The 107,327-nt window shown below is 47.0% G+C and overlaps 3 protein-coding genes across 6 annotated transcripts; 2 read left to right on the top strand and 1 right to left on the bottom strand.

The window, feature by feature from the left end:
- Window positions 1-4,235: 4,235 nt before the first annotated feature.
- GTF3C5 (general transcription factor IIIC subunit 5) lies at window positions 4,236-20,965 on the top strand. Its single transcript, XM_088147060.1, has 11 exons — window positions 4,236-4,439; window positions 6,099-6,315; window positions 10,935-11,133; window positions 12,578-12,773; window positions 14,044-14,148; window positions 15,466-15,580; window positions 16,249-16,329; window positions 16,913-17,010; window positions 17,405-17,487; window positions 18,712-18,854; window positions 19,863-20,965. Exons 1-11 carry the CDS (start codon window positions 4,260-4,262, stop codon window positions 20,015-20,017), a joined length of 1,572 nt encoding a protein of 523 aa, XP_088003186.1. The 5' UTR covers window positions 4,236-4,259; the 3' UTR covers window positions 20,018-20,965.
- Window positions 20,966-21,224: 259 nt separating this feature from the next.
- Window positions 21,225-32,947, top strand: CEL (carboxyl ester lipase). Its single transcript, XM_007420563.4, has 11 exons — window positions 21,225-21,383; window positions 23,331-23,481; window positions 25,119-25,241; window positions 26,101-26,298; window positions 27,164-27,294; window positions 27,804-27,911; window positions 29,133-29,250; window positions 30,373-30,559; window positions 31,810-32,013; window positions 32,125-32,322; window positions 32,681-32,947. The coding sequence occupies exons 1-11, from the start codon at window positions 21,318-21,320 to the stop codon at window positions 32,874-32,876; spliced, it is 1,680 nt and encodes a 559-aa protein (XP_007420625.1). The 5' UTR covers window positions 21,225-21,317; the 3' UTR covers window positions 32,877-32,947.
- Window positions 32,888-106,761, bottom strand: RALGDS (ral guanine nucleotide dissociation stimulator). Of its 4 annotated transcripts, none has more exons than XM_088147059.1 (18): window positions 106,608-106,761; window positions 55,890-56,000; window positions 52,146-52,339; window positions 51,200-51,274; window positions 50,791-50,984; window positions 50,228-50,349; window positions 49,905-50,120; window positions 48,835-48,938; window positions 47,182-47,266; window positions 44,919-44,996; window positions 44,175-44,261; window positions 43,291-43,323; window positions 42,876-42,997; window positions 41,779-41,874; window positions 40,681-40,936; window positions 40,012-40,257; window positions 37,178-37,292; window positions 32,888-36,136 (listed from the first exon to the last, which is right to left on the bottom strand). In XM_088147059.1, the coding sequence occupies exons 1-18, from the start codon at window positions 106,623-106,625 to the stop codon at window positions 35,961-35,963; spliced, it is 2,328 nt and encodes a 775-aa protein (XP_088003185.1). In that variant the 5' UTR covers window positions 106,626-106,761; the 3' UTR covers window positions 32,888-35,960. The 4 variants fall into 4 exon arrangements, with proteins under 4 accessions (XP_088003185.1, XP_025021887.1, XP_088003183.1 ...); XM_025166119.2 differs by lacking the exon at window positions 106,608-106,761 and adding an exon at window positions 90,839-91,354; XM_088147057.1 differs by lacking the exon at window positions 106,608-106,761 and adding an exon at window positions 84,453-84,739.
- Window positions 106,762-107,327: the final 566 nt, after the last annotated feature.

The raw sequence follows: 107,327 nt of genomic DNA, 5'->3' as shown, positions 1-107,327 counted from the left end.
CCATCTTCTCCAAAATGTATTTATCTATTTGACAATATTTGTATGCCCTCCCTGCCTCCTGCATCTTAGAGGCACAGTTCTGAGCAACTCGCAACAACAGTAAAACCCCAAACAGAGTAAAAATCAGAAAAATAAAAAGTAAAACCATCTTCTCCAAAATTCCAGCAAGGGGGAGAGCAATGGGGCCTCCTGTATTGGTCAGAAGTGTGTGTGTGGGGGGGTCATTTATTTATTGGACTAGAAGACCTCCAAGGTTCCTTCTAACCTTATCATTGCATGATTGATGTATTTGTGTATTTATTTGTAATATTTGTATGGCCGCCCATCTTAGAGCACAGCTCTGGGTGGCTCGCAGTAACACTAAAACTGTGTAAAAACCATAAAAGCCCAACGAAAACCATCTTCTCCAAAATGTATTTATTTATTTTAAAACACATGTATGGCCGCCCACTTAAAGCACAACGCTAGGTGGCTAGCAACAACAATAAAACCGCAAACCGAGTAAAAACCATAAAAACCAAACTAAAACCAGGTGCCACAATCATCTGGATAGCATCTTTTGTAGATGACCCGTAAAGAAGAAATAGATGCTATTTTCTTTTCTTTCCTTTGCATGTTGCAAAAGGCTGATCTGGAAAGACTCTCGCGTTCCACCGCCGGTTCTCCCCTCCTCTGCCGGCAGAAATGAAATCCCTCGGAAGCACAACCACTAGCAGCCACATTTTTATCACTTCTCACCACCTGCCGCCATTGTCCTTTGCCTTCCCCGCCTGCGGGTGATTCAGCAAAATCTTCCTGGAGGAGAAAAACAGGCCTCAAAAGAAGCAAATCACAATGGCAGATGACCGAGAGGAAGCCAAGGAAAATAGCAACAGGGCGCCTGGTTCCCTGAAGCACAAAACTTATTAATATCATTTCTCCGTATTTCCTCTTCCCTGAGCAATGACATACAGGCATTGTCAAGGGGGTGGATTTGGATGGGAAATGGAACTGAAGCATGGAGATTTAGAACCAGAGAAGGACATTTTCTTTCACCCAAGGTGCTGGGACTTCATCGGGAGAAGTCACTCCCGCCAGACGTGATGACAGCTCCCATTTTAAATGGTCTGATGACAAGCGCTTGCTAACTTGGATAGGACTAGTCAACCCTTGGATGGGAGAATTCCAGCAATCCCAAGGCGGTGGGCTAGACTGGAAAACTGAAAAATAATCAGAAGGCAGCAGTGACAAAATTCTGCCGCGGATCAGGCCTGAATGCTAGTGACTCTATGGGCAAAATTATTCATTCATTCATTCATTCAATTTGTCCCCCGCCCATCTCCCCCCAACGGGGGATTCTGGGCGGCTCACAACACGTTAAAACAATAAATAAATATACAATTAAAACCTATAACAATACATTCACGAAAATAAAAGGGAAGAAGGGAAGAAATCCCTTTCTTCCCTAATGCTGTTGATCTCAACCCTAGTCGCTATCCATAACTCAAAGTTGTTGTACTGATCCCATCCTCTCATGTTATTCAAGCAGGACTCTTTTTTCTAGTCCGTTACCAACTCGCGTCACGTGCCCAAAGTATATGAGTTTCTATTTCCTGATCATCACCTCAAGGGAGCAGTCAGCCTTGATCTGTTTCAGTCCTTGATTGACGGGTTCTTTTTACCATTCTTGGTCTCCAAAGCTATGACCTGAAGTTGTCTATTTCCTTCTCTCTTTCACATCCAACTTTCACAAGTGGACATTACCATTAAAAACAGCATTGATGTAACCCACATCTGCAACCACCTGTCAAAAGGATCCCATGTGAAATGGATCTGCATCCCTTTCTTCTTCTTGGAGAAACTACACTAATCTCAGCTGACGTAGTTATATTCTTATCCTTCACAATCTGGTCTAAGATTCTCATTCTTTCCTCCTTAGGTTCTTGTCTTCTGCAGCATCCATCCATCTTTAGCTCTTCTTGAATCCAAGAAAAACAAAACTATCCACTTCCTTTACTTCCTCACCATCAATCATGAATTCATGAAGGATAAGTTGAAATCACATTTGTATTCTTAACACTGAGTAGTTCTTCACCTACCATTGTTATTTTTGTAATGAGGTCTTCTAATATTTTATTTTCAGCTCTCCAAGTTGTGTCAATCGCCTGTCTCAAATTGTCAGTGTTTTGACTTCCAGTCTGGATTCCCATCTTGATTTTGAATCACTCTGTCTCTTCAGACTCAGTCTTTCCTTTGCTCTTCACAGTACTAATAGGTGCTCTGGAACATCCATCAGCCATAATATGTTCCACATTCAACTGCCAAGGAAACTACATGGACACATTCATGAAGTCACCACAAGCTGAGCTTGTCTTGAAGGAGACTTGAACTTTTACAAGGGGACAGCTAGAAGTTCTGGAAAGTTACCAAAATTGCTAGTTGTGATGTCTATATACCACCTCCTGGATCACAAACAGCATCCCTTGTAAATATTTAAATACCATTAAAATCTGGTATTTAATCTCAGGCTTCTTACTTTCTTAGGAGCCAAGGGTGAAGAAAAATGCTAAAACTGAAACCTAGTGACTGGCCTAAATACATGCTCATAAGCCTTTTGTTCCTTAAACAAATCCTTCCCGTTTTTCATCCCAGCACATGCTGCTGAATCTCAGGATTCTAGTAACAAATCAAGGAACCACTGCTAATAATTTCTTAAAAGTTCCAGCGCACAGCTGTTTGGCTCATGCTTGTCAAACAACGCCCCCTCGTGTCTTGGAAATCCTTGCAACGGATAAATCTAGGGCACTGCTAGCCCTACCATTGTTTGCAAAACAGTTTATGGAGGACTAGCATGAGGGAAGTGGGATGAGAAGAGTTCAGCAGGAAAATACCTGTTTTTATTTTAAGAAACTACCTTAACCTACTATCACTGGGGACTATCAGGTGAGAATGCAGGACTGGAAGCTTCCATAGACCAATTTGCTATGGCATTGGCTTCCATAGACAAAAAGTCTATTTGGTTGGATGTATGAAGGTTTGACCTTAGTAAACCCTGTGAAATTTACTAGCCTTCAATTTTTTATTTTTATTTTTTACTAGTCTGTTAAGACACTAGTGGTCTGGGTTTCCATGCCACTAATGAAGTACAGAAAGACTGCCTCCAGAATGGAGATTGGATAAGCTGCTCTGGGCATCTGTCTCAAGCTTTCTTCACCCTGCCCTCTAGACAAATTCAGTAGGGGGCCAGGGCCAGTTGGGCTGCTGTTTGTGGGGGTGGGAGGGTGCCGTCCAAGGTATTCAGGAGGTGTCAGGGTGAGGAAGTTTGCTTTATGGTGACTGTAGTTATTGGGTGCTAAGAAAGAAGGAGGGAAGGTAAGGATGGAAAAGAAAAAAGCAGTAGGGAAAATGGTGAGAGAGATGTTACAAATGAAGAGGAAGAAGAGAAATTACAGGAGAGAGTAGGAAGAAAGGGAGAAAGAGAGAAAAAAGGGAGAAGGGGAGAGAGGAAGGAAGGAGATGAGAGGAAGAAAAAAGAAAACAAATGAGGGAACGATGAAGAGAGAAGAAGGAAGGGAAAGAGATTAAAGAAGGAAAATAAAAAAAGGGAAGAGAGATATAAATAGAGAATAAAGAAAAAGTAAAGCAAGAGAGACATTGCATGAGAAAGAAAAGGAAGGAAAAGAGAGCAGGAAAAAAGAGGGAGAAAGAAAGAGAGAGAGAGGAAGAAGAAGGAAAGAAAAGAAAAGAAAAGAAAAGAAAAAAGGAATGAAGAAAATAAAAGAAAAAAGAAAGAAAAAGGAATGAAGAAAAGAAAGAAGAGAGAGAGAGAGAGAAAGAGAGAAAGAGAGAAAGAGAGAAAGAAAGAAAGAAAGAAAGAAAGAAAGAAAGAAAGAAAGAAAGAAAGAAAGAAAGAAAGAAAGAAAAGATGGCAACAAGAGATAAAAGAAGGAGAGACAGTATAAAAAGAAAAGAGAGAAATTACAGATGGGAAAGAAAGGAAGGAAAGGGCAAAGGAAAAGGCCAGGGGCATTAAAGAAAGCAAAAGGAAGGAAATTCGAGATTACGGAGAGGCGGAGAAAGAAGAAAGAGAGAAGGAGGCAGGGCTGAAGGCAAAGAGCGAGCGCCGCCCGGAACGCGATGACACGCCTCTTGCTTCGCGTGAGCTAGGAACTCTCCTCCCCCGGAACCTTAGTTGCTGGGGCCGCGTGGCTCCGGGGACGGGGGGACGCTTTTAAGGAACGGACCGAGGCGTTCTCCTTCGCGTCGGCACCGAACGGGCCATGGCGATGGCGGCGGCGGCTGGAGGCGAGGGGGAGCCTTCCGGCGGGGCGGGCACCAGCGGCTCGGTGCTTTCGGAGCTGCAGCGGGAGAAGCGGCTGGTGTGCGTGGAGTACCCCGGCGTGGTGCAGGACGTGGGCAAGACGCTGCTGACCCTGGGGGGCGAAGAGGGGGTCTCTCGGGTGAGGGTCCCCCCCAGCCTCGTCTGTTCCTCGCGAGGCGGCAACCCCGTTAGCTTCTCTGACCGCAGGAGCGTGGGGAGGGGAGGGGAGGGGAGGGGAGGGGAGGCACTTTGTACATGTTCGGAGGAATTACGATTAGCCTTATTACTATTCTTATAAAAAATTCAGCTGTGCCAGTAGGAATCTATCTATCTATCTATCTATCTATCTATCTATCTATCTATCTATCTATCTATCTATCTATCTATCCATCCATCCATCCATCCATCCATCCATCCATCCAATAGCACAGCTGAATTTTGTTTTGTGTACTTTCTGTATCAAAAAATTTTACTGTATCGAAAAATGTTTCAATACGGTAAAAGTATACAAAACAAAACAAAAAGAAAGTAAGAAAAAAAAATAAATGAAAAAAGAAGAAAACATAATTATGCCTTCCGCCCTTCTTTCTGTTGAGTAGTTACCACCTTATTCTTTCCCCCATCCTCTTTGGCCCTTTTTAATCCCCAAATCCAGAAATCATCAATTCAGTCTTTTCTTCCTTCAACAAAAAGCCCATGTATGGTTTCAAAAAAGTTTTTGTTGTTTTTTCCCCTGAGTGGGTGGCATTAGGATTCCAATGACTAAAATTTGGGGTTTGGGGGCAGAGTCCTTTCCCTTTCATACTGATCATGAACTAGCCTGGGAAAATGTTTATTTCTGCCCTAATAATTCACTGGTTAGCTAGAATTCCATAGAATGGAATGAGTGCATTGGCTTTCTCTTAAAATAGTTCAGGTCGTTTTTAATCATGATTTACCATCTCGTTTAGATATGCCCATGCTACAGACATCTTAGAATTTTAGCTCTGTGTCTTAGTTTTAGACAAATAACACTTTCTTAGTTCTAGAGACACAGCTTATGCTGGTAATAATAATAATAATATTCTGTATTATTCCTTTAGCTTGTGTTTTATATTTAGTTCTCCTCTTTTACTTTTAAACAGTTGGTTGTTTTGTTCTAGACTGGTCTTTGACCGAAATAAACTTTGACAGATATCTAGAGCATACTAAATCAAAAAACTAATTCTGGTCCTAAATGATGCTTGCAGGCTAGAACGTTGGTGAATTATGTGGTTGATTTGTGTCGGTGTGTCTAAATGGGTTAGTCGCTTTATTTGAAAAAGTGAACATTACTTTATAGCTTGCAGTATCACATTGGGTTTGATAGTTGCTGAGGGGGCCATTTTTATTCTCCCTCCCCTGTGGTTTTTTATCTTGGTTTGTATGATATTTATTAATGTGTTTTTTTCTATTTTTATGTGGTTTTTATCAGTGTTCTGATGTACACTGCTCAGAGTCACTTTTGGTGTGATGGGTGGCGATTTAAATTTGCTTAATAAATAAATAAATAAATAGTTATCCCTTATGGCTGTTAGTCACAGCTGATGGCAGCATTTGGCGGATCTTGAAAAAGATAAGATCAGGTTAATATACGGGTGGGAAGTGACTAAGAAATTGCAGGACTGTACAAAGACTGGAAAATTGGGGGGGAAAGGTCCCAGGGGAATATCGCTTCTGGCAAATCACTTCTGTCTTGATGCTGAGGAGAACTTAATAGACATGCCCATGTCATCATTGGGAAGTAAGCTTGACCTATTGGCTGTTGCGTCCTTCTTAGATCTATGCCGATCCCACCAAAAGACTTGAGCTGTATTTCCGTCCAAAAGACCCCTACTGCCACCCTGTGTGCGCCAATCGCTTCCCTACCTCTTCCATGGTGCTTAAAGTGAAAAAGAAAACGAGGAGGACACAGACAGAGGCCGGAGGGCTAGAAGAAGAAATCGACTTTGAAGTGGAGATACTTGGTGTCATTTCCACAGTTTATAAGTTTCAAGGTAATTTGTTCAGACACCTTTGGAATTTGTTTGTAAATAAGCCCTTGCATCTGCTTGTTGTACAATATACATTTTTGGTGTGTTTTCCTTCTTTACTCTGTACGATCTCTCTTGCAACCACCCGCTAGGACAGTTTATGAATGAAAGATTAGGGTCACACGGCACTTTGGATTCAAAGAGGAAAAGGGGACTCAGAATGTGTGGGGATGCTCAAGAAATCTTTAAATAAGTGTCAACAGGTGGTAAGTGTGCATCCAAGCACATTCCAGACTCACCTGGGAATTCTGCATATTGGAAGAAGGAAAAAGTGAATCACTTTTGTATTGTTGCAAGGAAAATTACACTGTTGCGGCCAGAGGGTCACCAGAAATTAAGGCCAACTTGAGGAAGACTTACCTGATGAAATACCCAAACGCGCAAGATAAATAATGATGTTGACCCTCATCTTTTCAATGTTATTCTTTTCGGTTCGCTCTATCTTACTCCATCCTTAAAAAAAACTAAAGCAGTGAGTAAAAAGAATGTTCATGAATGACAGGTTAAAACTAGCCATGCTAGTTTCTGGGAAGACGAATTTTCATAGACCTTTATTTAGTAGAGTATATCTGAGTAATAATCATAATTGGTTTTCATTTATGTCAGAATACTCCTTTCACTTAAATATTTTTGGTCAAGATAGCAATTAATTTTTTTTTTGTTTTTATAAATTTTTTATTTTTTACAACAAACACAAACAAACAATAACATAAAAAGCATAAAAAAACCCATCTTCCATTTTAAACCGTGTGTCAGCCAGTTACCAATCATTTGTGCCATCCTTTCATAATCTTCACTCATCATTTATATAAAATCTCATGTCATCTATCTAACACATATTTATATATTTATCAATTATCAATTATTATTCATTTGTTACTAGTCTATAACACCAGCTTTCATAATAGGATTTATATCATTTTTATCCATTGATTATATATATATATATATATATATAGTAATTTATATCAGTTTGTCAAGTTTCTATTATATAATTTGCTGATCTATTACATTACTATATCTTTTCATCCAACCATTGATAAAACAAATCCCATATCATATAGAATTGTTTATCTTCTTGCTCTCTAATTTCAAATGTTAATTTACTCATCTCTGCACATTCCATAATTTTCTTAATGACTTCCTCCTGCATAGGTACTTTTTCATTTTTCCAATTTTTAGCAAATACAATTCTAGCCGCTGTCAGAACATTTACAATCAAATATTTCAGTTCTTTACTATATGTTTCAGGTATAATTCCTAATAGGAATATCTCTGGTTTAAAGTCTATATGTTGTTTTATCATTTTTTCCAACCATGTGTGGATTTTAATCCAATATCTTTTAGCTTCTGGGCATGTCCACCACATATGGTAATATGTACCGGGCTTCTGATGACACTTCCAACATTTATCAGACTTGTTCTTGTACATTCTCGCAATCCTTGCTGGAGGTAAATGCCACCTATAAAACATCTTATACAGATTTTCTTTATATGCAGTTGACATTGTCATTTTATAGTTTTGAGACCATAATTTTTGCCACTTCTCTAAATCAATTCCGTATCCAAAATTTTTCCCCCATGCGATCATTGTATCTTTAACCTGTTCTTCCTCCATCTTAAATTCTAGTAAATGTCCATAAAGTTTTTTAATCACCTTTTCATCAGTACCCATCAAAATTTTGTCTAAAACAGTCAGCTCATCATAAATACCTTCTGCTTTAAAATCTTTATCGAATCTAGATTGTATTTGCAAATATGAGAACCAGTTCATTTTTATACCTTGTTCTTCCAACGCTTGCATAGTTTTAAGTTCACCCTTTTCATTCAATATCTCAGTATATCTAACCCAATGGTAGTTATTTGGAAAGGACAACGGAAGAGATTTAGATGGACTTTAAATAATAGGATACTAAAAGAAAAAGATTTCAAACAAAAAATAGAGAAAGAACTTACCTTCTTTTTTAATGAAAATAAAAAAGAGGATACATCATTACAGAATCTTTGGGATACAATGAAGGCTTATACAAGAGGTTTAATAATTGATTATACAAGGAAAAGAAACATAACGCAGAAAAAGACTTTTAAACTACTGGAGAATGATCATAAAAAATTGGAAGAAGAGTTACAGAAATCCCCGCAAAAAAAAGATATTAAAGCGAAAATGGATCTAATTAAACATAAAATGGGATTAATGGAAAAGGAGGAACTGGCACAAAAAATTAGAAGTGCTAAACACAATTACTTTGAAGATGCAAATAAACCAGGTAGATGGCTAGTCTATAAACTGAGAAAAGAGAGAGAATCAAAAAGGATTAATCAATTGATAAATGAAGAAGGACAGATCTGCTTTGGTAATGAGGACAAGAAAAAAATTATACAAGACTACTATGGAAAATTGTATTATCAAGAGAATGTACAAGAAGAAGAAGTAAGACAATATTTACAGAAAGCGAAATTGCCTCAGATACCTAAAGACATTGAAATAATGTTAGAGGGGAATATAACTATGATGGAATTAACAGAAGCTCTAAAAAAGCAGAATGTCGGGAAAGCCCCGGGTCCAGATGGACTGCCAGTGGAATTTTACAAAACCTTCCAGGACATATTGAGCCTTCAACTATTGGAAGTTATGAATGAGGTTATGACAAAGAAGAGGATACCCCAAACATGGACTGAAGCATATATTACACTTATACCAAAGGAGGACGCTGACCCACAACAGGTTAAAAATTATAGACCTATATCCTTATTAAATTCAGATTATAAAATTTTTGCTTCAATATTGGCAGAAAGACTAAAAAGATATTTGAATAACTTTATCCATGTTGATCAAAATGGATTTTTGCCAAAGAGACAAATTAAAGACAACATGAGAGTAATTCTCGACACATTGGAATACTATGAGGCACATCCTGAAAAGCAAGTGGCCTTGATATTTTTAGATGCACAAAAAGCCTTTGACAACGTGAATTGGCGATTTATGCTACTGCAATTGGAACAAATGGGCTTTGGTAGAAAATTTACCCAAGCCATTGAAACAATATATCACAAGCAGACTGCAAAAATTATGATAAATGGAGATTTAACAGAACAGATAGTCATAACAAAAGGGACGAGACAAGGTTGTCCACTATCGCCCTTGTTGTTTGTCTTAACATTAGAAGTGTTGAACAGGAATATAAGAGAAGAGAAAGAAATAAAAGGAATGAAGATCAAAAAGGAAGAGTACAAATTGCAAGCCTTCGCAGATGACCTAGTATTTATACTAGAGGACCCACTGGAAACAGCACCTAAATTAATTGAAAAGATAGAAGAATATGGAAAAGTAGCAGGATTAAAAATAAACAAAGATAAAACAAAGATATTAACAAAGAATATGTTAGCAAGGCAAAAGAAAGAATTGGAAGAAGTCTTGGAAATACAGGTCACAAACAGGGTTAAATACCTAGGGATATATATTACACCAAGATGTAGTACATTGAAGGAGGATAATTATGTTAAACTTAAACGACAGATTGCAATAGATCTGACAAAATGGGAGAATTTACAATTATCAATGATTGGGAGAATATCCACTATTAAGATGAATATATTGCCTAGGATCTTATATCTATTCCAGACAATTCCAATTCGTTTAGGGAAAGAGTTTTTTGATGATTTAAATAAAATTGTATTGAAATACATCTGGCAGGGTAAAAAGGCAAGAATAAAGCTTAAATTACTACAAGATGCAAGAGTAAGAGGTGGGTTTGCCTTGCCTAACTGGGAATTATACTATCAGGCGACAAATCTGATGTGGGTAAAGGACTGGATAACTTTAAGAAATAATAGACTATTGACCTTAGAGGGACATGACCTGTTGTTGGGCTGGCATGCTTTCTTATGGTATAAGGGAACGAAAACACAGGGCTACTTTAGAAGGCATTATATTCGAGAGGCATTGTTTTTAAACTGGGAGAAGACAAGAAGACAATATTATTTAAAAGTTCCACGATGGATATCCACTATTGAAGCCTTTTCTTATTCAATAACATATAAAAAGGAAGATAGCAATTAATTTTAGGCATTGACTGTACTTGCTTTTATTCAGAGTTAACCTAGTTAAAAGAAACGTAGCATTTTCAGTTTTTAAAAATCCAGTTCAGTTTTTAAAAATCCAATTAAAATAACATTGATTTAAATTTTAATTAAATGTTGCTCCTAAAGCGGTTTGTTGTTTCTTAGTTGTTTAAAACTATTTACGCATATTAGGGTTATAAGATGCTCAGAGCTGTTTAACAATACATAATCTGGTATTTTTATTCTTGTCCGCTCTGGCTAACCAATTTGATAACTTTCCAATTTGCCTATTTGTTTGACATGTTTCTGTGTACAGTCCTAATATCTGATGGGCATTTTACCCATAGATAACTCTTAGTTATATATCTGATTCTGAGAATGTTAAAATAGCTTACTGTTTATCTTGACCTATTTTATTTATTTATTTATTTATTTATTTAGTTTCTTATTAATGCAGATTGAGGGAGAATCCAGTTGCTGCTGAATGAATGTACTGTGTGCACTTTCATATCACTCTATAGGTATGTCTGATTTCCAATACTTGGTAATGCATTCAGAGCCAGACGGTAAACAAACATCAATGTATGACAAAGTCTTGATGCTCAAGCCAGAAAAAGAAGATTTTTTTATGAATGAGCTACCACTTTATATTCCTCCACCCATTTTCTCACGCCTGGACACTCCTATTGATTATTACTATCGGCCAGATGTGCAACACAGGTAAGTGTTTTTCCTGCAATATAAGTGAGTAGATATTTACTGGAATAGCCTATCTCTGGATGGATTTCTCTACTTGTGTTCTGGAGAGCAGTAAAGATCCAACTCTCAGTAGCGTGGGTTATAATTACTGTAAATAAATAGATGATACGAAACTTTTCAAGAGTAGGAGTAGTTTGGGAAACCATCATGTTAGGATGTGTTGAAGCAAAGGGTAGACAGTTGTGTGTCAAAGAATGCCTTTGTTCTTGCGCTGAATAAGTGTTTTGACTTAATACAACTCTGGGATTCTATTCTTGAGTTTTACAATTAAGCTGCCTGGGAGTTTTACATGCTCAACTGATCCAGGAGGATTGATGTCAGGTTCAGCCCAAAGAACTCCACGAGACAGTGCAGGTCTAGTTTGATAGCTTTTATTAGCTTCCACCCACAAGACAGAATCCTGCCAGACTGAATCTAAACTTCTCAAGGCAGCAAGCAAAACCCCGCGAATTCCTTAGGGTGGTGCCAGTCTAATCTTCTTAACCTTCCCACGCTCCTGCTGGGGGCTAAGGCAATGCTTATCTCCCCGAGCGCGGCCTTCACCAAACCATTCCATCACAATTTGTCCTCCACATCTTCAGAAGCCTCTTGGTTCCAGCAAGCACCAGGTATTAGTTTTGACAGTCGCAACAGGCAGCTGTAATCTGTCCCGGTGTTCTCCGCACCCTTGCTTGCTCACCCGTGTTGTAGCCACACAGAGGACCCTGCTGTTTGAATGACTTGCACGTAACTGCATGAATCTCAACTTGGGCCCAGATGCGTTAATCATATTTGGAAGCGTTTTCCAAATAGGCGATGATGTTTGGGCTGAATCCCATTTGCTTTTGCATATAGAGTGGCAGAAAAACATAACGGGTGCAAATGCAAGCAGTGACATAATTTCTTTGATATCAGTGCAGCTCCTGATCTTTTAGCAACCAACTGCCAAGATGTCTGTCATTGACCAGAAACGTCCCTGTCCTTGGTTGCTTTTCCATTATTCGCTTTTCCATTATCCTATGTAACATCTGGACGGCCTCCCATGCTAACATCTGTGATTTTTCTCACTCTTGTCCTTCATCCAAACTAAAAATCCTCCAAAATAAATACCCCCCAGAATGTAATGTATTCCGATTAATTGCCTTTCTTACATGCTGGCAGTGGAATCAGTTCAGATCAAGGTGCTTAACAAAGAATAGTAATCAAAAAAGATACCTAAGCCTGCCTTGATTGGGGATGGGGGGCTAATCCGCAAACAAGATAAGGATGGGGCTGCTTAAATTAGATCATGGGGATGCTTAAGGATATGTCATTATAGGGATAAGCAGAAGGTTGTGGTTTTTTGGGAGGGCTAGAGTACATGGCAACTGAGCGCTACGTTTAGCTAGAGTTGAGTTTCCTTTGTTTGTTTGATATCGTTCCACAGGGAAGGCTACCACAACCCTCCACTTTCTAGCGAGAACCTGATTGGTCTCAGCAGGGCACGTCGACCTCACAACGCCATCTTTGTCAACTTTGAGGACGAAGAGGTCCCCTCGAAGCCATTGGACGCAGCAGAACAGACCTGGAAAAGAATCTGCACCAACGCTGTGGATCACCAAGCAGAAGAAGAAATGAAGAAAGTAGGTTTGCCGAAGCTTGCAACACCCCCTCCCACCCCCTCCAACAAAATGGCAGTCCGTACTTTGGGCAAAAAATGCAGCATGCTGAGGATTTGGGACTCGTGTTACTTTAAAGTGGACGTTCCTAGTCCTGATGGTTGCAGAGGTGAACTGGAACATATAATAGCATCGACTGCCGCAGTCTCAAAAGCTGGGGTTTCGTAAGATTTCTGGCAGCCAGGAATTGGACTTTGGAATTCTGGGGCCCTTCCTGCCTCTTTGTGACAAGCAGAATAAATTACCCTGCAAAAAGAGTGTTTGTGTACAAATTCCCAGAGTTTAACAGATCACAGGGTTTTGCTTTTTCTTCTTGCAGGAAAGGCTGCAAAAGCTCTAACGTTTCTCTTTCCTTTTGCCCTATATATATGTCTATGCAAATTAAATTTACAAAGCTGCCTTAGGCCCATTTAAAACAGAACCAAACCATAGCTTTTGGGTGGAGGGTAACATGTTGGAGATCGTACTGGGGTAACTTAGTGGCAAATACAGGGGGAGCTTTAGTTTATGGATTTAATATATTCATTCACCCTCTTTTAGTGAAAGGGTTTGAAGGACAGTTCATTAAACATAGCCTGAAATGGAAGTCTCTTTTATGTTTTATTTATTTTTATTTATTCATCAAATTTATATGGCCGCCCATCTCACAAGAAGTGACTGGGCAGCGTTCAACAGTCCAGTAAAACAATTTAATAAAAAATTAATAGAATTTTTATTTTATTAATTGTATTAAATAAAAAATTAATAAAAATAAAACAAAAATATTCATTATTATGTTCACTCATTCATTCATTCATTCACTTCATTCATTCTGCAATGTTGACATACCACCCAATTATAAAACTCTGGGTAGTTTCCAGAGACCCTAATGAAAGCATAATAAAATAAGTTCAGCCACAGTACAGATGTACAAATCAAACCAATCCTTGCTGCCGTCATGAACCAGCACAGCAATCTTATAAATATATTTTAAAAGATAATGAAAGTGCCAGACATCCTCTGTTCTGAGGGCGATTCATAAAGCATGAGCTGAAATGGCAGTCCAAGAGAAATGAGTTGGGGAATGGAGATTTTTTATCCACGCAAGGCTAACTGAGTTTATTACGGCGAGATATAAAGCATCACGCTGACTTGTCGAAACTGTTTCTTTGAAATAGATTGTGCGTCATTTTAAAAAAAAAGTCTGGCAGGATCTCGCCTTTTTACTTCTTCATGTCTGCGTGATCTCTTTTAGCTTTTTGAACTCCGTCCTGTGTGGTCCCGCAATGCAGTGAAAGCCAACGTCAGCGTTCACCCCAACAAACTCAAACTTCTTCTACCCTATTTAGCATATTACATGGTGAGTCTTTGTTTTATCAACATTATTGTGCCTTCTTATAAAAAACCCAAGGAATATAATGTAGATAAATATGCATTGTGTCTTTATGCCCTTATTTATACTGTATGTATGAAATAAGCATTCAGCGTGTTTTATGAATTCAGAAACAATTAAATGCCATGAAGCTTCTTCTGCAAAAACATTGAAGAATGCGAGAGGGGGCCTGTACTGTATTCCAGCCATTTTTTCCCAAGATACTAACTTTTTTAGCAGTCTATTTTTTGTCTTTGAAAACTCTTTTAGAACACATATCATGTACCCGTTGGGCAGTGATCCCCAAAAGCTAGTATTTTATGCTCTTTCAGTATTTTACTGTCGGGCAGCAAAGCTGGTTATTGGTCCATCGCTGCAAGAGCAGGGTGACTGTTGGTCCAGAAAGGTGCCTGGCTGAAATCAGGTTCTGTCTCCTGGAAGTAACCTGAAAAATAAAGACGGGGAATGTAGAAGATGGGCAAAAGCCAATGGCTTAGTTTTCATCTCTCTCTTCTGAGAAGGAAAGCTGAGAGAACAAGACTGAAGTCAGCATAGCTTCTGTGCCTCCATTTGCCAGGGTGATGATCCTCCTATGTTCCCGTAGAGGGGAGCTCTCTTGCTGTCATCAGCTCTCCTGACTTTTTTTTAAAAAATATATTATTTTAAAGAACGTAAACGGGAACGTTGCCCTGCCACACAGCATCGGGTTTATTTCCAAGCAAGCTTTTGAGCCCCGCAATGTTTGACGACTGTTTTTGTACGTGGTAAGGGCAGCGAGATGATTGTATGGACAAAGATGGAGAGATTCTGAAATACCCACCATGGAGGGTTGGTTGGTGAAGAGGACAGAACTTGCAGAGATGGCAAAACTGACTTGTTTCATTAGGGAAAAGATAATATCTACGTTTATTGCTGACTGGAAACCCCTTACTGACTTTTTGCTGAAAACAGAAAAAAACGAACTTGTGATTTATGGGTCTAACGATTAGAAAGGGTCGACTATGGGAAGAAGGGGCCATGATATAACGAGAGAGAGAGAAGGTGAAATATAAATGCGTTTATAACTGCTGTAAAGAAGATCGGAAGCTGCTGCTTTATATTTTTTCTTTTCTTTCCCTTCTGTCTTTTTTATTTCTTACTTATTTACTTATCACTTTTTCTTTTTTCAAATGTGTATTGCTTTTGCGCTGTAAAAAAATTCTCCAATGAAAATGAATAATAATTTTTTAAAAGCAGCGTAGAAATCGGGGTACTTCATACGTCATCTGTGTTATCGATTCTTGTATTTTTCTGCATGCTCCTTAGCTCACGGGTCCCTGGAGAAGCCTATGGGTTCGCTTCGGTTATGATCCCCGGAAGCACCCTGAAGCCAAAATCTATCAGGTCCTGGATTTCAGAATTCGCTGCGGCATGAAATACGGTAAAAATCTAAACCAGCAGCCGGAACGTTGCTCCAGCTTTCAGTCTCATTCTCGCCTCTGTTTTGGGGGGAGCTTTTTTGTGGCACAGCTCATCAACTCATGCTGGGCTTCCCCAGTGACTGTAAAACGTTTAAAACTGGGGAACCTTTTTCAAAGCAGGAGTTTAAAGGTGAAAGGGGAGCGAGGGAAGGGAAAAAAACCCCCAAACCTGCAAATCCAAGGCTTTTTGTTTTCCCCTAAGTTTTGTTAGCTAGCAAAACTGCAAATTAAGCACATCTGCTCCTTTTGATAAACATTGGACTCCAGATAGGTGCCTTTGGAGGGGCTTTGCCATGTTGACTAGTCTGGGCACGAGACCTCGGTAGCCGCAGGAAATTTGCAGAAAATTGCAGAGAATCATTGACTGTCTGAGTTCATTCCAGGCCTTGCTGTGGCCCCGTGCAGCGTGAAAGACTCTGCACCGTCCTCTGTACTGGCACAATAAAACTGGAAAGTGAGCAGTCTGTCTTCCCCCACGAATAACGCTTTTTCTCTCTTGAGGAGTCTCAGATTGCTTCCAGGGAGGTCCAGATTTTGGCCGAAGTCCAGCAAGCCCAAGCCAGTTGTGTTTGTCCTGTCTTCCCCGTGAGTTGCAATTAATTGCTTCTTCATGTTTTCTTCTCCCTAGGGTACACCCCAAACGACATGCCGGTGAAAGCAAAACGCAGCACGTACAACTACAGTCTCCCTATTACTCTAAAAAAACCAGGTACGCCGTGTGATCGGGTGGTTGGAATGGCTTGGTGTCCCGTAAGAAGCTGGAATGAAACTGCTTTGCTTTCCGCTAATAAGCAGGTTTCTTTTGGGGATCAGTCTGGACATGTTTGGGACAAGTCGCAAAGGATCCATTGGAAAATGCCTACTGTTGGCAATGTCCTGGATCGTGTCGGTGGAACACATACTTTGTTCATAGGAGAGCCCTTAATTGTTCTTTATGTGTCATAAAATTAGTCTCCTGTCCCAAACTGAGCATCTTACAGATTACTAGAAGATTAGCACTGATCTGTCTCATCAGGGCTGAGAAAGGCTTGTTTTGAACCCATGGAGAGCTTCCACCGATCCGCATAGATAATTCTTCTCCAGCTTGAATGCCCTCCAGATGTGTGGACTTCAACTCCCAGAATCCCCTAGCCAACATGGCTACTGCTGAGAATTTCCATTGGCCATGCTGGCTAAGGCTGCCAAGGGTCATAGTTCAACAACATCTCGAGACCCAGAGGTTTCCCATTCACACTCCAATATGTTTTTGTTATCCTAAAGAAATTAAGATCATCTCCTTACATCCCTTCCAGGAAGTCATCCACTTAGCATCCAAGACCTAAAACAGGGGCTGAGCACATCCGGGACATCCAGTGCAAAATCCCAAGTTTTTAGCAAATACAAACTTAAAGTAAGTATTTGATCTTTGCGTGCGTGTTCTTCTCTTTTTACCTGGGTGCGTAGCGTGCAAGGAAGATCTTACCTTCAGGCATCTTGTTTCCTTTTGGGAGATCTAGACTCACAGAAGGTCCCAAGATAATTTTTAAGGGAAAGCTACATAGGTAATAACAGCTAATCTGCAAAGAACTATGTATTATTAATTTTATCTTCAGCCTTGGAGCTGGTGCAGCTCTAAAAATTGGTAATTTATCTTCTGAAGACAGCTCAGGTCAAGAAGTTTAAGTCCTCATGGGGACTACCAGTGGACCTTGTTAGGGAAAGATTGAAGCCTTTGGTGCTGAGACCTTCCATAGATAGGATTCAGTCAAACCCTGCCTCTGATTCTCTGCCTTTTTCTGTTCTAGGATTCCATTTATATCTTCCAGGAAGGGTCTCTGCCCCCTTATCGACAGATGTTCTACCAGCTGTGCGACTTGAAAGTGGAATGGTATTTGCATTGACCTTTGGAAGCGATTGAAATCATCTTGCATTTCAGTCGCGTTTTGCTTGGACAGCAGGAATTCTTTCTACTGTTCTTGCTTGCAGCTGGGAAAAAAAAATTGCCTTTGGCAGGGGTAAAAAGTTGCTTCAGTCTTAATGGGAGAAAGCTTGAGGCGTTTATCCATGGAACATTTGATCTGCAGAAGGAGAACGCCTCCAGTCTCTTTCCCAGTAGCTCCAATTTCTGGTCCTGCCTCCAGAAACATAGACTTGGGATAGACTCTCTCAAGGTGCTCTCCAATCTGGTAACTCCCAGAATTCTCTAGTCTGGCTATTCCAGAGAATTCTGGGACCTGGGAAGGCTGGTCAAATGTGTTCATCTAGTCTTCTGGAGGGACATTGAAGGAATTGCACAGGGCCCCTCCCTTCTGGTGTCAGTGGGACAGGAGGCATCTTAAGAAGCCCCAAAACTGCAGATGAGAACAAATTTGGTTTTCAAGGTCTCTTATTGCAGGTGGAAGATTTAACTTCCCACCATGATGTCTCTCCTTCCTTCTATGTACTGTATGGCTGCCATTAATTCCTATGGAATACAGTTAAACCCCTGAAGTTGGGATTAGGAGGCAGAAGTGGGAAAAGAAGCTGGGGGTCTAAGATTGTGGAGGATGAAACGGGGCGATGGGGAGGGAATTATTTGTGTAACAACAAACTTGTACAATTTAAGAGTGATAAGAGAGCATGAAGAGTGAAGTGGGCACGGGTAGACTAAAAAACTTCATTCCTGTTTCTTCCTGCTGGCAACATTTCATGGGTTTTGGGGCAACATGACCTTACTGCTTAACGGAAGCTGAGAAGCCTAGTACCTGCATTTACATACTAGATGATCTCATCTTGTTCCTTTTTTGTGGCTTAATCTGTGGTTGAAACCCAGCCTATTTATTCGTTTCAACGTTCTTTGCTTCGCCACTTCGGAAATTCAGCTTTTCCCCATTGTTTGGAGGCACCCCCACCAAGCATCTCAAATAGCAAGCGTACCCTAGCAAAGGTTATGCCATCCCCATTGGCTACTGCTTTCCAAGAAATGGCTCTAATAACAGCCATGGTTTGGTCCATCCAGGAAGCAAGTTTCTCTTGACCCTGGAGGTCAGAGCAGGACCAGCCCGTGCTTCATATTTCAGTTGTCCGATTCTCTATGCTGGGAAGGGCAACCCTGAAATCAACCTCTGTTCAGCTTGCAGAAGATCATCCACCGAAATGACGGCATGGAGGCGGCCTGTACGGAACGGGACGGCTGGTGTCTTCCAAAGACCAGCGACGACCTGAGGGATGCTATGTCGCTGATGATAAGGCAGATTATCCGGTCCCAAAGGCCAGGTAGAGGGGGAAGGGGGATGGAAAGTCCAGGTGTGCATCTTGTCTCAGCCTCCAAGAGTTTTTAATTTTTTTTTTTAATATTTACTGGTGAAATAGAGAAGACTGTAAACCCCAACAGGAAAATAAAAGATAAACACTGGTTATACAGTGAAAAGGGGGGAAAAAACTAGATCTATTATGGTGATTAAAGTAAACGTGACAAAAAAATTCTAATTAACAAAGAAAAAGACAGAAGATCCATGTAATATCCATTGGTATTGATGTAAAAATCCAGTCTGTAAGCTTATTAAATCTAGACCGTATAGAAACCTATTGCTTCATCTTGTGTTCAGAAGACAAAGGCTTTTCAGAAATAGGTAACAGACTCATGTCCTGACCATTTCTTAAAATCAGGAGAAGTTTATTTATTTATGTAACATTATCCTCTTTGCAGGCACGATAGAATCAAAGCTTTTTATATGAGAAGCCAAATTCCATGTTTTAGGAATATAGTTCAACATCACGTTATGGTCTTTATTTCTTTCCAAAATTGTAATCACGTGTGTAAATTATTTGAAACCAGCGTGATCAATAATAATTAATTCTGGAAGTTAAGAGTGGGGCAGTTTGGGGTTTGTGGAGGATAGAGAGGGACCTCTCCTTGAAATTTAATTAAACTTCTTCCACGTTCTCCTTCTGGCATATTTTTCCTACTCATTTCTCCCTAATTTTCTAAACTTGGACCCATTTATCCTGGAGGAGCTTCACTGAACCCATGAGCCATTATTCTGAATTGGCAAATTATGCTTAATAATATCACCAGTGCAGGCTTTCTCTTTTTCTTGCTGTTTTAATCAAAAGTCTTTGTGTTTCTTCGAGCTTTTCCCCATAACTCTGGAGTCTTGTCTTCAGTGGCAACGAGATTTTCAAAAGCGCCAGATCCTGTACGAAACTATCCCGCTGAATTATTCTAACCGAGGCTTCCAAGCCTTCTGCTCCTCATTTATAATTCTCTTTTCTCTGGTTCAGCTCTGTTCAGAAGCCCTTCCAGTGCCACAGAGGGAAAAGAACAGCTGGCTTTTGAATCTGGCGAAGAGGAAGAGGAGGAGGAAGAAGAGGAAGTATTCAAGCCTTCAGACGGGAGTGAAAATGAAATGGAGACCGAAATTCTGGACTACGTGTAATGCTACGGAGCCGACGGGCTGGACTGGTTCTTGGGGGAGACGTTTGTGTTGCTGATTTCTTTGGAGGAGACGCAGAAAGAAAGAGATCAACCTACAGGCTGCATTGTGTCTTTGACTTGACCGGCTTGGTGCAGAAGCGTCGTTCATAAATTGTATCTAGCAGCAATTTTCTTTCTTTTTTCCTAAAGAGCTCAGCGACAGTTAGATTTTGCCATCCTTAGATGCATTCTTAGATGCAACCGCTGGGTTCAGATGCAGATATGAAACCCGCACTTTGGAGAATTCCTCTGGCATTTCAACAGATCTACAGTCATGGACCGAGCCCGTCTCATTCCAGTTTTGACTCATGAAGTCTTATTCAGGATTGGCCATTGCAGAACTCTCAAGCAAGCCCTGATGATTATCTCAGGCCTTCAGAACTGGCAAGCAAAATTACCCTTCCATGCTTACTATGGTTGAGTTGTTCCTGCTCTTGTCAAACCTAAGTAATTTGCAATTTGTTTCATGAAGCCATGAGAAAAATCTCTGTGATTCTGTTGTTTGGGTTTTTGTGGGGCATCTGAGAAGCAAATGATTTCTAAGATTTCTAAACTAAGGGATTCCCACTGTCTTGTTCAGCAGGAGAGATGTCTTTTTCAGCTTGAGTGCGAGTAAAGGAATAGATCTGTGCCTTCAAAATATTTTAAGTGAGATTTGTTTACAAGGCTGCTCGGAAGCAACTTGGAGGGGCTTTATTTGAAATCTAATTTGGAGCTAGCCGCCTTTGAGGACACCCCCCTGCTCCATGCAGGATCTGGGCAAGAATGTAGGAGTGATACAAGCCCCACATTTTGTTCCCAACTTAAGAAGGAACGCGAAAAAATTCCAAAACGTATCTTCAGATTTGGTATTGCAGAAGCAGATGACTTCAAAATACATCCTATATCCTTGTGGAGGGCTGATAATTAATCATTTTTTTTCCCCTAGTTCTTCTAAACTTTTTTATGGCTTGTTTCTAGGAGAAAGTTTTATTTATTTTCTGCCGGGGTCGGGGGCTGTACATGTGAGAGTACCAGCTGGTGGATAGAGAGAAGTTCGAGGGGAAGATAATTTTTTTCCATTTACAGCATTTACCTTGGACGTTTCTCCGCAAAAGTTGGCAGCAAGCAAAGAAACTTTTGTGGCCGTTGTTCAGCTGTGACAGGGACAGCCATGCCCTTGAACTACCTAGAGATAACTTGAACTGAACCTAGGGTATAAAACCATACCTAGGGTATAAAACCATCCACCTGGAACAGAGCGGCCCCGTTCGGAGCTCACCATGGATCGCTGGATCGTCCTGAGCTTTGCCTTCGCCTTCTGCCTGGAGGCAGCAGGGGCTGCAAAGGTAACCCCTGAGCTAACTAAGGGATGTACAGATCTTGGCCAGGAGGGAAAAGGTGATCTGGAGGAAAGAAAATGAAATTAAAGCCAAAAGGGGTTTGGGAGATTCCAAGACCACTGTTTCTAAGTGAGAGCATAAAGCTCAAGGTTTGGAAGCAAAAAAAAAAAAAAATAGTAAGAGTCTCACTTTTGCCTTACGTTGCACTCCTTTATCTGGGGTTATCTTAATTGTTTCTGTGAGGTCTTTGGATCCTGAAGTTATAGCTCAAGCGTTAGGAGCTGCGTTGTGTTCAGTTATCCTTTTTTTAAAATATATTTTTAATATCTAGTTGAATGAGAGTTAACTCAGATCTCCTTCAAAGAATCTGGATTTTTTGACCTCTATCTTCTGGGGGATTCACTTTTGCAGAAATGCAGATGTGCAAATTAGGGAAAAGTATTGGGGAAGAGTACGTTTCTAAGAGCAGAGGTGCTACTAAGAGGCTTCCCAGAGAACGCTGAGTTCTTACTGCTACAGGAGCCTGACTCGAAAAGTTGTAGATGAGTTTCTCAGTATCTCCGTTGAAGTTTTTTAGATCCGAGAGGATGTTTGGAGAACAAAGTACATAGCTATGGATCAAACAGCCCAATGTTTTGGCTTAATGTAAAGTACTTTTCTAGGCCTGCACGAGTTCGTCTTTGCAAGTTTCACGACCGTGTTTTAGGGCCACACTGGTTAAGTCTCACTCGGCAGAAAAAAGATTTCCCCATGCAGCTTGCATGGGAACAGCGAGGCTTCTAACTGAAAAGACCCAGCACAGAAGGGAAAAGGGATGGGAATGAACAAGGGGGGAAAGCAGATTCCATCACGGATGCAAATAGAAAGTGTCTATCCTTAGAGTCAAGCCACTGGTCCATCTTGGCTGGTCTTGTGCACTCTTGGCCTGGACCAGCTCCTATGGATCAACAATAAATACAAGCTGGTATTTATTCATTTATTGCATTTATACTTTGACTTTTCTCTGAGCTCAAGGCAGCAAACGAGGGGGAAATTCCTAATTTTTACCCCTACGGTAACCACTCTGCAAGAGAGTGCTTGGCCACAAAGCACGTATCTCCTGGTTGAGGTGGGCTTGAAGCAGCTTCAAGTCTCCCACAGCAAATGGGCCGAAAACGCAGCAGAGGGTCCCCCTTGGGGGAGCACATTTGATTTGTTCTGCTTTTATGTTGTTTCTGGGTTTTTCAACAGGGGTAGACAAGGGGGAAAACGGTGGCAGGAGGTCTCTTCCAACCCCGAAAACTCTGCTTCCAAGATTTGGCTTTCCAAACGAAACGGTGAAATTGCGTTTCCAAGATTAGCTTGCTCGGCATCAAGAGCCAGTGACCCGATTTGGACTGTTTTCAAATCTAAGAACGTTTGAAGATCAGGAATGGAAGTGGTTGGCCTTCTGGGACTCCGAGGCCCATTTTCAGTCTTAAACTACCCTCCTTCCCCCAATTAAAAAAAAAAAAAGCCAAAAGGTTGAGCCCTGGGATTTCATTCCAGCCTCCAGGCAGCTCTTCAGAAATTTGGAAGACAATAATGTCCACTTTACTTTACTGTTATGCCTCTGAGCTGGACACTTCTATCTCCTTCCCCAGGTTTTGATAATCAGAGGTTGAGGTGTTACTATAGAAGCAGAGTTTTACCTGCAAGGCCCCCCTCTTGCTGTAACCCTCCAGGTGTCTTTTCTGGCCTGTTCCTTTAGGTTATAAAGCAAAGAGTTCTCTCATTTGCTCAGGCTTGTAGCATATACAGAATATTTTGGGCGAAACCGAGCAGGGCGTCTTGAAGAGGGAACTGTCCCTTCTGGTTCCACCTCTTTGAAACCAGTACGAACGTCGATGATGCAGCTGACTGGGCAATATTGCCGTGCCTTTCTTCATGCAGGAAAATAATGTATGCTTCTTCCCTTTCGGGGCGCGGGTTTAGCTGGGCGTCGTAAACACGGAAGGCGGGTTTGTGGAAGGCGTCAACAAAAAGCTGAGCCTTTTGGGAGATTATATGGATATCTTCAAAGGAATCCCGTTTGCTGCACCAACAAAGACCTTGGAAGACCCCCAGCCCCATCCAGGCTGGTCAGGTAAGATAGGAGAAGACAAGTTCCTTCTTTTTCTCAGCTGGTAACGCTTGTCCTGAGCGCATTCTAAGGATCGGGAGTCACTTTGGGCATCATCTTCTAAAGCCACTGAAATGCCTCTCTTGCCATAAGTGATTTAGGCTCCTCTTCTGGGGTGATGAGCATTTGCATGTTGTACCAACCTGCTTTCGTGTGATTTTTGCATCGTTTCTCCAGGTTCAGCTTAATGGTGGGTGAGGAGCAAACGCACAAGGTTGGCCACTCTGGGGAACTAGAAAGAAGAAGAATCACACCCTTCTGGATCTTGCTAGATGTTCCCCAGAGGCTTTTGAAGGCATCCTTTTGCATCCTCAAGGACTAGAAAGTTGTGGGGAGGGGGGGATTTATTACGAAAGTATGGGTTTGGGAAAAGCATTCTGAATTTCCTTCTGCCCTCCAGAATTAGCACTACGGTACTGTTGCCTTGGAAAGGTTGGTGACTCAGCAGCGGAAGGTTAAAGCTCCAGAAACAGTTGGGTGGGGAGAATCTCATCAGAAGTTCCACTGCAGCCCTCATCGTACTTTCCCCCAATTTGGGCCTACGGCTGTGACTACCACTCCCATTGTCCCCATCCAAGTGGCTGTTTTGCAGATCTGGAAAGCCCAGTTGGCAAATTCTGGATGCAATCAGTACTTGCAAGATGCCTTGGTACCCTCCTTTGCATGTCACTTCAGCTGGGGTCCATATTGACCCATTTTCTGGGCTCCACCAGCTCGGTTATACAACATGTTAAGCCCCAGGAATATAAACCCAGGTCAACAGGAATCAAGCTTAGCATGTGGGAATGTAGATTGGTTTCTCAGTGTCTTTAAACAAGACACTTTATTTCAGCCAAGCCCAGATAAGCAATTCTTTATGAAGTCCCTGATCCTGCACTGAGCCCAACCAGAGCCCCGCATCTTACAGAATAGATTTAGTAGAGAGAAAAGCGTAAAGTAGTTTAGAATTGCTTGTAAAGAAGATTGAATTTCACACTTTTATGCTTGATACTTGAAGAAGAAACTGCTTTTAAAGAGTAGTAGAACCCTTTGACACTTAACATTATAAATCATTCAACATTAGCAATTATAGATCAAGAGAAGCCCCCCCCTTGAAAAAGCAGCCCCTATCTTACAGCTTTTGGTATGTACATTCATTTGATTGGCTGCGTTTGCACAATGCGCTTAACCTAGTTATGAAATTGTATCTCGGGTTTGCATGCTGATAACATGCCACGAAAAGATGAAACAAGGTTAGCATTAAACTAGGTTCATGCATGGCTTAGGGGCACCTGCTCAATCTTACCTGACCTGCTTAAGGGCCTCGCGCGAATGCAGCCAATCTGTGTTGCACGAACACGGCCTTTATATGGTTTTACATATTTGCTTGCTATTTCTGAAACCTGAAGATGCTTGTCATCAATAGGGTCCAAGTATTGGAGGCCGGCAGGTGTATCCAAGGATTAAAAATTGTGAGGAGAAGCCTCATCCCCCCAGTTTTGTGAATCTAAAAGCTGTATGAATGTGGAAGATTTTAGAGACTGGATTTTCAAGATCTCCCGCAAAGCATACTCCACCCCAAGTGATAGGCAACCAATTCTGTGGTGTCCTTTGTCTCTCAGGCACCCTGAAGGCTAAGGAATACAAAAGACGTTGCATGCAGACCACCCTCACCCAGACAGATGTGCGTGGCTCTGAAGATTGTCTCTATCTGAACATCTGGGTCCCTCAAGGGAAGAAACAAGGTAAGGTTGTGCTAGAACTTCATGTTTGCCCACATTTTTCCCCTCCTTATTGGGCTGCTGACCTTCCAGGAAAGCGAGCTACCAAGGAAGTCCCAAGCTCTGCTTTTGAAAACCAGACTATGCCTGGAGCCCCACCATCTTCCACTTCTGGAAAATCTGGAACCAGCCCCACAGCAAGTCTGGGTGCAACATGGAAGGTTGTGGGAAACGCAGAACGTTCTGTGCTTGGAATGTAATTTTGCAGATGGCTAGGGGATCTCCCCGATGGCCAAATTGGCCAGCTACTTTCCTCATATAGTTGCCATATAGAAATCTGAATCTTGGCATCTTCTAAGATTAGGGTGGTTCCTTGTCTGCTCCTGTGAGCAGACATATAAAGTTGTAGGGCCAGAAGTTTGGGAACTTACCTGGAAAGAGGCTATTTCAGTCTGAGCCTACCAATTTCTTCATGGCCTACAGGAAGGCAGCAAGGAATTTAGTCCTGGAACAGTGACTTTGGAGTGAAGTGAGGCTGAAACCTTCACTGGATTTGTGCTTTCGGGGGAGTAGAATAGATCTGTGTAATCTATCCACACATTTGTTGGTTGGGTTTATGTCCCAAGCCCTAAATTCACATGACATGTGATGCCCAAAAAGATAAACCCTATTATGACTTAACATGGCCTCCACTCAACATTTGAAGACCATGGTTGGCTTCTTCAACAGGCTGAACGCAAACTAGCCAACTACATCTCTTGCTTTGCTGAAGTTCAGAGTGCTGATGTGGACATCCTTGGGGTGGGGATGGACAGTCCAGGCTGAGTTGAAGCTTGCTTCTTGCGTGCCTCACGCTTCTCTTTGCCACCTCCTTGTGCTTCAGTCTCCACCAACCTGCCGGTGATGATCTGGATTTACGGAGGAGCCTTCATCTGGGGAGGTGGACAAGGTCCCAACTTCCTGAACAACTATTTGTACGATGGAGAGGAAATTGCCAGCCGTGGGAAGGTTATTGTGGTGACCCTGAACTACCGGCTTGGGCCCTTGGGTTTCCTAAGCACTGGTGATGCTGCTCTTCCAGGTGAATTCAGTTCTTGGAGAAGCATGCTCTTCTGTATCCGTTGTAAGGCTGAGGTCTTATAATGATTAAGGGTCCGTGTTTTAGCTTCCAAAGTTGTTTTCAGTTGCTTTTAATTAGTTGCTTTTAGTGCAAGGTTTTCATCCGTCCGTCCGTCCGTCCATCCATCCATCCATCAAGTCATTCTTGACCCGTGACAACAACACGGACAAGTCCCTGCAGTTTTGGGAGGAAGATTTTCAGAAGTGGTTTGCCCTTGCCTCCTCCTCCTCCCCTGAGAGAGAGACTGGCCCAAAGTCACCCTTTTGGCTTTCACCCTAAGGTGAAAATGTGTCCTTTTTGTTTCCTTTAAAGCATGGCTGGCTGGGGAATTCTGGGAGTTGAAGTCCACCCATCTTAAAGTTGCTGAGGTTGAGGAACCCTGCTTTAAAGAGCAGTTTTGATTAAAAATGACCCAGGGATGAACAGAGATGGACTTAATCATTCATCTTAGTTCAACATTCAGCTTTTCTAGGCCAAGGAAAGAACCTTGCCAATTGCATAAACATACTCAAGAAGGCGCCTTAGGTTATGGGGAGACAGGGTTCCTTACTCCATAATTGGCCACCCAGAATCTTTTGGAGTGGGCTGGCTAATAATAATAATAATAGATAAACGTCCTCACACTCTGTTCAGTGTCTCAAAAAAATCATTTCTAAAGGGTAAAGTGTATTTATTTCTCCCAAGTAGAGTCTCTTATGGCCTAGGAAGACACACACGTTGATTGTGGGGTGAGATTTCCTGCATTAATAAACCATAAATCATTTTATAAAAGAGAGAGAACAGTGGTTGCTTACTGCTTCATGTTCTCATCTTGTTCTTCTTCAAGGCAATTATGGCCTCAAAGATCAACACATGGCCATCGCTTGGGTCAAGAGAAACATCAAAAACTTTGGGGGAGACCCTGACAACATCACAATCTTTGGAGAGTCCGCCGGCGCCGTCAGCGTCTCCTTACAGGTGAGGGTGCTTGGAAGGCTCTTGGCTGTATGGTGGGTGTTTGTGAGAACTCTTTTCAAAAGTTGGGATGAATTCTTGGTATCAGATCCTTGGTGGTGGTAACTACCAAATAGGGCAACTTTTTAAGAAAAAGAAAACAAATGGATGTTTGTTTCATTGCCTCATCACTGGATTGCATTTAGCATGCTAAATCTCCCAAAAGCAAGCCACCATTTGGATAATCCTAATTTTGCTTCACATCTTCTGCAAACCCAGCCAGAACGCTCATTTGGAACTAGGCTAATTCCAAAGTCCATGGTTAAGTTAAATCTGGGATTAGTGGGTTGTGTGAATGCAGCCTGCTTGTCTCTTGGGAATCAAGTCATTATTCCTGGAAGGTACAATTAGGTTTACCTCTTCAGCATTCCCAGTCAGTTGTGTTTGGAATGCATTTCCTAGAAATCCTGCCTGGCTCTGCTAAAGCTGATACCATGGATTCTCAAAGCTTGCTCTGTGTTTCCTGCACGTAGACGCTGTCGCCAAAGAACAAAGGTTTGATCAAACGGGCCATCAGCCAGAGTGGAGTCGGTCTGTGCTCTTGGGCCATTCAAAAAGACCCCCTTTACTGGGCTATCAAGGTAAAGTAGAACCTACACATTACATTTTTGGGGATTACTCCTTATGTTGCATCCGTAAGTCCTGGCTCTGGGCCTACCAGGCGTGCTGGTGGAGGATCAGTGGGATTTTCCTAAGATTCTCTCCATGTTCCCCTCATAAAAGTGGATTGGAGGAGCCAGAAGGCTGGAGTAGAACAACTGTCCTCCATGTGATCCTGAAAGACTGGCCCTAGAGGCCACAGTTGGCCAGATACAGCCTAAGAACCATCATGGATATTCCTTATTCGAGTGGCTTCTGCCCTTTGAAATCTCTCCCAAAAGGAGGAGTCAGTCAGATGGTTATGGATTGTGGGGACACCTGGCTCTGGAGATTTTCCATAGTTACTTCTGGATAGGTTGTACAGTCCCTTGCCAGAGCTGGTGCAAAGTTTGAGGGTCCTCCCAGACTCCTAGCTCCTGCTGGAAGAGCAGGTGGGAGCTGTGGCTGGCAGACCTTTGTACTAGTTTATCTTGAGTGCCAGCTGCACCCTTTCCTGGATCAGGAGGCTCTACTCAGTCACCTATATTCTCATCTGGACTGCTGCAATGCACCCTACATTGGGCTGCCCTTGAAGATCACCTGGAAGCCACAGCTGGTCCATAACTAGCAGCACAACTAGTTCTGAGTACACCCATGTGACCCTGCTAGTACATGAGCTCCATTGGTTTTCAGTGGACATCTGGATGCACTTCAGGGTGCCAGCGGTCACCTATAAACACCTTCATGGCACAGGACCTGAATATTTGCAGCACCATCCCCAGTTATCTCTGCCCATCCTGTAAGATCTGACTGTATTGGCATGGAGTCCTGTCAGTTAAAGAGTGTCTCCTTATGGGACCCAGGAAGCATTTCTTCTCTGTTTCAGCGCCTGCCCTATGGAACAGCTTCCCCCATAGGATTCAGTTGGTCCCAGCCCTGCCTGCTTTCAAGAAGACTCTAAAGACTGACTCTCTCCTTGCGGAGCTGGCCCAGTTGTAACTCTATGAGTTGTATGTCTAGCCCTCAACCCAGTATAAGCGATTAAGCTTTGTTATTTCATCCTTTTCCTTCGTATCTGATGTTTTTAATCCTTCCCACTGCCCAGGGTTGCCTGGCGAGTGAACCCAAAAACAAATGCAGCCCTCTTTGCTTTGAAAGATGTCTTTGTTCACATGAAGATCAGCCTCTCCTACAACCAAATAAATACAGATTCCATCTTCCAGGTTGCGCAGAAAGTGGGCTGTCCGACTGACAACACGACCGTCCTGGCCAACTGCCTCCGAGTTACTGATCCGAAAGCGCTGACCCTTGCTTATCACTTGGACGTTATCAACTTGCCCTGTAAGTTGTAGTGACGTGGTGGGGAGAGAGTCTGGGGGGGGGGGCAGGTTTCATAAACCCACCCAAAGGAAGTTGAGCTTCTTTTAGCAGCTAAAGTAAAGTGTGACTCTTCCTTTTTTTTTTAAGTAGATAGATATTCCAAAACCGCATGCCTAATGCTTCCATGATGATGTTTAAAAAGCTGAAAAGCACAAAACAAGCCCTCCACATTTTAGACCTTTTGGAAAATGGCGTCAATGCACCTCTTTCCCTTTTAAAAACGTCAAACACCATCAGGGTTTTCTTAATTCTCTGAATCGGAGTTGAAGTTCCCGTGACTCACCACTGATTTTAATTGAGGAGGCCTCCTGGAAAATTAGAACCCCTTTCCTCTAAGTCCAACCAAACTCCATATTCTTTTCCCAGAGGAAAATAAGTGTCCACTCTTACTTCGGAATATACCAATCCGGTTTGTCATCGGGGCCGACCTTCAGTGTTTTAATTTCTAGCTTGCGGGTTTCAGAAAAGAAATCAGGAAGGTTTAAAGGTAGCGGACATCTCTACTTGCTGATTTTGAAACTTGGTTCCCTCTGATTCCAAAGCATTAAAAAAAAAAAACCTCTCGTGACAGTTTGCCAACCCGCTTAGGCTTCCCGATTTGGCTGTACAAACCAACATGCTCTGAATGCCTGAAAGCGTTTTTAAACCAGAACCCTTTCATTAAATGTCTAACCTCCCACCCCCGAGATCACACCAGACCACCCTTCTGCTTCAACCGATTTCATCACCAAATCCAGAGCTGAGTTTTTCCTCTGCTTCCAAAGGATGCTTGGATGATGGTTTGGGTGGGGGGGTTCCCACATGGTCTTTAAAGTTTATTCTGCATAATATACTGGTGTCCTGCAGGCTTTCACAGTGGGCAGTATTGAGTTTCAGGGTTTAGCGGCCGTGGTCTAGACCAGATATCTATCGCCGGCAACTGGGGCTGGCTTCTTCAAAGGGGAGGTGGTCTGCTATGCCTTGCGTCCGAAGATGCCTTTGGAACGAAGACCCCTTGCCCCGTGTCACTGGCGCTTTTCCTTGAGAGAGTCCTTCCTGCTTTCTGTCTGAAATGATGGGCTTGTTGGCTGTCTCCCCCCACAGACCCCCTGGTTCACTACCTCGCCTTCACCCCGGTGGTGGACGGGGACTTCATCCCCGATCTCCCAGAGAACCTCTTCGCCAACGCAGCAGACATCGACTACCTCCTCGGGGTCAACAACATGGACGGGCATTTCTTCGCCGGCATCGACATGCCAGCCCTTAACCGCCCGCTGGTGAAGGTCACCCCGTAAGGAGGGAAGCAGAGTAGATGTTGTGAACCGGGTGGGAAGGCTGGTGGGGCACCTGGAGATATTGGGTTGGGCTGATAATCTAGCAGCCCTAAAGGGCATCACGGTGGCAAAGTTTGAGCTGACATGCTACTTTTTCCCTTCCTGGCCTGTCGTTACAGCTATTACATGCTTGGATTTGCTATCAAAAGGGGGAGACGTACATTTATGCTGGGAGAGGCGGGGGTTACCATAAATTACAATCCTGAAAATGGGATTATATCTTGCCTGGGTTATTGAGCCCATATTCTAAAGGGGACGAGCCACAGACCCAAGTGTGAACAAAGGTGAACAAAGGCACGCTCAGGAGGGTGAGATGGTCTAAAAAAGGTGGCCTGTGATACACGTGTGTGTGTGCGCACGCATGCGCGCACATTCCTGAAGCACCACAAAAACCAGTCGGTCCTTAAGTATATAATTCTGCTTAAAAGCTCTAAAAAAAAGAAAAAAATAGTTTTTGCCTGAGTTTAGTCTGAGAATAGAAGGGTCGACTCTCAAGCCAAAAATTGTAGCCAAAAATCGTGAGGAGGCAGGTACCACCTTTGCTGACGAACAATTTTCTTCGAAGGCCCCAGCTTCCATTAGCTGCAGCTCCCCTTCGCCCGAAATGTAAATCCGATGTCAGTCTAGCCCCTCCGTTGCATCTGAAGAAGGCAGCTGGAGTTCACGAAAGCTGACGCCTTTGAATAAAATTTGTCAATCTGAAAAGAAACTGCCAGACACTTCCTAATGTTTGGCTACCTTCAATTAACAGGGCTCTTCCGCAGTATCTTCTGTAGACGGAGGCCCACGATGCCAAAGGTGTGCTCGTTTCTTGAGGGAACCTTGCAAGATGGGTTCCTGTGTTACAAGGGGGGAAATAGGATGGGGGAGGCCCCGCCGAGCCAGGAAGGAGGCTACAAAAGGGTGCAACGTGGTGGGTGAACCCACCCACTGTGGATTTTGGGGGGCAGGTGATCTCTTTCAGTCTAACTTGCTGCCCAAGGCTATTTGTTGGATAACATGGGCAAGATTGATTAGGTGGCATCAAGTCCTTTTCGACTCCCAGTGACCACATGCGTCTTCTCCATGACCATCCACCCTCAACCTGTTCTTTCGCTGTAACCGAGGTGGGCAAGATGTCCACAGAAAAATGTTGTTGGGTCTTCTAGATTTGAACGTTCCTAAAATGGGGAGCAAACGTGAGGTCCTACACCTTTTCTTTTTTCAGGGAAGAAGTGTATCACCTGGTTCAGGGGCTGACCATGGAGAAGGGGGTTGCAGGAGCAGACGCCACCTACGCTTTGTACACGCAGATGTGGGGTGGCACGACGGACCAGGAAATCATAAAACGAACTGTGGTGGATCTGGAGACCGACTACATATTCCTGGTTCCCACCCAGCAGGCCCTTCAGCTGCATCAAGAAAACGCCCAGTGAGTCACAAAGGACTGGATTTGGGGGACGGGGAGCCCCAGCGGGCGTGTTGCGTGTCTTGCTCTTGGCCTGCCATGTCTTTCCATCCCTCTTTCTCTCACTTATTCCAGGACTGGCAGGACCTACAGCTACCTCTTCTCTGAGCTCTCGCGAATGCCAGTCTATCCCAGTTGGGTAGGGGCGGATCACGCCGACGACCTTCAGTACGTCTTCGGGAAACCTTTCGCCACACCCTTGGGCTACAAGCCACGACACAGGACTGTTTCGCAGGCCATGATTGCGTACTGGACAAACTTCGCCAGAACTGGGTGAGAGGCCTCTGTATTTCTTGCAGTCAACAATTTCCTGGAGTTGTCCTCCTGCCTGCCATCGGCCCTGAAGCACCCCACCCATGAAGGGGGAAACCCTTGATTGCTGCTTGCTGGGTATCTGGGTTTGAGGGTCCTTGCAGCAATGGGTGCCCTACAGAGCTCCCGGGTTTCACCCTTGGAGGTTTTTTCCAGGGCCCTTCTGGCAATGGGCGCCCTAAAAAGCCAGAATTAAGAGTGTTGCCTTCTCAACCTAGGAAACACCAGTTTGGGAGACCCTAACCCCCCTTTGCCAGAAGGAGGCTCTGTTTTCTTTTCTGTTGCAGAACTAAGCTTGTGTGATTTTTCTCCCCTCCAGCGACCCCAACAAAGGAGAGTCCAAAGTTCCCATTGGCTGGGTGCCTTACAGTAATGAAAACACCTTTTACCTTGAGATCAACCACAATATCAACTATGAGTCGGTGAAGCAAGCCCTACGTGCTCCGTATGTTAATTTCTGGAGCGTCGCCTACCAGAGTCTCCCCGACGTTGGCATTGCAGTGGAGCTAGAATGAAACCAGCATAGGAACTGAGTCTCTGCTCTTTGTACAAAAAAGCAAGGATCCAATAAACAGATTTCACTCTCTGGGCTCCCTCTGATATCTCCCTCATTTGCTCTGCCTGCAGAAAGTCCCGAGTTCCAGCATCTTGGTATGCTTGGGAAAATATTGCCCATCAGTTTTGAAAGCCGGGCAGTTCAGCAGATCTGAAGGGGAAAAAAGGTGCTGGCAACTCTTGACAGCTCTTTAAAGCATCTGCATTAAGGAGACGCGGCTGCTTCAAGGTGAGATCGAAAGCCCCACACAGCCCTAATGAACTGAATTTGAATCTTGCTCCGTAAAAGCCGTGTCCATGCTCCTGTTTTCTCCAAGCCATCCCTAAGGGCAGAAATTGGTACCCAGTCCTTACCTAACTGGTGTTAGACTCCCCTCCAACCCACAAAAATAGGTTCAGACTCAGTTCACTTCCTTTGCCGAACAGGATTTCTTTTGCACAACCAACACCGTTCTTTCAGCTAAAGTAAGATTGGAGTTCCTGGCCCTTCGAGAGCCACGCAAGGAAGACATCCACGTTTCTGGTTTCTTTTTAATCGAAAAGGCTACTTACATGGCTGTATACACATCACCCAGCGTTAGTGTGCTACTTCACAGAAATCGGTACAAAATATACCTCGCCTATACAGCTCACTCGCTCACACACGCACCCGCCCCAGAACGCCGCGGAGTCTGCTGGAGGTACCCTCCTGCCACCCTCCCCAGTTTGGAAGAAAGCAGAAAAAAAGGCCGAGAAGCATTTGAAAGAGAGGCAGGAATTAAAGTCTGCCTCCCCAATCAGCATCTCGCTGTCGCCGAGCGACGGCTTGGTTGCGCCGCCCAAGGGAAGGCGAATCCTTGTTGGTTTGGGGGCAGAAAGCGCTCACCCAGCTGATCAACGGAGGAAAGGAAATCACCCCTTACCCCTTCCTTCCTCCCAGCCAGGCGGTTGAACGGGGAGGCTAAGAAAACCACCCCAAGACAACCCACAGGAAAGGTGGTTAAGGGAAGCGAGACTAGGAAAGTTAGTGTTTTCTTTGAGCGCGTAAATCCTTAAAAGCAACAACTCCTAGAAAACTTTCTGGAAGGAGGAAAGGGATTGAAAAAAGGGTGAGGAAGGGGGAAAGGAACTCTCTCTGCCTTCAGGTTATTATCCTTTCCTTCATAGGCAGAGGGGAAAAAAATCCACTGTTACGGGCAGGTTTTTCTCAGGAGTACCTTAGACCAGACTCCCGAGCGTCTTCCTATTAAACAGGGCAGTGGGAAGACGATGGGGCGCCCCCCTCTAGGACTCTTGGGGTCCTAAAAATGAGGACAGGACACGATGATGTCCAGTTAAATTCTGTGCAGAGGCTTGGAGGTTCCATCCCCGTTTTAATGGGTCCAGCATTCGCATCTTTTTTCTGTTCAAATTGTACCATACGTTTCTTGCCAATGAGAGACTCTGAAGTTTGAGATTTGAACTCGGGCCCTTTCAAAACAACCCCCCCGGCCTGGATTTGCCCATTGCCCTCCTCCAGACAGGCTGCATGGGTTCAGGGCATCAGGAGGGTGAAGGCAGAGCCATGCCAGTCCCACCCAGCCCTGCTAAATACCCCTGCCTCCTAGCTACCCTTTTGCTGTGAATTCTGGGCTTAGAAGTTTGCCGAAACGTGGTTTATCCGCTTTGCTTTTTCAGTTTTAGGGATGGACCCACCGGGCCTTGATGCATTTGGGGGTTAAAAAAAAAACAGGTGGTTCTCAACCCTTCCCCGCCTGACCGCCCCCCCCACACACCCCCTCCTCCAGCACTTTGCACTCAAAAGCAAGAACCTCTTTTGAAACACCCGCCGCGTTAAAACCGGGGCTTCTGCGCCCCCCATTCGCACCCACACCCCTAAAGCCTTTTGCCATTTAAAACAGAAAAGGGACAGGAGGGACTTCTGAAACAGGGTTAGTAAAATGTATAAATCCAACCGGCCTATTTACAAACAATAAATATCGAGGAAAGGGAAATTAGTAAATTCAGGAGGGTTGGTGGTGTGGTTACTGTTGTTTTTTTTTTTTACAAAAGTCTGATCACATCAGTCACAGGACCGACTTCATCGTCAGTCTGAAGTGCGTTAAAACACGAGCGTGGCACTTTTCCGGCGGGGTCGGGAACCTAAATGGGGGAGGCGGCCCCACGCTTTAGAGCTATCGTTCGCCCTCCCCACTCTTCTTCCAATCCAGAATCTTTATTTACAGCACGTCTGTACAGAAGCTAAGCTTCTTTTACCCCTGTTCCAGGGCGTCAGCCGAGGGTCCGTCTACAGAAAGAACAGTACTGTTATATCTTTGGTGCAGATTCTTTTTAAAGAAAAAAAAAAGGCAAGGAAAAAGTTTGGGAAGTCAATTCTCTCGAGGGGGCGATTTGGTCTGGCACCCGAACGCCCATCTTCAGCTGGCCAAGCCCCCCGCCCACCCCCAGAATTTCCTTGAAGAACGAGAAACACAGATCCAACTTCCGCCTTCCCAAACCGCCAAAGTGCATTTTGGTCATCTCGAGCGTTGCAGGCGACGGACGAGCCTTTGCGCCGTCGGAGAACGAACGGGACCCGACTCCAGGTCCTCCCTCTTCCAGGACGTCCCGGCGGAAGGAGGGAGAAAAACTTCAGGCCTGCCGCTTAGAAGCACCACTCTTGTTGGTCAACAGAAGATAAGGCAGAGCGGTGGGTGGTTACGTCCACGCAGCCACAGGCTGATGAGTCCTCGCACCTCGGAAGGTGGGTTTTAAAAAAAGCTAAAAATTCTCCACGGGGCGGAGAGGAAAAAATCAACACGCATCTTTTGGAAGGCAAGCGCCAGCTTCTGCCAACCCGCCCCACGAGCTCAGGAGTCTGCAGAAGCTTGGCTGGAGGAGAAGCCACCCACCATCTTGATGTCCTCACGAGCCTTCCCAAGTTTCTTGGCGAAAATCTGAGGCTGCTGGCAAGAAACTAGACGCGTCGACTCACCCAACGGCGTGGCTTAAGACAGAACGGCCAGGGGGCAAGACTGCAACCTGGAGAGTCAGTGGGGGGGGGGATGGAGACCCCCCACCCAAAGTTAGAAGATGCCTTTGGCAATTTTCAGGCCTTTTTGTTTCACCCTGGGCAAAGTAGAGCTGGAACCGTGGTTGATCTTGATCACCTTGGAGAAGCCTCGTTTTTTGAGCACGAAGTCGTAGTTGGCTGCTGAGTTCATGGCGTAGAAGACGTTGGCATTGTCGGGGATTTTCAGCTCTAGGCGGGGGAGAGAAAGAGAAGGAGAAAAAAATTAGTTCTCGGGATGGGCTGAACCTTGCTCTAATTCCCAATCCCATCTGCAGCCATCGGGTTCAAGACTCGGGTTACAATTTGGCTAGGCTGGCCCAACGAAGCGGGCTAGTCGGGAACCAGTCTGGCTAGTCTGTAGTTCGGTACGTCGTGGAAAGCCAGCCATTGTGTGCACGAAGCCACAACGCAACGCATATTTTGGGGCAGAGCGTGTGATGTGAGCAAAGCCAAGGGCTTTGTTAAACCGGGTTTCCAGTCTAGCACCTTGCTGGAAGCCAGATCCTCTTCTTGGAGGAAGGACAACAGAGAGCCGGGAGATGTGGGACAGAAAGGAGAAGAGACCAGAGGACGCTTCAAATACATTTTCTTGTAGAAAAAGCACATATGAAACTGCATACTTAGAGGGAGAGTGCATGAAAACACAGACAAATATATATCCGTGTAAATTCTTCCTGCCCAGTGCAGAAGACACTATTTGTTGGCAAACTTCAGCAGTTGCTAAGATGAGACATTTCGCAAATGTTCAAGGGGGAAAGAACCCTAAAACGGACAGGAAGGACGGGGAAAAATCAGGAAAAAGGGCTCAAGGGCAGAAGGATTTTGACAAGGTCTTTGTGGTGGCCCCCGTGTTAGAGAATATGTTACTCCTAAAAATATGCATTGCATGGTGGCTTCATGCATTGTGTAGTTCACACAATGGGTGGTTTTCCATGACATACTGAACTACAGACTAGCCAACATTGTTTTCTCGTATTTAGGAAAATTGTGAAAACCGTCCACTTTCAACAGGATTTTGGCTCTAGCTAACTGGCGCGTGAACATTTTTAATACATTTTGGTGGTGGCTCTGTATCTTTAACAGTTATGTTACTATTTGTGTTACTAGTAGGTTCTTTGTCGCCCATCATCCAGAGTTATAAGGTTTGGGGACAGTTCACAAATACAATAAATACTGAAATAAGCACAAAGAAATTTGAGAGACCAAATGCCATCTTGCCATCTTTCATACCTCTCTCTTCTGAGATGATCTGAATGAGCTCGTAATCTTCCGGCCGATCCCCATCTAGATTGTGTTTGGCCATAGCTTTACGGATCACAACTGGGGTTTTATCCTGGCTTGTCACCTGGAAAAGTGTTTTAAAAGCAGGACACCTTAAGTACACAGTGGGGCCAAGCCAAGTTCCCTTAATTACATGGCTAAGCAGGTTGATGTTCTTCAGATGTTTGGGGTTACCATTCCCACCATGACAGCCAAGGCTGCTGAGAGTAAAAAAGATGGAATTTAGGAGAAGAGACAAAAATGCTCATCTCCAGCCAGAAACACAAAATGGTAACGTTCATATGGTGTGTTACATCCAAATCAGTCAATCATATTATGATTCACATAATCTGCCATGACAAGGGCTGGGTTTCCCCAGACTGGTTACCCATCCCCATTTTAACCTAGTTTAATATACTGTGTGAGCCCAGCCCTTGGGCAAAAAAATCACAGTATATGATTTTTAAGGTCTCTTCCTCTCTAGGTTCTATGAAACGGATCTTTCCTTAAAAAACACACTCACAAATTAAATTAAATAACCAGAATCGTACACATTGTTAGCTGGGAGGAACTAGCCCTTTGCAAATGTTTGTTTGGACTGCACAGTTCTCGCCTCTGCATTAGAGAACAGCAATCAACAAAGTCATCGTAGATAATAATAATAATAATAATAATAATAATAATAATAATAATTAAATGTACAGTTGTGAGACTAGGCTGAAGCTGCCATAACCTAAAGATGAAGCAGGCATGTAAGCAGAGAGGACAAAAGCCAGGAATCTTATCTATGAGATCCCTTCAGGGAGGTAGATAAGAAGGAAGCAAGTCCTTAAGGAAAATTAAGGAAAAAACAAAGGACCTGAACCAGAAAGAGGAAGTTGGGCCTGAGCACATGGAGGCCCTCGCCCCAATCCCATCAACTTGTACTTTTGGGGATAAAAGGGGTCCCAAAGCCGGCCCACTCTGAGTCATCTGAGTTATTTGAGTCTTCTTGGTCATCTGAGTCATCCAGACTTGGTGGCTTCCATCCCTCTAGCTAGTGCCTGGCAGCCTAGTTGGGAAGGACGTGGGTAAGTGTGTGTATGAGGAAGAGCAAATATACCTTGCAACCAGTAAAGTTTTGCTGTTACTTTAAATTCACTGGGTCTCCGTGTATTACAAAGAACCTCTCGTGCCCCAGTGTTCGGTTGGAAGTGATTTGTGTGTATCCCCAATTATTTCCCCGCTGTTGACCAGGGCTGTGTGTCTGTCTGCTCCAGCCGCACCTATCTGGAAACCCAGGTAGAAAGCAAGGGGGGCTGACAAGATCCACGTGCCTCAACAGGCTGTGAGTGTGTGAGTGAGTGACCATAAGCCGAACCTGGGAGCAGCGTCTGTAACACAGTCAGGTCCAGAAATATTGGGACATCGACACAATTCTAACATCTTTGGCTCTATACACCACCACAATGGATTTGGAATGAAACAAACACAATGTGCTTTAACTGCAGACTGTCAGCTTTAATTTGAGGGTATGTACATCCAACTCAGGTCAACGGTGTAGGAATTACAACAGTTTGCATATGTGCCTCCCGCTTGGTAAGGGACCAAAGGTAATGGGACAACTGGCTTCTCAGCTGTTCCATGGCCAGGTGTGTGATATCCCCTCAGTACCCCAATTACAATGTGCAGATAAAAAGCCCAGAGTTCATTTCAAGTGTGCTATTTGCATGTGGAATCTGTTGCTGTCAAGATGAGATCCAAAGAGCTGTCACTATCAGATGCCTGACCTGAATCCCATTGAGCATGCATTTCACTTGCTGAAGCCAAAACTGAAGGGAAAATGCCCCAAGAACAAGCAGGAACTGAAGACAGTTGCAGTAGAGGCCTGGCAGAGCATCACCAGGGATGAAACCCAGCGTCTGGTGATGTCTACGCGTTCCAGGCTTCAGGCTGTGATTGACTGCAACGGATTTGCAACCAAGTATTAAAAAGGGAAAGTTTGATGTATGATTATTATTCTGTCCCATTACCTTTGGTCCCTTAACAAGTGGGAGGCACATATGCAAACTGTTGTAATTCCTACACCGTTCACCTGAGTTGGATGTACATACCCTCAAATTAAAGCTGACAGTCTGCAGTTAAGGCACATTGTGTTTGTTTCATTCCAAATCCATTGTGGTGGTGTATAGAGCCAAAGATGTTAGTATTGTGTCGATGTCCCAATATTTCTGGACCTGACTGTATATGCCACCCGACTCCCAGTATTTGAGAAGAGCAATCAACAAACTCATCAAAGATAATACTAATAATTTATTAAATTCATATGCCTTCCAACTCTCAACGTTTGAGAAGAGCAATCAACCAAGTCATCAAAGATAATAATAATAATTATTATTCATTAAATGTATAGGCTGCCCAATTCCCAGCATTCGAGAAGAGCAATCAACCAAGTCAAAGGTTATTATTTATTAAATTTATATGTCGCCTGACTTCCAGCGGCTGCCAGTTCTTCAACGTCTGACGTTATAGTTAATCCCTGCAGATTTAACTGTGCTTTGACCGAAGGTTTGACTAGAACGTCTCTGCGGATGGAAACCCTAACCACCGTCCTGGAAAGAGAATGCAAAGGCTGGGTGTGTGGGTGTGCAAGAAGAGGAAGTGAGAACTAAGGATTTTCACTAGCTGTGGTTCCAAAGGGGTTTCATCGCTCAGGACCATCCCTCAGCCCAACGGTCTCATCGGGAAATGGACACTTCGATCTGGTGGTAGAGTGTTATCCCAACGTTGCCAAGCCTTAAGTTCTGCAAAGACGGGGCACCTACCAGAATACTCTTATACATGTTTCCATTATCCACCGCCAAGCTGACTCGGATGATGCAGCAGTCATCGATCTGTTGGTTGTAGAGGGGTAACGAGAGAGAGGAATAGCTCGAAATGCCCGAGACGGAGCGCTTGTGCGTGCGGGACACCGTCACCGGCGTGGAGGAGACAGAGGACGACGAAGCGCTGCTTGAACTTGAGCCGATGCCGGACGTGTCCAAGGAGCACAATGAGGTGGATTCCCAAAACTGTGCAGGCGGGAGAAAGGAAGGATAACCTTGACTGTGTAATCACTCAGCATCTGCCTGTCTAACTCACGTCCTTGCTTCAAGAGGTCTTCGTGGTGCCTACATCAAGACCCATCTCTCAACATCCAGGAGGAAAAGGATGAAGTTGGGAAAATTGATGTTTTGGATGCAGAGCCCCTCCCCAAGCCATCTCTAACCCTTGACGGGAAAAACAGCCTCTTATTTATTTATTTGCGTTTCAAATTTGCCACTGCCCGTCTCACTACATCTTCCTTTTTCCCGGGCACTACTTCCCTGTCGTATCTCTCCAAGGCACCAAGAAGAACGTTTCTGGATCCCAGCTGATCTCCCGCTCAGCATCTCAGTTCCCCTATGCTCTGAAGCCCACCCATATCCAAGACTCCCCCCTGAAATGGGGCGCACCTGCCGCCTGACCCCCTGGGCACGAGTGGATCCCAGCGAGCCGTGGTCCTGTACCTTCTTCTCTTGACCCTCGGGCGAATCAGGGATGAAGCTGATGTTGATCTCCTCCACGTCGGAGCTGCTGGAGCCCGCCGAGGTGATGCTGACAGAGTCAGCCCCATCGCTGCTGCAGAGATACGGCCCGCACTTCAACTGGTCAAAGGACTTGGAGTGGGAACTGCTGCTGGCACAGGAATCGGTACTGGGGGCCTGTCGGCTGTGGGGAGAACAGGGTCAGGAAAAGGGCTGCATGGGTCTGATGGGGCTGGCCGCCTTTAGCGGGAAGAGGGGTTCTCTCCAAGTGGCCTCCACGTTTGTGTAATGGGATGCGGGAATGACCTTGGGAGACTGGGCCCAGAGATGTTGCCAAGGGAATGGTCAGATAAGAGGAAGCTGGGCCCAGAGCTGCATAGCAGGTGGAGCAAGAGGCTCAGAAGGGACCTTCCCTAGTTTCTCAGGCTGTAAAGGAGATGGGGGGAGAGTTGTACTTTCAGACTTGCGGGATTCTGTTAATGTAGCCTTACAATAATGTAGAATTAGCTCATCTGGTCGTGCTTCCTGTTTGATTTACCTGGGAGGGCTGATAGTATGTGGGAAAGACCTTGGGAGGCTGTACCAAGAGACCCTGCCAAGGGGATGGTCAGATAAGAGGGAGCTGAGCCCTCAGCAGCATAATGGGTGGAGAAAGGCTCAGAAGGGACCCTCCCTAGTTTCTCAGGCTGTAAAGGAGACGGGGGGAGAGTTGTATGTTCAGACTTGTGGGATTCTGTTAATGTAGCCTTACAATAATGTAGAATTAGCTCATCTGGTGGTCTTTCCTGTCTGGCCTACTTGGGAAGGCTGACATTCCATCAAACAGACCATTTCTCCAGTGGATGAAGGAGCGAGAGGGGCAGATGAATGACCAAGCTAGCTAAAGTGAATCTCTCCCGGATTCTTGGCCACCAACTCAACCTAAACAGGTCCTCTCCTGTTTATCGACGGCTTTATCCCACGGGCCCCGGGTGGGTGACAGCAATTTTGCCCTTAGGGCCCTTGGCCACCAGGCCCCCAACTTACTCGCTCCACCGTTTAATGATGCCGGTGTTCTTCTTTGCTTTCAGCGTGTTGCTCGCAGATTCCGACAAGGGTTCGATTTCACACGAAAGGCTGTAGCTGAAAGCAGAAGGGGGAGAGGCCAACAAACATTTAGCCCCCATGGGCGGGAGATTTTTCTTTGCGTTTCTTTGTGGGGGGAGCAGCAAAGAGAGAAATACTTCTAGGCCACCCTGCAAGGTTGCAAATCCCACTCATGTTTGGCTTCCCCTCTGCCTGATTCAGGCAGAGATTCCGTATCCAGGTGCATCGCACACCGTCTGAACTTAAACCCACCCTGTTTTTAAAAAGCCAAGTTTCTGATCCTCAAGGGAACGGTGGCGGAGCACCAATAGGGATTCTAACCAAAGCTGAAGTGAAGACACCATCCTTTGAAAAGCCATCTGCTTTGTGCAAAATCTACGCGGGTGTCATGGGGATGGGAGGGGGGACTAGACAGAGGGTGGAGAACGGAGAAGAATAATGCTTTGTCAAAAATCTACCACTTCTCTGCATTTTTGTTCTCCCCTCTCTGAAAGAGGCTTCTGTTTTTCTACCTCATTCTCTCAAGAGGTTTCTGTTTTTCTAGCTCATTCTTTCAAATTTCTCTCCGGAGCTGATTTTTTTTGCCTAGAAGCAGCAAAGGGCATGACTACAAGCTGCCCTGTGTTTTGTGACCCCTCTTTCCATCCCTCTGAAGGCTGTCCACATTTCCCAGTGGGTCAATCCCCTGGGGAGGTTTTACTTTGGGATCAGAAGCCCGGAAGAGGGCAGACTGTTGGCATGAGAATAGAGAGTCCCTTTTTCATGGGATGGGTGGTATCTAAACTTGAAATATAAATAAATAAATACGAAAAGCAGATTTTTCTCTCTCTCGCTCTCAAATATACCCATTCACACCTTCCCCTTGTCATTAAGTTTCAGAGCAGCCTATAAAAATGCCCAAGAATTGCCCCCACAGACATTTAGAAGACATTTCTAAAGCGGATTCTTCTTCATCCCCGTGAAGAAGAAACAGCAGGGGCAGGGGGAATAAATGCAAAATCTTCATTTGCAGCCCTGGGGAAGGTGATGCAACTCACCTCTCCGCTTCGCTGAGCCGTTCCACGCTGTGAAACCAGGCACCGAAACGATCTTCCTTCCTGAAGCTGTAATTATTACAGGCCGACTGAAGCAGCTTGATCTGAGCGATCACTTCAAATTCCTGCAGGAACAGCGAGCAAGTTTGTGTAGGGGGGTGTTTAAAAAAACAAAGCCCAACAGAACCACAACTTTAAAACCAGCAGCGACGTGAGGGTGGATTTAATCAAGCTCCAGGGGAGGGTTTCTTCTGAAGATGACAGCCAGCCAGTCAACCAGGACCTCTTTGAGAAGATGCGATTCCAGCCTGTCCTTCTGGGTTTTCCCCCACACACCCCACTGTTCTCCCCCTTCCTCAAGATAATTGGGGCCCTTCAGCACGAACTACAGTAACAACCACGATCACAAATGTCTCACCTTCCTCCTTTTCTCAAAGTTGATCAGACCTCCCTGAAAAAGAAAGGGAAAAAACCCAGATCCTTAATATCCCAACTCGATCCCATTCCTTAATTTCTTAACATCTAAGAGATGAGAAAGCTTTAAAAACAGAAATGGGGGCATTTTCTTCAGGGAAGAAGAATCAGCGACCGTAGCAAAGGATAAGTATGTATTTATTTACAGCCAGAGACAGGATTTTGTTTTAAAAAAAAGGCATGTAAGACAAGTAAAATAAGAAAACAAGGAATCAGACAAGATACGGCCATGACTCCAAATATAAAATGACCAAAAAGTCATTTTACTGCAATAAGGCAGTAACTGACACGGATTTCCCAGAATCCCCTGAGGATCAGATCTCCCAGAAATCTCCACCAGCATGGCCCTCACATTATAGCAATGATCGTTCATTGCTCAGCCCAGTTTACCTCCTGGGATGGTGGTGGCGAACAAAATTGGAAGATGAATTTCGGATGAAAAGGCGAGATATCAATTGAACAAAAAATAAAGAGAAAACAATTCTCTTGCTTCTGTTTTTTTTTTTTTTTTAAGGGATGCTGCCAAGTGGTTTCAAAAACCAGTGAAATATAACTAAACCTTGCTGAAATGTATAGCAAAGGAAAATTATACGCCCACCAGGGGACGCTGTGCACTCTTTTTGCCTCCATCAGGCCCATTTCCCTAACAAAAAGCTTGTTTTGCTGTTTTACAAAAACCCCAACGACCTCCCCCAGCATCAAATTAAAAAAAAAAAAAGCAGGCAGGAAATAAGTTAACGAAAGAACAGAAGCAGCAAAGCCCCGAAACGAAATGGTTCCTTACCACAAAGAGAGAAGAGAAGGAGAAAGGGGACTGGGGGTACCTACATCTAAATAATCTTTCATGGCCGTGTCCAGCATCACCAGATCGGTCAGGAAGGTGCCCAGGTAGGGGATCGTCCCTTGCATTACGCCCTGGAAGGGACAAGCAGTGTTAGGAGCACTGAAGGAGGCAGAGAGGCAGGAAAGCAGGATGAGCTCTCAGGAATCTCGCGGTCCAGCCTCCAGCCTCTCCTTGGGATCTAAAGAGCCACTTGGTTGAGATGGGCGGCTGGAGAAATGAATTAATTAAAGGTGCTTTGAAGCAGGCCTGGGTGCACGCTCCGCCCTTGCAACTGCCTCCCTGAAGAAGGCGCATCTTTTCCAAGATTGGCACCACAACTTTGCACCTCCTTAACCGCAACGCATCCCGTTCCCGGAACGGCCAAGGAAAAGACGCTGCTTTTTTCAAGGAGGTGGCGAGAAGCGCGCGGGCGCCGTTCCACGTCCAGAGAAACTTTTCAGCTCTCTGATACAACTCCTGGCCATTACAGGAATAAGGCCTTGTCGTTTTCTCGGCAGCGTTTGCCAAAGTGGCTTGCCAGGAACTCCGTCCAGAGGTTCGCCCAGCGCCACCCAGTTGGCTTCTGGGCTTAAAGACAGGCAGATCTGAACACTGCCAGCTTGGCTTCAGATTCTGCGACGTTGCAGCTTGCAGAATTCCTAGTCATCTCTGGCCACCGCCAACACCTCTGGTGCCCCATGCTGGGGAAGCCGAGCCCAGACGGTTTCGTCGCATCAACACACACTCACCATTTCTCGCTGCTGCTGCTGGCGCTTCTGAGCTCTTTTGGGGTTGATCTCCAGCGTGGCAAACTTTGACGTCCCTTCCTGAATTTCCAGGGAAGAGAAAGGGAAGCAAGAGCCAAAGGTGAGTTGAACCTGCTCTCATCGGCAAACGAGAAGACGAAGGCAAAACCATTAAGCGAACGCCGAAGTCTAGAAGGAGCAACTTAGCCAAACTTGGCGACCCTCCAGATGGGGGGACTTCAGTTCCTGGAATGCCCAGCACGCTGAGAATTCTGGGAGTCTGAGCCCCCACATCTGGAGGGCACGCCCATCTGGGAAGGCCAGCCTATCAAACTGGGAAAACTGGCACGGATTTATCTGCCTGCCTGCCTGCCTGCCTGCCTGCCTGCCTGCCTGCCCGTCCGTCCGTCCGTCCATCCATCCATCCATCCATCCATCCATCCATCCATCCATCCAATTTGTCCCCGTTAAAAATGACTGGGCGGTTTACAGAGAAGCTAAAATCAATTAAAAATACAACATAAAATCGTCCTAAATAAATAAATAAATAAATAAATAAATAAATAAATAAAGGTTGCCCAAACCTTTCAGAGTCAGCAAAGAAAGACACGGGGAAAAATCTACAAAGCGGATCCAGACAGAGCTCTGCAGCTCTCCTGCTTCGGCTGCGCCCAGTGAGAAAGCCAGCAGTGTCGGTCCTCCAAGACCAGCTCCCTTTTTTCTTAATCACGGGAAGCCATCGGGTCAGGGAGAAGTCTGCAGCGCATGGCTTCAATGCAACCGCCTCCTCGTCTTTTGGGCAGGGCGAGTGGCGACTGATTTATGTAAACAGGACTTTTGCCTCTCCCCAGGCGGAGAAGGCTGGGGAATGTAGGAGCCAGGCGTAGCAGCTAAAACCAACTCATCCTGGGCTGACTGCTCCAGAAAGAGATAAGGAGCAGGGAACCCCTTGGAGGACACGTCAGCCTTTTCCTGGGCCTTATCTTCTGCCTTCCCCGGGGGATTCCTTAGCTGCCAAGTTTGGGAGTCTCCTCTGAAACTAAACAGACAACCGAGCGGCTCCTTCCACCTCCGTAACACTTCAGAGTTAAAAGCAACAAAGAACTAGCAAACGTCGCCAACCCGACATGCCCAATTACAACAACTCTCACTGACCCGTCCCCTGAGACGGGACTTTGAAATCGGCACCAATCCAGCAAGTGTGCCTTTTAGCACTCCTTGTGAACCCACACAAATGTTATTTGTTATATTCTTATTCAACGTTTCCTCCCATCTCCCAGGCCACTAAAGCTGGTGAGTCACGAATGTGTTTATATTCAGAAGGCATTTTGGCTCCAGCGCATTCCTGGAAGAGACACATCTTTATTTCTTGCAAAAATCTGCCCTTTTCGCCCCCTCTGAGAAAGCCAAAGCTGTTTAACTTATTGCAATTCTCTCACGTGGGAGAGACACTGATCCTTCCCACCCAGCTCGTCCAAAGACATTTTTGCTGCGGCTTTCGACAATCAAATGCATTTAAATGTTGCCATTTATTTATTTATTGGATTGATAAGGCTGTCTGACTCCATAGCAACTTTGGATGGCGTGCAATAAAGGCATTATGGAAAAATACAAAGAAAACCACAGGCGTCCAGAGAAGTGAATGAGAAGGAAGGAAGGAAGGAAGGAAGGAAGGAAGGAAGGAAGGAAGGAAGGAAGGAAGGAAGGAAGGAAGGAAGGAAGGAAGGAAGGAAGGAAGGATGGAAGGAAATTCTGAGAGTGAAAGGAGGGAGGGAGGGATGGAAAGAGAGCATGGAAAGAGAGGATGGATGGATGGATGGATGGATGGATGGATGGAAGGAAGGAAGGAAGGAAGGAAGGAAGGAAGGAAGGAAGGAAGGAAGGAAGGAAGGAAGGAAATTCTGAGAGTGAAAGGGAGGGAGGGAGGGAGGGAAAGAGGGAGGGAAGGAGGAAGGAAGGAAGGAAGACCATTTATTCTAAAAATAATATAACCAACAGGACCCATCCCGGGTCTAACTTAAGGCCCGGGGAAAGCCAGGTTTTAAGGGTTCTTTCAACCACAATCAGGAGGAGGCCCTGCTACCAAGGAGGCTAAATTGACCCCCAAAACTGAGATGAGTGAAGGGAGGCATTGGAGGAAGAGGAGGAGTTTCTGCCGTTTATTAGACCCTTCCAGCTAGAAGCACATTTGTGACCGGACAGCCTCTAGCCAAGCGGTGCTGAGCAGAGCACCTCTCCGGCCGATGCGCCTTGCCAGGTATCTTACCTTAATGAGCAGCTCCCGACTCAGCGAATGGTTGTTCTCGTCTGAAAAGATTTCGGATAACTCGTGGAACATGCGGCAGCTCTCGCTGCAGACAAAGGAACAACAACAACAACAAAAATGAAGGGTGAAAAAGATATCCTCCGCCACGTCTTTATTAAATCCAGCTGTCTCTCTTTTCCTTATACAGATGGCCTGCTGCCCTTAGATCTGAAACTGCCAGTGGTTAAAAACCCAACCCAACCCAGTCGAAAACCATCATTCCTGACCTAAAGCAACACTAAGGAACAGCAAAGAAGCCCAGGAATCAGTAAAAACTTCTGCAAATATACAACTTGATATTCTCTCTATGCACAGAGAAGAATCACCGTAGAAAAAACAGAGAAATGCCAAAATTGCAAAAAGTGGATAGAATGCAAGCTTTTTTTAAAAAAAAAAAAGAAGAAGAAATGTTGTTGATCTCCCTTTGCAATTAAATGTTTTGATATTCAGCCCACCGAAACATTTCGGAACGTCGTCTCGGGAAAAGGCGGCCGGTTTCCCATTCGAAACCGGTTCGCTTTGTTGGAAAAACCTTTCCCTGTAAGGGAAAGTCAGCCAAGGAAGGGATTCATCCTTTAAGACACTTAAAACACTGCAAAAGATTCTTAAAACGGGCAAAAGTCAGCCCTTTTTATGGACAGGGCGATGGGAGAGGCAGAAGTCTTCCCATTTCTCCAACCATTTTTCAAGAGCAACGTTCAAGGTTAGAAGAAAGAAAAGCAGAGTCTTTTCTCCCATTTTAACGCCACTTTCGAATAATAGACACTGACTTTTTCTGTATCGGCGAGAATCTGTTTGCTCCATCCTATTGTAAGCCGGGGGCTTGGTGCAGGGCAATGTGGGGGACACAGACACCCCCCACCTACCCTCTAAATATTGGAGAAGTTTTGGAGAAAAAGTTACCACCTTATTTTCCTTGGTGGAGAATTTACAAGAAAGAGGCTGGAGGAAATGCTTCGGCTTTTGGAGATGGGAAAAGAAACAGGAAGTGAGAGGTGGAAGCTGGTTTTACAAGCCAGGAAATTCCAGCTTTTGGGCTATTTTTTAAATAAAATCTTTCTGTTTGATGTTCTGTCCTTCATTGCCCCATTCAGCACTTTTCTCTTCGGTGTTACTACTATCATCACATTCCTTCCAGACTTCCTTTTTTTCCCCTTCTTGTTTTTACCCTCAATTTTGATCACGGTACCCAACTTGCTTGGCCCCGTTGCTTCGCCCAGAGCCAGGCGGAAAAAGTAGGCAGGCTAAATTTGAGCAAGCAGCTTTGGGCCAAAAATAAATGCAAGGGACATCCAACTCATAAAATACAGCAAATGGGATTGATAAGCTGGCATTCCAGTTTCTGGTCTCCATCCCATTAAAAATTCCACTTGGCTGCCAAATGAACACACAGTGGAGAGAAAGGAAGTTTTGGGGGAAGCTAAATACAATTTACATTTTATATTGTTCAATGCAATTTTATTAATTTTTTTTCCCCTCTCTCCCTGAATGGAGGGGGCTGAAAGGAAGCCTCAGTAGGGTTTTTTTGCTAACCCAACAATGTTGAAAATGTTGACATTAAACCACTCTGGGAGGCCAAGCACCCACCCGCGCACGTTTCCTCCTCTGACTCACCGCGACACCTCGTCCCACGTCTTTTTCAACCTGTGAACCGCGTTGCACTGGAGAGCGGAGAGAATGGCTCGGAGGGAAGAGAAATTCTTGAGAATGCGGCATTCCTGCAGGAGAGAAAAAGACGGGTGTCGGCAGCCGCTGAGATCGCTCCATCACACGCACCGGCACAACCGAGCCTTTTTCAAGGCCTTGTACTTTGCGCAAGCGAACCTGCTCCATTATCGAGTTGGGCCCCATTCAGTGATGCACCCCAAATTTGCAAGCAGGCGTTGCAAAAGGAACGGCGAGTGAAACTGCCAGAGTATCTTTTTGCTCTGCACGACCGACGAAGCTGGTGCTGATTTGCAGGAAGTGAGGAATAACTAAGGCGGTGTGTGAAACTGCAGACACGGGCGGGGGTGGCACCTCTCTCTAGTTGCCACCATTTGAAATTTGGGTTTAAGTAAGACCAACGCTAGCCCTTGGGCCTTGGTTTACAGGAGACAACAGCTGGTGCGGGGGTTCGGGGGTTGAACTGTGGGATTCAAGTCCATCCCCTGCCTTCAAAACCCACGAGAGCCGGTCACACGCTCACAGCCCAGCCAACCCTGCAGGGCTGTTGTTGGGGGCAAGGGCTCTGCGTGCTTCCTTGATGTGCCTCCCTGAAGGGAGGACATCTAGCTTCAGAAAGGAGTTTTAAGATATAACGTTTGGGAGGAAAGCCATCTGGCCTGGGGTGGGGAGGGAGGTCGCCAGATATGGGGTTGGCTAGCCACCTAGAGGCCTGGTGTTGCTTCCATCGGCCTCTTGGGTTTTTCCTTTGCCTTTTATTCTTTGTAAATGTGTCCTCTTTAAATTTTAACTGCATATTTTCCTTTGCCTTTTATTCTTTGGAAATGTCTCCTCTTTACATTTTAACTGTATATTTATTTATCGTTTTAATATGTTGTGAGCTGCCCAGAGTCCCCCATCGGGGGGAGATGGGCAGGGACAAGTTTAATAAATAAATAAAATAAATAAAATTGCACTGCTGATTTTTTATTTTTTATTTTTAATGGGAAGGGAATAAGGCGATCGGATGGCTCACGTACCCGCGCTACTTCGATCCACCGCTCTATCACTTTGGCTCTCTGTTGCGGCTTCAGCATCCTGTCCCCGAGGCAGGTGGCGATGACGCAGTTGGTGACGCTGTTGAACTGGGAGACGGTGGCCCGGATGCTGGGGGCCAAGTGCTCTTTCCCCTTCTTGTCCCGCTGAGACCAGATGCAACCGAGGCAGTGATAAGGCACCACTTTCTTAAAGAGCTCCTGCATTGAAAAGAGGCCGCGGATCAGCCCAGGGGAGACGGGCACGAAACCGACGGAAGGTGAGGATCGCTAAGGGCAGCAGGCCTAGCCAGGAGCACGAGACTTACGGCATCCATTAGGGTGAACTGCTCAGCGGCCATCTCCGGAGAAAAGGAAAGGAAATCCAACTTGCCTTCGCTCAGTCCATTTTCCTCCTCTAACCTCAGAGGGCAACTGGGATGATCCACAGCTGGAAGGGACGAAGGGAAGGCGTTAAGTGGCTCTTGTTCACACAACCCCCTTAACTGGGTTTTTCGGCAAACTCATTTTCTAGGTTCACGCGCAGGAGACGGCAAAGTGAACGGGCTGGGTTTGTAGAGCCCAGGAAGCTGCAGGAAAACTAACCAAAGTTTAGGATACTGTAACAAGGCGGCCACTGAAGTTTACCAATGCAAGGATGGGCCGCAAAGTTACTTTTTCGTCACCGTCGTAACTGCGAACGGTCGCTAAACGAGGCAATGGCTAAACGAGGACGACCCGTAGCAGTTGGTTCTACTCGGTTAGGCGCGTTCAAATGGAGGTTGGCCACGTTTCAGTTTGGATTCTGCGGTCGTTGGACTCGTAGCCGAAATGACCTTTCCAACTCTGAGTTTCTATCAACGGTCTGTGGGGCACGGGGCACAACACTCACCTTCCGCTTCCGCCTCGGCACGCTCCTGTTGCTGGAACTGAGTGAAGAGGATGCGCGCCCGCCGTTCCAAATCCGAGCCAGGGATGTTCAGCCGGACGTAGACGATCAGCTGCTTAAGGCAGGCGTAGTCGGGCGGCTTGCGGAAATCTTCGGAGTACTGATCCAGCCAGGCGCCCAGGATGGAAGAGATGGTGCTGAGGACCGAGAGGGGAGGGCAGAGGGAGGCTAAGAGGGGGGAACTTTGGACCCGTCTTGTCGGCAACGTGCGGCACGGAGTCGGAGCCCCCAGAATGACTTTGGAAGGGTAATGGGTACGTGGACAGCTACGGTTTCCCACTGGTTGGGGCCGTACCCTCTTCCCCTGAACAAAACGTCCTGCTGACTAGAAACTTGAAGGAGAGGCACTTACTTTTTCAATTCCAGCCTCTCGTCCACCGCGTGTCTGGGGTGGTCTCCGTTGGCTTGCAGGTTGAACTTCCCATACCTAGAAAGAAAAAGGAGAACATTATCTGTGTGCAAAACCTTTTTTTTCCTTTTTTTTTAACAGTACAGTAGTTATTTGTTAGGCAAGCGAAACTTCCTGATACTTTAGATATACAACCCCGGGAGATAAGCTTTGGCTGGGAGGTGGGGACTGATCCAGGCCGTTCAAGGAGTTAACATCTGACACCAAGAGTGAGCAAACATTTGGGGGGCCAGAGCCTAAAAGAGTAACCAGTTAGACAAGTTTGAGAATCAGCTGCTTCGGACTAACTGAATCAGCTCCCTTTGCAGGGTATTTGCAAAGGAGGAAATGGTTCATTAAACGGAACAATTCCAAAATATTTCTGAAGTTTGTCAGTTTATATACATTTCATGGAAGGGTGGATGGGCAGATGGCTAGACAGAGAGGAAGCTGGGTGGGTTGAGGGAGGGAGGGAGGAGACGGAGGAAGGAAGGAAGGAAGGAAGGAAGGAAGGAAGGAAGGAAGGAAGGAAGGAAGGAAGGGAGGGAGGGAGGGAGGGAGGGAGGGAGGGAGGGAGGGAGGGAGGGAGACAGGGAGAAGGAAGGAAAGAAGGAGGGAACGAAGGCAGGCTTGGTAATGGATGGACAGACAGTCAGTCTTGCACGTTTTCTACCCATCAACTTTTTTTCCCAAACTCAGACTCCTTCCAAGATCTGACACTCCAGCCCAACCAATGTGGGAGGCGAACCGCATCTCCCTGGTAAGTGAAGCCACGAAGAACACCAACCACTTCAGGTAGACCTGTGAGGCCCACAAGCAAGAGAACCCACCCCGTTATGGCTTTCTGTCACAACTGCTCCGATGTACCCAAAAAAAAGCCCCCCCCCCATCAAAAGGGAAAAAGGGTTACCGGTTGAGGAGGAGATCCAGGACCTGCTTAGTTGTGGCAAACGCTCGGTAGGTGCACAGGAAGATGGTGACGTACGTGGAGTCATTGCCTTTGAACGCCGAGACGAGGTACTCTACCAGCTTCTCCAGCGTGCCAGCTTTGATCGTCCGCACCTTACACGTCTCGTAGAGGTTCAAGGCTGACTCGTTCTCAAACTGGAAAGGGACACCATGAGGAGCTTTCTTCCAAGGGTTGTGAGATGCAACCCTTAACCCCTGTCAAAGCTTCATGAGACCCCCTATCTTGGCCACTTGAAGATGGGTGGACTCCAACTCCTAGAATTCCCCAGATAGCATGCGGGGTGGGGGGGATTCTGGGAGTTGGAGTCCACCCATCTTCAAGTGGCCATGGTTGAGAAACTCTGGTCTAGGACTTCTTCCAGCTCCAAAACCACTTGAAATCAAAGCTGATCCTGTTCTCCCTTGCTTTCCCTCCAAAAGAGATACCAACAAAAATAAGAGGAATTTAGCAACCTCTACCAATTCAACAACTCAGAAATGTTTTTCTGCCCCTTTCCGTAAGCAAGAAGTGGTGGAGGATGGACCTCCCAAACTTCTCAAGAAGGGATGATGGGAGTTGTGCATCAACCACAGCTGGCCTCCGGTTGAAGAATAAACATCTATTCTAATTAAAATTGATCCTTTTTTTGCTTTCTTCAGAGAGGCAGCCATTTGCACTTTGCGTCTAGCTGCTCTGAAGTCAGCAGATATTATTATTATTATTATTATTATTATTATTATTATTATTATTATTATTATTTTGTTGGTTGCAGTGAGCCAGATGTTTAGACTGGATTTAGCATTTTTGTCCATACTGAGTCCTTCCCAAAGGCCTGGGATATTATTATCAATAATTATTATAATATGCATCCCTTTTTTATATATTATAATATATAATAATTGTTCTAATTAATAATTCATGGTTGGCCACACAGTCAGCCAGATGTTTAGACTGGATCTGGCATTTTTGTCCACCTATCAAATCCTTCCCAAGGACCTGAGATAGGCAGATGATGTTGTTGTCATTTAAAGAAATACAAGTTTCTAGTCCCTATGGGGGCAAAAATAGCCCTGGGCTATAGGAACTCTGCAGGAATCAAGCAGAGGGAGCTGTGGGGAGAGGTTTCCTCCACTGCAAATCTGTTTTCCAAAAGGTGGGTATCTTTCCTTGAAGCTTCCAGCCACCAGATGTTTGGCAACTTGTGACAATCCATGCAGATGGATGACTTGAGGGGGGAAGCAGAGACAACCCATTTCATACACATGGCAGATATTTTGGGGGGCGTAAGAGAAGCAGGACAATGCCAGTGCAGCAAGACTGCGACGCACCCAACAATGGAAGAACAGTGACATCCTCAGAATGGAGGTAGTCCTCGTTTAGTGACTGCCTTGTTTAGCGACCATTCGCAGTTATGACAATGACGAAGTAACTTTGCCACCCAGCCTTGCCTTTATCCCCTTCACAGGTCTGTAAAGCCAAGGGAAGCTGATTGTACAGCTTTACAGACCTGCGAAGGACTGTGAAAATGTCAGAATTGGCGGAAATGGCAAAACTGACCTGTTTGGTCAGGAAGAAAACAATAAAGACTTTTTTGAAAGACCGGAAACCCTTCACGGACTTTTGGCTAAAAGAAGAAAGAAGTGAAATGATGATTTATGGATGTGATGATGGAAAAAGATGAGAATTAAATAAGCATCTGAAGGGATTTCTGGAACAGTTAAGAGGGAGGGAAGATTTGTTAATATCTGTTGAAAAGAAGGCCAGAAATCACTTCTTTCTTGATTTTTGCTCTTCTCCTCTTTCTTTTCTTTAGATACGTCTTTGACTTATGATTTTTTAAAATAAAAATTATGAGAAGGAGAGAGAGAGAGAATCAGGACGATACTGAAATAAAGAAGGTAAGAAGATTCCTGCGTGAAGGGTGAAGTGAAGAGACGGGGTTTTCCCCCCCAGACACAGCCTCCATCCTCCCATCAGCCCAGCCAGGGCACAACGCCCATCCTGGTCTACTCCGCAGGGCTCCTGTAGCCGACACGGAGCGTGTCGAAACCCACCCGAAGCGCGCAGGACCCGCGGGCCGTGCCGGAATCGAAACCGTGCCTTCGCTCTGACTCTCAGCCAAGCAGCCTCGTGTTTATTTTCTCAGCTGTGCTTACATAGTTTGAAAGAAGGAAGAAAAAAAACCGCTTAACCTTTTTGGACTCCTCATAGCAACCCCTCCAACGTTCAAAATGTTTTCTTCTGCTGGTGCACAGACGCCACACCTCCAGCAAAGGAGAGGCTGACGCTGCTCCAGATGTTATCCTTCTCCAGGGCAAAAGCTTCAGCATTGGACTGAGTGCTTTCCACCCATTTTCGGCCAGGCGGCAGTCCGGCTTATCGGCCATAAAATAAAAAGGCTTCTAGTCCTCAAGACTGGGCCACGGGGCGGGCGAGAGAGGGAGAAGGCCCATCAAATCCCTAGAGGGCGGTTCTTTATCCCTCCTTGCTGGTCGATCGCCCCTTTCCAGAATGAGTAAATCTGAACAAAATCAGGCGTAACAAGAGAGCCTTTGGGAGACCCGGCAAGGCTTCTCGGGGGACGGAGCACACCGTCCGATCCTGTTGGGTGCGGAAGTGAAAACGGAGACGTATTTGCTTCCCCCCACCAACCCTTGGAGGAGTAAACCCCTCCTTCTTTAAAACCAACGATTCATGCTCAGGGCCAGCCAAGGGGAGGAAAAGATTGAAACGGGCCATCTCCCCATTCGGGGTGGAAAGACGCAGAACGATCGAGGCATGGAAAGACCTTTGGAGCGTGAGTCGCGCCCTGCCCGGCATGCCCCTTTGGGCTGCTTCCAAGACGAAGATGCCTTGAGTTTAGAAAGTTGCAGGGAAGGAGAAACCACTCTTGGATCTCCCCCCTCCCGGGTCTTGAGTCCCGGCTCCAAGCGAGAAGTTTGGGAACCTGGTTCCCTTCTTCGGCATGCCTTGGTTTAATGGGATTTTCGGAAGCGGTCTCCCTCCTCGGGCTAAGAGACGGCCCTCGCCAACTGACTCAACAGGGTTGGGGAAGAAATGTTGGCGTCAAGCAATCAAACACACTCTCTGCCCTTCCCTCTGCTTAATAGGAGAGCTAATCCCCATACTGGCTTACTCTGCAGGGCTGTTGAGTTGATGCAGACGTCAGAGAGGCTTGGAATAATCTTGGGGCAGATGGGAGGCGATTTTTCATTCTACACACATGTGGGGAATCAGGGCTCCCTGGTTTACAAGTTTAATTTTATTCTTAGTAGTAGTATTAGTATTAATCCTTGTTTAGTGACCACAATGGGGACTGGTAACTCGGTTGTTAAGTGAAGCAATCGCTAAATGAAGCCGCAACGGTGCTTACAATCAGCTTTCCTTGGCTTTACAGACCTGCGAAGGGGATAAAGGCAAGGCTGGGTGGCAAAGTTACTTTGTCATCGTCATCATAACTGTGAATGGTCACTAAACAAGGCAGTCGCTAAACGAGGACTACCTGTATTATAATTTGCTTCAAAGCTTCACTTCCATCCAATATGTACAATCGCAGCCTTATGGAAATCCACAGAATAATCACAGGCCAGGGCATAACTATATTTCATGTCCATGGAAATGTTCCATCTGCCCCCATGTTTCTTACTACAGCCCTGCAAGGTAGGCTGATATTCTCACACCCCCAACGACAGAGCTCTCACTTACCCCCAGCCATCGCTGGCCTTTGTTGGCTGTGTGATGAAGCTGAACTTTCCGGAGAGAAATGCTGTAGATCACGCCATCTTCAACCTCTTCTCCGATCTCCTGAGTGGCACTCTGGAATGAGAATCAGAGAAAAGTTTTAAACCATGTTTGGGCTAACATAGTTTCAAACCATGGGCAGTTTGGACTAACTCCCTCAAGACTTGGTTATGCCAGCAGGCCTGGGGACTCCAAGGGACAGGTGGATTAGTGAGGTGGCTCCAGTATGATTAACATCCCTCTGTTATTATTTTTGTCTGTTTTAGTTCTGCTTTTACAGTTTTTAATGTGTTTTAATCATTATTACATCATGTTTCTTAGACAATGTTTGGTTTATGCGTTCATGGCTTGATTGGCTTGTCGTATGCTATTCAAAGTCACTTCTGGTGAGACGGGTGGCCCTATAAACTTGATTCATAAATGAATCAAATAAATAAACACGGTGCACCCCGAACCGCAAAAATATTCCAACCCGAACTCGGAGTGAAAGTGACAAAAGCTCAGAGGAATATCCTTTCAAGCTCTGGTGGTTTCTGAAATTGTGCAAATGTGGTTTTTTGTTTTATGTTTTCCTCTTCGAAGTATCTGCCACATCTCTCCCGTCTTCCTCCTTAGGGGCGTTCTGCTGATCAAGCCATTGAAACTCAGCTCTGGGTTTAATCAGTTCTCTAGAAACTCACACGCAGAGGATCTGACATCAGTGACATCGTGGGGGGCACCCTACCGTCGCTGCGGGGGAGGAGGATGGGAACGGTAGTCCCAAGTAAGCAGAGAAACCCATCTGATCCTAAAATACTTTCTAGACAGGATTAGCTCCTTATCAGGGGCTGCAATCCGGCATCTTCTGGAGCTGGTGCCATCCAGATGGGTTGAATTTAGGATAAATTTAGGTCAAATTAAATTGAATGTAAGTTAATTTCAACCTAGTTTAGGTGAAATTGAGGTTAAATTAAATTGAATTGAAGTTAATCTCAACCTAGTTTAGCTGAAATTGAGGTTAAATTAAATTGAATTTAAGTTAATCTCAACCTAGTTTAGGTGAAATTGAGATTAAATTCAGGTTAAATTCAATTGAATTTAAGTTAATCTCAACCTAGTTTAGGTTAAATTCAGGTTAAACTCAATTGAATTTAAGTTAATAACCTAGTTTAGGCTAAATTTAACCTTGAATTTAGGTTCAATTCAATTGAATTTAAATTTTAACCTAATTTAGGTTAATCTGAGGTTCAATTCAATTGAATTTAAGTTAATTTCAACTTAATTTAGGTTCAATTGGATTTAGGTTCAATTCAATTGAATTTAGGTTCAATTCAACCTCGGAGGGTTGTTGTACGCTCCTGTTTACAGCCCAGCGGAGAAGGGTGGGGTTGCCAGAAACAGAGAAGGTGAACTGGCATGGCCAAGCTCACACGGACACGTCTGAGCGTGACTCGCCCAGTGTCATGCCAAGAAGGGACACACATAACAGGAACAAAGCCACCAGCGTCACAACAAAGGAGAAAGAATGGAGAGTAAACAAGCCAGCGCTGTGAGCATCACGGGATGTTTTTTGCTCCCTTGTTGATCTAACCCAGGTCATGCCTCTGCCTTCGGAGGTCTGGCAAGCTTCATTTGAGGAGGGGGCAGAAAGGTGACCTCAAGCATGCCCTCAAACCACAGACTTAGCCCAACGTCGGCACCCCCGCGAGTCGGATCGGACCCCAAGTTCCCCCAAATTTGTCTCTTCATCCCAGATTGCTTGGATAAAGCTACTGTGGGTCTCTCTCTCTGTTCCAGTGGGGAATTTGGCGGGGTGGTGGTGGGGGGGGGGGTACACCCAGTGAGAAAAAAATATATTTTGCTTTACGGCCTGGAGAGCTTCGAATAGCATTTTGCGTTTCCGAACGAAATCCCCACACCATCGACAGGTAACAGACCACCCTCTGCATCCCTCGCCCCAAAATCAAAAGCCAGCCGCTCAGATGACTTTGTCCTCCCGCTGTCCACGTTCACCGGACGTGCTTCTGGACCACGCGGGTGTCCTGCGCTGGAACGCTTGAAAGTACGGTAAAGAAATACAGATTAAAGCTACGAACGGACGGGTCGGACATACTAATTCCTGCTGGAAAGCTGCTCAGATTCCTTTCCGATGACGGAGAGTCCGACGCCGCGTTGCAGAACAAATCCAGTTTTCTAAACCACGTTCATTCAGAGATCACATTCCAACGCACGCCACTTCCAGCGCGGGAGGGGATAATCCCGAGTTATAACACTTGCACGATTCTCCACTTTTTCCCCTTCTCTCCTGGCCTCGTTTCCAAGGCTATGAAAGAAACTTGGGGGGAAAAACCGAGTTGAGCAATTCCCAGGAAAATCTCAGATGACACAAATGGGCTCAGAGGCTTTTTACCTTCCGCTGCTCAAGCGATCATGAATGAAGGATGTTGTTTATTTGGGGGATCTACCCCAAGGCAAAGGATTAGAGAAATACAGCACGCAGAAACATTGTTACGGGCCAGCATTACGATTTCTGAAAGTGTCACGGGCACATTTGGGTGTGTGAAAGCGTTTTAAGTTCAGTGCTCAGCTGAAGGGCAACACGTTCCTAATTGTGGGCTTGTAAACTGAGCACGGTCGCCCTGGTTATTGCTGGGATGGGAGGCCACTGGGAGATCTCATGGTTTCTTACTTGGAGGGGAGACCACTAGGAGATCCCATGGTTTTTTTAATATATATAAATAATTCTGGAATAGGGGAATGGCAAACCCCTTCTCTATGGTTGCCAAGAATATGTCAAGGCCATTTAGATTAAGTTGCCAGGACTTGAACCCAATTTAGGACTGAATCTTTTTATGAGCTGCTTCGACCCTCATTCTACATGGTAAAAGGGGCCCTTTAGAAGCCTTATTCAATTCCTTTCTGGGCACAAGCCTCAGCTGCAACTTCAGAAGCCCTTTCTAGCCCCCTCTTCCCACAAACAGGTCGGCTGCCTGAAATCGACTGCAGCCCAAAAGCCCAACACGATCCAACCTCGTGGAACTGCTAAGGATCCCCACGTCGATCACAACTCAGGCAAACTCGGGACCAACCCAAAAATCACTCCAGTGACAGTACATTCATCTTCCTGTGGATTTCCAGGCCGTTTCCACTCATCAGGTCTCCCCGCGCCTCTGCCCCGAGTGCCCCCAATCCCCAGGAACGGCCACCCCGACGCGCCAACATCAGCAGAAGCGTGGATTTTCTTTTTTAGTGGAAGCAAAATGCAAGCTCTTGGAAAAAAGAAAAAAACAGAGCGGGTGCGCCCGCCATGCCCGGGAAATAGACGATTTTGCTCAGCGATACAAGGACACCGCAGCCCCATCGAGAAACCATGAATCACGAAATGGAAACCTGACGTTGCACTTCCAGCGGCTCACGAGGCCGCGGGTCAGGAAGGAGGAATGCCCCAATTTGCTGAGTGCGCTCCCTCAACTTCCTTCCCCTTTTCCAAACAGCCCATTCAGTTTTACGGTTATCTGGGGAGAACGCTCTCGGGGCTGATGCCCCGGGGTGGAGGGATTTGGGGAAGCGGCACGCGATGGCGATCTCGTGTTCAGGGCTGGCCTCCGGCTGGCTCGGGGGCCGGGGAGGACCATCTGTTCTTGGCACCAGCTCAGCGCCTCCTTGACCCTTTTCTGCTGAGTTAGTGCCTTTGCTCCATTTCCCCGAAATGGAAGAACGAAAACGCAGCAGAAAGAGAAGCCCAGGCTGGCACCTGTAATACCATGGGGGAATGGGGGGAAATGAAAGAGAGAGAAGTGTAATTGCAACGTAATCGTTGCAAAGAGAGAATCTGACTGCGTTCAGCATTTCGGTCCGCAGCCAGGGTTGGAAATGGGTTTCTCCTTCTTTTTCCCAGCAGGGCCCTGGCTCTAGGGCTATCCTCAGAGGGGACAGGGAGTATCACCTTCCCCAGGACGTGCCACCCCCCCGTTCCCAGCAACGACAGCAAAAATATTAGTAATATAATCCCATAATCTTTGCTCTTTCTAAGAACCCTGTTCGTTCTAGAATACATTTCTTCAAAAGTGGTCTTGGGACCCCCGGGGGTCCCCCAAGACCCTCTCGGGGTCCACCAAATCAAGCTTCTTTGCCAGCCTGTGGGGAAGAACCACCCAGTATTAAACCCGCATCAAACCGTCGTGAGCAGGAGAGGCGGCAAATGCGTCTTTCTTTTTAATTCGTTCAGTACCGTAAATGCAACCTTTGGGGGTCCTCCATCCTATTTAAAAGTGGGAAGGGGTCCTGAGCGGCGAAAGTTTAAGAAACACGGTGCTAGAAAGTTAGCTGTCCAGCTGTGGCTGCTGAAAATCATTAGCCGTTTTAGCAGCCGGCTACTGGCTTCAGAAACGTAAACCAGCATCTGGTTTATTGAACAGACTGCAATTAAAGCAAACCACGGCTTAGTTAACCCACGTGAAGGTAGAGTCTGTTTACATCCTTGAAACTCAGCACAGTGAAGGGCCCCGAGTTTCCAGCTGTGCGTGACAAGCAGAGACTACAGGAGAGTCCAGGCAACTTCCAGATGTGTAGATTTCAATACCCAGAATCCTCAAGAACACCCACGCGGGCCAGGGGATTCTGGGAAGGGAAATCCACACATCTGGCATCGGGTCCACCTCCAGGTTTGTGTCATTGCGCTTCTTTTGATGCAGATGAATATTGTGGGTTAGGGGTTTTTTTGTTAAGCCGCTGCTAACATGGTTGGCTCAAAGAGGACCAAAGTTAGTGCATTATGTGGCAAAACCCAGTCCATCATTTCCTCTGCACCCTCTGGCAATTCAGTGCATCAATCAGGGGAGTTTTGGCCACCGATCTGAGCCTCCAGCTATCCTGCCAAAACTTAGATTAGGCGGCTATAATAGAGGCCCGGTGCTTTTAAGTAACTTCTGGACAGAATTGCCAGGCACGTAAATCCATTAGTGTATTATTGCGGGCCTAAGTCATCAAAAACAAATCACCAAATACCCTCCAGGCAACAGAAGGCACTTAAGAAAAATTATTTTTATACATTGATGTGCTCCTGCTCCCGGACGATCCCCAGTTTCCATCCCAAAGCCCCACGGCTAGACTGAACCGGGGAGGGGGAAAATCACAAGTACCTTTTGGGAGCGCTCCCAACACCTTGAAAGGTCTCTGCTGAAAATGCTCGGCGGGTCAAAGCTTTCCTTGCATGCAGAAAGCTAGCCCCGCAGGGAAAGGGCTACACGAGCGGCCGCGTGCAACCATGGCGCACGATTCTCAATTCGGCTGCAAAACATCGCTGTGCTCCTCCAAGTTACGGACATAACATCAGGCACCCCCCCCCAAATGCAAACAAAACACGTCCCAGTATTTGAAAAGAGAAAAGGAGAGAGAAAAGAGGGGGATTTGCCTATAGAAGAGTCTTAAATGAGTCACAACTTCCTGTTATATAATTGTATTCTTTGCTTGGTGTTACTCCGGCTACGGTATTTTCAGGATGCATCACAGCCCTCCGTGCATAAAGCTACCTACAGGCATCGTAACAGTAGCGGAAACCACGGAGGGGGCTGATTTTTAAGCTTCCACAGCTGTTCATTTTCACGGCCAGGTCTGCAATTTCAAATACAGGATGCCTTGAGGGCTAGAAACTTGTTTAAAAAAAAAAAAAAAAACACCCAACACCGGGCGGCCAAGGTCACATCCGAGTCTTCTTATGGCAGGAAAAAGAGGGCCTCGAGGTCAGAAACGATCAAGCTGGTGGCTAGGGATGATGGGCGTTGTAGTCCCACGCATCTCAAGATCCCCCGATCGAGGACCCAGTGCAAGAAACGCCTTTAAAAACAATTAAAGTTTACATGTCAAATTCTTATTACTGTTATTATGTGGCCTTTACGATCATTTTGATTCTTCGCATTTGCTCCTGGGAAAAGCGGAATACTTTCCTGAAGGAAACGAAGTAAAATGAAAGGAAAATGTATTGCCAGCTGTTAAACGCAAACGAGCAATGCAAATATTTCTTTGATTTTTTTTTTTTTTTTTAAGTTCCTCCGGTTTAAAAAAAAAAAAAAAAATTAGCTGCCTTAAGGAAGCATCAACTCCGTTTGGGCACAATAACACGCCATTTATCACGTTTAGCATGTCTTTATACTCGTCCCTCCAGCCTCTCTTGGTTTCTACTCCCAGAGAAACAAAAACCTTCGGCGAACATCTGCAACTCAGCTACATCAGCTAGAAAGTCCATGAGTCAACACAGAAGCATGGAAAAAACCCTCAAACTCCTCCTCTGTACCCAATTCACAGAATCGAGTTTTGTTCTCTCTGGATGAAAGCTTTCAAACGACAACGCGGAACGATCTCCTCTTCTCTAAAAGGGGAACCATTCTGCAGCCAGCACAGTGAAAAGGAAAAAAAGCACACACACACACACACACACACACACACACATCTGCACTATTCTTCATGCGTACTTTAATTCAATTTAGTTCGGTTTCGATTTCCACGTTTAAAAAAAAAAAGACATCTGGGGGAATTTGTTTAAATCAGTGTTTCTCAACCTTGGCAACTTGAAGATGTGTGGACTGCAACTCCCAGAATTCCCCAGCCAGCCATGCTGGCTGGGGAATTCTGGGAGTTGCAGTCCACACATCTTCAAGTTGCCAAGGTTGAGAAACACATGCACGTGATTGACCTCCTCACATCCCACTGTGCATCGGTTGGTGACCCGCAGCACGTATGACACGCAATCCTTTCTCTGCTTGTTGTGTCCCGTACAGAGTTGTGCAGACCTCGGGTTCGATTCCCAAGCGGGGTCCAGAGATCCGAGGGGGCCGCGGACACAGCACCGTCGTCCTGCGGCCACCGTTCCAAACGGCTGCAGAGAGGTGCTAAATCGCAGCGCGGCCCCCTCCAGAGCAACGTTTCCAAATTCTATCCAAAGTGCTGGAAAACCCAAATAGGCGTTTCATCCCCAGGCATGGCAAATCTGGAGATTTCGTGGGCATCTCCAAGGAGTTACATGGCTATTTGTTAATCTGCACCCTTGGGTGCAGCCGATGGCGCACACGCGGATGAAAAACCCAGCCTTCATCCATCAGGACCGATGCTAAATTTTGGGGATGAAGGAAATTACATTTCGTAATTTGGGAAGGTGGAAATAGCGTTAACTATGTTTGTAGCCGCTGCAAAAAAGATGAGGAGTCACTTCTTTAAACAGTTTTCTCCTTTTTCTTTCTTTGTTCGCTCTCTCTCCTACTTTCTATTTTTTTTTCTCTTATGTTCTTGTCTTTTTACTGTTTTTTTCCTTTTTTTTAGCTTTTCACTTAGTCAAAAAAACATTCTTCCGTGAAAGTGATATAGGAACTAGGCTAAGTTTTGCTGCAGGAGGACTGACGCCCATCGCTAGATCAAAATATATTTTCTGGAGTCCTAGATAAGGAAGATGAAAAAGAAACGGAACGTAAAATGGAAATCAGTTGTCCCAAACTCGAGTACAAGAAGGGGGGGAAATATTCCTGATTTCACTCGCAAATTCCAGAGTGCACAAGCCTGTGTCCCCATATGGCACCTCCTCCATAAAACATGTTTTAAACACAAGTGTAGTAGGAAATTCTTCTCCTCTGACTCTCTTTTCCTCCCGAAGAAAAGAAGCAAAGAAATGGAACAGGCCTCTTAGTTGCCAAAGGGAGGGTCGCTAGGGGAAAAAGATCCAACAAGAGATTTTTTTCCTTTTATTTTTGTAAATGTGTCCTGTTATAAATTTTAATTGTATCTTTATTTATTGTTTTAATATGTTGGGAGCCGCCCAGAGTCCCCCATTGGGAGAAGATGGGCGGGGACAAGTTTAATAAATAAATAATAATAAAAAACAAGAGATTTGCACTGCGGAAGCCCCCCGTTCCGTTCAAGTCCCCTTACGCAAGGATCCGTCGCTCACGGTTTGGCATTTTGTCAAACCAGGCCTCTCTCTTGCAAACTTCCTTGCTGCTGGCTTTGGAGCGAAAGGTCCATCGGGGTCCATCGTGCAGAGACGGCAGAATATCCAGGATATCTTAAAAGTGCTTTATTCGTCCTCTGTACCCCTTAGATCAGCCAGGAAAAGAGACAAACGGCTCGTCTAACAGAGCAATCCAGAGTTCTCGCTCGAGGCGCAAATGATCAGGCACGCTTCGGATACATTATGCGATGACCTAACTCTCTGGAGAAGGCTGCGATGCTGGGAAGGAAGGAAGGAAGAAGAGGATGACCAGCAGCAAGGGGGAGGTGGTGATGACCAGCAGTTACAGTGATGATGGGTGGGCTGTTGGAAGAGCAGAAGGACCAGGTTGGGGAGAGATCATCACGGAGAAACTCTATCTCTGTGGCAGCTATGAGTCAACACCAACTTGATGGCACGTAATCAATCCATCAATTTTTATCAAGGGACATGATACCATCGCCAGAGAAGTTCATGATGCTGGGAAAGGTGGAAGGAATTAGAAGAGAGCAAACAGCAGAAAGGTTGGAGGGACTCAAGTTACAGTGGCGATGGGTGCACCGTTGGAAGAATGCAATTTTTAATTTTTAATTGTTTTTAATGGCAGAAGATTATGATTTACTTGTGTTTTAACGATGTACGCCGCCCACAGTCACGTGCAAGTGAGATGGGTGGCCATATAAATTTAACAAACAAACAAACTCATAAATATGAAGGAGCAGGTTGGGGGACAGATCTTCCTTGAGAAGGTCTAGCTATGTAGGTGTTAAGAGCTGACTCCAGCTTGATGGCATGCCATCCATCCATCCATCCATCCATCCATCCATCCATCCATCCATCCATCCATCCATTTCTATCTAGGCAAGCCATACAATTCCCACAAAAGTCCATAATGCTGGGAAAGGTGGATGGAAAGAGAAGAAGAGGATGACTGGCAGCAAGAGGGATGGGTTCAGTTACAGCGGTGATGGGTGCAACGTTGGAAGACCTGAAGGACCAGGCTGAGGACAGATCCTCCTGGAGAAGGTCTATCTATGTGGTCACTAAGAGTCAATACCAACCTGATAGCACATAATCAATCAGTTGATCAATGCAAAGACCCAGCTCCCTTTGAGGAGTCCATAATGCTGGGAAGGAAGGAGAAGAAGAGGATGATCAGCAGCAAGGTGGGCGATGGGTACACCGTTGGAAGACCTGAAGAACCAGGTTGGGGATCGATCCTCCTGGAGAAAATCTATCTATATAATCACTAAGAGTCAACACTGACTTGATGGCAGCAAATCAATCAATCTAATACCCCTTAGATGTGTTAGACTACACCTCCCCTCTTCCACAGCCAGAGCACCCAACAGCTTAGACGCCCTTGGATGAAAGATGATGCTATTTCATTTCAGGGAAATGCCTCGATTCATACTTAGTTGTTCCTCTGAAAAAACCATGGGCCCCTGTAAATAACCCAGCCTTGTTTCTTTTTCTCAGAAATGTCAGAAACAGCCAGAGAGAAAACAGCTTTTGTTCTTTCGTGATAATACCGGACTCACTCTCTTTTTAAACAGGAATTTGGTCAAGCTTCGCTTTTTAAAGGATAGGAAAGAGAAGCCACGGGCAGGGGAAAAATAATCCCACAGAAATAACGTCGCCAGGCCCCCATAAAGCAAGCGATTTTAAAAGATTTCCCCCTTCTGCAGCTTCACCGGCGGCTTCCTGCTAACTTCAATTACCGAATGAGACCATTTGTGGGTTCAGGTGATAAACCAAACTGCAGTCTAACCAAAGAAATGGAAGTCACCCACAGCCATAAAAACCACAGCCAAGATTAAAACAAATCAAGTTTTTAGTGACGGGTACAAAGGCAGGGCGAGTTATCCAGCCGCCTGATCAAGTCTTGCTGCAGGACCCAGTTCCTCCTCTGGGCAGAGGGTTGGGACAGATGATCTCTGAGACCCCTTCCATTTTAGGGATCTGGCCAAGGGCAGATCCTTCCAGATACCCTGGGACAGCTGGATTCCAGAAATCCACTCCCTGCCGTCGGATTTCTAGCCGTCATTTAATTGGCAGCGCGTGGGAACAACCAATTCTCTCCCATTTATTGATTATATATTGCACCAGGGCTGGCCCAAAGGGAAGATCTTTGGGCTCAAATCAGGCACCCCCAAAACGGTCACGGCGTTATTTAATTTGCTTCGTTTTTATTGCGGCTTTGCATGGAGTGTGCAAAAACTCATTCCCTTTTGGCTAGTTTAGGATCCCATGGATTGGGCGACGGCAGGAAATGTGTTACCGCAATAACAAGATTAAGGGTATTGTGCAACTCAGCCAGAGTAGCTTTTTATTTCATTCATGCAGCAATTAAGGACTAGAACCTTGATGAACCACAGTTTCTGGAACCTGCTAATTGTAACAACTAAGGACTAGAAACAAGATGACAAATTGCTCGGGGAACCCAGTAATTGTGAAAACTAAGGCCCGGAACCTTGATGAAGCACTTTGTAGATCCTAGTAATTGCAATAACTAAGGACTAGAAACCTGATGACATTTTGCTTGTGGAAGCCAGTAATTGCAAAAACTAAAGGCTAGAGCCTTGATGAACCACAGTTTGTGGAACTGAGTCATTGTAACTAAGAAACTTAAGAATTTGCTGAAACGCACAGTTGGATATAGGATGCCCAAATATTTGCACATGAACACAGCCCAGGAACCTGGTTCCTGCACCCCCTGAGGACTAGAACCTTTAAATACAGACTTGCAAAGCTGGCAAGGGAAATAATAGCTGAAACACAAATGCCTCGAGTACCCCGTCTATGACTTTTAGCGCAGAAATGCTCAACGAGGCAGCCGGATCTTGGGCCAAATCCCACTGAGCCTGCCGCTTGACAGAGGGGCAACGGACACCTCTTCCTATCCTTCTGCAGCTTCTCTGCCCACCCTTCCCCTTCTGAAAAAGCCCCCCCGAGAGGAGCTTCATCCTGAAGTCTCCCGATGGGACGGGATGGAAGAGGGGGAAGCGGCTATTCTTGGAATTAAGAGCATCATTTTTCTGCCAATTAAGCCCCTGAGAGAGTCTTCCAAAGAGAAAGAACAACTGGGTGAACTTTCAGGGCTCCTTCACATTCAACCAAGAAACGGTCGGTCGGGAAAGCATCTGAGAAACGTTCAACCCGCCCAGGAGTTCAATGGGCAGGGGAAAGAAGAGGGACGCTGCTGTTCCTTCCCTTCCGGGACGCTGCGTCGGAGAGGATCTGGCCGTCCTCCCGGATGCAAAGCCCAGCGAGGCCTCTCTTCCGTCTGGACTCAAGCAAGGGGGGACTCGGGGCGCCCCATCCTGGGCACCAAGCCCTCGGTCATCTCCCACGGGCCCCTCTCACGCCTGGAAAGGGCCCTTCTGGAGCCTTCTGCGTTTCCTGTTCCATTTATTTAGCAAGTGTATATTTTATTTCTTTATTTAATGTGTTAAATTTCTATGCCGCCCATCTCCTCCAGAGGGTGACTCTGGGCGGCTTACGATTAAAATCCCAAACCATAAAAATATAAATATCCGTATTAAAATAACGAGTATCCATTCTATATGGACAGCCTATATACAATTCAAGAGGGGGGGGAGCGGTATTGATCATCCCGCCAGCCAATATACGGCCGCCCCCTCACTGAACGTGACTCGGTATGGCAGGCAACAACTTGAAGACCCTTAAGACAATAAACCTAATTAAAAAAAAAAACCTAATTAAAAAAAGCAAGATGGTGGGTGGGAGAATAACAGACATCTAAGTATCATATAACTATCTCACAAGGTTGCTGGAAAATATATCTTGATGGCTACGGGCTCTCTTTAACAGTTAATGGGGCGGGAGGCTAAGGACCCCTTAATTCCATCCAGCTGCCAGTTTAATTCACCCATAATCCCCCTACATCCTTTCCCACAAGGCCCGGCACTGCCCACTTTATTTCCCACAATGCCCCAGAGTCACTCTACGCTGCAGGGGCCACTCAAAACAGCAGCTGCACTGTTTGCTCGAAGGCCTGGCCTCGGTACCCCCTAAAGAAGCCGTCGAAAGGTCCCACCCTGGCTTCCAACTTGGCACCCATGCCAGCTGGGCCTCCGGCTGCCAGGTAGGCACCAAGAGCGCCCATCCTTTTCCGGAGGAACCCATCAGGAGCAGAAAACGATTCTGGCCCATCAGCTCTCCCAGATGGCAAACGGGGAAAGCGCAGGGTCGCTGAACGCGGGTAACCCCGTTCACCGTTGTTCCTGCTCAATTCCCCCAACGGCGGGAGCTGCTGAGTCCGCCGAACGGGCAGCCAATCAGGAGCGGAAAAAAACAAGGGCATCGCTCGGCTGTCTTCCTCCCCCTTTCATTCCTCCTCCTCCTCCTCCCCATTTCTGTAGCACCCTGACCCAGTGAGCCGCTGGAGCAGAAAAACACAAGCCGCCTTCCCACCAAACGGGGCGGGAGGGCAAAGCAGCTGGCACGAGGCTGTTTGGAAAGGATCGGGAGCCAGAAGAGAACAATTCTTGTTTCCGGGCAATGCCAACCACCCCCACGAGCCTGGCATTTCTCGGCAGCCACCACGTCGGCGCTGGCCAGCAGCTGCCTGGGACGCCCCTGGGCCACATGGGGGGCTCCAGACATTTGCCACCAAAGCCGCGGGGTTTCCAAACCCGCGCCCCAGATCCACGCACATCTGGCTTCAATTGCGACGGGAGTTTGCTTCCTCTGAAACAATAGCGTGTCTTGCTCGATGGGAGGGGAGGAAAAACAACATTTATAGCAGAGAAGGGCCAGGAGCAAACTCCTTTTGCGTTTTTGCTGGCTTGGGTTCGACTGGAGGAAAGAGACGGTGCTGGAACTGGCTAAATTATGCATGTTTCTCTGCGATTATCCCTTTCAGGGGGCCTGCAGTCTCCCTGGCTTCCCACCCTTCCCCACGATCCCGGGAGGAGAAGGAGAAATCCTCCCGCTGGATCTCGTGAGATTGAGAAAGATGGCAACCGGGGAAGATGCAGAGAGAAAGGCACGTCACAGGGAACAGCCATTGCCTTTTCGTCAATGCCAGCCTAAAGGAATCGCGAGAAGGTTGCTGCTCAGTCGCTTCTGAGCCTTCATGCCCCGGGGGGCCTACAGAGAAACGCGAAAGGAATTCTCAAGCCCCCTGAGGATAAAGCAGAAAAACGGAAGCCTCTCGGGCAGGGGAAGGAAGCTTCTGAGAAAAGGCAAGGCAGCGTTTGGCACCGTGTTCGATAAGAGAAACGTTTGTATAATGCCAATTCGAAGATCGACCCTCCCTGGGCAACTTTTGTGCAGCAAGACTTCCGAAGTTATCTGCTACAATCTAGGCTTCTCCTAGCTCTTTGCTCTCAGGGAATCTCCCCTCGTGTAGAAAGCTAGGATATCAAGGAAAAGAGTTGGCTGCAAGATGCTAACTTTCTACATGCGGGGGAAAGAGCCCCCAGCTCTTTGAAAGAGAATGGGGACTGTGGCCACCAGCCCTCTCCCCCCATTGTGCCCAAGTTGGCCATTCGAGAGGGCGGATACCCACAACCACAGAGTGCAAGGAAGTCCGGTGCAGCCTAGTTGCCGACCTTGAGGACTCAGCATTTACTGAAAGATCTTGCTAGCAACATATCGTATCTTGCAACACAGCAATACCTTCAGGGTGAGCAGTGAAAGTTTATCAGGAGACACAGCCTTGCAGTTTGAGGAGGAAACACCACTCTGTTGTTAAGGGAACAAATACTGTATCTGGTTCCACCCAGTAACCTGCTGATTCCTTCTTCAACAGAAGCATTACTCAGAGAGGTTTAATTCTGGCCAGCTTTCTGCTAGAGCCTTCTTCACATGCCAGCCTGATGCCCGATCTTCCTGTGGGCACAGCCAGGCCAGAATTATGGCTTCTCGGATCACCCACCCCAGCACCGAACCTTTAAAACTCAGTTTGCCTTTAAAATGAAAACGCCAAGTTCCAAGTCCTCATGATTCCCGTGGCAGAAGAGCCCGGGGTTTGGATTTATCATTTTATTTCTCTTAACCCGGCTTCTAAGCCACTCACATCGAGCAAACACAATTCCTGTCTTGGTCCACTCAGATCAAAACGAGATTTCCTCTTTTTCCGCCATGGCAGCTTCAAAACTTTGTAAAGTTGGAATGTGCCCCCGTTTGCCCCCAAACTGGGGCGGGGGGAGAGGGAAGCAAGGTGGAAAGGGTTTTTCTCCCTCATTATTCCAACATTTAAAGGCTTTCAAGGAAAACAAACCACAAGTATTTGGTTTTAATATTTCCCACTTTGTTCAGCTGTGGCCGATTAAAACGGGGCTCTAAAAATACTAATTTAAAAAAAGGATCCTGGATTGAGCTGGCCGAACGGCGGTCCTTCCAGGCCTCGGTCTTTTTTGCAAGTCAAAGCATAGATAAAAACACACACACGGAGCGACATCCGGTCCGCCACACACCGCTTGGCGATGGAAAAGCCCGGTGGTGTTTTTCCTGCCTTCCCAAGTACAGGAAAATGGGTGGTGGAAATTGAAACCGAGATCCCAGCTGGATCTGCAAATACGCCCCCCCACCACCACCGAAAGATGCTTGCTAGCAAGTAATGCGCAACCAGGGGGGTGTTCCTCTCTCTTCGTTTTGGGGAGATACCGGTTGCACCCTCCGTTATATAGCGGGGAGGTCTGGAAATGCTGCGCGATACATAAATACATAGTCCGTCATCCCCAAAAGACAGCTAGCTTAGGAGAAGAAACCAGGGACTGGTTTTTAGGCTGCCCTACGCTAGATAGGGCATAAATCATGGCTTCTTAAACAAACCGCGGTTTGGTTCTGTCCATCCCACACCGTAAGCCAGGCTGGCTCAACCTTTGGGGTAACACAGAACATTTGTAGGATCCCTTCTCCCTCCAGGAAGAAAACCAATTCTTTTTTATTGGGATCCCAGCCAGAGAAGAAATAGACCCACGTCTTTGATCCTTCAAGTCTGATCTGGACATCCCAGAGGCTTCTCCGGCTTTGTGGAAACGCGGCTGCCCGCCACAGGCTTGTGCAAAATGAGAAGGTCAATGTTGACGGGGCTCCTATCATGCTGGTTTGAATCTGATTATTATTATTATTATTTCTTTTTTAATTTGAACCCTGAGAGCCCAAACGCTGGAACTCCTGCGGTAAACCATCAAGGTTGAGTTCACACAAACATGTTGGGCTGAATCAGTGCAGAGACGCTTGACGGAGGACACAGGTCTGAGAGAGATGGTCGCCGACTCAAGACCCTTTCGAGATCTGCTGTCAGATTATGAAGTTAACACAGCAGAAGGGGTGTGGACGTGTGTGTGGGGGAAATGATTAAATATGTGGGCAATGGAATCCGATTCAGAGGATTGCATTTATGAAATGAAGTTTGGTCCCTCGTTCAGTCGATCTTTAGGTCAACGCTGGTCTACGACGGTCATAAACATTTGGCGGGTGGACCAACAAGTTATAGTCCACAACACGTTGTCATCCAAGGGTCAAGTACAGCTTCCTGCGCCAAGTACAGCCCAGATTCTAATTTTGTGATAAACCTGGATACGCCCCACGTGCACACGTTCACACCCCTAGCTAAGGCAGGAGCAGGCTGTTCTTCTACACTAACCGACCAAGCTACGTTCCAGCTGAGCCTGGGGTAGAAACCAGACCAGAAACATCTCCTTCCCCTTTTGGACCACGATCCATTGATACCAAGACTCCACAAACAGATTCCTAAGTCCCCCGCAAGCGAAGGATGGGGGGGAAAACGCAGACCTGGTCAATGGCTCAGGATAACTTAACTTACTTAAGTTAAGCTTACTTTACCTTAAGCTTACTTAACTAGAGAGTAATGGAGTCCTTGCTAAGGCATCAACCTTGATGTGCTCCTGCCTGGAGCTGCTGGTAACAGAACCCTCTTAGTGTTGGGCCTTATGGGGACGGCTGTCCTACCCAGGTCCAGATGTAGCTTAATCTGCTAGGACTAAACGCAAGCCGTCCACCACAGAAGCTGGAGAAGTCGTGGCCCCCACGTTTGGCTTCACCCACACCTCCTAGACAGAAGAATTCTCCTCCCGGATCTTCCCCGAGCTATGCGTGCAGGCCGCGTTCTTCGCCCAGACCCTTTCTGAATGCCAAACGCTCACGCCTGGAATTGCATCACATTTGCAAGGAGCATTTGGAGAATTCAGAGCCCGCGTTCGCCAAATGCTTCTGGCTTTCTAATTTTATCGCCAGCGATCTTCACGGGCTGCCATGCTGCGGACCGCATTAGAGTTTGTTACTGCTTTGCAGAAAGAGACCGCTTTTCTCCACGGGCCTTGCAACGGCTTGGGAAGATAGACCTGGGTTCTCCCCACTGGGCCTCCGACCAGAGGCGCAGACCCCCAGCTTTTGAAAAACCACCAAGAGCACCCCAAGAGGAAGAGGAATCTGCTTGCATTTCTTCCACCGTGAGGTTCAAGCCGCTGCTGAAGCAGCCGCACAATTTTAAGCACACAAAGCAGACCTGATCCGTTCATGACGGATACTGCTACGAACCAGCCTCTCCATCGATTCATGAAAGCTGAGCATTGCCAATAACCAGACTGGTAAGATGTCTGGACTTCCGCTCCCAGAATTCCCCAGCCAGCTGACCCATCTCTTTTTCTCCGCCAGGATCTCTCAATGCACTCTTTGCGACCCCCCAAACGAGCAGGGGGTTGCGAGAAGCTGTAACCCCCCTTGTTCAGTCTTTTCTTCTGGCGCCACGTTGGGCAAACCCAGCCCCTCCGGTTCGTAAACCATGGTTTATGGACAAAACGGGCACCCCGCGCCACCAGGGCTTGCTCAACCCCCTGCTCCGAATGGCGTCAGGAGAAACCCACAAAAATCGCCCACAGCACCAGCCCGGTCAGCGCCTTTTGTCTCTTAAAAACCTTTTTATAGAACGGGGATTGTCCAGCATCCTCTGAAAAAAAAAAAAGAATGGAGAAAAGGAACCTGTTTGTTTGCCCTGTCGGTGGAAAGGGAACCATCACATACATTTGTTTTCCTTCTTGACTCACGCCAGAGAAAGAAAAATAGAACTGGTCCTTCTCTTCCTGTTGCTTAAAAACAGGGAAGGGGTGGGGGAGAGGAAAGCACTATGCTTGGAGTAACCCCCCTCCCCTAAACTTGGCAGCGGTGGGTTTTCAGACAACTAGCAAAATAACTTCACTCTTTCTTCCACGCCCACCCTGGGAGTGAAAGAAAACTATTAACAGCTGCACGAGCAACCGGTGCCATTTCAGCACAAGCTCACAGAGCCTTCCGACTGAGAAATCCAGAACAAGATAACCGGGGAGAAGCCACAGCCACATGCCCGACCCCAAAGCAGATGGCACATTCGAGCCTCCCCTCCAGAAGGCTGGAGCCAAAGGTTCTAGTCCTCATGATCCCGCCTCTCAGCTGCAAGATGGAGGCTGGATGTCTCAATCCCAAACTAGCCACGGCCGCTGTGGTTTTGTATGAAAGGCCCTTGTTCTCCCGCTGGTTTTCTTTGCAGAATTTTTTTTTTTTTAAGAAAACGGGGCCTACGGTTCTTCCCTGGCTAGATCGGCCCCTGACAAAGAGCCCCTTCCCCTGGAATTCCTCCCCCCCCGCCCTGCAAAATACAAAGCCGGAGCACTCAATCCTCTTGCTACTCAGCTGACTCCGCATCCTTAGCAACTGCCCCCCTTCTTGCTCCGTTTTCTTCCCCAAAGCTGTGACCGAGCGCCATTCTGCACCAGCCACCACCGTGCAAAAAAAAAAAAAAAAGAAAATAAATAAAAGAAAGGGGGAAGGGAAGGTGGGAACAGAGACAAAACGCCGGCGGACAAACAAGGAAACAGGAAAACGGAAGGGTGCTTTCCAAGATGCACCATTCTGGGCTCTGAAAAACAAGCCCTTTTCTTTTTCTTTTCACGGCTCCCCCTGTAAACCAAATGAGAATCAGAAACAATCAGAGCAAAGATGGCTCGCCACGGGAGCAAGTGCCAAGTGGATGGGCGCAGGAGATCGGTGGCTGAATGCATCCGCGTTCTTTTTCATTCCTTTGGCCCTCCTGCGAGCTGAGCCCGCAAGGACACGGAGCAAGACAACACCCCTTTTGTGATCCTGGACTGAGGAATCCCTTGTCCGTCCCAGGGCCGGCACACAGCTCACGCTAAGCTCCCTTTGCTGAATGTTGGCTTCGCTCGCCGGCCGAGGGGAGGGAGGAAAAAGTCTCAAGAAACATCTCAAGATCTGCCGGAGAACAAAAGAACCAGAGAACCAGAAGGGATGAGAGGACTAATCAGGCCGGGTGGAATTTGGATAAGCCCTTTTTCGGCAGCCCCAAAGACTTTCTGATCAGAATTGCCGGAAATCAGCATCCGGGTTTCTTCGCGTTTTTAGTGAAATCACGCCAGACGTGTAAACTTTTAAAGAAGACTTCATGCTGTTGCCCAGACCAAACCAACTACATTATGCTCGAGCGAGACCTAATGCACGAACCCAGCTTGTAACTTGTAGGGGGGAGAAAGAGAATGGGGCTCACTGCTTAAACTAAACCATTCCTGGCTTCATCATGGCTTGTGGACTGAGGTGCAGCAGGACAGGTTCACGCCCTGTTCTAAGCGGTAAACGTGGCTTGCAAGCCACGATGGCTGGGTTTGCACAATACGATGGGTGAATCCAGCCGAAGTGTGAACTCAGCCAGCGGGCTGGATTAAATACCTGGGCTCCGTTAACTTTCACAGAGTAAACAAGCCATTTATTAAATGAAAAAAAGCCTCTTGCATCATATCAGCTGGGACTTCTGGAGTTCCCATTAGGTCCCTGACACAGACTCTGGCTCCAAACAGGTGGAAAATCTTTAATACAGGTAGAGCTATAACACAGGAAGAACAGGAAAAGGTGGTGGGACCGAAGCCCATCCTCTAAAACTAGCCTTTTAATAAGCAAACCCTGCAGAAGCGTGCTGAATATTTTAATTCGCGGAGAACTGCTGGTGATGAATTGGGGGAAATCGTGCTTCTGAAAAATTGGGGGGGGGAGACCCAACTTTGGGAGACCCCCTGCTGCGACCCAAAAAGGCATTTTTCAACTTTCAGAGCGTAAAGCGACATGGTTTGGTTTGGGTGTATTTTTTTTTCAAAGTTACGAGGGCAATGCAAACAAGAGAGACTCGAGGTGGTCGCACTACGTGAGAACACGTTTGACTTTGGGCCAGTGCGTGACGCTGTCGTTTCGTGTTGCAAACATGCGTGCGTGGCCCTGCATTGAGAAACAGGAGGTCGATGCAGTATCTTCGCTTTATGGGTGCATTTCAGAGACAAGGCACGCGGGCACACACACCCTACACCAATGTTTCTCAACCTTGGCGGCTTGAAGATGCGTGGGCTTCCACTCCCAGAATTCCCCAGCCAGCTCATGAGAGAAATGAGGTGGGCATGTTCAGGACAAAATTCTCCGTTTCAAGTTCAAACTCCAACTTGGCTGGGGAATTCTGGGAGTGGAATTCTGGGAATTCTGGGAGTGGAAGTCCACACATCTTCAAGCTGCCAAGGTTGAGAAACACTGCCCTACACACCACCGCTCCTTCCAATTACTATTAACTCAACTTACATTATTTATTAACCTTGTTCTATTGATATCATCTCCCGTAACCCCCTGGCGTCTAGGAACAGACGGAAGGGGGGATGCATCCTAAAATAAACAAGTAAAATAAGACCTGGGCCAAACCTAGACAGGATCAAGTGGACTGGAGAAAGCATAGGAGTCTCCCCCTTGCAACTCTGCATGATTCCCTGTTCTAAGTTTGCTAACTTCTACTCAGCTGCAAACTGTAAAACTAGGCACATGGATTCTTTCTCTCTTTTATAACCTGGGTGCAACCCTTTCAGTTTATAACCTGCCTGCTCCTTCCTTGATTATATTAGTTACATGCACTCGAGAGATGATCTACCTGGCAAGGATCCTTACTCACAAAAATGGAGCTGGAGTGAGGTTGCTTACAAGCCGGGTGTCTGAATTTTGCTCGCAGCGAAAGCAGCCATGTTCACTTCTCACTATCAATTAGCAATCTTGCTCCCTGAAGGAAGACTTAGAGGTCAGCCTTTAGGCTATTCTTTCAAAATTACCTTTGCAAGCTTAAATCTAAGAAAAAAAACCCCTAAAAGTGCACTTTTCAAAATTAAGAAAAGCTGACGTTCTCTTATCAGCCTTTTCAGTCCTCCCGCAATGATAAAATTGTGGCTGAAAAATGGACAACTCTGTAACAAAGGAAGATTTAATCAGCATGAAAAAGGGGGGCTGGCTGAATAAAAGCCAATTCACACAGGGTTAAAGATCCACCTTTCTTTATGCAGTTGTATTAAACAGGCCCAACTTCTTACTTTGTGTCAAAACAGGCCTATTAATCTGTTATACATTGTTAATCCTCTGCGGTCAGCTTGGATTGTTAGGAATGATGTTTTTAGCCAAGTCAAGCAAAGTTTACGGGTCCATATGAAAAAGAGAAAATGCGCGTATGTGCTATGAGAGAAATGAGGTGGGCATGTTCGGGACAGAATTCTCCATTTCAAGTTCAAACTCCAACTTGACCCTTCACGCCTAACCGAAAGAGAGTAGATACCAAAATGCAGGGTGATTACAACAAAGAAGAATGACTTGAGAATTGCACGACCGAGGGTATTTCAGCAAACACAGACATCGAATCAGGGAAGTGACAAGAACAATAAAGGGGAAATACGCCGTGTCTCTTAAATATTGATGATGTTGGCAAATAATGGAAAGCAAAAATCTGTTTTAACATGATGTGCTGAGCAAATTCCCAGCAAAGCAGAATTCATTTTGCAGACAAGCAAAGTTAGTCTAGTCGGAGTAAAAGAGGGGCCTTTTCCCCAGTTCAAACTCAGAACATTTTCGCCGTTCCTCTAAAAATTGCCAAGCGCCTCGAATAGGATCAGATACGATGGGGTGGTAAATCTCAGCACCATGCAGAAAAATTATTTGGCATTTTCTTGTTAGCTGTTGTTATCCAATTTAACAAAACAGGACAAAAAACAGCCTGCTTTCTAAATGGCTCTTTTCCTCTTTTTTAAAAAACAAAAAAACTTTCCAGAGGGCATCAATAAAAACTTAAAAAGGAACAACAGTAATAAAAAAGTACAATAACAACTGCACAGGAGCAAAGGATGGGAGGGGGGAGAAGGGACTCTTGTTTGTGACTGTGTGGGTCTGTGTGTGCTCATTTGTAACTTTCAAGAAGGAAAGGAAATGTTGAATAAACCTATACAGAGCATTTATATCTCCCTAAAATGATACAGGAAAAGATTGAGGCAACCCATCGAAATGACTTTGTTGAAGTTTCTTTAAAGGATAAGAGATTTTGGGAGAAACAGTCAAGTTATCTTATCTTATACAGTGGAACCTCGGGTTACGAACGCTTCTGTTAATGACCTTTCGGGTTACGACCAGCTCCGGCCACAAAATTTTGCCTCGGGTTGTGAACTCCGCCTCGGGGTACGAACAGGATACGCGGCCATTTTCCCTCCCGTGACACGGTCCACGGCCATTTTCCGCCCCTGACACGTGGTCCGCGGCCATTTTCCGCCCCTGACACGTGGTCGTAGGGAGGGGGACTCTCCCTCCAAGCAATAGCCGCCTCCCTGTCCTCCACGCCAGAACGGATTAACAGTAATTACATTGAACCTTATGGGGAAATTTGCTTCGGGTTGCGACCAATTCGGGCTGCGACCAGAGTCACGGAACGAATTAAGTTCGTAACCCGAGGTACCACTGTACTTATTTAGTGGCAAGATGCTGGTGATAAGTTTCCCAAACAAGTCTGGGGTTTCCAGGGTTGTACAAACTCAGTCAATTGCAGGTTAGTCCATCAACTGTGTTTAAAACTCCCGGGTTTATTCTTTTCCATGTTCCCCATGCCACGCCACAGAAATCACAGCGCTGTTTTATTCCCCACTGGCCAAACCCTGCACAAGTTGTGTGTTTCCTCCTAAGCATCAGGTTTTAAGGACTGTTTGGAGGGGGGGAAGGGGAGGGGGGAGCTGCAAAGAAGAATGGAGACTTCCTTGAAAACTGCAAAGAAGAACGATAAAAAAAAAGCTAGAAACAAAGCAGAACTGGGTAAGTCCAGCCTTGAGAAGAGCTGTCTGCAGGGAGACAGTGAATAGAGCAACCCTGTCCAAGTCCCCGAAGGGGCACCAGGCTGAAGACGGCCCGTACTTTGCAAGTCCAGAGTACAGAAAAGAGAGCAAAGTTTTTAAGTCACGAGAGAAAGCAAAACCTTCAAGTCCCCAGGGAAAACAAAGAGATAGCCTTGGGCTAGGAAGACATGGGCCGATTCTGTATTTTTATCTGGCCCTTAGCCCAAGGACTCTGGTCAAGCAGACGTGGCCTCTTGGAGCTCACAAGGTCCCCCGAATAATCCAGCGAGGTAGGACCAAGTCAAGACAGAACAGGACTGGCTTAAGGCTCACGCAACAGCCACCTAGATGAATGTCAGGACAAAAGTCTCCCCAAGGCCATTTAAAAGTGGAGTGAGCGGCTGACAGAGGGAGCAACTCCCTTTGCTGAATGGGTCCATTGCTGGTGGAGATTCTTGCACCGAAGGAGGGCTAGACTTGATGAATGGCCTCAGTGCCCCCCTTCCAACTCTAAAGCGTCTAAGACACCCAATTGGGCATTTTTTTTCCCCCAGATTGGAAAGTTCAGGCAGCAGAGAGACTTTCAAGGGAGGGCAAGAAGGGTCACCGATGCCAACAAGCAGCAGCTGTTCCCCCCGCCACGTCTAGCAACAACCTCGGCTCAGAAACACCCGAGAGGAATTCAGAAGAAATTCTCAAGCAGCCTGAGAATAAAGTGGAAAAACAGAAGCCTCGTTGGCAGGGGCAGGAAACGGCAAGGCAGAAGTGGGTCATAAAGGCAATCATAAAAATAGCTTTATTTTTATGATAATACAGGCAGTCGTAGGAGGAGCTTTATTCAACATAAACGTGGCAAATATAAAAGAGCATCTGGGAAAAAATACCTAACAGGAGAACCGCTGGGAACGTATTCTCTGTGTTCCTCCCTTGTATTCACTACAATGGTGCTTTTTTAAAATATTCATGGGGGGGTGGAAAGGACAGGTTCCTTGCAAACACATTTAAGGAAAACACCTCAGCATGTCTCCACAAAGGCAACCCTGGAGGAACTGTTCCAACATCCTGATAATTAATGACAGCTTACTTGCCCTTTTTTCAGTTCCATTTCAAGCCTAAAGAGCTTTAATTATTTAAAGATAACTTCTCTTCCCCCCCAAGAGAAAGTCTGCCTCCCTCAGCCTAATCCATTAGGCCAGGCTTCCTAGCAATGCTGCCTCCAGTCTGTTAAATCAGATCAGCAAATGCCACGCATTAGGGCTAGGTTTGTTCATCCAAACATGGTTAGTTCAATAAACCACAGTTAGAACCTGGTTTGAGTGGGATATGCGATTGGTACATCCTGACACCAGTCAGGACGTTGCTGGGGGTAAGCAACACTGAACTTTGTGGATTTTACTCCTGCATTAACCGCGTAAGAAATCCGATGTTACCTACCCAACGCACTGCATCACAGGGAAGAGAAACTGGGTTTGCCCATGGCCCTAATCCATAGCTTGTTTAAAGATAGCTTATTGACCAAACTACAATCCTCTGAGTTTGTACAATATACAAAGCCACAGATCTTTCTCCACCCTGAGGGCTTCTAAATGTTCTGAATCATAATGTCCATCATTCCAAGATGCCATAATCTTAGCTTGGCTTTTTTTATTGAAACCTGCACTCATCATCGGAGGCAGGTGTAATAATAGGCATTACGGGAGACATTTCAGGTACGATCATGCAAAATATATTCAGGGGCATTCTAACTCCAGGTGTACATTTTCAACATGCTTCTTTTTCTCCACTAGATTGCAGTTCAGCATCTTGCAGACCGGTAACATGCAAAGCAGGAAGAAGCAGAAAACCCTTTTTTTTATCCCTCTTCTTAACATGAGTTTGAGCGTTCAGCCAATAAAAGGGATGAATAAATGCCATTTATTATGGAATTTATTATGTCAACCGGCATTTTCCCTGGCCAGGCCTGAATAAATTCCATTTATTCAGGCCTGGCCAGGGAAAATGCCGGTTGACATAACCCCTTAGTTGCTGGTGGAACTCCCTGCCACAAGACTCTCTGCTCCCTTAAAGGGCGGTGAAGGAGAATCACAGCAACACTGAGAGTTGTAATAAAAAGCAGGAGTGTCTATTTCAGGACGATATTCCCCTGGAGGGGTACACAACAACGGAAGACCTTCTGCCTTTTGCAGCCTGACGGGGCGTTCCCTAAAATCCCCTAACTAGCCCCAACGGGAACAGGATGCTGGATTAAAACGGGCCTTGAACCGAATCCAGCAAAGAACTGTAATCTTGCAATGTACAATATCCCTTTTCAGAGATGGAAAGGAATACAGATCACGCTAGGGCAAGGAGAGGGGAAAAACATCACAGTCTTTAGAAAGGAAGGAAAACCAGAGGACAACCGCTTTAGCAAACGCTGTAAACAGTGAGCTGGAGAAAATCCCTTTTTTTTTTAATTTCCTGCAGGCTCAGCCGCTTCCATTAATACACTCCCGCTGTCCCCGAATGCCTGCAAAGAGGGCCCTCCTTTTCTCGCCAGCTCTGAGGTGGAAGAAACAGGATTTAATGGAAAGCAGATGAGGTGGGATTGGCATCAGTCAACACCCCCTCCCCAGAAGGGAAAGAGGGGCCAGCCCACACACAAACAGCAGAGCCCTCCAACTCCCGTCCCCACCACATGGCCCGAAACCCAGGAAAAGGGAGGGTTAGGGGAAGTTTCTGAAAAGTGACACCGATCAGTGCTAAAGTGCTAACTGGGGGTGAAAACAAGAAAATCAAAGCTTCCTTGGAGCCCAGGCAGGAAATCTAAAGAGGGTTAACCTCTACAGAAATGAAGGCAACGCTTGGGGAAGGGGAGAAATAATGCAGAATTTATTAAAGGTGGCATCTTTCTTGGACCTATCAATGACTGAGAATTCTTCATCAAGCCTGCTGGCTGGGAGAAGAATGCAAAAGAAAGCATGACCGCCTCGAAACTAATGTGAGTGAGATTTCGCACTCGTTTAATTACTCGTTTGCTGCCTTCATCTGCGGCTCTCAGATCTGTTAGCCAGCCAAGCCCAACGTGGTCCTTCCGTTTCTTCTGCAATAAAATTACATCCTTTAAAAAAAGGAAAGGAGGCGGCCAAATGAAAGCAGAACACAACTTCGGTCAGCAGCAACCAAACATTCCTGTCTGGTCTCCTGCAGCGAGGGCTTAATGCACCCCAGGTGACTATGACTGCTTTTCGAAGGGAGTAATCTGCAGTTTGTGAGATGCGGAGATTTTGCCAGTCTGTGGGTGCCAGGCCATGAATCACGTTGCAGTGGCAGCAGCACCTTAACCAAACGTGGCTGATCTCAAAAAGTGTTTGGATGGGAGACCACCAGGAAATGCTGCTCATAGGGTCAGCTGGGAAGGTGGGACTAAGCACTTCCGTAACCAAGAAAACAATGTGTCTGGAGTAGCTGTGTTCAGTTCAAAGCAGCACTCATCGTCCTACAAAGGCCAGATATCAAATATCTGAGACCTTCTGCTCCTCCAGCTAATAGATGCTGGTATTTCGACGGGCAAGCCGCCTAACCAGGGTTCAATGTAAGCTAACCTAACAGCAAGTTTAAGGCTGTCTCCAAATCTGGCGCCACTCAAGAGCATTTTGGCAGGCAGGGGAGAATGGCTGTGAGCAGAAGGTACGAAAAATGTCTCCCCACAGGAAGTCTGTCGCCCTCTGTTAAATGCCTCGGAGGCGCCAGATCCGTGCGCTCTCCCTGCAGAGTCTCTGCTAAGAATATCTCAGCTTGGCCTCTTGCCTGTTGCAGCAATGAACGGCCGGAACATCTGAAGCCAAGCAAGTTGAGGGTGACTTTGACTGCAGTCGACAGAACACCTAAAATCTCCTCGTGGGTCCGAAGAAAAAAGCCACGGGCCAATTTTAGCAAAGAAGAATTATACTGGATTAGACAGGAGACAGCCTAGTTTACCATCCTGTTCCCAACAGCAATGCACCGTTGCTGATCTTCAGCTCCTTAAAGACAGAGTGCTCCTGGCCAGGAAGGTTCTATTGTTAGTTAAGCATCCATCTCCTGTTAAAGCGATCTAGGTCTTTAGTTACATCTACAGACAATGTTTTCAACAAACTAGTACTGATTCAGGAAGCTGCTTTCCTGCATCGGTTAATTTGTATTTCACGGTGTTTTTGTTTTGACGTTGGTCTTTCCAGAAACGACAACAGAATCGGTTTCAGGATAGGGTTCTCATGCTAGAAAACTCATGATTTTCCTATGCCTATTACAGTTCTCCTATTCTTATTTTTAAGAGAAAAGAGTCAATGATGAAAGAAAGAAAGAAAGAAAGAAAGAAAGAAAGAAAGAAAGAAAGAAAGAAAGAGAGAAAAAGAGAGAGAGAGAGAGAGAGAGAAAGAAAGAAAGAAAGAAAGAAAGAAAGAAAGAAAGAAAGAAAGAAAGAAAGAAAGAAAGAAAGAAGGCTTAAATCCTACTATACCATCAGCCTATGCGTTAATCCCCCACCTCAATTAAACACAAGATTAATACTTGGATGGGAAGATCAAGGCTGGGAAATCAGAAAGGATTCCTTTTTTTTAAAGGCAATTTTTGTCAAGAAAACTACACTCTTGTGTCCGTGAACTCACAAGGAGCTGAATGCAACAGGAAGGAGCCTTTATTTTGGACTCCACACATGCTCTACCATCACCGTTCCTCCAATGGGCTAACACATTTTAACAGCATAGAAAAATATGCAACATTCACCCATTCAAACTCATTTCTGCCCTCCAGTGAATAGATAACTCATAAACTTCACAGCCCCTTGCAAGCCTGCTTCCGTTAGAAAACTTCTGTGCGACTGCAAGATTGGTCACAAATAAACAGCTGCCTTGGAATTCCAGAGGACTAAATGCGGTCCCTTAATATATCCATTGAGCTGAACAAGCTACGTTACAAACCTTCATACATCTTGATCAACACACACAGCTTCCTAAATCCCCAAGGAACTATTAACTTCCCTGGGTTTTACTTGGGAAAATGGCTAGAGCATTGCAGATGAAAACATCTCAAGATTCGTCCGAGTCAGGTCTATAAAGCCTTACTCTAGTTAAAATCAGGACTCACTGCTTGCTCCAGAACAGTCATCTACACAAAGAGGACTAGAATCTCCAGGAATGCAATAAGCCATCTGAAGATTTCATTCATCCAGATCAAAGAAACAAATGTTTGTGTGTGTGCGGGGAAATAAGCCTGCATTTTTCACCTAGTGGTTCAATGCGTGCATAAATCTAGAAAACTAAACCCAGCTGGGTTAACCAGAGGTCAATACACACAGCACTCAAAGAAACAGGGAAGGTGGCCAAGGATGCAGTGATTTCACTCAGAGGCTGTGCAGGGAACAACCATTCAGCATCCTTGTTCTACAGCAAACATCTTTACTTCTTCCAAGAAGCAGAAGAGCAGATAGCTGAGTGCCTTTGGGAGCTAAGCAAGGTAAGATGGGGAAGGCTTCCAAAGTTTAAAGAATATCCCCCCCCCCTTTCCCCAAAAGATCATCCTGTCTCCAAAAGAGATGTCAGCACAGGATGCCCCAAAGGGCCCCTTTCTCACTTTAGGCTCAAAACATGTCCGCCCTCCAAGCTGGTGGCTAAAACCTTAAAAAGTGTAAATTCTCTGAATTTGTAGGGCTCACCTCTAGGCTGGGTTCACCCCCCACGCTGGATGAAAAGGCAGTGGTGGTTTGTGGGTTGGCACTCAGGGTCTTTCGGTAAACCAGTCTGGCTAAGCCCGCTTAGTGTGTTGCACCAATGGAGTGGCAGGGTTTGGCTAATCTCCAGCAAGGATTTATTGCGGGGGCAGCTTGATCCTCAGATTAAACACCCAAAGGAGGAAAGTTAAACACAGTCACCTGGGGGTGCAATAATGTTCCTGTCCTTTACCGGCTCCATTTGTCCCTTCCTATGTCAAGCGAAGCCAGGGTTTGCCATCCTGTTTCAGAAGAAGTCCCAATTGTTTAGGTTCACGCAGCACAGGGGGCTTTAAGTCATGGCTTGCCCACGCAACACGCGAAGCCAAAGCCAGCAGGATGCGTGATTGTTGAGGGAGATGCACAAGCCCAGTTCACTCGACACCCCGATGCTTCCTTTGTTCGGCCAAGGTTGGCAGAATTGAACCCCGGCTAGACGGGTCGATTCGTCCAAGCCCCGAAACAAGCAAGCGCTGATCCACCGAACAAGCTACGCGAAAACCAAGCCAACTGCGGGGCGCCCCGACCTCCCAGCTGGGCTCACACCACCCGCCCCGCCGGGTCAGTTAAAGCCTCGGCGGCTGCACAAACCGGGGCTCGCCGGCGGGGCCAGAACCCGGGCTGACTCGGGCGCGCGCGCCCCGACCCCCAGCCCGCCAGCCCGCCCGCCGCCCCCTCCCCGCGCCCGCCCGGTCTGCTACCTCCAGCGGGGGCAGGTCCGGATCGAGCTGGGTGAAGCTGTGCAGGACGACGGGCCCGGCGTCCTCGGCGGCCACTTCCAGCCTCACCGCGTCCCAGAGGCTGCGGAGCCGCCGGCAGCCCTCGAAGAGGCGCTCGGGGCTGGCGGAGCGCTCCTCCGGCAGCAGCTCCGACCACATGAGGACCACCATGGGGCCGCGTCGCGTCGCTCCGCTCCGGCGAGCTCGCCCGGGCGCTTCGGAGAGGGCCGCCGGGCGCGTCTCCGGCGCGCTTCTGCCGGGGGCGGCCAGCTGCGCGCGAGGCTTTTCAGGCGCGCCGCCCCCGGGAAGCGGGACCGCCCCCGCCCTGCCTCCCGCAGCCCTGATGTCACTCGCTGGGCTGCGGGGAGCCGAAGCGGAACCGGGCGGGCGCGCGCAACGCGTCCCGCGCCGGAGCCCGGCTGGGAAGGAAAGGAGGCCACCAGGCGCCCTCTGCAGGCCGAGAGGCGAGCTTCTGGGCGGCCGCTGGGAAGGCCAGCCTAAGAGCCATTTTTAGGGGAACGGCCGGGGGTGCTGGGTCGCACCGCTCTGCGAAAAAGAAACAAAGAAAAGGCGCGTTTTGCTCTTGGTGGGTGAGGTTCAACTGCGGTTCGCCGGCCCCAGTCTCCAGGGTGAGACGGGCAGCCGGGCCCCAGTCTCATGGCTTGGAGGGTTGGCTGGGTTCACACATCCCCCTTTCCCCGGCCAGGCCAAGCAGATGCACGCCTCCCAGCATGTTCCAAGCCGGGTTTGTTCTCCGACGTTGCGGAGCGGGTGAACCCACCGGTTGGGTTCCTTGCCGTGTCAGCGCGCCGCCTAGCCAAGAAGCTTGCTGGCTCTGGCGCTCATTTCCCAAAATGAATGTGTGAAAGGGGGTGGGGTGGGGTGGGGTGGGGTGGGGGGAGAAAGGGAGATGAAGGGGAACCCATTTTGGAAAGCAAAGAGTTAAGCACGCTGCCCCCCAAATAACAATGATTGACCTGGAAACTTCAGAATCTCCTGGGGATGAAATCAAGAAAATCAGCCCATTGTTTGCCCTGTGCTTGCAGGACAAAGAGGCGGTTTGCTTAACTAATCTGCTCAGCCAAAGATCAGAGCCCCTCTCTTTGTTTTCCTTCACTTTGGGGTCTGTAACCAGGGGGCCCTTTTTCCTGGAAGGAAATTAATCAGGGGGGACGGTAAGAACACACAAAAACGGTTAACTGGAAAGATCAAAGCTGTGCTCAGGCAGGAAAGACGTGGTCCGCAACATTTCACCCAATCTATTCCTACAGTTTGGTTAATTTATGGGTAGAGTATAATTCAAGGCATGGTGCAAACTCTGCAGAATGAGGTTCATGCAGAAGAGCAGAGCAGAGCATGGTTCAGTTAACCATGGCTAAAGGTGTCAAACGCTCGCTAGCAAGACCTCAATTTTTTCCCAGACCCGTAGCATCCTATTTGCCATCAGGCAGAACTTCTGTGAGTTCCCATATTTTGCTAACCATGGTTTTTTGACTAGGATGTCTTGAATAAACCACCTTTGGCTGGACTCATGCTGCACATTAAGCCCTAAACCATGGTTTGCAAAGCATGGTTGCCTGAGTTCACGCCACACACTGAAGCAAAACCAGAGGAACCACATTCTGGCTTAAGGGGAGGTAGGGGCGAGGTCTGCCTATGTACTCCAGGGGGGAAAGGCCCAGATGAATGGAATAAATAAAATAAAATCATTTCGAGTACAATTACCATCTTGAGATTCATAGTTCAAACTTCTCCTGCATTTTGCTAAGTAGCTCTACCCAACTTTCTACAAGACAGGGTGCAGGGTGGCCAAAGGGGCAGAGATGGGTGGGGGGAGATAGGCGGGTGGGGGGAAATGGAAACAGCCTCTTACCATACTGAGGCTTGGGGTGGGTCCTCACTTAACAACCTGCAATTCTCGGTTAACGACAGCAACCAGGACTGCCAGGATTGCCGTCGTTAAGCGATTCCCGGTCCTAACTGTGGTCGTAAGTCGAGGACTACCAGTAGACAGGCAGACTTCAAATATGGGGGAACAGAAAGCTAGTCTATTTCACAGGATGGTCCGAAAGATTACAAAAGGAGATGAAAGTTTTCTGCAATTAGGAAACACTTGGTAAATGCAGATCGCCTGGTTAAGACAGCTTTAGTCAGACACCAGTTTTTCTTTTTTTTATCATCCCAAACATATAAACTTTTAAATGAAAAAAAAAGTATATATTGCTCTTACTGGATATGCCCTAAAGTTAGGTTTTCCAGTTTAGGGGCTTTGGATTACATTTCCCATCACCTCCAGCCACTGGCTGGCTGGGAAGGATGGAATTGGAGTCCGATGCATCTGGGGGAGCTCCAGACTGAAAAACGCATCTGTCAGAATCACGTGGGCCCCTGCACGCTCCCCACCTGCAGTCAAACAACTTCAGCTTTGTGGTTTGGGGTCCAGCTTAACCCCATTGACTTCAAAAAGATTAACCCGGATCCTTTGGCTTAACAGGCTCTGGGGCCTGGCAGGCCCCCATCTCTCACCTCTGTTTTGTGGGTCAGCTTTTGAAGCAAGCAAACAAACATTGTTGGGCTACCCAGAGTCAGATTACAACTTCCATCATTCCTAGCAAAATAAGAATATTGGGAATTGGAGTCTCACATGTCTGTAAGGTGCCAGACTGAGGAAGCGTGGTTTAGAGAGTCCGCTTACCGCAGGAGATCCCCAAGTTCAAGTTCCTGGTGCAGGTTTGGAGGTCCCTGGGGCTAGCCTACCTCGCAAGGTTATCGGTAGGAAAAGATGCATGGAAAAAATGTAGATGAAAACAATAGCTAGTGCTAAGTGCTCAAAAGTTATTTGCTAGATAAGATGATTTTTTCCCCTCACAACCGATCATTTCAGGCTGCAAACACAGAACAGGGGGCTTAGCCTCCACTCTTAATGCAACACCATGAAACAGTTGGTTTGCCTTTGGTTTAGTGTGATGGGTGAATCCAGCCATGGTAATGTTTAAACCACAATTTGCAGCTTAACGTTTTGGCTCTGCATAGGTGAACCATCCACTATGACTTAATATGATGTTACAAAATCCTAGCTTAGCATTATGTGCGAAAGCGCCCTTTAAAATCTCTGTGTCAAAGCAAAATTAAACCCCTTCCTATGCCTAGAAATTAGCACGTTTGAGATTATAGCCTAGGTCCAAAATTTCTCTCCCAACATCATCGTTTTCAATACACAAAAATTCCCTCCCCGCAAAAGCGGGAAATTGTTCAAACATTTGATCTGAACAACTTAAAAAGGAGATCCGTCTGCACTAGAAATTAGGGCATTTCTGGTTTTACCGAACTCTGCTTGGTAGTGTTTCCATACGGCGCACACTTCCTGCCCCCAGACTTTACACAAAGATCCATGCACACTTCGAAGCACACCTCTGCAAACGTGTACCTCCTTCCACGTGCTTTTCCAAGCAGACACATTTCCACAAGCAAGCTTTCCAACAGCGAAGAGTTCCCTTTACGTGTTCCTGAGCACATTTTCTCCACATCGAGTGTTGCTTCCTAACATCCTGAGAGATGCAAATATTGCCAACTTATGCCTTCCGGGTTTCTCCATTACCTTTGGAAGTTCCAAAATCAGCAGATTTGCCTCAAAATTCTTTCTTATCCATGCCTAGGTCAGAAAAATCTTTTTTTCCCCCTCACTTCATCTGTTAGAAACACCAGACAGTTAGAATATCCAGTCCAGCAGCAGTGTTCCTGTTTTTTAATTTATGTATTTATTTTACCAATTGTCTCTCTCCTTTTTAATGCTGATCTTACGTTGTGTTAATATTCCTGTCTCTATGACAGTTTCTGCCTCTTTATTAGGTTTAAAAGCAGGCAGGGCCTGCCTTAAGCAAGGTTTTTAAAACATATAATGACTCGTAAATGAAACAAATAAAGAAGCTTTGCTGCTTGATAGGGAACATGAAGTACCATCAACAAGATATAAAGCAGAAAGTCAAGGCCCTGAAAACAGCGACATGACTTTAGCACCCGAGGCAGAAAAAACCTTCCGTATTTCTTTTTCCTTTTCAGCAGTAACATGGTAAAGAATTAAAGAGAAATGTTTGGGTCACTTCACCCAACAGTAGAGCCGGCTCTGAATTACACGCATGACCTTATAACCGTCTGCTATCCAACAGCCAGACAAGTCTCTACAACAAAGCCTTTTGACCAGGTTAACAAGCCACAGTTAGTGGGGTTGTACTAGTTTATCCATGTCTTGTTTAAACTAGGGTGTGTCAACTAGAAAGAGCCATCCTGGGCCAGACTAAATGTCCACTGAGTTCCACCAGATGCTGAAAACCATCACATATCCAGTGTCACCCATTATTCCCAAGCACCCTAAGAATGGAAAAAGAGACTTGGCAGAGGAAACTAAAGATAAAAATCCTTATTTCTTACAGGGGCCAAGCAAAATGCCTCTGGGTGGCCCGTTAACATCCTGGATACAGAAGACACCACCGAGTCCCGTCAAAGCCAGACAGGTGCACGATGCTCATCAGTTCGGCAGGTACGGCTTTGCGGCTGCGACCCCAACTGTCGGGATGCCCAGCGCAAGCCCCAGAGGTGTGGCTAATTGCAGGTTTTGCAGAAGTCTGTCTTTAGAGCACGACTTTCCTTGCAAGGCAACTGGTTGGACGGCTTTAGGATTGAACTGCCCTCTCTCCAAAGGGGGAATTACGGAGTAGTAAATTTTTTTCCCCTGGGTTATCAGCAACATCACATCATTTCTAGAGAGGACTTTGCTAGGAAGGAAATTAAACAAGGTATAGGGGAAAACATCCCCTATATTTAAGAAATAGAAGGAAGTAAAAGGAGGAGGAGGAGGAAAAGGAGAAGGAAAAGGAGAACGGGAAGGAGGAGAAGAAGGAGAAGGGGAAGGAGAAGGAGATGGAGGAGAGGAGGAGGAAAAAGAAAAGAAAAAGGGAAAAGAGTAAATCATTTTCTCTTTAAGCCTGGTCACTTTTTGTCAATCCAGGATAGGCCACTTTGCTTGGACTTCATTTACATTTCTCACTGGATTGAAATTCACCTCCAGGGCACGTGCTTAACTTTCCAGCCATGTGCTGGATCAATTTCCCCTTTGGTCACAGGAAAAACAATAAAACTTTCAGAGGCACGCCCCAGCATTTCTGCAGCCACAGACAGCTCACGTAGAAACTCCCAGGGTGTGAAAATAAGCAATTTGCAGTGGAGAAAGGACATCTGCATCAGGGCCATTGGGTACGATTCGACGTAATTCAAGGTGCTCCATCTAGTGCGGGCCAAAGTCGAAAGGATCCTCCCAGTTTGGGGTGGGAGGTTCCATTCCTCTGCGCAGAGCAAAGAGATGCCTTTTCAGCCCGTCCCAGATTTCCCCAAACATCTATGTTTTCTCTGACCCCAACAATCAGGCCCGCAACATTAACAGGGCAAGATCTGGGCTGGCATCGTTTAGTTGCTGCCCAGGTGGACTCAGCACCCAGGAGCCGAACGGTGTAGAACCGAGACCAGGTTGAAAACAGGCGGAGAGCAAAACTTGCAACTCATAGCTCAACGCTGGATCTTTTTCGCAGTCACGTTTCCCTGCTAAAAGTGCATTCTTCCAATGCACCCTGGGCAGAGGGGTGGGTCCGAGAGCCCCAGGGGCTGGGTGAAGCTTGGCAGGCCCTGATGCCAGGGCTCGGTGGTGGCTGCTTTGCCCCCAGGAAACCCAGATCCGGCTCCTCTGAGAAGGGCTGGGGAAAATCCCATTGAAGGCTCAGCCAGGAGTGCAGCGAATTCTCAGAGCGCTACATCAGGGCTTGGACTCCGATATCAGAATCTGGATTCTCTCTGGAAAACTTTAATCCCTGGATGTTCATTTGCTTTGAAAGCAATTCACCAGCAGAACAAAATCCACAGAACCTGATGGAGTAGCCACCGATGCAACGCCCTCTTCCTAGAAGACCAAGCCCCACGTGTGCCAGACGCTGCCCCTGCGAAGCGGGTGGGTTGATCTCTTGCCCCTGAGACTGCTCCCCTCCCTTGGGGTTTCGTGGCGACTTCGAGCCAGCCCAATCGCAAGGCGAGGCAGTGCCCCTCCTTCGGGGGCAGAGTTTGGGTTCTGTGAAGGGTGGCAAAATGGGGAAGGAGACCAGCTGGGGGAATCCCCTTTCGCAAACCGGGTTGAAATGCTGGTCAGCTGCCTGACCACAGGCAGTGCGTGGTGGGAACCCCAGTAGAACTGCTGAAACTTCTTGGGCGCGCTGAGCGGGCAGGACTGTCGAGAATCGGGGTGGAGAAGAGCCCCTTGCCCCCTCCCCAAACCTTGCCCCAGGGTCCCCCCCCCACTCTTGGCCCCCTTGGGCGATGATACTCACATCATCATCTTGCACGCTCAAGGGGATATCCAGCATGCACATCTGAAAGGGTTGCACCAGCGCCTTCTGCATGCTGAATAAAGGCTTGGTCTCCATCTTCCAGCCTTCTCTGCCCAGAACACGCCAAGCCCTGCTCCCACCTGGAGCCCAGACCTATGGCTGAATCCTAGCAGCTGGGCACCTTCTCCCAACCGCCACTGAAACAGGTTGCCCACGGATGAAGCAGCAGCAGCTCCAAGCTCTGATTTCCTTCCCAGGGCAATTCAGATGCCGGCATGAGTGAGAGATTTCCGTCTGCGTGCCCGGGCAGCGGTACATCAGGGATCCCGTCCCCGTCTCTGGCAGGCACCTCCCTTTTGGCTCAACCCGCCTTCCCTCGGCTCGGCTTCCCCCGGATTCCTGCTGCGCCCAGCTCCCCAGCCTTATCGAAATGCTGGGCACTCGGGCTGAGTGCGCGCATTGTCTCCGAAGACACAACAGGTTCTTCCTTTCGGTCGGCTGGAGCGGCTACCGCAACGGTGCGTCTCTGCAGTCATCCATGGCCGACAGCTTGGAAAGGGGTCGGGTGGAGGGGGGGAGGTTGACGCAGCCACCTTCTTCTTCTTCGCCTCCCTCCAGCTCGTCCCCCCCTTGCTAGGAAATGAAAACGCCCTCCCTCACCCTCAAGGGCACGGCAGGGGTGGGAAACCTGAATGATATTCCCTGGCTGAGCATTTCTCCAGGAAAATCCGACGCCCGGGGCTTTCCCCTTCTGCCAAAGAGAGACGCATTGCTCTGTGGGGCGGTAGGCATCGTTGCCCACCAGCGGCGCAGACTGGCCCTTGGCTCGTGGGTTTCTGAGGAGGGCAGGGCCTTCTCAAGCCATGGGGCAGAAGTGAGGGAGGGCAGCATTGGGATGGGCACGAAGTCGTGCTTTCCCCCAGCAAAGGTATGATTAGCCCTTGAAGAATGAGCACGTTATTGGTAACAGAAGCAAAGAAGAGACATTGGAAGATCTTCATTCCCCGCCCCACCAATTAATCAACCCAGTTTGAGTTGATTAATCTAGCAATGGATCCTCAGAGCCCTCCTTGGTTTCACACATTGGCATGGGGTGACAGAATAACCCCAAATCCACAAAGCCACACCACGGCATAAACAGACAGTCCGAAGCAGGGTTGCCTACTCTCCCCCAACCCCGCTTCGGTGCCTCCGACCACACCTACAACTTGAAAAATGGGAGGTGGAATTTTATTTGCTCATCTTGTGCACCGTGCTGCCCGTCCACGAGCTAAATCCCCTCCCCGCCACTCTTCCCTAGATGTCCAGTCCCCAAAACAAAACAAAAATAGCATTGTTTTCAACCCATGTGCAATTTCCTATCCACTTTAACCCAGGTTGCCAGCAACAAACAGACATGACAAGGAAGTTGCTCCAAACCGACAGGGAACTCTGTTGGCAGGAAGTTGCCACCCTAAACATCCTTAATCCAAAGGAAATTCAGGCATTAAACATACCGAGGACAACCAGGACGGGCCAAGAAGCACCGTTAAGAAACATCACAGCCCTTGCTTGTTGTCAACTGTAAAAGGATGAAAGGCGAGGGGGGGAAATGACCTCTTTCTTGTTTTTAAAATGCTGAGAAAAAGCTGGTTGGCTAAGGAGCGCTATCTGGAAACCAAGCTGCTCTTACATTATTTTGAAAGCTCACTGGTGGGGCATAAGCTGGAAATTCCTCTATTTCCTCGTCTCTCCAACCTGGGCTGAAGAGGTTTGCAGAGAGAAGTTACTCAAGAACTAAGCAGTGCCATCGAGGGAGGGGTTCGGGCCCAGGTCCAGAGCCCTGTTGAGTCTGTGCTCAGCTCCCAGAAAAAGAAAAGTAAAAAAGGATTATTTAAAGGGCCTGGCAAGAGGTAGCTGCATTGTAGAAGCAATTATACAGCTATTTCTCTTTTTCTCTCCTCGGCAGTTTTTAAGATTGTTTCTGGTAAGGAAGGGGGGGGGAAACTAGGAGGGGTGGTAGTGGAAATAAACTTCTGTGAATGAGGCAGATTTATTAAAAAAAAAAACAACAACTCATCTTGAAGTTTTCCCAAAGAGACGCATCTAAGCCTGATTTTTTTCCCGCAACAGCCTCTCGGCAGATGGCTAAGACCAAAGGCAGGGAGCAGAAAAACAAGCCCAGGATCTGTGTCCTGACGTCACAAGCCAGGGTCCGTAAGCCAGGATTCTGAACTTGCAGCAAATCATGATTTCAAATTTTGGATTGTTGCTAAAAAATTGTTTTTAAATGCACGCTTTCTTGAGAGCATTTAAGGTGGTCAGCAAGCAGATCTCAATAGGGCTTAGCACAATGTGGGAACGCTGCTTACCTAGATCAGAAAGATCCATTCTCACATTTGCCAGATCGCAGCTGATCAATCATCTGAGGGACACAAATCCGTGTGCAATGTGCTTTTCTGCTCAAAACCCCCAGCCAGCACGTGTGCAAACCCAGCCAACACACGTGTAAAATGAATTTGCCATCCAGCCCTCTCCAGCCGCCACCCGCCCCTTGCATAATCACAAGGCTTTGATTTGCAGGTAAAGCACACAAATTTGTGGGTGTTCAAGAGGGGGAACCCTGTTTGTCTCACCGACCCAACTGGAAAGAAGCTGGGAAGAGGACTTGCGGGTCCAAAGAGGTGTGCAAAGCTGGTGGCATTTTCACAACCGTCCCCTGAATATGACACAACTCCAGGGGACGCTGTCAGTTCCCAAATGGGAGAAAACCAGCCGTGGGTTTTCCCCATCTCTCTCCATCTTCCGTGCTGGGTACCACACACGGTCGTCATGGAGACGGCCACATGCGATGTTGCCATGCTTACCAACCATGCGATGGGCCGGGAACGACCCTTGTGTGTACAAGGAGAAAAAATTGCTCAGAAGTAGTACGCCGTGCAACAAACGGAGAGTTTGTGTCCTCTAGGAACATCAAGAAGGAAATAGGAAGCAGCTGAAATTTGGTTTATACCTCTAAGCCACAATCTTTTAGGGCCTGCGGGGGTCTGTACGCAACATCTCAGGGATCGGGGAAACCAACATACCAAAATCTGTCGGGGGTCATCCAAAGCTGCTCCAAATTCAAGAGGATGGAGGGGATTCAACAGTCCCCCCGCCCAAATTAGGCTATCGGTAGCCAAAACGAGAATGGCATCATTTGTGCCCCCCATTTAACCTGGTTACCGAATTACGCTGCTTTTCTAGGTTTCCACAAGGGGCTGACCTAGAATCGAACGATAGCTTCGTGCCTGAAACTCACCAAGGTGAACATTAATCAAGCTTGGCATTGCGTGAATGCAGCCCCTGAGTCTTGAACTGACCTGGTTACACACGCCGTAAAGCGTAGCCACACTCCTGCACACACCCGCACACAGAGCGAGAGAGAGCGGTGGTTTTTGGCCTGGAGCGGCCACGCCCACCACATCTCTTAAATTTAAGCATGTTCCTTTCCCTGCCTCAGTCCCAAAGGGGTTTCCCCCTTTCGCAAGAGGACAGAACGAGAATTTCCCTCTCTCGTTCTCCTTGATGGATGAATCTGCCCTACAGGGCACAGAGGAAGGAAAAAAGGAGTGCCCGCTGCACCAGCCTGTCGTTGGTCCATCCACCCATGTCGAGGGAAATGGCACGTCCCCTTGCAGAAGAAAATCGTGCAAGGGGAGACGGTCCAAGGCAACCCCAGGGATTTGGGGTTTCTGCCCCCGTTTTCCCCGAGACAGAATTCAGAACGTGATGGTGCAATCAATGCTAGGTGTGTTTCCTTGGAAGTGGACTCTCCCAGCTGGAGCTCAGTTTGGAAATACCTCGGGAATAATGAGCAGCACGGAAACCTGGAGTTCGGGACGGGCTAGAAAATCAAATTTCCAGGCCCCTCGTGGGAGCAGCGTTGGAATCAGCGACCTGGACGTCAACCCTCATTGCTGCTCTGCTCCCACAGCGCCGCTGAGTTCGAGCTCAAGGCGTCCAAACTTCCCCAAAATACACCATCTTGAATAGAAAACAGATTGTGCTTTCGAGGAATCGGCTGCAATGAATGATGGAGGACGGGTTTACTGAAGGGCTGTGCTAGCCCAACGGAACCTCCAGGGATGGGAGCAGTCTCTCTCAACGTCGAATGTGAAGGAATGGCAACCGGGCGAGGCATTGAGAGGGAGGAACTGGGGGTGCTTACTAGTTCAGGTCATGTTTTATCTATGTAGGAGATAGGCAGCTCAGTAGCTGCACGGGCTCAGTGGAACCTCCAGGGTTAAGGGCAGGATACCTTAGATGCCAAATACGGGGCTGACATTATGGGAAAGAACTCAGCTCCAGCCCTCTTTTCAAAATTCTGGAAACATTAGGGTGGGTTCCACCTTCTTGGTGAGCCCTCAAGCCTGAGAAACATTTTTACTCATCACTAAGAGGTGGAAGCAACATAGTAGGTTAAAAAAAAAAGAGAGTCACATAAATGTATTGCAAATATATATGCATCTGAATAATATTGGTGTTAGGTAAATATATATAGATGTGTAACTATTTACAGTTATAATGATCGTCTATGCTAAGTTTTTATTTCCTTTGTTGTATTTTTGTCACTTCTTTTGTACAGGTAGTCCTCGCTTAACGACCGCAATAGGGACCGGAACATTCGTTATTAAGCGTTATTAAGGTCGCCTTTGCTCTGGGTACCCCCTGGTAGGCTAGGAGCCCCCAAAACGAATGAAAGGGAAACGAAAAGGACCATTGGTGCTCCTGTTTTTCCCAACCAGCCCTCTCCCTCCCCGCTGCCCAACTTTAAAACTGTAGCTTCCTTGGGGCAGGGACCCGCATCCAAGATTCATTTGGCAGCCCGCTCGCAAGATGAATTTTCAAACCAGGCCTCCAGCAGCATTAAAACCTGAACTGCCAATCTGTTTTTAATTAACTAGCAGAAAGCGGGGCTTGAGAATCCTAACTTTTAATGCCATTTGCTTAATCCCCATTGTGGGAGTCATCCTCCTCCTCTCCCCATTGATGGGTATTCCAAGGAAGAACCGTTCGGTCTCCCCAGAGTTGCAAAATCAGAGCTTCTGGGCGTTTTCTGAAATTATGCAAAGGGGTACCAGGCTTTCAGCTGGCTCCCTCTGCCAGGGCTGAAGAGAAGCAGGAAGTTATTTGGAAAACCTGATCGCCTGTGGCGAGTACAGAATCTCTTCCCGGTGAAAAGACAGGGAGATGTTTTAAGCAACGACTCTTTAAAAACCTCAAAAAAATGAATGGAGTGGCTGTATTTGTGCCACATGCTGAACCTGATTAAAGCTGATTTCCTTTCAAAGCCCTGAACCATAAACTCCTCAAATGGCAGGCGATCCTATGACCCTTTAAGCTGCTAAAAACAAACCAAGGTTAAAACGCCCAAAACGTAGATTGTGGCGTGAATGGAGGGTAATTCTATTAGGGAGGTAATTGAGAAGCTGTTGCATGAACAGCCAATACGTATTCGGGCCGTCCACGGAGTTTATGGACTGATTTGAAAGGAAAAGTTGTCTTGTTTTGTTTTCAATGAGATACCATTGCCTTTAGGCAGAATTTTCGGCGGCTCCCTTTGGAAAGTCCCTGCCAGTTGGTGTCTTGGAGAACCCTTCCTTATTTGAGAAAAAAAAAAGAATTAAAATTCCCAGCGCTTTCCTTTTATTGGGCTTCGGAGAAAGTCCCCGGACGCTCTCAAAGTCCAGAGGACATCTCTTGGAGGCCCTTCAGAAAAACAGCTGCCTCGCTCTCCCCTTTTCGCTGGGCTGTGCCTACAAAATGCAATTCATCCTGGACGTGATTCTGCTCCTGGCTCGGCTCTGAACCTGGAGAGACTCATTTCTAGATGCGGGACGAGAGAACGTTTCGCCTCCAGTTGGGGAGCATCCAATTCCCGGCACGATTCCCACGGTCTCCCTGGATCTGGGAGGAAGGACGGTGAAAGTCGCCCTCTGCAGACGCCTCCTGGTTCTCTTTGCTTGGCTCCGTACGACTCCCGTTGGCAAGCTGAGGATGTGACAAGCCAAGGGCCAGCCCCGTGGTGCTTTAAGGGCGTGCAATGCCCCCTTGGGGATTCACCCACTGAGACAGGACCCCAAAATGATGCAACGGAGGCAGATCCAAGGAGCAGTGCTCAATTGCGCCTTTTTTAGACCCACAATGAATCATATCTCAGACCTGCCATATGGATGGTCCAGGTTTGATGTTGTTAACCAAACATCACAGGAATGAAAGCAACCTCCGTGTGCCTGTTTTTTCCCATCCAACCATCTCTTTCCCCGCTGCCAAATTTTACAACCGGAGCCCTCTCGGGGCAGGGACCCCCATCCGTTTGCCAGGCCGCTCGCAAGGTGAATGTTCAAACCTGGCCTCCCTCAGGATTAAAATCTGTACTGCCGATCTATTTTTAGCAGAAAGCAAGATTTGGGAATCCTAACTTTTACCCACTTTGAAATCCTGATTATTTTTGTTCCTAGAGTTGAGAGTTTAGTTTGAAAAGGTAATTGTTTGTACGACATAGAGGAATGGCCCTTGTGCATCTTACTTTAATTTTGGGGGGTCTTTGTTACGGCATTGGACTGATTTTGCTATTTTCTATGATGGTTTGTACGTTCCATCTGTATGTATTTGTGGGTCAACGTACCATAATCCAAAATTCCTGTTATTTGGCACCGTAAGTAAATAAACAGATCTAAACAACTCCTTTCAGCTAGCCAAAAAGACACCGTTCACAAAGAAGGGTCTGCAACTTTGAAACAAAGAAATTCAAATCATTGGGAGTGGGTGGGCAGGGGAATAACAGGGAATCCCTAAACACACCCAAGAAGACAGCAGGGTGGAATAAATAAAATGGAATGGCCAAAATCCTGCACATTAAACATTTGGGTTGAAACGTTTTTCTGGCAGACCCGATTGGTTAAATATAGCAACCACAAGCTAACACTGTGCTTAGTTCTTGTCGGTCAACTTTATAACTTCAGTGGTCAAGGGAGAGAGGAATGTAACCTGCTCCCCAAATACCTAAATCTTTCACCATCCCGAAAGTTTTGGGGAAGCTGATGGCCACGGGAGGACAGCACTGACGCAAAGAAGGTGCAGCTATTTTCTTGGGATCATCTTTTCATCTTTAAACTATGTTATGAGCTTGCTCCACAATTTCCTGCTTCCAAGGTGGAAAATGGATTTCCATATCGTGGGGCCTGCCCAGCGCATCTATCCATTTATTTCAAGTTACCCAAATAATTTCCTTTTTTGAGAAGGTAATTGGTGCAGCACCACAGCTGTCTGCTCTGCCAATGTCTACTTCAGCTATTGCCACAACCGCAGGCCGAAATTATTTATGGGCCACGTCATCAATAACTGGAAACCTGAGCTGGGTAGATTTAGCCTTAGGGTTGCCAGCTGCCGACTCCTATGTCGCAGCAGGATTTAATTAGCCGTGGAGGAAAACAATGATCCAACCATGTTTTTATATCAGTTCTTGGCCAATCTGATGACGGAATAGGCATTCGACGTTTCTTTCCAAAGGGAAGAGAACAGGGCTACCATTTTCAAGTTCTTACATCCCAGAATATCCATGTGGAAGTCCTGTGCTTTATTCTCCCATCCTGTCTGCAGCCTCCCTGACTACCTGCCTTTCTCCTCAATCCCAAGGGAGACCTTAGAGAGCTCTTCCCAGGAGGAGTTTTCAGATAGGGAAGGGTGGGCAGCCAGGGAGGCCGCAGAAGAATAGAGAGATTCTAGAGAACAATCTTCTCTCCAGCCATCTGCAGCTTCCTTGGCTGCCCACCCAAGGGGAGACCTCTGGACGGATCTCTTTTAGATGGGGAAGGGTGAGCAGCCAGGGAGGCTGCAGAAGAATAGAGAGATGAGAACAATCTTCTCTTCACCCAAGGGGAGACCTCTGGAAGGATCTCTTTCAGATGGGGAAGGGTGATCAGCCAGGGAGGCTGCAGAGGGATAGAGAGATGGGAACAGACAATCCTCTCTCCAGCCATTTGCAGCCTCCTTGGCTTCCAACTCTTCCATTCATTGCCAAGAGAAAGATTGCAGGAGGGAAATTCTCCTTGGGGCCCTTTTCAGATTGGGCAAGATGGGCAGCCTAGGAGGTTTCAACATGTTAAACAAATGCATTACCAGCAACAGCCCCTCCTGCTGCCTCCAATGTCAGCTCAGAATCATCCCCAGGAGAAATTTGAAAGGAATTCTCAAGCAGCCTGACATTAAGGTAGAAAACCAGAAGCTTTTTTTTTTTCAAGGAAAAGAAGACATATGAGAAATGGTAATATAGATCTTGTCCTGGATGCCAGGAATTAAACTATCCAGAAGAGATTGGACCTCATTACAGAAAACACAGAAATCGATGTCCCCCAGTTTATAACCATGCATCTGGCATTTCAAAGCTGATGCAAAAGAGGTTGGCGTTTCCTGGATTGCAAAACCAGTAGTGCCTTCCCGTCCCCAAGCAAATCTTTTTGATTTAATCGCCAGATTTAGATCAATCTGGAAATCAGATGTGCCACATCCCAGATTAGATTTAGTTCGCCAAGACCAGAACTAAACCCCCCCAGGATTCAACTTAAAACCAAAAAATGCGCGCAAGGCATTTAACCAAGCCAAGCCAAGTCCCAGCAGGAACATTTGCACAACGTTTTACGGCTTAGTCCTGGCCAGATCCAGCCCCTTTGCAGCAGCATCTTGCCTGAACTCAGAAAATGGGTGATTTCAGGATCCAGGTTAGCCGTGTTGGGTGAAGAGAGATTGGCGGAAACTTCATCCTCCCAATCTTCCCCTCATTTTTTCCCTACATTTAGCTGAGGGCCACACCCCGTCCTGAGCCCCCGTTGGTAGTCCCCAGCTGCAACCGGGCAAGAATTGAAACCCGCATCTCCAAACCAAGATCACTCCTTGAAATGACCCAAACGGGACAAACCTGACCTTGTGGCTGCCTTGAATTCTCCTTAGAAGCATCACAGAACTGGAGACTTCCTCGCCCCTCGCCGGCCGTCTCCCCGAGAGGGCATGTTTGGGGCACACCTGCCTTCCTTCTGGGCTCTCTCGGGCCCCAGTGAAGGCTATTTTCCACCCTTGGAAAAACGCACAGACGTTCCTCATGCCTGCTCTCCACCCCAAACCTTGAGTAACACTGCTGCTCCGGCCCTGGGCTCACTCCTCACCAGCCCAGCCTCACCGGCGTGCAAAGCAGGGATCAACCCTAACTGGGAGGAGCTGGGAAAAATTTGCCAGCCAGGACGGTTGACATGGGGAGTGTTGAAACCCTACAGCTAAAAGCCTCGTGTTGAAACAATGCACCAAGTCGACAGGAGGAACACAACCGAAGTGCAGCCCCAACGATTCCCTTCTCCTCTGCCCTGGTCAGGCCCCCAGGATCCCAATCTTTGCTGATCCTCCCCCTTTTCCATCCTCTTTTAGAGGGGATCCAGGCAGGCTAGAACAAATCCAGAGAAAGGAAACAGGGATGAGGAAGGGAATGGAGAGGACGGTTGGCCGGTCGAGGGGGAAGGAATTGGTCACTGTTTGCTCTGGAGGAAAGACCTGAAGGAGGAGCGCCAGAGAGATGCTCAAGTTCCTGAAAGGGTGAGAGATTAGAGGAAGTTCAGACCTTTCTCAGTCAAGGGTCTGAAGAAAGCCTTAAGGCAGTGTTTCTCAACCGGGGCCAGTTGAAGATGGGTGGACTTCAACTCCCAGAATTCCCCAGCCTGCATGGGGAATTGGCAGGCCTGAAGAGCCCCCCTAAAGAGAACGGACCTCGTGCAAATCCATTGAGGAGTTCGACTGCGCTCCCCTCTGCATCCTTTGCTTTTGCAGGCGGTTTGGCCGGATTCAAACTGGGCTGGGTTGGGGAGGGGAGGGGAGGGGAGGGAAGCAAGAAAGGTTGTTTTGCAGGCCCACGTGTCCCTTCCTTGCCTCGAGGTCCTTCCCACTGTTTCAGGGAGGAAGTGTGTGGCGAGGATGAAAGCCGTTTTGCAGCCCCAGAGAGCGTTTCACAGAGGGCCGGAGAGCCCTCTGCTGACCCCTGGCCTCTTTCCAGAACCCTCTTGCCTGGATTCTGGGAAGAAGACGCTGCCGGTCTCCGTCTCGCATGGCTCAGCCCCCCGGAGCGTGGCAGGAGGAGGAAGAGTTGGGCCGCCACAGCTGAAACTGGCCGGAACCCGCCAGTTGCTTAGAAAAGCCCCTTGTTGAGATGACACTGGGATAATCCTTAACCGGTGGATGGATATTGGAATTGTCTTGCTTGAAAGAGGACCCCCTCTTTTGAACACTAGATCCAAACACTGTGTGGACATCTTTTAAGAGCCATCTTCTTAGATTCACTTCCCTTAGCTATCAATTCCTTCTCTTCTCTTCTCTTCTCTTCTCTTCTCTTCTCTTCTCTTCTCTTCTCTTCTCTTCTCTTCTCTTCTCTTCTCTTCTCTTCTCTTCTCTTTCTCCTTGCCTCCCCCTTCCTTCCTTTTCCCTCCTTCCCTTCTCTCTCTCTCTTGCCTGCCTGCCTTCCTTCCCTCCCTCCTTCCCTCCTTCTCTTTCTTTCTCCTTTTCTCTCTTTTTCTCTTGCCTTCCTTCCTCTTTCCCTCCATTTTCCTTCCTTCCCTCTTCTTCTATCATAATGCAATTGACATAACGATGGTCCATTTAAAAAGAATTCCCTGCACATGGAAAACTAGTCATCAGGAAAGTGGCCCCCATTCTCCCTGACACTTTATCTTCCACATACAGGGATTCTTTCATTTTTCAGTGGCCTAGTCAGTTCCAGTCTGCGGTCTGAAATAGTTCCGCATCCACAGAGTCTTCTCTGCTGTGCCTAAAATGACGGGGAGAAAAAAGTAGGTGCCCTTGTGCAAATACAGGCAATTGTTTGTAGTCCCTCGTAAACACGTTGCAAGAGCTGCACAGCCAGGCTGCTTACCTTTCCCCTTGTAATTTTACATCTATATTAACTCCTCCTGTGCGTCTCCCTCTTGGGGAAAATAAAAACACAGCCTTCGCACTTGGCCATGCAGTCACCTCGCAGCTCCTGACGTCAGCTCTGCTGCCCGACAAATATTGTCTTTGACCGGTAGCCAAACCGTGCTCAGAACTGGAAAAGAAAGTGAGGCAATAAATCCTGGGCCGAGGAGAAAAGCAGTGGGATATGGGCACTTTGTAGGTGGGCAGAAAGGCAGCAATTTAAAAGAAAAAGGAGGACGTTTCTTCAGTGTTTGGGGTACTTCCAAATGACATCCCTTCAAATCAGCTTATCATTTGGAGAAACGTTATTTCCAAGTGACATCTTACTCTTTTCAAGTTATACCATAAAACTGTCGTCGTCTTCTTCTTCTTCTTCTTCTTCTTCTTCTTCTTCTTCTTCTTCTTCTTCTTCTTCTTCTTCTTCTTCTTCTTCCTCTCTGTCCCATCCTTCTCCTCCTCCTCTTCCTCCTCCTCCTCTTCCTCTTCTTCCTCCTCCTCCTCCTTCTCCACTCCACTCCATCCCACCCTTCTCCTTCTTCTCCTTCCCCTTCTCATTTTATTTATTTATTAAATTCGTATACCGCCCATCTCTTCCAGTGGGTGACTCTGGGCGGCTTCCTTCCCCTTCCTCCTATTTACACACAGGGTAGTAGATAATTCTGCCTGGACCTGGCACTTTGGTCTGTCAGATCCTCCCGAAGGACAAAGGATGACTGAAGACCTCGTTGTAATACACCCATTGTTCCAAGCAGGGCAACCGTCTGTAATTGAGGCGGAGACGTTCTGTCCATTCCGGTTGGGCCCAAACCTTTTTGAGATCTTTGGGGACGGCACCACGCACTACGGGCACCGCCACGACTCCCTTTTTCACCCACTCTCTCTCTGTTTGAAGGTCTTTAGAGGCCTGTTTGTTCTAGTTCTCCATCATTGACCCTTCTATCTGCCATGTCAATTATCCATATTTGTTCCTTTATAACTACAGTCATGCCTGGCTCATCATGGGCTAAATGTTCATCAGTCTGCATTTTGAAGCTGTTATTATTATCAATATCGTTATGGTTCTCCTCCTCCTCCTCCTCCACTGGATGTTCGCATGGTTTCTATGGGCAGAAGGTGGCAGCAAATAGCTATTGTTGGCTGATCTCACAAAACGAGGCGGGGAGGGGGTTGGAGTAACACCAACGAGAGACTACAGAAAACCTCAACTCTCTGAAGATGAAACCACCCAGCTGAGCTTGGAAACGAAGCAGAGTCCATCAGGCCTGCTTGGTCCTTGGAAATCGGGAAATCCTAAACCTTTAGAGTAGATTGGAAAGTTGGGGGGGGGGGGACAGGAAAGTGCCAAACGACTTCGATGAGGCCCTCCTCTAAAGTCACCGAGATGTACTATTACGATGGCATAATTATGACGACCTTGTTCTTCTATGGGATGGCTAGATTTTAATGTTTATTTTTCTTAAATTCAACATGGGAGTCTAAAGGGAGGGGGTTGCATGCTTTTAGAGGCACGGGGTGGGACCCAAGTTGGGGGGGAGTCAAAATGGGTGGGGGTCTCTTCCCTTTCTCCTTGGCTACCGTGGAAGATCAGGGAGAGGCTGCTCTGCTGGGAATGAAACCGGGGTTGTTCCTCTGATTAGCGTGGGTCATCCCCAACGTGCCTCCTGCATTTCTGACGTCACAGTGGGAACTCCCTGCCCTTACAGGGTCTCAGAGGGAGCAAGAAGCAAGACAGGCGGATGACAACAGCGATCGTTCCATCAACTCCTCAAGGAGACACGCACTGCAGTCGTTCCTCCCACAACACCCTTGCGAGGTGGGCTGCGTGAAGACCAAGCCCAGCAAGGCCTCGAAGCTGGGTCTCCCCAGTCTCTGCCCCAAACTCTCCCTGTTGCAACTCGATCCAGGCGTTTCACAAAGCACATCCCAGCCAGTTCAGATCCCTTGCAAAGAGGGCAATTCTGCCCCGTGTCCAGCTTGCAAGAAACCGCGTTTCAGGGCTGACCTGCGTGACCCGGGGCATCGAAAGGCCTGATCTGGAACCTTTAGAGTTCCAGCTACTACGGAGAAGCCAGAAACACAAAATGGTGATTCACAGGCTCTTGTCTCCATGAGTATTTAGTCATTGAAATGTCAGAACACGTTGTTCTTTAATGAGATTTTGCATCCACGCCAAGCGGCTGGCGCCACCTCCTGGCTGGATCAGGAAGAACACGCGCTCGACCTGGCCAAAAAGGTGGCGAAAAAGGTTTGCGAAATGCAATAATAGAAATAAACAGAAATAAAAATGCCTACACTAAACAGCAGCTAATAGAGAAACCCCTTTGCCACTGTACCACAGCTGTAGAGATTTCTGCCTTCATCTGGGCCCTTTCTAACAATATCGACTGCCCGCTATGGGAAACAGGAGAGATTATCTTCATTTTCTTCGGCCGCAGAGGAGATGTTTCCTTTACGACACCCCCCAAGGTTTAACTCCTGACCAAGCCTCCTTCTCCAAAGAAGCCTCTTTTCGTCTGTGACACCATCATGACGGGCACTGTACAAAGAACGGCAGCTCCTGAGCATGCAGTGAGTGCACTCTCGAAGGCCCCCATGCGAAGCTGTGGGATGGAGAAGGCAGGGCCAGCCAACACCCCAGACAAGATGGAATGACTTTGGGACATCTCCCCAAAAGCTTAGGAGAAAAAGTTTGGTTTCCACTGAAGTTTGGCGCCACGTCTGTCGCCCTTTGGGACGCCGCGAGAAAGGAGGACCTTTCAACAACCAGCTTTTCCAGGCTGCGAATCCCAGACACGGATCCCAGACATGACTCCGGGCTGTTTTTACAGCAGAAATTAAACCCTGGCAATGCCATGTTGCCCTGTGCAGACACAGCACAACACAGGTTGGCACAGGCCCTTCTGACTCCATCTGACGTCAGCAGCAAAAGTGCTAATTTGGCTAAGCCAGAAAGCAGCTTAAATGCCATCTTTTCCCCCAAGACTATGTTTCTCTGTGGGTGGGTTTTTCATGCATTAACCTTGAAGGAATATGAATATATACATATATATATGGCGTTCAAGCTTCCCGTCCATCTGGACGCCAAATTCGAGATTGAGCAGAACAGCCAACACACTTCTAACGTTTCCACGGTAATTGTAACTCCATAACGAAGTTGCAAGGCTGGGGAGGAGCGGCGAAAGGGGGTTGCAGTCCTAAGCAGACGTGCGTGGAAATTCAACCCCGTCAAGACGCACGGCGAGGCCCTGTTCTGTGATAAAATCTAGGAACCCCAATATTCCTTCTCCTCCTATGCAAGCTTTAAGATCTGGGGCCAGGCCCCTGAAACACCCCACCTCACAGTGCCCTGCAGAAAAATCCTCTCCCATTCCCACCCACTGGTATTAATTGGGCGAAAGAGAATTGACCTTTGATCTGTGTTAGAAACAGGAAGAGAATTTTGATGAATTTCTAAGGGGTGGAGTGTGGTGTTAATTACAAGGTGGCCAAGGAAGGTATGTGAACATCTGCCGTTTCGTTCTCCTATTCTCTCTGCAGCCTCCCTGCCTTTCGATGTTTTGTTACACCCCAAAGGAAGCCATCAATTTGGGAGGGACCCCCCCTCCCGAGTTTTTTTTCCTTGAGGAAGTATCAACAGTCAAGGAGGCTGCCCAGTGGAAGGAAGATCGGGGTATAATCATTCTGGGATTCCCTCTCTCTGTGACCCCCCAGTAATCAAGTCAACTTAAAACACCCCCTTGAGAATGGAAAGCCACTTCTCGAGCACCCTCAGGAAAATTGGGGGTGGGGGGTTAAAAAACAAAGAAGCCTGTTGGGTGGGAGAAAAGAACACTTGCAGATTTTGAAGGACTTTTGCTATCCAAAACCAGAGTTCTTATTTCAATCATCCCAATTATGAAATGACTCCCCTCCCCCCAAGGAGTGGGTGTCTATAATGCCTTGGTTGGGTGTTCGTAGGGTGTCATCAGCGCATGTTCAGACACCCCCTCACTTGTTGCCAGGTTCGCTTCAGGCCCTCTGGGGCAGAGGAAAATCTCTTTTCCAAATCTTTTGCCAAGAAAACTCATCATTTCAGTGATTCAGAGGCATTATTATGGAACTCTCCCAGGTGGGGGTCACCATGGATCCAGTGGGGCTGATATCGGGGTTTGAAAATGAACAGGAGGGGCCTAAAGGTGGTCAAGTTCCCTTTCTACAGCTATCTCTCTGAAAACAGCCCAGACTCTCCACACAAAGGAGCCAGGATAAAATGATCACCACCGTTCAGAGTCCGAAGGCCTCTAAAGGTCATCTAGACCATCCCACCGCCATCCTCAGTCACCGCTGCAGCCAGTGGGCGGCCCCTGCTTTGCAGCACCTCCAATAAACCGTAGCTTGTTCTAATGCATGGTAAGGAACATCAGCTTTGTGGCTAACCCCGACTGCGTCTTTCCCTAGCTTGCACAGTTCCCCTTTGTAAGGTCTCCCGGGGAGAGGCCTTTCCCTGGGGGGGGGGGGGGGGGGCTTTCTGTTTTCCAGATCGGGCTCCCTTCTGCCCACCCAGATGCTAGCTTGGTTTCCCCGGCGCAGTTCAGGACCCTCGCAGCGGCATTCCCACGTGCCAAGCGTGGGTGAGGGGAAAGCCGGGGCCGGTTCGCCCCGCGCCTAAGCCGAGCGCTGCCGAGCGCCGGGGCCAACCTCCTCTGCGCCCCCCCCCCCCCACGCCAAGCGGCTCCGGGCGGGAGCGGGTCGCGCGGCCGCAGCCCCCAGCCCCGCGCCGGCTGTGCCCTCCCGGCCAGCCCCCAGCCGTGCGCCTTACCTGGCTCTCCAGCATCATGACTTCCCGCTCATTGTTTCCAAGGAGCTGCGCAGGGAGAAAGGCGAGGGGGGCGGCGGGGGGCGCGATCCAGGCCGGGGGCTTCGCTCGGCCGGGCGCCGCTAGCAGAGGCGGCGGAGGCGGCGGCGGCGGCGGGCAGAGCAGGTGGCGCGCAGGGCTGGCGAGGCGGGCGCCGCCACCCCGGAGCTGCTCAGCAGCTGGCCGAGCCCAGGACGATCCCGTCTTCCTGCTCGCCTCCTGCGGGCGGAACTCGGGCGATCCCCGGCCGGCGCCTCCATGAACCTCACCCGCCGCCGGGCGCTGCCAGAGGGACCTCGGCCGGCTGGTCAATTTCAGCCGGCGCTGGTCAGTTGCGCTCGGGCGGCGGGCGCGCCCCGCGGGCGCCGCCGGCCCCGGGCAGCGCCGCGGCGTCCATGGGGCCCATGGGGCGGGGAGGGGCGGCTCCCAGCGCCGGCTGCGGGTCGGATCCGGAGCGGGCGGCGGAGCCGGGGAAGAGCGAGGTCCCTCGGCGCGGGGAGGCAGCGCGTGGCTGGGGCGGGCAGGGCGGAACTAGCGCGACGCCGCCGCCGGCGAGCAGGTAACCGGGCCTCGCCGCTGCTGCTGCTGCTGCTGCTCCCGCCCCCCGCCTGGAGGGTTCCCTCCCCCGTCGCTGACTTCCCCCGGGGTTGTGTGTTTTAAACAACACCACCCCCCGCAGCAGCA

The sequence above is a fragment of the Python bivittatus genome, unplaced genomic scaffold, assembly GCF_059951505.1.
Source record: "Python bivittatus isolate LINGU-HERP-01145 unplaced genomic scaffold, Pbiv_v1 ctg000160_np1212, whole genome shotgun sequence".
NCBI lineage: Eukaryota > Metazoa > Chordata > Lepidosauria > Squamata > Pythonidae > Python > Python bivittatus.
This window is presented reverse-complemented; position numbering and strand designations above follow the sequence as displayed.

Bases quoted from the DNA above. Each gene is read 5' to 3' on its own strand.
- GTF3C5 (XM_088147060.1), top strand. From the start codon at position 4,260: ATGGCGATGGCGGCGGCGGCTGGAGGCGAGGGGGAGCCTTCCGGCGGG. The intron at 12,774-14,043 runs GTAGGTTTGCCG...GATCTCTTTTAG, and splicing joins CAGAAGAAGAAATGAAGAAA to CTTTTTGAACTCCGTCCTGT. The intron at 18,855-19,862 runs GTAGAGGGGGAA...TCTCTGGTTCAG, and splicing joins TATCCGGTCCCAAAGGCCAG to CTCTGTTCAGAAGCCCTTCC.
- CEL (XM_007420563.4), top strand. From the start codon at position 21,318: ATGGATCGCTGGATCGTCCTGAGCTTTGCCTTCGCCTTCTGCCTGGAG. The intron at 29,251-30,372 runs GTAAGTTGTAGT...CTCCCCCCACAG, and splicing joins GGACGTTATCAACTTGCCCT to ACCCCCTGGTTCACTACCTC. The intron at 32,014-32,124 runs GTGAGTCACAAA...CACTTATTCCAG, and splicing joins CTGCATCAAGAAAACGCCCA to GACTGGCAGGACCTACAGCT.
- RALGDS (XM_088147057.1), bottom strand. From the start codon at position 84,641: ATGGTGGTCCTCATGTGGTCGGAGCTGCTGCCGGAGGAGCGCTCCGCC. The intron at 42,998-43,290 runs GTGAGACATTTG...CTGTTCCTGCAG, and splicing joins ACTTTGAGAAAAGGAGGAAG to GAATTTGAAGTGATCGCTCA. The intron at 36,137-37,177 runs GTATGAAAGATG...TCCCCCGCCTAG, and splicing joins GATCATCTCAGAAGAGAGAG to AGCTGAAAATCCCCGACAAT.